Raw genomic sequence first — 144179 nt, 5'->3', positions numbered from 1 at the left:
ACGACAGAGTTCATTGTCGCTGAAGTGCATAAACCGCAAAATCATCTCGTATCGTGCCCTGGACATGGAAGCAGAGAACACGCGCATATGGTGAATTGGGTCAGTGGACCAATATGACCGCAACTCACTCTTTTTGGTTATGCCCATGTTGAGGGAGAGGCCCAGAAAGATTTTAAATTCGGAAACCGTAACTGGTTTCCATTGTTTGGCAAGAGCGGACTGGGGAATAGTGGCGATGTGTTGACCAGCGTACAAATTGGTTTGGTCCACAATAGATCTAAAGAGATCTTCGGTGAAAAACAGTGAGTAAAAGTCAAGTGTCGTAAAATCAACTGTTTCCACGTTAATGCCAGGTTGGCCAGTGAATGGGGGAAGTACGGGTTCTGCAGAAGATGTGGGCACCCAAATAGGATTGGCGAATTCTGCAGGAAGGGCACTATGGGTACGACGGGCCTGTCTTTGTCTTCTTCTTGGTGGCAGCGGGACACTACTTGTGCTTGCCACCTCGCCAGCTTGAACTGCACTTATGGGACTCGCCACGTCACCACGTGTTACTGCAGTGCTGGATGTAGGTCCAGGGTGTACTAGGCCGCTGGTGCTTGCCAGTTCACCAGAAGGATGAGCGGCTCTAGTACGTCTCTGCTCCATACGAGTGACCTGCGGTTTCTGCACCTGAACAACAGAATACATTCGGGATTGGGCACACCTGTTCTTAACAGCGGCCTCATCTCCGTCGTCAGAGCTATCTGTCATGGAGCCGCTGTCCTCTACAGGATCGTATTCTGAGCCTGAATCTGACAGATGAGTGACGTCCTCTTCACTATCTGTCATGCTCAGAAACGTGTAGGCCTCTTCACTACTGTACCTTCGCTTTGCCATTTTGGGCTCTAAATTTAGGGGTACACTAGTGAGACTCACGGGTAAAAAAGCACCTAGCCTGTCAGCGACTGTTTCAAAACGCTACAAAAAAAACTGTTAGCGATCGCAGGGATCAAGCCTGACTCTGTGAACGCTGCAGTTATGTGTGTTGTGTTTTGTAAGTGACAGTGATCGATCGATACTGCACTTGGGTGGGCTGGGCTGGGCTTGGCGGAGGGGCTAAACGCAGGTGCTAGCAGGTATCTGGGCTGATCCCGCTAACAATGCGTTTTGGGAAACCTAAAATGCTGGCAACGCTAATATAGATCTGATCAGATACTATATTACTAAGGGAGGTGTATGCTTTGCGCGTGGGTGTTAGCGGTACTGGCACTAACCTGACGCTGGGGCGACGCAGACCTTATCTGACCCTCAAACTTATATCACCCGCCGGGTGATCAGGGGGTTAAACCTTTATTAGGTAATAAATGGCGGGTGCCCTGAAACAAAAAAAAAATAACTAACCAACCAGCGTCACCTGTAACAGTTATATGGTGATCACTGGTGAAAGGGTTAACTGGGGGGCAATCAGGGGGCTATGCGGTAGTATATGGGGGTCCCTGACGCTATAAAAAGCTGCGGCGAACCTAAATACTTACCTGCCTAACTAGCGTCACCTGTGACACTAATACAGCGATCAGAAAAACGATCGCTTATTAGTGACACTGGCGACGGGGGGTGATCACGGGGTTAAACCTTTATTGGGGGGGTTAGGGGGGCACCCTAGAGCTAAAGGGGGCTAACCCTAACTGCCCTAACAGTTATTACAGTCACAAATTACACCAATGCAAAAAATAAAAAAATAAAAAAATGCAATTGGTGTCACTGTGACTGGGGGGGGGGGCAGGGGTGATTGGGGGGGTGATTGGGGGGTGATCGGGGGGGTGAAAAGTGTGCCTGGCGTGTTCTACTGTAAGTGTAGTGTTGGGTGCAACTCATCGATCCTCTCTCCTCAGTGTCGGAACGAAAAAGACCGACACGAGGAGAGATTACATCACTTCCTCTCCTGTGTTTACATTACAGGAGAGGAAGTGATGTCACGCTGCCATTTCATTCGTCGCGAGCGATCGCGAGGGGGTGGCCATGAATGAATGGCCGCCCCCTCATCCCGGATCGCTCCCGAACGATTACGACCGCCGCAGGCACCGGGGGGGGGGGCCCGATCGGGCCCCCCACCCGCGGGAAGGCAGGGACGTACAGGTACGCCCATATGCCTGCCCGTGCCATTCTGTCGACGTACATCGTCATGCGGTGGTCGGGAAGTGGTTAAAGACTGCTGCTGATGCTGATGCTAAGTGCTAGGCTCCACCTCCATGCTGACACAATCCTCCTCTTCTTCCTGTGTGATCGGCAGGCCAGCAGGAACACTGTCTGGATAAAGGGGGCCTTGAGAGGTAGGGAAGTCCTCCTCTTCCTGCCTCTGATCTGCCTCAAGTGCCCAGTCCATTATTCCATGCAGCGTGTGCTCCAACAGGTGGACAAGAGGTACAGTGTCACTGATGCATGCACTGTCACTGCTCACCATCCTTGTGGCCTCCTCAAATGGTGACAGGACAGTGCATGCATCCCGGATCATGGGTTTCTGGCGTGGGGAAAAAAAAACAAGCTCCCCTGACCCTGTCCTGGTGCCATAGTCGCACAGGTACTCATTGATGGCCCTATGCTGCGCGTGCAGCCGCATGGCGAACATTGAGTTCCACCTGGTGGGCATGTTACAGATTAGGTGGTCCTTGGGCAGGTTAAATTCGTTTTGGAGGTCAACCAGCTGCGCACTGGCATTATATGACCGGCGGAAATGCACACAGACCTTCCTGGCCTGCCTCAGGACATCCTGTAAGCCCGGGCACCTGCCCAAGAACCGCTGCACCACCAAGTTAAGTATGTGAGCCAAACAGAGCACATGGTTCAGTTGTCCTTGTTGGAGGGCAGAGAAGAGTTTGGTGCCATTGTCGCAAACCACCATTCCTGGCTTAAGCTGGCATGGCGTTAACCACCTCTCAGTCTGCCCCTGCAGAGCTGACAGAATCTCTGCCTTAGTGTGGCTTATGTCCCCCAAACACACCAGCGCAAGCACCGCATGGCATCTTTTTCCCTGCGTTCTTGCATAGCCCCTTGAATGCCTACGGAGCACCGCTTGGTTTTGAGGACAAAGCACAGGAAGAGGCCATGGAGGAAGAAGAAGAGGAGGGGGTGGAGGAAAGAGGTGTGTCAGAATCACCAGTAGTAGCATTTTGGAGGTGTGGTGTCACCCAATGGGCCGTGAAAGATAGGTAACGTCCCTATCCATGCCTGCTGGGCCACGAGTCAACGGTAATGTGCACCTTACCACTGACGCCCTGTCCAGCAAGGCCAAGACATTGCCTTCCAGATGCCAGTAGAGAGCCGGAAACGCCTTCCGTGAGAAAAAGTGGCATTTGGGAACCTGCCACTGAGGAACCGCACATTCCACAAACTCACAGAAGGGGGCAGAGTCTACCAAATGAAAAGGCAGCAGTTGAAGTGCTAGCAATTTAGCCAAGCTAGCATTCAACTGCTGGGCATGTGGATGGCTGGAAGTGAACTTCTTTCGGCGGTGCAGCAGCTGGGGCAGGGAAATTTGCCTGTGGTGCCCAAGTGGCTGATGTTTTGGCCATGTGATATACGCTTGAGACAAATGTTGAAAATAGCAGAGGTGTGATCTGATGCACTCGTCTCAAAAAAGGCCCACACCAAAGAACTTTTGGAATAACGTGCAGAGACAGCAGCGCCCTGCACATGCGGAGCTCTGCGTTGTGATGCAGTCGGTGTGCCTCCTTTTCCTCCTCTCTCCTTTCAGGCACCCACGTGGAGTCAGTGACCTCATCATCCCCTCCCTCCTCATCACTGGAGCAAACTTGGCAGTATGCTGCAGCTGGGGGAACATGACTGCCAGATTGCTGTCCTTCTTGGGTATCCCCTCTCTCTAGGCTCATGTTACTGCCTTCATCGAGCTGGGTACAAGCATCAGAGCCTTCAAAACTCTGGGCATCCTCCTGGAGCATGTACCCCTCACTGTGGTCAAACAGTTTGGGGGACTCCTCAGGAGGATATGGTGGGGCTAGGGAATGAGTGACTTATGCCATTGAGATGAGGGAAGAGGCCGCGTTGGCAGCTGCTTTGCCAGACAAAGTACCCTGAGCCTGGGTGAGAGAGGATGAGGAGGATGAAGACGGCTTGTCCATCCACTCTACCAAGTCTTCGGCATGTTGCGGCTCAGCACGGCCAGCTGGCAAAAAAAAAGACAAGCATGTTCCACGGCCACGTGCTGATGAGGATGCACCGTGTCCACGATCAGCACTGTTGCCTCTAGACACAGAGCCTGTTTGCCCTCTTCTATTGTCTCGTGACTGTCTGCCTCTCCTTGTTGTTTAAAGGACATTAAAACAAAATACTGTAGCTCTCTGCCTGTATTTGTATGAGAACACCGACAATTGTATTCAGGTACAGCTTTAGGAGCACACTGTGCAAAGAACACTAAAACAAAATACTGCAGCTCTCTGCCTTTATTTGTATGAGAATGCCGGCAATTGTATTCAGGTAAAGCTTTAGGTGCACACTGTGCAAAGGACACAGTACACTAAGTGAAAATATTGCAGCTCCCTGCCTGTCAGTATGTTATGAATAGAATAACAGGAACAAATCTAGCTAAACTGAATACAGTGTATAAATATATATACAACACACCTGGGATGCATATATATCCTCTACACACCGTAACTGAAGATAACTGACTTGCCTGCCTACTCTATCTAACTTAAATTAAATGACACTGTTTCTCTCTCCCTCTGTCTGTCTTTAACCACCGTCACAACAGACTACACAAGGCCGCCATGCAGGCGGCCTTATATAGTGTGGGGCGTGTACTAAACCCCCTGAGACATAATTGGCCAAAGCTACCCTAGCTTTGGCGCAAATGGCCCATAATGTTTGGAATTCGGTGAACGGCTGAACAGACGATCTTCGAGTCGAACATGGGTTTGACTCGAACACGAAGCTCATCCCTACTCCTGGTTAATGCAAACAATCACCCAGTGAACAAACACTCATTAGAAATATAGGACTCAGATTATTATCACCTCAAATGCCCTTTGTGACACTCATTAACAACCCCTTCTAGTCCTTTTGATAAGAAGAGCCACACAGATTCTTGTTGTGGGGAAAAAACAGCTTCCATCAGTTGTGTGACTTACAAGATAAACTAAGCTTCTCTTCAATATAATCTCCTCACCATGCTCCTTACTCCGAGTTGTTTCAATATCTTCAATTTTGAACTCTGTGCAATCCATTTTGAAATGCTTGAACTCAACTTTAATTCTGTAACTCAAAACATGCAACCTGTAGAATTTTTTAAACATCATCTATGGAGATTTTTAAGGGTAAAAGTTTGTCGCTATTCCACAAGTGGGCGCAATTTTGAAGCGTGACATATTGGTAATCAATTTACTCAGCATAACAATATCTGTCATAATAAAAAAAAAAATTGGGCTTTACTTTTGTCTATCTCTTAATTCAAAAAAAGTGTATTTTTTCCCAAAATAGTGTGCTTGTAAGACGGCTGCACAAATACAGTGTGACAGAAAGTATTGCAACAACCGCCATTTTATTCTCTAGGGTGTTATATTATATATATATATATATATATATATATATATATATATATATATATATATATATATATATATATATATATATATATATATATAATATTTGGGGGTTCTAAGTAATTTTCTAGCAGAAAAAAAAAAGTTTTTAACTTGTAAACACCAGATCTCAGAAAGAGGCTTGGTGCTGAAGTGGTTAAAGTTATCCTGTTCTTCTGTTTATCTGTTTATCTGTTTATCTGTTTATCAAATTATTTTTAATAACAAAATGATTGTAACTAATACGTGCCCCCACTGCTTGTCTCTTTGTGAATGTAAATATTGACAGGGAAAAGGGGAAGTAAGGAAGAAAAATAAAAAAAAAGGAATAAAAGAACCTTCACATAAAAGACCTCAAAAGAAAAAATGTGGGTTCAGTTGGACTTTTTAGGCATAAAGAAAGTTGTGAACACAACCAGTATATTCAAAAAGAATTATTTCTATTTATTTAAAAAAAAAGAAAGACAATTTTTTAAAAAAGAACAGGGAAAAGTTCAATTTCCTTTTTACACAAAAAAAAGGAAAATGTTTCCTCCTTAAAACTACACATTTAAGACCTAATTGACATCCTATCAAACATAGTAAAATCCATTTCAAATTTCCAAAAAGGAAAGAAAAAAACAAAATATATATCTGTACAAATATAGGATCAAGGATATCAATAATACAGTCAACGATTACATATATTTTTGGTGCTCTACATGTTTCGCGTCTACGATGACGCTTCTTCAGGAGCTGATAATAATGTTCTAAATTATTCCTTCGTAAAGTGTGTCCCAAATAGGGAGATCACCGTTTCCAAAGGAGGAAGTTGGTACCATTGATTACACAAAACTCATAAAGTTTAAATCTTCAGTGTTTAGTAAAAATTCTTGAGGCGTAAGTGAACACAAGTAAATCCGTGATGGATACTGTTTAGTATCCCCTGAGCTCAGGTTGCAAAAAACGGATCAAATTCCCAATGGGTAAAGAAGGAAAGTAAAGGGGGAATCAAAAAGGCAGACTATTCGGCCCATTCACCCCTATCATATTGTTTTTTGTGTGTAGAAGATGGCCGCCATTCATTTGAAGGTTCTTTTATTCCTTTTTTTTTATTTTTCTTCCTTACTTCCCCTTTTCCCTGTCAATATTTACATTCACAAAGTGATAATTAGGATGCGGCATTTTGTCTATCAGTGTATCCACAGACACCACCCTGTGATAGATACACACCTGTTCAATTTTTAAAACCCACTGCTTGTCTGTTATGTCCATTGAATAGAAGTTCTTCCTTTCCTAACTTTAGTTAATTCAGTTAAGCCCCATACACACTATCAGTTTTTCTGCTGACTTTTTCCTTCAGATTTACCAAAACCATATAATATGAGGTCAAACCTTAGGAGTTTCCATTTGTTTGCAATCAGGCAGGCCCTTGTACTACATGGTTTTGGTAAATCTAAAGGAAAAACTCAGCAGAAAAACTGATAGTGTGTATGGGGCTTAAGTTCCAAAGCTTGAAGCTGTTTGACAGACGTAATCTTTTTAATCTGCAGCTTTATTCCAATTTTACTTCTTATGACCAGGTAGCTTTTTCATTTCTTTCTATGATGTTGGCTCAGGCTGTGGTGCTGTATGAATCATATATGACAAGCATGTAGCTGGGATACTGGATTGCGTATATTTTGTGACTAAGGTTGTAGGCACTTCAGATTCTTTCTTTTCAGTGGATAAATCACCAAAGCCGATTCCATTTTCATTGATGTTCTGTTCCTTCAGAACTAGTGGGGCTCAAGTTGTTGTTCAGATGTTGCTGACTGTGTCAGTTTATGAAATTTTTGACGCATAGGTGTCTATTTAACTATCACACTTTGAATGACAATTGAGCGGTCATGTAACACTATACTGCGCAATTTAGGAAACAGCGATCACAAGTCAATTGGCTTCAGTACAGGGGCGAACTGACAACTCATGGGGCCCCCGGGCAATAGAAGATCATGGGGCCCCCTTGATCCCAACACTCAAGCTACACCTGCACAGGGGTACACTGGAGGGAGAATGCACACACAGGCAGACACTGGGGGGAGAACGCACACACAGGGGGACACTGGGGGGAGAACGCACACACAGGGGGACACTGGGGGGAGAACGCACACACAGGGGGACACTGGAGGGAGAACGCACACACAGGGGGACACTGGAGGGAGAACGCACACACAGGGGGACACTGGAGGGAGAACGCACACACAGGGGGACACTGGAGGGAGAACGCACACACAGGGGGACACTGGAGGGAGAACGCACACACACAGGAACACTGGAGGGAGAATGCACACACACACACACACACAGGGGGACCCTGGAGGGAGAACGCACACACAGGGGGACACTGGGGGGAGAAAACATACACACAGGGGGACACTGGCGGGAGAACGCACACACAGGGGGACACTGGAGGGAGAACACACACACAGGGGGACACTGGAGGGAGAACACACACACGGGGACACTGGAGGGAGAACACACACAGGGGGACACTGAAGGGAGAACACACACGGGGGTACATTAGAGGGAGAACGCACACACACAGGGGGACACTGGAGGGAAAATGCACACACAGGGGGACACTGGAGGGAGAATGCACACACACACACAGGGGTCACTGGAGGGAGAACGCACACACGGGGGACACCGGAGGGAGAACGCACACACATGGGGGTACACTGGATGGAGAACGCACACACGGGGGGACACTGGAGGGAGAACGCACACACACAGGGGGACACTGGAGGGAGAACGCACACACAGGGGGACACTGGAGGGAGAACGCACACACACACACACAGGGGGACACTGGAGGGAGAATGCACACACACACACAGGAAAACTGGAGGAAGAACGCACACACACACAGGGGGACACTGGAGGGAGAACGCACACACACAGGGGGACACTGGAGGCAGAACGCACACACAGGGGGACACTGGAGGGAGAACGCACACACAGGGGGACACTGGAGGGAGAATGCACACACAGGGGGACACTGGAGGGAGAATGCACACACAGGGGAAACTGGAGGGAGAATGCACACACACAAGGGGACACTGGAGGGAAAACGCACACACACACAGGAACACTGGAGGGAGAACACGCACACACACAGGGGGACACTGGAGGGAGAATGCACACACACACATGAACACTGGAGGGAGAACACGCACACACACAGGGGGACACTGGAGGGAGAATGCACACACAGGGAGACACGCATACAGGAGGACACGCACACTGGAGGATACGCACACAGGGGGACAAGCATACAGGAGGACACTTACACAAGAGGACATGCATACTGGGGGACACTCACACAGGAGGACACTTACACAGGGGACACTCACACAATAGGACATGCACACAGGGGGACACGCACAAAGGGGGACACTCACACAGGAGGACATGCACACAGGAAGATATGCACACAGGAGGATATGCACACAGGGGGACATGCACAAAGGGGGACATGCACACAGGGGGACACGCACACAAGGGGACACACACACAGGGGGACACTTACACAGCACAGGAGGACATGCAAATAGGGGGACACACACACAGCCAGGAGGACACTGTGGGCTGGGGGGACCCGGGGCCCTTACATCTGTACACTCCCCCCATCACGTGTAGTGGCCCTGGTATCTCGGCTTCACTCACCGAGCCGATAATAGTACTTCTAACAGCGCACTGCTCCCTGCCAGCCCCTTCACTCTTCTTGTCAGTCCCAGGTGATGTCACGACGCATACAGTACAAGCACCTGGGATGGACAGGAGGAAAGGAGGGGCCGGCGGGGAGCTGGGCACAGTTAGCTGTGTTATTTTCTGCATCGCGGCATGTAATTCAGCCGCTGCAAGTGGCCTCTCATGTGGCCGAGTCCGGGCCCCTAATGTCCTCGGACCCTCGGGTGGCGCCCGAGTGGCCGACTGGTCAGTCCGCCCCTGCTTCAGTATAAATCCCACACATAGGAAGCATAAGGAAAATACAAAGACACTGAATTTCAAAAGAGCCAACTTCCCTAAAAGATGGACCTTGCTAGAAGATATAAATTGGGATAAAATCTTAGGAACAAAGAACACAGAGGAGAGATGGGTTCGCTTTAAGACCATATTAAATAAGGGCATGAGCCAGTACATCCCATTGGGTAATAAATTTAAAAGAGCGAACAAAAGTCGCATATAATATAATATGTAAAAATGCATATAAAAGAAAAAGAGAAGGCTTTTAAAAAATACAAGGTTGAGGGATCATCATCAGCATTCAAATGTTATAAAGAATGCAACAAGAAATATAAGGGTGTAATTAGGGTGGCTAAGATAGAACTCAAAAAGCAAATAGCAGAGGAGAGCAAAAAAAAATCCCAAGAAATTATTTAAGTATGTAAACAGTAAAAAAAGGAGGACAGACTATATTGGCCCCATAAAGAGGAGGGACATTTGGTTACAAAGGATGGGGAGATGACAAAGGTATTGGATTTATTGTTCTCCTCGGTCTTCACAAGGGAATTGAGGGGCTTCAGTTATCAAAACTGTAGTGTTTATCCTCATGACACATCACAGGAAGCACCCTCATGGCTAACAGAGGACAGAATTATAATTAGACTTGGGAAACTTAACATAAATAAATCATCGGGACCAGATGGCTTGTGCTTGAGGGTACTTAGGAACAGTGGTCTGGCAATTACTTGATTGAGTTCCCTAATTTTTACTGACAGTCTACTGACTGGAATGCTACCAGCGGGTTTGAGAAAAGTCAATGTAGCACCAATATTTAAAAAGGGCCCAAAATACATCCCTGGGAATTACAGACCAGTTAGCCTAACATCAATAGTATGCAAGCTCTTGGAGGGGATGATAAGGGACTATATACAATATTTTAGTAATGAAAATGGTATCATTAGCAGCAATCAGCATGGATTCATGAAGAATCGTTCTTGCCAAACCAATCTATTAACCTTCTATGAGGAGGTGAGTTGGCATCTATATAAAGGAAGGCCCATAGATGTGGCGTATCTGGATTTTGCAAAAGCATTTGACACAGTTCCCCATAAACGTTTACTGTACAAAATAAGGTCCATTGATATGGACCATAGGGTGAGTACATGGATTGAAAACTGGCTACAAGGGCAGGTTCAGAGGGTGGTGATAAGTGGGGAATACTCGGAATGGTCAGGGTTGGGTAGTGGGGTCCCACAGGGTTCTGTGCTGGGACCAAACCTGTTTAATTTGTTCATAAACGACCTGGAGGATGGGGTAAACAGTTCAATCTCTGTATTTGGGGACGATACTAAGCTAAGCAGCACAATAATTTCTCCGCAGGATGTGAAAACCTTGCAAGAAGATCTGAACAAATTAATGGGCTGGGCAACTACATGGCAAATGAGATTTAATGTAGAAAATGTAAAATAATGTATTTGGGGGGGAAAAAAATGAATGTAATCTATACACTGGGGGAGAACCTCTGTGGGAATCTAGGATAGAAAAGGACCTGGGGGTCCTAGTAGATGATAGGCTCAGAAATGGCATGCAATGTCAAGCTACTGCTAACAAAGCAAACAGAATATTGGCATGCATTAAAAAAGGGATTAATTCCAGGGATAAAGCAATAATTCTCCCACTCTACAAGACTCTGGTCCAGCCATACCTAGAGTATGCTGTCCAGTTCTGGGCACCAGGTCCTTAGGAAAGATGTAATGGAAATGGAGCGAGTACAAAGAAGAGCAACAAAGGTAATAAAGGGTCTGGAGGACATTAGCTATGATGAGTTGCGAGCACTGAACTTATTCTCTCTGGAGAAAAGACGCTTGAAAGGGGTTATGATTTCAATTTACAAATACCATACTGGTGACCCCACAATAGGGATAAAACTTTTTTACGGAAGGGAGTTTAACAAGGCACGTGGCCACTCATTAAAATGAGAAGAAAAAGGTTTAACCTTAAATTACTGTAAGATTGGGGTGATCAGACTGAAGCACTAGGTGCGTTTCCAGTGAGTACGCCAGTCCAAAACTGTATTCTAAGGGCGTGGTAGCCCACTTTTATTTAAAAGAAGGAAAGTTCACTTATACATCAGTTGCCCACGCAGGGGATTCTTCCACATAACATGAATTAATTAAAATACTAAGCCACCTTGCTTATGTGTTGGCAGCACGGCTGCTCCTCTTACCAGTCATTTGACTGTGTCATTCAGCTGTCTCAGAACACTTGGCTCTCTAACCTTCAGTCGCAATGCCCTGCTGCGTGGCCCACCTCTGGCCTAAGAATTGGGGTTTACTTGACACCCCTGATAGGAGCTGACCTGACTCCTGGGACCGAGACCTGCTGTCTCGTGTCTTCTAGCTGGGCCCTCTGACCCTTCGATGAGACCTATGTCTGGTAGCTTCTGGTTGGGGCCCCCTGTCCCACGAGTGAGACCTTTTGTCTCCAAAGTGGAAACTGTCTTCAAAATGAGAGCATTGAGTAATTCTCACACCTGACTATATAATGACCCTGCACACCTGTATAGTGGGCCAGCTTTGCCTCTAGCAAAACCTGGAACCAGGATTGAATCTTCTGATTCAGAACTACAGAATCTGGAGAGATGCTAGTTCTGAACCTTGCACTAACCCTTAATGAGACTCATGGGTCACCGTTTGCTATAAACTTATACCGACAGAGCCTCTCTCTCTGTCACACTACGTAGAGGGTTCTTTACTGTAAGAGCGGCAAGGATGTGGAATTCCTTTCCACAGGTGGTGGTCTCAGGGGGGCATCGATAGTTTAAAAAAACTATTAGATAAGCAGCTGAATGACCGTAACCTACAGAGTTATAAAATGTAATACTGACATATAATCACACACATAGGTTGGACTTGATGGACGTGTGTTTTTTTTCAACCTCACCTACTATGTAACTATGTATACTTTGTGCCATTATCTGAATGAAGCATTTCAGCAATATGTTGTTCAAGTTTATCTGTAACGTAATTTTTGTTGTGAAATAGGTAGAGCACAGTATACCTTGAATACCTGTAATTATGAATGAATGTAAGAAAATACTTTTAGCAATTAGCCTAGCATTAGGGTGTATGTGACTCCCTAGAATCACAGCACTTTGAACAGGCACAGAAAAAAAAATAAACATTTTGGTAAAATACCATTTTTTTTTTTTAGCTATCTCTGGCACTAGCCCTGTGCTCACTGCTTGCTGCTTTAACTTGTAAACGCAGAGGGGGAGGGAGTCATTGGGGGCTATGAGTTCCTGCATCTATTCTCTCTGTAAAAATTTTTTTATATGAAAACAGCAACACCATGCCCCCTTTATCGGGCCTCAGCTAGGAATGAGCCGAACACCCCCCAGTTCGGTTCGCACCAGAACCTGTGAACGGACCAAAAATTCATGCAAACTTTAGAACCCCATTAAAGTCTATAGGACTCGAACGTTCGAAATCAAAAGTGCTAATTTTAAAGGCTAATATGCAAGTTATTATCCTAAAAAGGGTTTGGGGACCCGGGTCCCGCCTCAGGGGACATGTATCAATGCAAAAAAAAGATTTTGAAAAGGCAGTTTTTCAGTAGCACTGATTTTAATGACGCTTAAAGTGAAAAAAAGTGAAATATTCCTTTAAATACCGTGCCTGGGGGGTGTCTATAGTATGCCTGTGAAGTGGCAAGTATTTCCCATGTTTAGAAAAGTCCCTGCACAAAATGACATTTCTAACGGAAAAAAAGTTATTTAAAACTGCTTGCGGTTTTAATGTAATGTCTGGTCCCGGCAATATGGGGCCTGGGGCCCCCAGGCTCTATATACTCAGAACAGCAGTATACAGGCGGTACAAACAAGACAGGGACTGTGTAGGTTTATTGTTAAGTAGAATCTGTTTGTAATTTTGAACTGGTACATTTTTAAAGTCAAAAAATCTATTTTTAAGATTTTTGGAAAATATAGGGAAGGGTTATGACCTCTGTAACGTTTTTTTTCCCATCTGTACACCTCTTCAGAAGATTTCACCTCACTTTCTGTCCCAATGACCAATGTTTTTTGAAAATGTGGGTTTTTTAGAAAAACAAGGATTGGGATAAAGAATCAGTGGAGAGGAGACACATTTTCCCCATATCAACTCTTACAGGAGAGAATTTCCCTTCCTAGGGGTAGATTTCATGTCACTTCCTGTGGTCTCCTTCCATTTGCAAGTAGGAGACATTTGTAAGTTGGATGTATGAAAGTAGGTGCCTGCCCTATATGCTCCTCAGAAATTTGAGCCTAAGGTGTTGGTGTTGCCACAACACTGTAAGCCCTCAAAGTGACTCTTGGTGGGCACTGGAACGCCCTGCTGTGAACTATTATATCAAAAATTGTAATTACATGCCATTGTTGAACAGTGGTAGAAAAATTGGGCCTTTGGTGGTGGTGGTGCCATAACACTATAAGTCCTCACAGTTACTCTTGGGGGGCGCTGGAACGGACCCTGCTGTGAAATATTATATCAAGAATTGTAATTACATGCACCTGTTGAACAGGGGCACAAAAATTGGGCCTTAGGCACTAGTGCCACAATACTGCAACACCTCACAGAAACTCTAGTTGGAGGGCAGGAATGAGCCAAAGTATTGGATCAGAAATTGTAATTACATGCCCTTGTTAAACAGGGGCTGATAAATTGGGCCTTAGGCACTGGTGCTGGTGCCACGACACTGCAACCCCTCACAGATACTCTAGTTGAGCGCAGGAATGAGCCCTGCTGCAAAGTATTGCATCAAAATTGTAATTATACACCCCGTTAAACAGGGGCTGATAAATTGGGCCTTAGGTATTGGTGCTGGTGCCACGACAATGCAACCCCTCACAGATACTCTAGTTGGAGTGCAGGAATGAGCCCCACTGCAAAGTATTGCATTACAAATTGTAATTGCATGCCCTTGTTAAACAGGGGCTTAAAAATTGGGCCTTAGCCACTGGTGGAGGTGCTAAGAACCAAAAATGTTCTTCCAAGCTATCAGCAGGATCATTGAGGAGGAAGAGGATAGTCAGTCAGCATAACAGGATAGGCAGTCTTGAAGGGATCTGACATTTAAAAAAAAATATTCGGTTACATCAGCTTCAGGTGCTTGGTAGCTGGTGGTGATCCAAGAGTGATTCATTTTTATGAAGGTCAGTCGATCAACCGAATCGGTGGACAGGTGCACCCTGTGATCGGTTACAAAGCCTCCAGCAGCACTGAATGTGCGTTCCGAAAGAACGCTGGATGCAGGACAGGCCAGTAGCTCAATTGCATACTGTGCAAGCTCTGGGCAGTGATCCATCCTTAAGACCCAGTAACCCAGAGGATGTCGGGTGGGAAAGGTGTCCAAGTCTGATCTTGCCCCTAGGTATTCCTGCACCATGTAAATCAGAAGCTAGCGATGGTTGCTGGAACCAATCATACCTTGGGGCTGTGGACTAAAAAATTGTCTGAACGCATCGGTCATCGTTGTCCAGGACCAGGAATTTGTAACCTCCCAGTCTCTGGGAACGCATTACACAGACCTTTCTGCAAGGCCTCCCGAAGATGTCTCATCCTCTGCTCCCTCTGCGATGGCAAGATAAGGTCCGCATTCTTACCCTTGTACCGTGGATCAAGGAGAGTTGCCAGCCAGTAATGATCCCTCTCCTTGATCCAGGCTTTGCAGGATCAGGGAGGCCATGCAGCGTAGGTTAGCTAAAGGCATTCGTTCCGGAGTCCTCTGGGTCACTAAGGACAACATCATCCGAAGCCACCTCCTCCCAGCCACGTACAAGTCCACGGGTTTCTTGGGACTGTAAATGATCCCTAAAAGACTGCTGCTGATGCTGAGTGCCAGGCTCCACTTCCATGCTGAAACAATCCTCCTCCTCCTTCTCGTCCTCTTCCTGTGTGATCAGCGGGCCAGCAGGAACACTGTCTGGATAAAGGGGGCCTTGAGAGGCAAGGAAGTCCTCCTCTTCCTCCCTCTGTTCTGTCTCAAGTGCCCTGTCCATTATTCCATGCAGCGTGTGCTCCAACAGGTGGACAAGTGGGACAGTGTCACTGATGCATGCACTGTCACTGCTCACCATCCTCGTGGCCTCCTCAAATAGTGACAGGACAGGGCATGCATCCCTGATCATGGGTCTCTGGTGTGGGGAAAAAAAAACCAAGCTCCCCTGACCCTGTCCTGGTGCCATAGTCACACAGATACTCATTGATGGCCCTATGCTGCGTGTGCAGCAGCTGCAGCATGGTGAACATCGAGTTCCACCTGATGGGCATGTCACAGATTAGGCGGTTCTTGGGCAGGTTCAATTCCTTTTGGAGGTCAGCCAGCCGAGCACTGGCATTATATGACCAGCGGAAAGGCACTCAGACTTTCCTGGTCTGCCTTAGGACATCCTGTAAGCCCGGGTACCTGACCAAGAACTGCTACACCACCAAGTTAAGGACGTGAGCCAGACAGGGCACAAGGGTCAGTTGTCCCTGTCGGAGGGCGGAGAGGAGGTTGGTGCCATTGTCGCAAACCACAGTTCCTGGCTTAATCTGGCGGGGCATCAACCACCTCTCAGCCCGCCCCTGCAAAGCTGACAGAATCTCTGCCCCAGTGTGGCTCCTGTCCCCCAAGCACACCAGAGCAAGCACGGCATGGCATCTTTTTTCGTGCGTACTGGCATAGCCCCTTTAACGCCTACAGAGCAATGCTGGTTCCGAGGACAAAGCACAGGAAGAGGCCATGGAGGAAGAAGAAGAGGAGGGGGTGGAGGAGAGAGATGTGTCACAATCACCAGTAGTAGCATTTTGAAGGCGTGGTGGCGGAACAACCTCCAACACTACTGCACCTTGTCCTGCATCCTTCCCAGCTGCCAGAAGAGTCACCCAATGCGCTGTGAAAGATAAGTAACGTCCCTGTCCATGCCTGCTGGACCATAAGTCAGCATTAATATGCACCCTACCACTGACCGCCCTGTCCACCGAGGCATGGACATTGCCTTGCACATGCCGGTAGAGAGCTGGAATCGCCTTCCGTGAGAAAAAAGTGGCGTTTGGGAACCTGCCACTGAGGAACCGCACATTGCACAAACTCACGGAAGGGGGCTGAGTCTACCAACTGAAAAGGCAGCAGTTGAAGTGCTAGCAATTTAGCTAAGCTAGCATTCAACCGCTGAGCATGTGGATGGCTGGGAGTGAACTTCTTTCAACGGTGCAGCAGCTGGGGCAGGGAAATTTGCCTGGTACAATCGGACGTCGGTGTACCGATAGCAGAGTGCTTGCAAGTACTTGGCTGTGACACACCTAATTCTACACCTTCATTCCTCTCAGTGCAGGTTTCAGAGAGGACTGAAGGTATAGTGGAGTTGGAGATCCCAGCTGATGAGGAGCAAGGAGAGGTCTGCTTTGTTCTTTGGTGTGGGTCTTTTAGGTATGCTTGCCAATGAACTGCATGTGGCAGGTCGACATATGTCTGGTCAAGCATGTGGTGCCCAAGCGGCTGATGTTTTGGCCACGTGAGATACGTTTGAGACATATGTTGCAAATAGCAGCGGTGCAATCTGATGCACTCGTCTCAAAAAAGGCCCGCATCAAAGAACATCTGGAATAACTGCAAAGGCGGAGCTCTGCGGTGTGATGCAGTCGGTGTGCTGCCCTTAAGCTGGCCCCTGGAGGGCATCCTGCCTCGTTGGAGATATGCCTCCCCCTCCTCCTCTTCTTGCTCCTCTCTCCTATCTGGCACCCATGTGGAGTCAGTGACCTCATCATCCCCTCCCTCCTCATCAGTGTAGCAAACCTGGCAGTATGCTGCAGCTGGGAAAACATGACTGCCAGATTGCTGTCATTCTTGGGCATCCACTCTCTCTGGGTTCACTTTCCTTCCTTCCTCTAGCTGGGTATCATCATCAGAGCCTTCAAAACACTGGGCATCCTCATGGAGCATGTACCCAACACTGTGCTCAAACAGTTTGGGGACTCCTCAGGAGGACATGGTGGGGCTAGAGAACTGCCTGCCTGTAGTATTATTACTATGAGAACACCAGCAATTGGGGTAGCTTTAAGTGCACACTGTGCAGATGACACAGTACACCGACTGTAATTACTGCAGCTGCCTGTGGTATAGGATCAGCAGAACACCAGCAATAGGGGTAGCTTTAAGTGCACTCTGTGCAGATGACACAGTGCACCATCTGTAATTACTGCAGCTGCCTGTGGTATAGGATCAGCAGAACACCAGCAATAGGGGTAGCTTTAAGTGCACACTGTGCAGATGACACAATACACCGACTGTAATTAATGCAGCTGCCTGGCTGTGGTATAGGATCAGCAGAACACCAGCAATTGGGGTAGCTTTAGGTGCACACTGTGCAGATGACACAATACACCGACTGTAATTACTGCAGCTGCCTGTGGTATAGGATCAGCAGAACACCAGCAATAGGGGTAGCTTTAAGTGCACACTGTGCAGATGACACAATACACCGACTGTAATTACTGCAGCTGCCTGCCTGTGGTATAGGATCTGAAGAACACCAGCAATTGAGGTAGCTTTAGGTGCAAACTGTACAGATGACACAATACACCGACTGTAATTACTGCAGCTGCCTGCCTGCGGATAGGATCAGAAGAACACCAGCAATTGGGGTAGCTTTAGGCGTACACTGTGCAAATGACACAATACACCGACTGTAATTACTGGAGCTGCCTGCCTGTGGTATAGGATCAGAAGAACACCAGCAATTGGGGTAGCTTTAGGCGTACACTGTGCAAATGACACAATACACCAACTGTAATTACTGGAGCTACCTGTGATATAGGATCAGCAGAACACCAGAAATTGGGGTAGCTTTAGGTGTAAACTGTGCAGATGACACAGTACACCGACTGTAATTGCTACAGCTGCCTGCGGAGCTTTAGGTGCAAATTGTGCAGATGACACAGTACACGGACTGTAATTGCTAAAGCTGCCTGCGGATAGGATCAGCAGAACACCAGCAATTGGGGTAGCTTTAGGTGCACACTGTGCAGATGACACAATACACCGACTGAAATTACTGCAGCTGCCTGCTTGTGGTATAGGATCTGATGAACACCAGCAATTGGGGTAGCTTTAGGTGCACACTGTGCAGATGATACAATACATCAACTGTAATTACTGGAGCTGCCTGCGGTATAGAATCATCAGAACACCAGCAATTGGGGTAGCTTTAGGTGCAAACTGTGCAGATGACACAGTACACTGACTGTAATTGCTACAGCTGTCTGTGGATAAAATCAGCAGAACACCAGCAATTGGGGTAGCTTTAGGCGTACACTGTGCAGATGACACAATACACCGACTTTAATTGCTGCAGCAGCTGCCTGTGGTATAGGATCAGAAGAACACCAGCAATTGGGGTAGCTTTAGGCGTACACTGTGCAGATGACACAATACACCGACTGTAATTGCTGCAGCAGCTGCCTGTGGTATAGGACCAGCAGAACACCAGCAATTGGGGTAGCTTTAGCTGTACACTGTGCAGGTGACACAATACATCCACTGTAATTGCTACAGCTGCCTGAGATATAGGACCAGAAGAACACCAGCAATTGGGGTAGCTTTAGCTATACACTGTGCAGATGGCACAATACACCATCTGTAATTGCTACAGCTGCCTGTGGTATAGGACCAGCTGAACACTAGCAATTGGGGTCGTTTTAGCTGTACACTGTGCAGGTGGCACAATACACTGACTGTAATTGCTGCAGCAGCTGCCTGTGGTATAGGACCAGAAGAACACCAGCAATTGGGGTAGCTTTAGGTGTACACTGTGCAGGTGTCACAATACACCGACTGTAATTGCTACAGCTGCCTGTGGTATAGGACCAGCAGAACACTAGCAATTGGAGTAGCTTTAGCTGTACCCTTTGCAGGTGGCACAATACACACACTGTAATTGCTACAGCTGCCTGAGGTATAGGACCAATAGAACACCAGCAATTGGGGTAGCTTTTGCTGTACACTGTGCAGGTGGCAAAATACACCCACTGTAATTGCTACAGCTGCCTGAAGTATAGGATCAGCAGAACACCAGCAATTGGGGTAGCTTTAGGTGTACACTGTGCAGGTGGCACAATACACCGACTGTAATTACTGCAGCAGCTGCCTGTGGTATAGGACCAGCAGAACACCAGAAATTGGTGTAGCTTTAGGTGTACACTGTGCAGGTGGCACAATACACCGACTGTAATTGCAACAGCTTCAAAGGAAATTCAAAGACACTGTCTATCTCTCTCTGCGATGCAACACGCAGGCGGTCTTATATAGTGTGGGGCATGTACTAAACCCCCTGAGCCATAATTGGCCACAGCCACCCTGGCTTTGGACAATCATGGCTCTCCGTTTCTTCGTGCATTTTTGGTTCAATAAACTTCAATGGAGAAGCTGCAAAAAAGCACGCAGTGTGTTTTTGCTGTGATTTCAGTTATTTAATCCACCCATTAACAAATTGGCCCTAAAAAAATGCATAAAAAATACAAAACGGCAAAAGCATCAAGAAATGTACGAAAAAGGTGACAAAAACTCATGTGCAAAAATGTACTGAAAAAAGCACAGCAGAAACGGATCAAAAGCAAACTGCATAGGTGTGAACCAATCCTAATGCCGTGTACACACCATCGGAATTTCGGCCCTCAAAAAAAACGATGAGAGTTTTTTTTGGAAAATGTGACCGTGTGTATGTTCCATCTGTCTTTTGCTGGCGGAATTCCATCCAGCAAAAGTTTGAGAGCATGCTCTCAATTTTTTGGCCAGGAAAAGTTCCTATCCGAAAATGCGATAGTCTGTGGCAATTCCGACGTGCAAAATTCCTACGCATGCTCGGAAACAATGTGACGCATGCTCGGAAGCAATGAACTTAATTTTCTCAGCTCATCATAGTATTGTACGTCACCGTGTTCTTGACGGTCGTAATTTCAGCAAACATTTGCGTGACCGTGTGTATGCAAGGCAAACTTGAGCGGAATCCCATCGGAAAAGCCGTCATATCTTTTTCTGCCGAGAGATCCGATCGTATATACGCGGCATTAGGTTATTTCTATGAACATCCTCTTCAAGGACCAGAAATAATTGCTGCATCTGCAGTTTAGCAGCTCTCCATACCATCTAAACTAAAAAAGTAAAATACAGTAAACAAGATTAAAAGTGAAAAGTACCTAACTTTTTGCTCCGTTCTGTCCTTTCAGTGATTTAAAGCGGGATTCCACCCTAAAGTGGAACCTCCGCTGATCGGATCCCTCCCCCCCTCCGGTATCACAATTGACACCTTTCAGGGGGGAGGGGGGTGGAGATACCTGTCAAAGACAGGTATTTACCCCCACTTCCGGGCATAGACTCCCGTGGGAGTCTACGCCATTTCCTGTCCTGCCGCGCTGTCTGCTGGGACACACACGGGTCTCAGAGACAGCGCGGAGAATTCCTATTGCGCTGCGCGACTCGCGCATGCGCAGTAGGGAACCGGGAAGTGAAGCCGATTTGCTTCACTTCCTGATTCCCTCACCTAGAATGGTGACTACAGCAGCCGAGAGCCGAGCGATCGATCGGCCTCGGCTGCCGGCATCGCTGGAACCCGGGACAGGTGAGTGTCCATTTATTAAAAGTCAGCAGCTGTAGTATTTATAGCTGCTGGCTTTTAATATTTTTTTTTTGGTGGAATCCCTCTTTAATATTTCCCCCTCCCCAACCCCCCTTTTTTTTCTTCTCTTTCTTTTCTTTCCTCCCTTACCCATTGCCCAGTTCCTTATGCTTTTAAATCTGCCCAGTGCCCACCTTGTAGGATAAAATTGAGAACCCAGTGTCCTAATCACCCTTTTGGACATGACCACCAAAAGCTGATGACACTCAGTTGAACATTGGGTAGACATAGACAGAAAGGCTCTATCTACCATATAAGAATGTAAATGGCTCCCCAAATTTGTTGATTTATTTTTTCGTATGCTGCCATGGAGTCTGTCAGGAAATGCAATTTGTAGACATGTGCACTGCTGAAAAATGTGTTTCTTTTAGTTTCATTTATTTTTGTCTTTTTTGTTTTTGTTTATCTGATCTTTCATTATGATTGGCATTCGTTACTTTGGATCATTCGTAACTTTGGATGCATTCGTATTCATTTTGTTCCATTCGTTTAGATGCGGCATTTGTTACTTCGGACTCGGACCATTTGTTTATTCAGACATTGGTTTTATTCGTAACCTTTGTTAGCTCTGATTTTTTTTTCCGTTTTATTCATTATTTCGGAGTCGGCGTGCAGCGCTGGGATTCATTTTGTAGGCCTCAGACAGCTACTAGCACATGTATTTAATTAAAGAACAAAAATGCATTCATTATTTCTTTATATTCAGCCATAACAAATAGCCTGAGAAAACAAAAATAAGAAAAACTAAATGATCCAAATCGCTTCGTTAATCATGAATCATGAATCATTTTTCGTTCTTTCGGATTTTCATTCTTTCGGATTTTCATTCTGTCTGATAATTTATTTTCATACGCATTCATCAAGAGTCTTTCGTTCATTCGGATGTTTCTGAATGAACTAATTCGTAACAAAACGAATTGCACATGTCTAGCAATTCACTTATACAAGTCAAGATTTTAGCCATCCTCTCCAACAAAAATTTCATTTTTGGCGAGATGCTCCCAAATAGTCACATCTAAAAGGGAAGCAGACCCTGCAACTTCCCTAAATAAACCATTGCAGATGAAAAAGTCACCCCCATTCAGATTCACTGTATACATTGACGTAATCAAACAGACAGCTTTTTCTTCAGAACAGAATCAGGTAGGAATCTGGAACATTGTTTGTTAAAATTCTTGCAATGAACATTGATCACCCAGAGGAGATTATTTTTTCTCAACAAAAATGGAGTTAAGCTGGCCATACATGGTTGGAAAATCGTTTAAAAAAAAATCTGATCTGACGAATGTGCATGCAATAACACCATCATTGTATCAATAGATGTCACCCAATTATCAAAATATTATTGATCGATAACAACATAAACGGTAGATTTTTTTGTCGCTCGATTACATGATCCAGGGTTGCATTTTACTATGGACATGCTCTGTAGGTTGGTTTTAACTGTTTTCGATCACTTCCACTACTAATGTTTAGAAAATCGACATGTTGGTTTGCTTTTTTACATAAAAATTAGCATTTTGAGAATTGAAATTAGCCCACTAACGTTTCTGAAGTTGAACGATCCAGTGTATTGAACACTTTACTCTTTAAAGCAATAGTAAAGCCTTACATATACCCACTAAGTTGACTAACCTTTGGTGATACCCAATGATGAATTAAAGTAGAACTATAGGCAAAACTTTTTGGATAGAGCAAGGGAGGGTTATAACCCCTGTCAGATTTTATTTTTCACCGACTGTGTACCTTTGCAAGGATTTCCTTTCACTTCCTGTCCCATAATCAAACAGGAAGTGAAATCCTTGAAAATTAAGGAAATATCTTTGGGACTCCCAGGCCACCAGAACTAGTGTCCCCTATTGGAAGATTTCCCCCCTATTACTTTTCTGGTGACAACCCAAAATATGGGATTTTCTTTTACATTCACTTTCATTGATAATAGTAAACAGGACAAATAGAGAGGGGAGATCTCCTTAACAGGGGCACAGACAGCAAACAAACATGACAGGTGTTCTAATCCCTCTGCACTGTATCCAAAACTAAAACAAGTTTTGCCTTTAGTTATACTTTAAATCCTCCTACAAAATATGCTTATCTGCATCTCCCTCCCCTCTTTCATAATACACATATGAAAGGGTATTTCCAAGCCTTCAGGAGGCAGGGGGTGGAAATCTGAATCCACACACTTCACAGTGCAGAGCAGAGAGTGCAGTGCATTCTGAGATCTGAGTCTCATAGGGGAAAATTAGATAAGTGAGATAGATTGAGGCAAGTACATACTATAGACTGATATACTTTGCTCATTTTTCATTTCAGAGGTTTATAACCACTTCAGTTCCTCTTTGAAGAAAGCTACCATGTTATAAACTCTGTTACATTTCTGTCTGGACATGGCAGCTAATGATACAGACATTTATTTTGCTGTGATTGGTGGTATATGTTTCTATTAAATCACGTGGCGTTGGCTACAGTGTGTGTATGAGTTCACCACAGAGTTAACCCACTGCAGTGACAGCCATTCTGTCTGCTAGCACTTAGATTGTTGCCCACTGTGAGCTAGCAAATCGTAGGTTGGGGTTGAGAGTGTATATTGCCACAGGGAACATGCATCGAAAAAATGCCCAAAGTGTATTCAGTGGGGGTGTATGTATGACTGCTAGATCTTACCTGCAAATTTTAAGTAAAAAAAAACAAAAAAAAACAGCATTTTTTCTTGCACATGATTGGATGATGGAAGTCAGCAGAGCTTTGCCTCACTAAGCTCAGAGGATAATTCCCTTGCAGAGCGCAACTGCTTTTGCAAAGTGAACAGTCTATTTGGGCTACCTCCAGGAAAAACCTGCCCTTGATTTATCCACTGCTAGGGGTGAGCTTGGTGTTCGACTCAAACGCGTGTTCGACTCACCGTTCGCCTGTTCGGCAAATTCAGAACTTTGTGGACCGTTCCCACCATATTCGTGTGGCGCGAATGGCGCACAATGCACTACGCCATGATTGGCCAAGCATGCACTGTGACCCCCGCATGCTTCGCCAATCACAGTGCCAGCAGCGAGGAGAGCCATAATTGGCCACAAGCAGGATGCCTGTGGCCAATTATAGCTCAGGGGGGTATAGTACACTATATAAGGCCACCAGCGCGGCGGCCTTGTGTAGTGTGTTGGCGTGCAGGGAAAGAGCAAGATAGGCAGGGACAGTGTCTTTTTGCTTGGGAACCTAGCACTGCTACAGTGGGTGTCGTGTGCCTCCTGCACAGTATACACCTGAAGCTACCCCTTATTGCTGGTGTTGTTCTGTTTCTGTAATACAGGCATCTGCAGCAGTTACAGTGGGTGTTGTGTGCCTCCTGCACAGTATACACCTGAAGATACCCCTTATTGCTGGTGTTGTTCTGTTTCTGTAATACAGGTATCTGCAGCAGTTAGAGTGGGTGGTGTGTGCCTCCTGCACAGTATACACCTGAAGTTACCCCTTATTGCTGTTGTTATTCTGTTTTTGTAATGCAGGCATCTGCAGCATTTACAGTGGGTGTTGTGTGCCTCATTCTTGCACTCCAACTAGAGTATCTGGGAGAGGTTGCAGTGTCGTGGAACCGGCACTAGTGCCTAAGGCCCAATTTTTCAGCCCCTGTTTAACAGGGGCATGTAATTACAATTTCTGGTGCAATGCTTTACAGCAGGGCTTATTCCTGCACTCCAACTAGAGTATCTGGGAGAGTTGCAGTGTCGTGGCACCAGTGCCTAAGGCCCAATTTTTTAGCACCTGTTTAACAGGGGCATGTAATTACAATTCTTGATATAATATTTCACAGCAGGGCCCGTTCCTGCGCCCACCGAGAGTAACTGTGAGGACTTACAGTGTTGTGGCACCAGCACCACCACCACAACCACCAAAGGCCTTAATTTTTCTACCACTGTTCAACAATGGCATGTAATTACAATTCTTGATATAACAGTTCACAGCAGGGTGCTCCAGCGCCCACTAAGAGTCACTTTGAGGGCTTACAGTGTTAACTTGTAGCAACACCAACACCTCAGGGCCACATTTCTGCAGAGCATATAGGGCAGGCTCCTACTTTCAAACATCCAACTTACAAACGTCTCCTACTTGCAAATGGGAGGAGACAACAGGAAGTGAGATGAAAAAAAGACGGACTTCCAAAAAAATTATACAGGGGTGATAACCCTTCCCATGTTTTCCAAAAAGCTTAAAAATAGATTTTTTGACTGGAGCTACACTTTAAAAATGTACCCCTTCAAAATTACAAACAGATTCTACTTAACACAACAAACCTTGCACCGCTTGTTTACTGCTGTTCTGAGTATATAGGGCCTGGGGGCCCCACACCTTTACTTTTTTTAATTTGGGTACAGGGTTCCCCTTAATATCCGTACAAGACCCAAAGGGGCTGGTAATGTGCAGGGGGGCTACCCATGCCATTTTTCTCAATGATTTTCATCCGTATTGCCGGAACCAGACAATACATTAAAACCACAAGCAGTTTTAAATGATTTTTTTTCCGTCAAATGTCATTTTGTGCAGGGACTGTTCTAAACATGGGAAACATGTGCCACTTCACAGGCGTACTATAGACACCCCCAGGCACGATATTTAAAGGAATATTTTACTCTTTTTTTTTTCCACTTTAATCGTCAATAAAATCAGTGCTCCCGAAAAAACGGTAATTTAAAAAAAAATTTAATCCCTTTGCCAAGTGGAAAAACACCCAGGAAGTGAGCAAATATTCTCCTTACCGACTCCAAAGAGCAAAGTCTCAGCAAGCCCAGAGAATTCGGTCTCCCAAAAACCTATGCCGCAATACAGCTGATCCTGGATCGGTACCACTCAGGGAATATAAATAATAAAAGCTCCCATTGTGTAGTAATTAAATAAAGAATTTAATAAAAATAAATAGATCACACTTACAAGAAAGGGAGGTGCTTTGACGTCATCATGTTTGCCTCGTTGGGTGTTTTTCCACTTGGCAAAGGGATTTCATACTCACTGATCTTTGTTGGCAATTCGACTAAGCACTTGTATCTATGGACTGATTTTCACTACACTTTCACTGTTTGGGACCCTGCCTTAGTTTTCACTTTTAGCATTTTTTCACCAGATTTTTAGTCACTTTAAATAATAATTTTTGTTGATGTTTATTATATATGCTTAATTCTAGTGGGCAAAGCTATTTAGTTAAGGAGAGTTTGTGCTATTAATCCAGCATATTTCTTGATATATTATTATTTATGTAAAGTTTTCTTTTCACAATTTATTTTATCACTTAGCGCTTTTATTTGTCAGCTATTGATTTTAGTTATTTATTCAGAGGGGTGTGCTACCATTATCTGACAGAAATGCAGGGGTGCCAATATTTTTGGCCATGACTGTATAGCAGTGGCCAAATCAAGGGCAGGTTTGCCTGGACATAGCCCAAATAGACTGTTCACTTTGCAAATGCAGTTGAACTCTGCAAGCTTAGTGAGTGAGGCAAAGCTGTGCTGACTTCCATCATCATGACTATATGTGCTCCAATTTGGAGAGTTAGGACCACAGTATACAGAGGAGCCTTGGCGAGACACTATCGTTCACATATATTTGCAAATGTGTGTAACTAAAACCTCTGCTTTAACATAAACCAGGGATATGCAATTAGCGGACCTCCAGCTGTTGCAAAACTACAAGTCCCATCATGCCTCTGCCTCTGGGTGTCATGTTTGTGGCTGTCTGTCTTGCTATGCTTCATGGGACTTGTAGTTCTGCAACAGCTGGAAGTCCGCTAATTGCATATCCCTGACATAAACTGTTGGACAGTGCTAATTTGATTTGGTTGTAGACTAGCTGGTAAGTGTGTTGGGAAATGATCTGTTGTTTGTAATGTGCTAAGCCCCTATCATGTGCATCTTACGTTAAAGGCTAGTTATAGATTGGGGTGGTGGCCATGTTTCTGAACAGTCTATTTGCCTGTAGTTAATTGTCCCTAAATACATCCAAGTAGGAGTCTGATTTAAAAAAACAGGATTGAATTCAATATTAAAATGAAGCAAATTGAGAGAAAATACAAATTAATCAAAATGGACCGTGGAGCCCTTCCATACCACAAAAAAAATAATTTGGAGCTCTCTAATAAGTGACTGTGGGGGGAGCAGGAAGTATGTTTTTTAAATGGGGATCTTGTTCTAATATATTCCAATGTTTTGATAGTATTTGTTCCATGTTCCTATATTTTGAATGAAAAGATGTAATGAACCTCACTGAGCCATCATTTAGATTCTGACTGGATCTCGGTGGCTTACCATAGAGTTACGATTCATAGGCTTCAATCAATCATGTTTAGAAATCATTCACTACTAAAGGTAAATCAGTAAAGGAGTTTTACAGCTACCATTTGGGCACTGAGAGCTAGATTTGGTGAACACAGAAGATTTATAGAGGGCGGTATAGATCCTCATAGTGTTCCCAAACATTTCGCCATGGCTCACGAAAAATCTACTGTAGGACTCAAAGTGTGGGTGATTGAACAGATCTCCAGTGCCCTTCCTGCAGCAGAGAGATTCAAAAAACTCTGTGCTAGAAAACGTATTGGATATATGTTTTAGTTACTGCTCTTAAGTTTGTGGTTGTCGGTGCGTATCTGATTATTAGTGCATGTGGTCAGTTCGCATTTGTTGGTCATTGCGGACTGTATCTTGGTATATAGTATGCTTTGATTTGCAGTGCTTATTGTCCGCTCGTTTCAGGTTTTCAGTAGACACGTGCATTCGTTTTCATCCGAAAGCATTTTCATCCGAATTTCAGGTATTTTCATTTTCGTTTCGACAAACGATAAAGAAAGCGCAGAATCCGAAAAACAAAAGATCCAACATAAATAAATGCTTTATTTTAGTTTTCGTTGTTACAACAGTTTGATATAGAATAGGAGATTCGACGTGACTCTGACAATAACAATCTGTGTCTATTGAACCTGTGGTCGAATGTGCCTCTACCTCTATTAGTCCAAGATTACATAAAGAAAAGATTCGACAGAGAAAAAAGATTCTGGAATTGGGTGGGGGAAGTAAAATAAAAATAATGATGATGATGAATGTTATTGGCTGATTGTAACCAAAGAGGAGGAGCTGTAAAATAGCTAGAACTAAGTACACAAGTACAGCCAACTTACTTTCACTTACAATTGGTAGCAGAGAGATACACACACACTGAATCATTTCAGAAGACAGTCAATCTTAGCTGGTCTGTTTGAATTGTCACTTTCAGAGAACCCGAATTATTATTAAGCATAAGCACAGCAGCAGAACAATAGTGAAGCAAGCTACAGTTCAACTTAGCTTTTTCCTAATAATCTGCTGCTATTGTGTTAGTGTGAGAACCTTATAGTGATACTAGTGTTGCTGCTAGTGTTGTTGTAATAGCCTCAGAGGCTGCCTGTGTTGTGGGGGGGATTTATTATTATAGAATCTTGTTACCTGTCTGATCAGTGATTGCTATCACCAGTCCACCAGTTTCTGTTTGAAAGAGTATATAATATATATACAGGAACACTTGTAGATGGCCCAGGAACGTTCTCCAATGCCTTCATGTAGCTCTCACAATGGGTTGCCGTCATATTCGTTATTATCAGTCACTCACTATCTGATACCTGACACTGTGAGACTTAGACCATTCATTCAACATGAACAACGGAGATTCGACAAAGCAACGAAAAACACACACGTTTATAATAATATTTGACGGAGCATCGAAACTGTACGATGCTGCAATCGTACATTTCCGGAGTCAAATGCTCCACCTATAGGCTATATAAAGTTTAGCAGCTCAGTCAAATCTTCTTTATATATTTGACAGACACCATAAAGCCTTCAAAGACAGATTCGACTATAATTCATGTGGATTTTCGGACGAATGCAACGAAATAAATAAAAACGAATTTCGGGAGTAACTAAATAAATGTATTTTTCGGACGAAAACAAAATTCCGAAACAAAATATTTCACTCTGCACATGTCTAGTTTTCAGTTTGTTCTTTCAGGCCTTGCTGTTTATTGGTGCTTTCTGTTGTCCGTTCTGACCAGCTGACCGTTTTAAGCCATGTTTCGTGTACGTACTCGTAGAGTTCGTGCTGTGCAGGGGCTTGTTGTTGGGCTTTTAGCTTTGACACAAGCCCAGTCCATGAACAGGGCAAGGAGGAGTTTGTGGACCAACAATTGGGTTGCTCCAGCATGACCAGTTCTTGCACATGCCTTTGCTTCGTGAGATCCAGGAGAAAAATCCTGATGATTTCAGGAATTATCTCCAGGTGACGGACCCCGTTTTTCACCGTCTGCTGGCTTTGCTGTCCCCTTATATCAGCAGGCAGGATACCTGCATGCGGCAAGCCATCAATATGGAGCAGAGGCTCATCGCCACGTTGCGGTACTTGGTGACAGGGAGAAGTCTTCAGGACCTCAAGTTCTCGACAGGCATCTCCCCCCAGGCTATGGGAATCATTATTCCAGAGACCTGTTCTGCCATCATACCGGTCCTGCAGAAGGACTATATTAAGGTAAGTTTTCTCCTTTAACATCACATTCTGTGAATTTAATGGTTGCTAATGTATTGGATTTCTTTCCTCATTCCCTAATTACCATGATTGCAATATGCTGTAATTGATATGCTGTGCCCCTTTGTCCTCATGCATGCTGGAAGCTTTTACAGTTCCTTTTTTGTCCTTCATGCATATTTGCCTTCACTAACTTCCCCAGCATGCTCTTCTGGGCCCATAAACCTATAGCCTAGTCACTTAGCAATGTATTTTGTCAGCTCCATAGTATTTCTTTCTCCTAAACACCCCCTAAAATGTGTAAAAATGTTATGTGTGCTTAAATTCATGCAGCGTGCCAGAGGTATTTTTTTGGTGGGCCAAACTCATTCCGAACCCCCCTCCCCCAACTTTTAGGTCAGCTGATAGCAATCCTCTATCTGCTGACTTTGCCAAACCCAATACACACTATACCTACCTCTTTTCTGGTGAGATTTCTGGATGAATTCACCAAAGCATGTAGCCTGCCTCAATACTTTCAAATACTACAGTTGAAAGTTTTTTCTACTATTATTATCTTGATAGGTACCGTATATACTCGAGTATAAGCCGAGATTTTCAGCCTCTTTTTTGAGGCTGAAAGTGCCCCCCTCGGCTTATACTCGAGTCATCGCCGTCTGCCTGCCCGATCAGCGTGTCGAGCAGACAGACGGCAGCCATTCTACTATTCAAAAGCCGCGCCTCCGTCTGTGATAGGCGGAACACTCAATTTCCCAGCAGTCAGTGGTCCGCCTATCATGGACATCCGCTCATCCTCATACTACGGACGAGGATGAGAGGATGTCCGTGATAGGCGGAACACAGACTGCTGGGAAATTGAGTGTTCCGCCTATCACAGACGGAGGCGCAGCTTTTGAACAGTGGAATGGCCGCCGAGGCGCCGACGAAGAGCGGCGATCCTGGCATGGCAGAAGGACGGAGGCTTGGGACGGGACGGAGGCTCGGGACGGAGGCTCGGGACGGGACGGAGGCTCGGACACAGGTAGGCTGGACACACAAGGCTGCACGGACACACACACAGGGATGGATGGACACACACACAGGCATGGATGGACACACACACAGGCATGGATGGACACACACACAGGCATGGATGGACACACACACAGGCATGGATGGACACACACACAGGGATGGATGGACACACACACACAGGGATGGATGGACACACACACAGGGATGGATGGACACACACACAGGGATGGACGGACACACAGGGATGGACGGACACACAGGGATGGACAGGCATGTCTCACCCTCGGCTTATACACGAGTCAATAATTTTCCCAGTTTTTTTGGGGTAAATTGGGGGCCTCGGCTTATATTCGGGTCGGCCTATACTCGAGTATATACGGTAATATCAGAATGTCAATTTGTGCTTCCATTTGTTCCTGTGGGCTGCCAATAGTGTAAGTAAGGAGGGGCTGGCCAAAGTATCACACATTATTTCTGCATTCAGCTCTCAATGAAGTGGAGAGGGTTGCCTGTCCAAAACATCCCCCCCCTAATTTTTTTGCAATGGGCCATCAGATGGGGGGGGGGTGAGGAATCTGATAAGGGGACCTTATACTTTTGTCTTTAAATATTCATTTACAAAAATATTATACTGATCTTGGCCAAAAATGTTTGTGTCTAATCTGCTTGCAATATTGATATGCAAAATGACAATTTTTTTTCTTGTTTGACTCCACAGTTTCTTTCAACGTCACAGGAATGGCCGACTGTGGCCTCCCACTTTGCTAGCCTTTGGGACTTTCCCAATTATGGAGGTGCAATTGATGGGAAACACGTCCGCATTGTTCCACCCCCCAACTTGGGGTCCTACTATTATAATTACAAGGGGTATAACAGTATCGTGATGTTGGCGGTGGTGTCAGAGACATATGACTTCCTGTATGTGGACGTGGGGAAAAATGTCCGGATGTCGGATGGTGGAGTGTTCGCATGGACGGAGTTCTACTGGCATCTCCAGAGTGGCAGTCTGGGCTTGCCACCTCCAGAGGAGAATGTGGAAGGACTCCCCTTTGTTTTCGTTGCAGATGAGGCGTTTGCTCTGGCAAACCATTTGATGTGGCCTTTCCTGATGAGGACCCTCACCCCGGACCAGAGGATCTTTAATTTGCGACTGGCCAGAGCCAGAAGAGTAGTGGAGAACACTTTCGGGATAATGGCCAGCCAGTTCCGCCTATTTTTGACTCCAATCCACATGGTGGAATATAAACTCAATCATATTGTGCTTTCATGCTGCATTCTGCACAATTTTTCAAAAAAACACTCAGCAAACTATGTGGCTTCAGGTGGGCCTGATGCAGACTTACCAGAAAATGTCAACCTGACAGCCCTTGAAGCTGGTCGTCCTGGTTTGCCCCCCCCCCCCCCCCCCCCCGAAGCGCCCGTGAGGTCAGATCAAGATATGTGGAGTACTTTGTGGGTAGGGGGGCCATTGATATGCCAGACAATGTCTGAGAGGCATTTTTTTAATACATTTTTCTTTGAAACTCCAATAATCTTTGTTTTCATTTACTGCTTGGCTTTGTTTTAGGTGTCTCCTAGGTTTGATTCAGGTTTTTTTTGGGCCTTTTTCTACAACAGTGCAAACCCAATTTCAGAGCGAGATGATTTGACAGTCTCTTCTTCAGATAATCTTATTATGTTGTGGGTCTGCTACACACACACCTTGTTTTTGTTGTTAATGTATGTAGTGCATTACTGACAAAAATATTGCTCATTTTCAGCACCATGGCAGAAATATGTGGGATCATGAAAATGGCGTGATTGGGGAAATTTAAACATCACTGTGGGTGTTATTTACTAAAGGCAAATGCACTATGCACTACAAATTCACTGCAAAAGTGCACCTGAAACTGCTCTTGGAGTGCAAAGTGGATTTGCCTTTAGTAAATACCACCCATTACCACAGAAAACAACAACTTTATTACAAATACTGCTTTTGCTCCTTGAAAAAGGAAGCCACGTATTGTTGATAATTTAACTTTTTACTCAAAGCACATTCACATGTGCATTTAGAAAAGGGTTTTACAACAAACCAACATATTTGGTGTATATAAAACATTATTTTTGGTAACATTTATCTAACTTGGCATTTTTGTGTAAACAGGCATGTATCAAAGCAATCAAAGCATAACATACAGAACACAGGAACTTACAAAGTTTAACTGAAGACAATATCAGGCATGAGTATGTACAAACTGTGCTGATATTGCCTTCATCAGATGGGGTGTCACCCCTGTAAAAGCCAAAATTGGAAAATGCACACAAATTGTGAATCAAAAAGTGGCCATTTTCCTCCTGATCCCATGCCTAATGTCAACATGTGCTATTTCCCACCATGGGGTATCAATGTACGTATTTTGGGGGTGCAACCCCTTCCTCTCAGCCACTTTAGTAGCAAGGAAGGGGTTGCACCCACAAAACGCGTACATTGATCCCCATGATGGGAGATAGTACATGTTGACACACTGTGTGCATCTTCCAAATTTGGCTTTTTCGAAAAATATAAAAGTGTTTTAGAAAAATTTAAATGGACGCTAGCTAGTTTTGGGTGCTTCAGACTCTCCCTAAAACATCAATAATGTTCTTCATTTTTTGCTGAACATCATTGAGGTTTTTCTGGATATTCTCTAAATCGCGATTGCACCCCATTATCTCCCCAATGAGGATCTGGGCACTTTCACTGGTAAAATGCGATTCTTCTTCCACAGCATCCACATCACCTAAAAATAAACCAAAAAAGCACCATGTATTATAAATATACAGGCATACATTGATTAGCTTACCAGAAGCTGTGGTCTCAGACACTTTCCTGTGGTGGTGACAATTTTGCCAATCTCTACAATCTCTCCCTCCTCCTCCTCTGCTTCTGGTGTTGGTATTTCCCCTTCTTTGGGAGGTGTGGGGTCCCTAGTGTCCTCAGACGTCCCGAGTCTTCTCTCCCCTATGAGAATGTAAAAAAGGAATACTTAGCACACAGATATTTGAGGGCAGAAATAGGAATATGAAACATTGCTTGGAAGTGTCATACAATTGTGTTTTTTGGCAGAGTTCAAAGGTGAAAACATTATTTTTTACACTTTCTAAAGCTGGAATACTTACCTGTTATGTGAACAAATGTAGTCAAGTGCAACTTGGCAAAATATTGTGTTTGGAGTGGGCTAACGAACAATGTTTATTACGAACGATTGAACCCATGAACATGAAAGTGGCCATTTTAAACTGTACAACATTAAATCAAAGCACATGGAGCGGTATGCAAGCAATAATAATAATATGAATACACGACAACTACTTACTTTTTTTAAGAACTCGCTTGATCCTTCTGTGTCCATCATCAGTGCCCGTCAGTGCCACCTCATCAGTGCCCATCAGTGCCGACCTTATCAGTGCCCGTCAGTGCAACGATATCAGTGCCCATCATTGAAGAAGAAAACTTATATAAGAATACTTATTTACAAAAAAGATTAAAAGAAACAAAGAACATTTTTTCGGTCTTTTCTTATTTGTTGCACAAAAAATAAAAATCGCAGAGGTGATAAAAATACCACCAAAAGAAAACTCATGATAAAAAATGTGTTTGTGTACAGTGTAGCATGACCGCGCAATTGTCATTCAAATTGCGACAGAGCGGAAAGCTGAAAATTGGTCTGGGCAGGATGGTGCCTGAGTGCCTGGTATTGAAGTGGTTAACCACTTAAGCCCCGGACCATTTTGCAGGCCAAAGACCTAAGCACTTTTTACGATTCGGCACTGCGTCGCTTTAACTGACAATTGCGCGGTCGTGCGACGTGGCTCCCAAACAAAATTGACGTCCTTTTGTTCCCACAAATAGAGCATTATTTTGGTGGTATTGGATCACCCCTGCAGTTCTTATTTTTTGCGCTATAAACAAAAAAAGAGCAACAATTTTGAAAAAAACGCATTATTTTTTACATTTTGCTATAATAAATATCCCCCAAAAATATAAAAAAAAAAAAATTTTTTCCTCAGTGTAGGCCGATACATATTCTTCTACATATTCTTGGTAAAAAAAATCAATAATATTGATTGGGTGCGCAAAAGCGTTTACAAAATAAGGGATAGTTTTATGGCATTTTCATGAATATTTTTTTTTTTTACTAGCAATGGCAGCAATCAGCGTTTTTTATTGTGCCTGTAACATTATGGCAGACACATCGGACATTTTTGACACATTTTTGGGACCATTGTCATTTATACAGCAATCAGTGCTATATAAATGCACTGATTCCTGTATAAATGACACTGGCAGTGAAGTAGTTAACCACTAGGGGCGGGGATGGGGTTAAGTGAGCCCTGGGGAGTGTTTCTAACTGTGGGTGGGCGTGAATACGTGTGACGTGTCACTGATCTCTGCTCCGATCACAGGGAGCAGAGATAAATTACACTGTCACTAGGTGGAACGGGGAGATGCTTGTTTACATTAGCATCTCCCTGTTCTTCCTCTCCGTGAGACTATTGCGGGTGCCCCCACAGCGATCGAGTCAGCAGGACCCGTGATCGGACTCATGGAGGTCCTGACCGGCGCGCACGCAATGGCACGGCGGCAAATTTAAAGGGCTGTACCTGTACGTCCATTGGCCTGTCCGTGCCATTCTGCTGACGTACATCGGCAAGTGGTTAAAATTAAAAAATATAATGACAAACTGCAAAAAATTTTGGTCTACCTAAAACAACAATGATGTTGTTGAGTCTTTTTTCAACATCATTGATGTTTTCCTTTATCTTCTCTAATTCCTGGTTGCACACCATTATCTCCCCAATGTGGATCTGTGCACTTGCACTGGTAGAATGCGATTCTTCTTCCACAACATCCACATCACCTAAAAATAAACCAAAAAAACACCATGTATTAAATATGCAGGCATATATTGATTAGCTTACCAGAAGCTGTGGTCTCAGACACTCACCTGTTGTGGTGACAATTTTGCCAATCTCTACAATCTCTCCCTCCTCCTCCTCTGCTTCTGGTGTTGGTATTTCCCCTTCTTTGGGAGGTGTGGGGTCCCTAGTATCCTCAGACGTCCCGAGTCTTCTCTCCCCTATGAGAATGTAAAAAAGGAATACTTAGCACACAGATATTTGAGGGCAGAAATAGGAATATGGGGGGCGTGGCTTGGTGCCGGGACGAGATGGCTGCGTTCTAAAACAGCTCCGTCCGCGGGAGTCCTCAAGCCCACTATTTAGCAGCCTACCTTTTGCTCACGATGGGGAAATCAAGGGGACAAGGCTCCCAGTCCCGCTCTAGATCCCCGAGGGGATCCGACGCTCCGATCGGCCGCGGCATCCCGGAACTTTTTCGGCCCCGCTCACGCGAGGCTGAGGCCTCACTTCAGGCCTACGCAGAGGAGCCTTCTCCTGACAGGAGCCCGCCATCCACTGCGCGCTCGCACACAGCGGAAAGCCCGCCGGGCAGGAATACCCTTACCATGGCTGACCTCAGAGATGTGGCTGCGGACATCAAGAATTCGCTAACAGCGGTAATCACAGACCTCAGACAAGACATCCACGCCATGCACGCCCGAATGGCGGAAGTGGAGGAAACAACAGCCCGCCATGACACTGCCATATCACAGCTCCAGCACTCCTCCCTCTCCTATAATACACAGTTAAGGGATGTCAATCGGTACATGGAGGACCTTGACAACAGAGGACGCCGTCACAACATACGGGTAAGAGGCATCCCCGAATCTGTTGAGCAGGCACAACTGGCACAGGTCACCATTCAACTTTTTAATGATCTACTAGGTAGACCTTCGGAGTCACCTCTTGAGTATGAGAGACTGCACAGGGCCTTGAGACCCAGGGGCAGGGACACTGATCCCCCCAGGGATGTTGTATGTTGCCTAGTGAATTACAGAGTCAAAGAGGACATCCTGAAAAGAGCCAGGGACAGACGCCATCTCCTATACCAGGGTTCTGAGATTAACATTTTTCAGGACTTATCACCTGTAACCCTCCAGAATAGAAGGGACCTGCGCCCCCTGCTGGATGTCCTTCGCCGTAAAGGGATCCAATATAAATGGAGGTTCCCATTTGGCCTCACTGCTACAGCGGCAGGTCGCACTGCAATCCTGAGGGTCCCTGAGGAATTTGCGAGGTTCTGCGACACGCTTCAGATTCCGCTTGTTGATCTTCCAGATTGGTACAAGGCTTTCCGTCCTACCCAGCTCCAGAGAACCTCCTCAATGGATACCATTCCTGAAAGGGAAGAATTTCACATCAGAAGACGCAGATCATCTTCACCTAGGCCACTACCGCCAAGGAACCGGGAGGACAGATCGCATGCAAGTCCCACTGCATCCCCCGCTCACAGGCGAGCCAGACCAGACTGCCCCTGAGTCATTAATCCCATGTGATTTTTACATTGCTCTTTAACCTTTACAGGGGCTTTCACCTATTCGGCTACTGCTCCCCCCCCTCCCTATTTAATTTTAATTTATTTTATTTTATTTTATTTTATTTATTCATTTATTTATTTATCCCCCCCCCCCCCCCCCCCAGTGCAATCTTCTCACTTTTGGCCCTCACAGAAATATCCGTTTGCCTATGTCAGTTGACGGGCCTGAAACGTACATTCCTGCATGCCCTGAAGTTCTTCTGGACTCTAACTCTCTCCTGCCTAGTTCATTGTGACTACACTCTTATATGACTGTCCTAGCTATATCGGCAGAGTGAAGTCGCTTCTTTGATTCCCAATCCTGATCTGTTTCACCCCTTCCCCCCCCTTTTTTTTTTTTTTTATCTTCCCTTACGACAGAGTAATCCACTATGTTTGCAGTTACTTAACTTGTTGTTTCTTATGTTTCCTTTCTTAAAGTGAGAAAAATTACGTATGTTCTTATTTGTATGGTGGGATAAAGGTTTTGTTTGTTTTATTGATAAACATAGGAGAGCATAGTACTTTGGGGACACCCCCTGCTAGGTGTAGGTTATATTGCTTTATACTGTTATCTCACCTATCAGGCCTAATGTTGGTTAATCATTCTGACATGTCTTTGTTTTTACACTCGGGTTGCCCCTACCCTCTGCCCTCGTCCCTTAGCCTCATGTCATTCTCCTGTGTTGTGCTCCGCCGGTACTTATTTTCTTTCTGTTCCCTCTGCCCTAACTATTTTAGCAGGCTCCCTTGTGCCTTCATGGATATATCTGAGGACTCCCGTTGGACCGACCCCGATCAGGACTTGACCCGGACCACCCTCTACTCCCCCACTCGACGGACGGTACCTCCGATCGTTGACCACACCCGGATCTCCCGACTCAAGTCAGGGTAAGGTAGCCGGCTACCCAGCCCTCCGGTAATTACTGTTCCCTCTCCTCCCCTCCCCTCCTCCCCTTCTGCCTCCCCACACTCCTTGTTCCCCCCCTCTCCCCTGTAGGCCTTTCCCACCTCCTGCTTTTCCCCCCTTCCCCTTAATTCTGTTCTCTCCGGTCTCCTCCACACCACATAGAGGCCCGTAAGCCTATATCTCCGCTATCCTGCCAACTGTTTAATTTGTTCCCTCACTGTGACGCTATCACTGAGGTTTGAGACCCAATTTTGGTTGATTCACGCTACATTACCCATCCTTCCTTCTACACTATGCACGCCTCAAACACAGGTGCTCGCCCTGCTACTCTGAAAATAGTATCCCAAAACGTGAAAGGCCTTAACGTGCCTGAAAAACGCAGCCAAGTCCTGAGCCTGATGTCACAGCAAAAGGCAGACGTTATCTTTCTTCAAGAAACCCACTTCTGCTCCAAACATATACCCAACCTTGTAAGTCGTAAATATCCCACGGTCTTTCACTCTACCAACCCTTTGGCAAAAACTAAGGGTGTCTCTATTCTGCTAGCAAAACATATACCTTGGCACTTGGAGGAATCCCTCATTGACCCGGAAGGGAGATATGTTTTCCTAAAAGGACGCCTTCATAACATCCCTGTCACCTTGGCAAATATCTATAGCCCCAACATAGCTCAATTAAGCTTTTTTCGCTCAGTTACAGAACTCTTGACAAGCTTCGGGAAGGGGCTGATCATCCTTGGTGGGGACTTTAATGTAACTCTACAACCTCTCCTAGATTCCTCATCAGGTACCTCATCCCTCCCCTATCGAAACTTGCGGCAAATTAGAACCCTATTACAAAACCTCACTTTGCATGACTCCTGGCGCACCCTACACCCCAACGACAAAGATTACACCTTCTTCTCGCCCCCACACAATAAGTACTCCCGTTTGGATTACCTATTTATTTCCCAGAGAGACCTTCCCCTCCTCAAAGCCGCCACGATTGAACCTCTTGTTATGGCTGACCACCACCCTATTTCGATTCTACTTACCCTCCCACACCAGAGACAGGCCACAAAGATCTGGCGTCTGGACGCCTCTCTACTCTCCTCGGAGGTTAACATTAACCTCATTAATTCTAGCCTGGCTCATTTTTTCCGTGAAAATGTAGACCCCTCGATCTCGCCTATAACGACCTGGGAAGCCCACAAATGCACGATACGGGGAAAGTTTCTTGAGCTTTCTGCTATCAGGAAAAAAGAAAACCAAGCTAAAACCTCTGAGTTGGTACAAAAAATCCAAAGGCTTGAACGGTCCCATAAACAATCGCTAGCTCAAGATACCCTCCAAGATCTGACTGAAACCAGAAAACTTCTTTTAGAGACGTTAAACTATAAAGCCCGTCGTAAACTAGTCCTGAGCCAGAAGCTGTTCTACGAACAAAGTAATAAATGCGGTAGACTTCTAGCCCGTGCCTTACACACTAGAAAGGCCTCCACAAATGTACACACTATAACCGACTCGTCGGGAAAAGCTCATACTTCTTCGGAGAACATAGCTGCCCAGTTCGAACGCTATTACAGAGACCTGTATAATTTACCTTGTCCCTCTGCTTCTAGCTCTACAAAGAGACAAAGGGAGACCCTCATCTCCCAGTTTCTTGATCAATTTAGCCCCGATAAATTATCCAGAGATCAGGCCTCTGAACTTGACAAATCCATCTCCGAATTGGAACTGAGACAGGCTATTGGACAATTGAAGCCGGGTAAGAGTCCAGGCCCTGACGGCTTCTCCGCCCCTTATTACAAGACTTTCACTGACGCCTTAGTAACTCCCTTTCTTAGTGCCTTTAACTCTCTAAACAATACGCCCACTCCATTCCACAGGCTTTTAGAAGCACATATAACGGTCATCCCCAAGCAAGGTAAAGATGCCTCCTCAGTTGCCAGTTATAGGCCCATTTCCCTCCTCAATTCGGACATAAAACTCTTTGCAAAGATCTTGGCTAACCGCTTACTCCCCTTCCTCCCCTCCCTGATAGGAAATTACCAAGTGGGCTTTGTCCCTGGTAGGGAAGCCAGGGACAATACTACCAAGGCCATTAATTTACACCACTGGCTTACGTCCCGAAATCAGAAGGGATTCTTCCTGTCCCTGGATGCGGAGAAGGCATTTGACAGGCTTGCCTGGGACTACCTGGAGGCGGTACTTCGTCACCTGGGATTACCTGAAAAAATGATCAATCTTATCATGTCCCTTTACTCAGTCCCGACTGCTAGCATAAGAGTTAATGGCCGCCTGTCAAATGCCTTCCCCATCCGCAACGGAACGAGACAGGGCTGTCCGCTTTCCCCCATCTTATTTATCCTGACACTAGAACCCCTGCTCAGACGTATTCAAACAAACAAAAATATTAAAGGAATCTCTGTGGCTGGGCGTACCCATAAATTAGCCGCATATGCAGATGACATCCTGCTTTTCCTCAGTGACCCTTTAGTAACGATCCCAAACCTACTAAAAGATTTCGAAACCTTCGGCCGTATCTCCAATCTCAAGATAAACTTCTCCAAGTCTAGTGCTCTGAACGTCACATTGCCTGATGTGTTAGTCTCCCAATGCCAAAGCTCATTCCCGTTCTCCTGGCAAAGAGAAGCTATAACATACCTGGGGATACAGCTTCCCACGCGCCTTAACGATCTCTTCGCTAGAAACTTTCTCCCCCTCTCTAGAACCATTGCCGAAGACTTACGGAAATGGGACAAATCCCACTTCTCGTGGTTTGGTCGTGCAGCAATTCTCAAAATGAATGTTCTCCCACGAGTTCTCTATCTTTTACAAACTATCCCCATCCAACTACCGCCCTCCTTCTTTCGACTCATTAAACACCTAGCTACCCAATTTCTGTGGAAACACAAGAGCCCTAGGATCAGCTACTCCCAGCTCACGCTCCCCAAGAACGCAGGTGGAATCGGCCTCCCTGACCTCAAAAATTATTACTTGTCCTGCCATATGGTTAGAATAGTGGACTGGTCCACCCGCTTAGGGGATAAGGACTGGATCCACATAGACGACTCGCTCTCTGCCATACCCATCAAAAACGCCCCGTGGATCCCCTCAGCCAGCGTTTCCAAAATGTTTAAAGACCACCCCCTTGTAAGTGCTACTCTGAATAGTTTCAGGGAAGCGTGCCGTAAATTCAAGATACCCTCCACCCTGAGTCCTCTCACACCCATCCGACTCAACCCAGCCTTCCCCCCGGGAATGTCCAACAACTTTCTCAAAGAGTGCTGGGTGCACCAGGAAGTCCAGGCCCACCACTTTTTTAGCAATGGGGATCTGCTGGAATGTAGCGCCCTCCCTACCAAGGATGACTGCCCCCCCCTGCCCTCTGTGGACATACTTCCAAATTCGCCACTTCCTTAGATCGGAAAACGCAGATGGCAACTTGTCTAGGCGGTTAACAGTATTTGAAAGTCTCTGCTCCCAAAACACTCCTCAACGACACTTAATCTCTATAATCTATTCCCTATTCTTTCAGTCCGCCTCTCCGAAGGACTGGAAAGCTTGTCAGGCTTGGGAAAAAGATTTGCAAATAGACCTCTCTGAGGACGACTGGGAAAGGATTTTGATATACACACACAAAGGCTCGCTGAACGTCCACACTCAGGAAAATAACTTCAAACTTCTATCTAGATGGTATAGGTCGCCTGAACTGTTGCATAAATTCAATCTTGACGTCCCTAACAAATGTTGGAGATGCTTAAACGATGGGGGATCGCTCTTGCATATATGGTGGACTTGTCCCAAAATCCAAACATTTTGGACACGAGTTCATAGGATAGCTAGCACCATCACCAGTAGCACGATAGAATATACACCAGCTTGCATGCTTCTCCATCACTCCTCTGCCCCCACACGCCTTTACTTGAAATCACTGACTCTACACCTCCTTAACGCCGCCAAGCTCTGCATCCCTATCCATTGGGGCTCCCCCAACGTCCCCTCCATTAATGATTGGCTAAACAAAGTAGCAAAAATAGCAGAAATGGAAGAGCTCATCCACATTGCCCGTGACTCCCCACAGAAGTTTGCACGGACCTGGGATAAGTGGACACCGTTTCGGGATTATGGCTGCCTTTTTTCTTTGGATAACTCTCCTAATTGAGTACATTTCCAGTCAACCCTTGTGTGTTTTGCCACATGACCTGGCGCTGGCCCAAGTAGGGCTAGTCCTCTTGTTTTTAGTTTTCCCTTGCTTTTCTGCGAGTCTCCCTCATTAGAAAGGAACCCAAGCGGACGATCGTACACACCTTTACAACAACGCTTTTTTTTTTTTTTTTTTTTGTGGAGGAGCCCGGAGAGACGACACCCCTTCCCCCCCGCCCCTTCCCCCGCCCCTTTCCATTCCCCTGTCCCCCCCATGCCTGTCCCTTTCACTTTTTCCTACATCTCCTGAAATCCCACTGACTCCCCCCCGGTGGGAAGTTAGCCCAGACACAGATGACCATGTTCATGGCCCGACTGACTGGTTCCAGTCAACTGCTTACCCATTTGTTTTTGCCCCACGTACCGTATTATCGCCCGACAGTTTTATCATTCCCCCCTTGCCCTCATCCATCGCCACGTTCCCTCAGGGACGTGACTACACCCGCAAACGATGGCAAACCCTGACAGTGTCCACTTTGAAGTGTTTACGCTACAATCCCCGACCACCCGCAAGGGGTCCTACCGGGTAAACCTGCTCGATCCTTTAGCTTATGATTGATACTGCTTACGGTGTAAATCGCATTATATAATAAGAGGGGTTTGTAACCAATTCGCAGTTCATGTTGTTATCTGTGTTCTTATTTTGCACTATTGTTTTCTTTCCTTTTGTATGGATACATTGTGTATCGACTGTTATTATACTATTGGAAACTTCAATAAATTCTTTATGGAAAAAAAAAAAAAAAAAAAAAAAAAAGGAATATGAAACATTGCTTGGAAGTGTCGTACAATTGTGTTTTTTGGCAGAGTTCAAACATTATTTTTTACACTTTCTAAAGCTGGAATACTTACCTGTTATGTGAACAAATGTAGTCAAGTGCAACTTGGCAAAACATTGTGTTTGGAGTGGGCTAACGAACAATGTTTATTACGAACGATTGAACCCATGAACATGAAAGTGGCCATTTTAAACTGTACAACATTAAATCAAAGCACATGGAGCGGGATGCAAGCAATAATAATAATATGAATACACAACAGCTACTTACTTTTTTGAAGAACTCGCTTGATCCTTCTGTACTTCTCATGCTCCCTCAGTTTTAGGTCTGACCAGCATTTTCTCAGTTGATTCATGGATCGTCGTACCCCAAAATTCTTCTGAAGACTCTTCACAACTTTAATCATGATCTTGGCCTTTCTGACATTTAGGTTTGGGTAAGGTCTATACTTCCCATCATAGTCGTTCCTCTTCAATATGTCCACCATCTCCAACATCTCTCCAAAAGACATATTTGAGGCCTTAAATCTTCTCCTCCGGCATTGGGACGTTTCATGCTCTGGGCTTTCCTCGTCCTCCTCCTCGTTAGTGGAATTCTGATCATGCCCCTGCTGTGTCTCCGCCATGTGCTCTCCCCACTGCACCAGAATAGACTAGAAAGAATGTCAGGGGCGGGCGGAGTTTCACGCATGCACACTGTATATAAAACGGAACACGCGTGTGTCATACATACGATCTGTGAGCAGAGTGAGGAGCTGACGCGCTGATCGTTCAAACAAAGGTACAATATTAACTTGGTACATCACTAGCCTATACTGCTTGTAGATTGAGGCCTATATTAAGACAAGATTAGGAGAGTTTAGCCCGACATTATTATGCTTTTGTTGTGTCTTGTAGAGAAGATGGATCCCTTCAAGGAACCACATTTTCTGGAGCTAATTATTGATATGCTCAGGGAGCTGTCCTGCCTGTGGCAGATGAGCAACCCCCATTCTAATAAGGACCTAATAAGAAACAGGAAGGCAGCACTGGAGAAACTGCTTGGTTTAGTGAAGATCATGCTCCCCACGGCAAACATGACCTATGTGATGGCCAAAATTGGTGCCCTGAGGAGTACATATCTGAGGGAGCGCAAGAAGTTCCAGGATTCCCTGAGATCAGATTATCCAGATGACATTTATGTCTCCAGGATGTTGTACTACGAGAGGCTGCATTTTCTGGCAGACCAGAGGGAACCCAGGCCACCACTCTTCCTTCAAGGTTTTCTTCACACCCAGCTGAGGCTTCCGATGTCTAACCTGGGTCTTCACATGTGGAGGGGACCAGCTTGAGAGAGTTATAGCATTGTTGAACATATTTCTTGTCGTACATTTAATGATGTTAACTAGATGTTATTATTGATCAGTAAGTTGTTATTTAACAAAGTGGTTTACATATCAATAGAAAAATGCTGGGCTCAGAATGATAGTTTGTTCTATTTGGTAACATTCAATTTGCAACAGTCATGAGCACAAAATTGTGTGATTGATGACCAAAAAATTAAAACTATGTCCCATTTTCATACACAGGAAGACCTCAGCCGGGAGGAGGCTGTGGCAAGTGGCAGCCGGGAGGTCGACCATCGCCCTCCTCCTCCTCCTCCTCCTCCTCCTGCCACAACTACAAGAGCAGAGCCACAGCTTGGAAGGAAGCCTGGAGGGAAGTGGCTAAGGAAGACCAGAGATTGATGGCCTGGCTTCAGTCTGGTCTGACAGAAGATGCAGGCTCTTGTATGACCATAGCCTTGGGACATAGATGTCATCTGCTCTTCCTGATCTCTTGGACTTCTGGACCAGACTGTTCTCCCTTTAGATATGTACTCCTCAGGCCACCAATTTTGCATTAAAAAAAATATTTGATGTCTGCCCTGGGGGCTAAAGGCTTCGCCAAATTGACCAGTTTCTCCAGAGTTGCCTTCCTGTTTATTTGTTTGACACCTAAATAAAGGTTTTTTTTGGTTCAAGAACTTGACTATGTGTTTTATTTAAAAAAGGACAGTTTATTTGTAAGTAGGCAGGTACATTTCAAAAATACAAAGTCAAATTAATAACAAGGGGCACCAACACCAAACAACCTCCTAGAGATTAAAAAACAAAACAATAAAATAAAAAGATAATAATGGTGTTGTGGTAAGTTGGCACACAAAACACACCAAAAAAACTACGAAGATGAGCAAACTGTCAAAAAGGGAAATATTGTATTCATGAAATGAGGAAAAAGAATAAAGAAATACGTTTTGGAGAAATGTGTGAAGATGAGCAGCAAAACAACTTCATTCTTGTAGCATTATAAAGAAAAAGAGAATGCGCTGCATTAAAGAATTTTTAACATTGCAGCGTGACGAATGTGCTATATCGATTATGAAGAGTAGTTTTACCTGACCGAGCGCTTCTGTCTCAGATTTTATTCTGAGCATGCGTGGCACTTTGTCTGTCGGACTAGGCTGCACACGATCGGAACTGACGCGCATCGGATCATGTTGTCGGAAAATTTGATATCCAGCTCTCAAACTTTGTCCGTCCAATATTCCGACAGAAACAGTCCGATGGAGCCCACGCACGGTCGGATTATCCGACAACGCGGTCTGATTGGACAATTTCCATCTGAATATCTGACCGTGTGTACAAGGGCTAAAAGAAACAGGATAAAAAAGAAGGCACCTCTAAGTGCAGCAGCATTAAGAGTTTATTAGCCAAAGGGATAAAAGCACTTACTAGAGGTAGAAGTTAAAAGCTCATCACATGTGTAAAGGAGTCCAGCATTGGGGGTAGTCCTGGGATGGTAGGTCCGCGGCAAGGTGTTGTTAATTCCAGCTGTCCAGCTGAGGGAAACCGCGTGACAGGAGACCAGTGGAGAGATAGCTGTGTTGTAGTAAACCAGCATATAATTCTGGTCTCATGCCTATCGGCATGAAGAAGGAGCCTGTCAGATGCTCTGAAATGCATCCTGTCCAATAGATGTCACTTCCAGCCTGTATGTTGCACGGCGGTTCCGGGCGCATTTCTGGTGAGGTCATCCACGAGTCCAGTGGTCTATTCTGGTTTACTACAACACAGCTATCTCTCCACTGGTCTCCTGTTCCCTCTGATGGACAGCCGGGATTAACAACACCTTGCCACCTTGAGGCAAACATACAGGAGGCTTCCGCAAGCGCTCCTTAAAAGAGAGTCTCTCTGTGGATGAGAGAACCTTTAGGAGGAGGGAGAGATTGTGCCTTTATTGTGGCCAGGCAAGTCACTTTTTGAAGTTTTGTCCTACCCGTCCAGGGAACGCCCGAACCTTGAGGTCCTGTGACGGACAGACCTTAGGTGGCGTTGTTTCATCCCCAGTTATCCAGAAGGATAAGCCCCTGGTTTTGGTTACCCTTTCTTGGGCTGAGTCGTCCGTTGAGATATACCCACTTAGCTGGAGAAGCTGATCACGTTTGCCATCCTCATTGACTGCAGACTCAGAGAGAGACAACAGTTCTCGTACTCTGTTTGATGGATATGAGGCACATGGCAGCAGAAGCAGAGTGTGCGGGAACGTCAAATACCCTTTTAAAGGAGGCCACAAACACCTGACCATCCCAGGACTACCCCCACTGCTGGACTCCTTTACACATATGATGAGCTTTTAACTTATACCTCTGGTAAGTGTTTTTTTAACCCTTTGGCTAATAAAGTCTTAATGCTGCTGCACTTAGAGGCGACTTCTTTTTTATCTAGTAATAAAGTGCCAAAACAACCCCAAAAAAAGATTTATCACATTTACTGTAAATGTGATAATCATTTTTGGGGTCGTTTGGGCACTTTTACTGCCAGAAACATTTTACCTTTTGCCACCTTGACCCCAAAAATGATTGAAATACCCTGCATTGACAGGAAGATCTTTCATATGATATTAACGTTCTACCTGACAATTCTGAATAAGGTAACAGAAGAGAGCATGATAGTAAACAAATGAAAAGAAAGAAAGCGATCATCAAGCACTGATAGGGCATAGGTTATATGAGAGAGCAGGTCTGAAGTCTGTGTTGTGTCTGAGGTGTGGCTTTTTGTCTACAAAGTAAGCGTGTATGACAGCATGATTATGAATGCATATGACTTCTGGGTGTGTGTACAACACTGAATGCCCAACAAACTATGTGACACAACATGAGAATATGTTGTATTATGTGTAGAACTGACACCCATATGTTACCTAATAACCAAATTACCTGTAGAGCTTGAATGTGTTCTATGTGCGTATAAGATCAAGCACATATCTACCTGCTAAAAAAAAAAAAAAAAAGCAAAAGGAAATCAGAATAGCATAACTGTAAGAGCTAATTATGTGCTAGTTGCTAGTATACATTACTAATTCACAATGCATTCAGGACATTAATGCAGCAATCTCTTTACTTGCTAGCATATATGTAACTGTCAAATCCATCCGTCCAAAATTTTGTGAACTTAGATGTATTCTCCTTAGCAGCAGTATTTTGTATGAACTCGTTTTTAGTCACAACCAGGGCGGGGTTGGGAGTATTGAGGTGTGTCATACAAAAGCAGATACACCTTTTCAAACCAGTACAGGCTTTCAGGAAGCTGTCCAAACCAGACACCTTTGGAAGTGTAGAGGAGAGCAAGCATCCATTTTCTCTGGATTTTGTCTTGTACAATTCTACAGGTAGTTCCATAAACATAGAAAAAGAACATAGTTCTGCTCATAGACGTATAGGAAAGACTCTGGCCATGTTGAATTCACCATCCCCAATGAAGACGGCTTTAGCATCTGAAGTCTTTGTGTGGCAAAATGAATCTTCTCTGGCATTGCCCTCAGACATGCATCTTAAAAGTGGGTCGAGCAGAGACCAACGGGTCAAAGAACAAGTCCTGATGACCGTCAAGAGGCAAAAGCCAAGATCTTCTCAGTCTTCTACAATGAATTATGGGAACAGAGGTAAGACCACTGCTTCTTTACAGAAAAGAAAATGTATGTGCAACATATTGAAGGAACATACACAGGAAGGAAACTATGGAAAGGAACTAAGCAAGCACATGAAGAAAACATGCTAAGGAAACACGCTTAGGAAACATGCTTAGGAAACACATTACGGAAACATACTAAGGTAACACAATAAGGTAACACACTTAGGAAACACACTTAGGAAACACACTAAGGAAACACACTAAGGAAACACACTAACGCAACAAACTTAGAAAACACACTAAGGAAACACACTTAGCTAACATACTAAGGTAACACACTTAGGAAACACACTTAGGAAACACACTAAGGAAACACACTTAGGAAACACACTAAGGAAACACACTTAGGTAACACACTAAGGTAACACACTTAGGTAACACACTTAGGAAACACACTAAGGAAACACACTAAGGAAACATACTTAGGAAACACACTCAGGAAACACACTAAGGAAACTATGACAGTAAGTGTCCTTTAAATGGCATAGATACATTTAAAAAAAGAGAATGGCAAGCTACTAGAAATCGAGTGAATAAGGGCATTGTGAATGTTACTGCTTTTATTTTTAACATTGCAGGTAGAGACAAGAATCACCTACTCTATTATTATAGAAACACAAAATCAGCATTGTGAACCTGTAGAAAAGTGTTCCACTGTCTGTTTGATGAATTTGTTTTAAAACAGCACACTGATTCAGCCAGTACTTGATAAAGAGAACACTTTACTGCACAGTATATTGCACTTCAATTTACAGGGCTTGCTTGTTTGATTGATTTAGATTATAGGGATCTTCAAATGTTATTTATTTCTACGTAGGCTGATGTAACAGGGAAATTTGATGAAGATGAATCCTTTGGGTTCTGCAGTATGACAGGAAATGTGTTTATACTTGATCTAATAGGATCAAGAATTTGCAGAAGGGAGTTTAACAAGACACATGGGCAATCATTCAAATTAGAAGGAAAGAGGTTTAACCTTAAACTACGTAGAGGGTTCTTTACTGTAAGAGCGGCAAGGATGTGGAATTCCCTTCGTTTACACATTGTTCACTAAGGCTGAGTTCACATAGTCCTCTCAAGGTTCTCATTTTTAACTGAAGCCATGATGAAGGGGGAGTTCCTTTGATCCTCGAAATACGTTGGCAGTCTTTAACACAATATCAATACATTTGGCGCACAAGTCGCTGTCAGAACCAAAACTGTTGCAGATTTTTTTTAATTAGGTGCAACAAGGATAATTAATACCAGAAAAGTGGTGCAGCAGCTTTATAGTAACCCCCCATAGTGTACTGTTATTGCATGGTATGTTTTGTACTCTCCATAGCACATGCAGTATTTTAGTGCCTTTACAAAAACAGCCATAGGACTTTATGTAGACTGTACTGTCCACCTGTATGTGACACAATAAGTAATAACAGAGATCTTTTATTATTTGATTTCATGTCAATCTGTGTAAGCTCAAAGTCATATAGGTACTCCAATTTTTATTTACATTATAATGACATTTTTTATTTGCACACAACTCTGTCCAAAAGCAGCAGATTTTGTTGGTGGATAGCATTTTCAAAATGATGTTGCAAGCTGCTTCTACACAATTCTCTCCCACAGTATTGGTAAATGTTGTTTTTTAAATGTACTGTGCATTGTGATTTGTGCCTGGTGCTGGTTGTTAGCACACTTTTTTGTAGAGGTATTTATGCAGCGTTTTTCATGGGAAGGCGGCTTTTATACTTTTAAAACAAAGAATAAAAGTAGTGTGTCAAGACGGTTGGGGTGCAATTGTTTCCCATTTGCTCTACTAATTTTTGGTATTTTTTTTTATCAGTGTGTGCTAAATGGACAGAATGCCCCCCTAATTTTAGGGAAACAACATGGGCATTAGATTCAATGGATAGCATACACATTTTTTATTTTTTTATTTTATTTTATAACGATGCGTTGTTTGATATCTTCTTACCACTGAAAGATATGTCTACAGACATACACATTTGGCTGAGCCAAGTAGACATATTTATGACTATGGAGAAAGGAGGAGGGGCACATTAGTTAGTAATCAGTCAATACTCCTATTTGACATAATGGCAATGGATAAATTCTTACTGCTGGTTTATATTAGGGGAAAATACCTGAGAAATCCACTCAACCAATGTTATTCCAGTAAGAAAGCCCAGCCAGGGGATGGCTGTCAAGTTGCACTTACAAACATACAACCATTTCTCAATGCAAATGTTTGCAGCTTAATTGGACATAGGGTGTCTGTAGGCTACTATTAGACCCCTTTCACAAAGAGGCAGTTTTCAGGCGCTAAAAATAGCACATGTAAAGCGCCTGAAAACTGCCTCTCATGCCTCCCCAGTGTAAAAGTGCTTTCACACTGAGGCGGTGCGCTTGCGGGACGGGAAAAAAAAAGTACTGCAAGCAGCATCTTTGGGGAGGTGTAGGAGCGCTGTATACACTGTTTCTACACCACCCCTGCCCATTGGAATGAATTCGGAAGCACTGCAACGCGGCGCTTTACCGCCACTTAAGCAGCATTTTTTGGTAGGTTAGCGGGGCGCTTTTAACCCCCAAGAAGGGATTAAGGAGGGGTTAAAAGCGTCCTGCTAGCCTACCTAAAAGTTAGGCGGTAAAGCGCCGCTAAAAACGAACGCTTTACCGCTAATGGACCTGCCCCCCAGTGCTAAATTAGTCTTAGTAACAGAACTGAGATTAAAATTTTATAGCCATAACCAGGTGTGAGAATTACAACCTCAGCATTGTCCCTCATGCTTAAGGTCACTGAATTCTCCAGTTCTAATTGCTAGAGTTTCTTCAACTTATGGTACAAAGGGGAGCATTATGGTTAACTGAGCTGGCAAGTATGGAGGAAGGGCTAGGGTTGCCACCTTATCCCTTTAAACGCGAGCACATATTAATTACACAGCTTCTGAGGCTAATTTAATGCAAATAAGGCACTAAGTGAGTATAATTACCACCTTAATCAGCCACAGAACCTGTGTAATTAATATGTCTTTGGGTTTAAAGGGATAAGGTGGTAACCCTAGCCCTTCCTCCATACTTGTCAGCTCAGTTAACCATAATGCTGGATGGGTGGCAACCCTAGGAAGGGCAGATGCCCTTGCAAGTGACCACTGCAAAGGGATAAAACCATGTTAAAGAGGAACTGCAGTCTGCTCATATAATTTGTAATAAAAATATCTTTGCCATTCTGAAGCTTCCCTCCAACCACTTTGCATATTATTTTATATATACTGTGATTCTGTACTTGCCAAATATGCTGCAGAAATCTCCCTCCGCTGAGTCTGGCTGCAGTCATTGTAACTGTGGGCAGCTGAAGCTGCTGCCTGTTAGCTTCCTGGATTTACACAGACACACAGAGGCTCACCTCCAGCTCTGTGGCCTTGCAGCTCCCGTTAACCCTCTTATGACTCATCCCCCCTCCCTTCTTGACAAACTTTCACAAGAGTGAGAGAGAGAGACCTACGCGTGATGTCATAAGGCTAGGCTTTTTACCAGACAAGAAACAGGAAGTGGGCTGTATACGGTATATACTGGCAGAAACAAAATGTTTTACTATCCAATGTTAAAACAACAAGGGCAGAAGATTAAATAGATGGAAAGATGAAAAAAAATGACTGAAGGTCCGCGTTAAGGACAGTTTTAGCAGTTCTGGCGACATCATGGGAAAGTAAGTAAATCAGCTAACAGTGATGATGTAAACTTTCTAGAAGGCTAGATAGTGCTAAAGAGAGCCCAATTTATTCTACTACATAGGGCTTCTAAATGTCTGCTTCACAGTAACAAACAAATTTGGCATCTGTAGTGTTGGGAGCTTATAGCGATCCACAATGTTAACTGTATAAATATTTTTAATGAAATAGGTATCTTTGTGCTATATCCCTGGCATTGATTTGTGAGAAGGTAGGACTGTAATGTACTCACAATAATGGTAGAGATAACAACTCCACTTGAAGAGGAGTTCCACCAGCCCCCCCCCCCCAAAAAAATGAACAATGAGCAGCTACAAATCACAGCCGGTCTCCTCCTGCGCATGCACAAAGCGTGCTGCTCTTTGTTAACATGCAGCAGTCTTCTGGGACCTGTGAAGTGTCCCAGAAGGCTGCTGGGGAAGGAGGGGCCAAACCACGTCTCATTTCGCTGCGGAAGTGGGAGCGGGTGCCTGTCAAAATTGTTAGACATAACTAGGGTAAAGCTAAGTGGGCAAGCTTCAGTAGCTCAGTTGCACTACTACTCACTATAAAGATGTATAAAATGACTCTGCATTGTAAGCTTTACAAGAACAATTAGTTGTGATTGGTCACAATTAAAGCTTTGTGCAATTTATCGCTACTACTGGTGTAGCTTATATCACAGGGAATCATTTGTTCCATCTGAGCAATGATTTATCACTGATTAGCTGCTAAATTGCCTTAAAATTAGGGTTGCATAAAAAAAATTTTTTTACAGGTGAGTATGAGTACCCATACTTCCAATACAGTACTCACCAATACTGAGCACTGATACCTTTGCGGTACGATTTGATCCCAAGCAAAATGAATGATCCCATATCACACTGCAAAGAATCACATGCAATTTGATCAGGAATGCAGGTTTCCCGCACCGCTGCTGTGTGAACTTAGGCGGAAAATCACTATGACAAGCCTGGGTTCACACAGGAAACGCATGTGATTGGGACAGAAATCACTCCACATTCCTGTTCAAATCGCATGTGATTCTTTGCGGTTCAATTTGAACCTATTAATTATGTATGGGCTCAAATCGCCCTGCAAAGGTATTGGTTTTGGAGCATTTTCACAAGTACAATCGGGGCAACCCTACTGTTTGTTTTATTTTTCAAAGTAAATATAATTCAAAATATATAGTGTTTACAGTATACCAGATAAAGAAGGTCTGTTACGCAATATATAAACTAAAATTGAATAAATGATAAAAACCCCATTGCCATTTCTCATAATTCCTAAGTTCTGACTTTTCCTCTTCCACCTTCACTTTTCCTTCTTTGTTCCATTTTATGAGGCAGTGTAAAGTTTACGATTGTCGTGGCCTGGGGAAAAATTCTAGTTTTTCAAGTTTTTGTCAGTGAATGGCTATTTAAAGAATTATTCTATGAATACCTTTGTGTCTCTGCTGTTTGCATTCTTTTGCATTTTTTTTTTATATTCAAGCCGTTATTGAACCTGTACAAAAGTTAGTCAAAATATAAACTCTCACCTTGTAAAAGAAACCATTCATTTGTATTAGTTAAGCTCTTTGGACATACTACTTTTGTCCAAAGAGTGAACCTCTAATTACAAGCTGATGGCTGTAGTAGCTTGTGTGGGTTTTCTTCAACCAGGTGAAAGTGACGCCATGGCTGTCTAGTCGCTGAACACATTCATGGAGTTGGTGGTGCGCTTCCATACCCCTCCTGCCAGCAGGCCCCCCCCCCACCATTGGATCACAACGCCTGGCTTTAGGGGAGAGAGCAATGGGGGGCAGAAAGAAATCCATGCCTTAATCTTACATGTAAACAGCAATACCGAAAGTGGCAATGATTTTGTCACTTCCGGTTTCAGATCCACTGGAGAGACATTGGGATCTATTAGACCTGTAATGTCTCCAAAAAGAGTACCTGTCACCTGCCCAGTGATATCACGTTATTAACCCTTAGTGATAGCAATCAAGTAAAAAAAAAAATAATAATAATTATAATAAAATTAATAAATCCTGTTTTTAAAATAATTGCCGTAACTCCTGTTGACCCGCACACATGCGCAAATTCAGCCCAGGGTGTGCACGTATATGTAAACCACAGTCACACCACACGTGTGACATATCACTGCGAATGTCAGAGTCATACCAATATTTCTAGAAAAGAAGCTCCTGGTAAAATTTAAACTGATGAGCTCTAAAAGCTTTTAAAGCATCACCTATGGAGATTTTTGGGCACCATAGTTTTTTTTTTTTTGCGCTTTCAAGGGCCCATGCAATTTTAAGACTTGCCGTGTTGGGTATTTATTTACTCAACACAATTATATTGTGTGTGTTTGCACAAAAATGTATTTTATTATATTTTTATAATTTGCAACTATCATCTTTTTATTCTCCAGGGCCTCTGCTTTCAGAAAATATATAATGTTCTGGGGATTTGAGTAATTGTATTGCCAAAAAATGAAGATTTTTACATGTGTGCAAAAAAAAATTGCTCTAGCACTAAACTGGTTAGAAACCATTAAAAATACAAACACCTTTTTTGCCTTTTTTATATGTAATCTCCTACCCTCTGTTTTTAGATGTATAAGGACCATAGACAGCTAGAGGAGGTGTTTTACATGAATGGCTGTGCAGGGTAGGAGGGGACATGCCAGCAGAAGTCTGATCATTGGAGGACAGCAGGCTACGTTTTCAGCACAGCTAGAAAACTGACCACGCTGTGATCTCATGCCTTGGGTAGTCAGTTTTTAATAGGAAAGCAAAGAGACTAACAGGAACACCAGGTATTTCACACAAAGTAAGCAAATCAAAGAGAACAGGATCCTTTTTTATTCAAGTGCATGGTATAGCAGGCACATATCGGGAATAAGAAATTGTGGGTTGACATATTTTTTTAAATATTGGCTGCTAACACATGTTGGGAAAATATTTCCAAAATCTCTTTAAGACATTATTATCTAAATTTGGCATATTTATGTAAACAGATTGGTAGTTTCTAGCTCTCCTTGATTCCAGCAGTAATCCTCATTTCTGAAATTGGTCACTGCAATTGTTGGTCCTTGGAAAGTTTATATACAGTATGTCACAAAAGTGAGTATACCCCCACATCTTTGTAAATATTTTATATCTTTTCATGTGACAACACTGAAGAAATGACACTTCACTACAATGTAAAGTAGTGAGTGTACAGCTTGTATAATGGTGTAAATTTGCTGTCACCTCAAAATAACTCAACACAGCCATTACTACTACATTGTAGGCCCTGGAGTGGTCCCGGCGACATGTCTCCCAGAGTTATTTCCGGGTATCATGGGCTCTGGCGCTTTGAGTGGTTGGAGCCTCGATGACATCACATGAGGGCGGGAGTCCCCGGTGATGGCACGTCAGCTGTAGCAACAGCACGAACGAGTCGTTGCTTCAGTGCGCATGTGCCAATGACGTAGGCACATGCTGATACAGGGAATATCTCCTAAACCGTGCAGGCCTACCTGTAGTGAAAAGTGGCTTATAAGGGTTTACAACCACTTTAAGCCAGGAAAACATTTTATTTTTTTTCTGACATCATTTATGTTACTTTTGGAACACCTGTACACAATGGGATCCCTGTAAAAAAATATATATATTTTTCTGGAGTCCCGTGTCAAATACCACCACTTTGGTTGAACCCATCTGGGTGGGTCAAAAACATGCACATCTACCCAGCCCAAAACCCATCCCCTGCCACTCACTGTGGTTCCCATCACTGGATTTTACTTCCTGTAGTGACATAAGAGCTCCTGTCCAGACCAATTTTCAGCTTTCAGCGCTGATGCACTTTGAAAGACAATTGCGTGGTCATACAACACTGTACCCAAATGATTTTTATAATTTTCCCCCCACAAATAGAGCAAATAGAGCTTTCTTTTGGTGGTATTTGATCACCTCGGCGGTTTTTATTTTTTGTTAAAAGACCGACTTTTTTGAAATTTTTGATTTTTTTTTTATATTTTGTTACAAAATTTTGTAAACAGGTCATTTTTCTCCTTCATTGATAAGGTGGCAGTGATGGGCACCGATAGGTGGCAGTGATGGGCACTGATGGGGGCAGTTATGAGCACTGATGGGTGGCAATAATGGGCACTGATCAGCACTAGTTGGTTACCCTGATAGGCAGCACTGCTAGGTAGCACTGATTGGCATCACTGATGGGCATTGATAGGTGGCACTTATGGGCATTGACAGGTAGCACTCATGGGCATTGATAGGTGGCACCGTGGGCACTGACAGGTGGCACTGGCAGGGGGTACTGGTGGCACAGATGAGGCGGAATTGCCTCTTCCTCTTTTGGACCGATGTCCCTTGCACATAAGCCAGTAATCATCTTTTTTTTTTCTCCTCACACTGTCACCGTAAGGAGAGAAAAAAGCGATTACCAAGCTTTTGTTTACATCATGTGATCAGCTGTCATTGGCGAACGGCCCCTTACTCGGATATGTGATCACCCAAGTCTCAGTGACTCGGTGATCACAGCGCGCCCCGACATATGACGGCCTTCAGGAAATTCATGTCCACGATGTGGCCGTCATTTAGCCAAGAGGTTAATGTTCACAGCAGCCCTGAAATCATGTTTCTTTTCCCTTTTATTTTCTGTTGAGAATAGAATCTTGGTAGCCTGCCACTCCTTATAATGTAAACAAACACCAGACGCTTATAAGCTGTTAGAAAGTGACCAAAACCCTACTTTAGAGTCTTTGATGTGCTCTTTGAGGATCATTAAGAATGAATTAATTCACAGAACATGCAGTTAAAGAAATCAGGGATGGCTTGTTTTAAAGCTCATTATCGGAATGCTTTAATATCTATCTATCTTTAATACTACTTGTGTCACTTACATTTCCATTTCCTCCTCTTCTTTTCTCCCTTGTGGTTCCCCAAGGTTCTTTTCTTGGATCTCTCCTATTCTCGATCTACACCTCCTACCTGGGTCAGCTGATAGCCTCCCATGGCTTTCAATATAATTTCTTTGCTGACGACACCCAAATCTGTCTCTCTACCCCTCAGCTCACAACATCAGTTTCTTCCCGCATTACTAATTTACTGACTGACATATCAGTCTGGATGTCACGCCACTTAGTTAAAACTCAGTCTATCCAAAACTGAGCTCATAACATTTCCTCCCCCATGTGCCCCTTCTCCTGACAACATCAATGGCACAACCATAAACCCATCTCCCAGTGCCAGGGTGCTAAAAACCTGGACTCTGAACTCTCCTTTTGACCCCACATCCAGTCACTGTCAAAAGGTTGCTGGCTCAACTCGCAACATCTCCAAAATATGCCTCTTCTTATCCAATGACACCACAAAGCTTCTAATTCACTCTCTGGTCATCTCTCACCTCGACTACTGCATCTCCCTCCTCCTTGAATTACATTTACATAGGCTACACCCCTTCAGTCCATTATACATACTGTTTCCAGACTCGTCCACCTTACCAACCATTCAGGGTCTGCTATCCCTCTCTGCCAATCTCTTCATTGGCTGCCACTTACCCAACAAATTAAATATAAAATACTAGCAATAACTTACAAAGCCATCCACAACTTTGCCCCCAGCTACATCACTAACCTAATCTCAAAATACCAACCAAATCATTCTCTTGATTCCTCCCAAGACCTCCTGGTCTCAGCTCCCTTGTCACCTCCTCCCATGCTCGCCTCCAGGACTTTTCCTGAGCCTCTCCCATTCTGTGGAATTCTCTACCCCAATCTGTCCGGATATCTCCTACTCTGTCCACTTTTAGGTGTTCCCTGAAAACCCTTCTCTTCAGAGAAGAATATCCCACCTCCACCTAACAACTGTACTTCCACTTTCTCCATCAGCTCATCCCCCACAGTTATTACCTTTTTGTATTGCTTGACCCTCCCTTTTAAATTATAAGCTCTAATTGGTAGGGTGCTCTGATTCCTCCTGTATTGAATTGTATTGTAACTGTACTGTCTGCCCTAATGTTGTAAAACAATGTGCAAACTGTTGACGCTATATAAATCCTGTATAATCATAATAATAATATTGCTTTCCTATTGACATGAATGGGGCAGTGACATGCATACTCAGGAAAGATAAAAGCCAGCTAGAGATTTTCTTTGTGAATGCCAGAGAGGGCCTGGCAGGACTACACAGCAAACTTGCTGGATCAGAACTGAAGGTTACTGGGTGGGCTGCACTCAGAGAGGAAGGGAGAACAAGCCATAATTACTTATAAAACATGTCTACATTCAAATTATTTTCCTAATGTTTTTTGCTGCTGTAATTATTTATTGGAATGCATACTACTGCAAAACTAATTCTTTTTACACTTCTCTTTGATAGTTTCTGCGTATGAAACCCTGGAAGATTCTTACAATATGAACCGTAACAGTTCAGGTGCAGGCAATCAGTATTCTAAGTACCAGAGTGGAAGCACCTGGGGGTACCAGGTAGGTTCGGTGTATATATAATATAACTGTGCTATTCTAAGTTTAAATTTAAGTAATTAATCCTTGAGGCCGGGTTCGCACTGGTACGACAAACGCTCCGACATTGGGAGCTCATGTCGCATGACGTTTTAAAATTAATGTTTCCCTATGGGAGCTGTCTTAACTGGTCCGACACAAGTCGGTCCAACTTTGAAAATGCTCCCTGTACTACTTTGGTCCGACTTCAACCCATTGACTATCATTGAAGTAGGATCAAAGTTGGATCCTTGTCCTAACCATCCGACTTTGGCATCCGACATGTGTTATTTCCTGCCCCCTGCTGTAGCCCCTCCCATTATGTGTTAGTTTTGTTTGGTCAAAGGACAAGTCAACTATCTGAAATGGTGGATCAAAGTAGTATCCTGTTCATAAAAGTCGGATGGATGTAGGACCAATGTAGGACTGATGTCGCAGAGAAAAGTAGGATGAAAGTTGTACTACTGTCGTGTATATAGTGTGAACCTGGCCTGAAAGTGTATACTAACAATTCCTACCGGTGTCCCAACTTTTGCTGATTACTAACAAGCTTTCTGTCTGTAAAAAAGCAGTGTTGAAGCAGACTGTGTTACAACACCCTCTTAGATTTGGACCGTATTATACTGCAGGAAATATTAGGTTGCTCTCAAAATGGTGAGAAAAAGGCAATTAACAAAGAAAGACAGACCATTATGACCCTTTACAGAAATTCCAAAGAAAGCCAAGGTATAAGTAGAAACAGTTTCTTAAACCATCAAAAAGGCACTTAGAAACTGGAAGAAACCCTCACAGGAGTTGGTCTGGCAGACTCAAAACCACAACAGAATCAGAAGACAGGTTTCTGAGGGTCAACAGCTTGTGGGACAGATGGCTCACGGGACAACAGGTTCAAGAACAGCTTAACACTGATTGAAATAAGCAAGTCTTAAGCCTCATACACAAGATCGGATTGTTGGCCAACAAATGGAATTTTGTGCGAAGGGTGTTGGCCCAAACTTGTCTTGCCACACAATTGTTGGCCAACAATTACGAAGGTAGTGATGTACTATGCTGTTTTTCCCCTCTTTAGCGCCACCCTTTGGGCTCCTTCTGCTCATTTCGTGTTAGAAGAAGTTTGGTGAGTGCTGATTCGCACTTTTCATTTCTCACTTTTCAATTCCTTTCTGAGCGGCCTGTTCGTCAACCAGCCATGTTGCAGAATCGGTGGAGATAACGTGTTATTTATTATTGGCCTTGGAGTTATTGCTTTGACATTATTTTTTTGGTTGAATAATGATTTTATTTTATATATTTTATATATTTTTGGATGCATAGAATGCACTTTTTGGTTAAGTTCTATTGGCAGATAGCATGTCTAATTTTATTTGTTTTCTTTTTTTAATGCACAATAAAAAAATTGTGTAGAATAATACTTGGCTATGTGTTTGCAATAACTCCATCAGTATCACCAGCAAAGCAGCTTCATTATTATCCCATTAAAGAAGAAGAGAATTGTGCGCTGCATTTAGAGATTTCATAATTTGCCACGTTATGAATGTTAATTCTGCATTACGAGTTTACAAGACCTACCGCTTCTGGCTCGTCCTTGCTTCCAAGTATGCGTGTTTGTACTTTGGACTTTTGTCCAATGGACTTGTGTACTTACGCTCGGAAAATCCGACAAAATCCGACAACAGACGTTTGTCCGTGGAAGATTTATAAAACTTTATAAACATTTGTCCACGGAAAGTTGGCCAACAATTGTCCCATGGAGCATACACACGTTTGGAGTTTCCTCCAACAGCCTCTCATCACACATTTCCCTTTGGAAAATCCGATCTTGTGTATGAGGCTTAAGTTTCAACTGTAAAGAGAAGACTTCCAGCTGCAGCTTTGACAGATGGGCTAGCTGTAGGAAAGCTATTGCAAAAATAGCAAAATAAGGCAAAGAGGCTTGCTTGGGCCATGAAGAACCAGCAGTGGACTACTAAAGATTGTAAGAAGGTCTTATAGACGGATGAATCAAAATTTGAGATCTTTTGTATAAGTTTTTGTATGCCATGGAGTAGGGAAAAGGATGGTTCCTTGATGATGACACCAACTGTCAATCATGGAGAAGTAAGCATGATGTCCTAGGATTCTTTTGCTGGATACAAAGCCAGCGACTTGCACAGAGTGAGTGGCACCCAAATCAAAGCTACTACCATAGCATTTTGCAGTGATAGGCAATATCCTCTGGAATATACCAGTTGGTCAAGGGTTGGTCCTACAGCAAGATAATGACCCAAAAGACTGTGTCAGAGTTAGCTTAGAAGAAAAGAACAAGACAGTATGCTTCAAATTAAAACCCATCAAACTGGCTTGGAATAAACTAGACAGAACGGTGAAGCAAAGCAACCTACAAGTGCAACACATTTGTGGGAAATTTTGCAACAGTGTTGGGAAGACCTTTCTGAACACTATTTGATTTCTGTTGTAGAAAGAATGCCCCGCACATGTCTGGCATATCTGCAAAAGGTGGCTACTTTGATGAGTCAAACATTTCGATTACATTTTGTTCAAAAAAATGATTAAATTATTTATTTTTTATGTCCTATTGTTTATTTGTTCTAGGCTTTATTTTCAGAGTACATTGGGACATTAAATTGTGTAAATGCCGATAACAAAAATTAAAAAATGGGGGTGTTCTAAAACTTATGACTGGTAGTGTAGTGATTATCTGTAAACATGCAGCAGTTTTTTGGTCTTCTCATCTCACTGCTGAAAACAGACTCTCAGTAATGATTGATAGAGATTATGTGATTTAGACTGTTTATGCTTGGCTGTTCAGGAACAATAGTCTTTTCATTATTCAAAGCAAGAAAGAAATACTTTTTTCTATGTAAAATAAAAATGGGGTCAGTTCACTAAAGCTGGCCATGAACTGATTGAAATTCAGCCGGTCTAGTGGGGATCAGTGCGTGGGTTCCCCCACTTGTCACAAGTCGATTGTTTAATCAACTTCTGTCGAAGGGAAATGTTAGAACAGTTTCCATTGATCAGTGGTTGCAGTCACTGATCAGTGTACTCTGACAGTGGTGGGTGCCATTGACAAAGCTGGAGGAATTCCTCTATCTACCTAATTTATGTAGCTGGAGGAACCTGTTATTAACCATTTCTGGACAACTTTAATTTAACTCATGGGGTATTTGTATTACTGCACATAATGTACAATTAGAAATTAGGTTTGTACTCTATTAAGGACAGTACCATACTTGCCCATTTTTTCCAGATACATTTTGTATTGAAATCAACCAAACATCTTTCTGTGTCAGCTCATGTGTATGCATGAAATATTATGTGTTCATATATAATGACTTATGTTATTACACTGCAATGTAAATTGCATTAAACATACATATGTTTGGACATGCATTTTGATGGATTTTCATTTATTACAATGTTAAACGCATCTAGCAAAAGACAAGTGTGATAGAGTTCATATGTACCAACATACAGTATGTGTTGTACGTTAAGCTGTATTTGAACTTATTTCATGAACATTATAGAGCCTTAGAATACACATTAATAGGCCTTATGTCATTGAGCTTTGTTTGTGGTATTTGTTTTATTGATTTGACTGGAATGTCTTGGTTCTTCATTTTAAGTTCACTCTATGGGCTAAACATTACCTGCTTTTTTAATTATTGATTTCTTTTGCTTATGAGCAAGATATAACATGGCACAAGGGCCAGAATTGTTACTGGGCTAAGAAGTGAAAGTCCCTTTTTACTAGAAATGACAGTTGGATATGTCTATGGTAGCACAATTTTCATACATAGGACCCTGGAATCAAGGTTGCCCAGAGAATAGCCATTCTTATGCTGCAACTACACAGGCTTCTGAACATGTTTATGTGCATGATCATGTGCAGGTACTTTACTGGCCTCCATGTATGTTACTTAACAAAATTTAGCTTAAATCTGGGTGGATGAGTGTGGATAAAACTGTGTATGGCAGAATATACCATCTTGAATGCAAGCTAGTGATGCCGAGGTGTTTTGTTTAGAGACATAAGTTTGCATAACAAAGGAAGGTAGAATTACAGGAGCATTTATGAGTGCATTTCTTTCATCGTCAGTTACCTAAAAAGTCTACACTTTTTTACAAAGGTCTTTATTGTACATCCTAGCTGAGCACAAAATTCTTCCCTGCAGGCACAACTTATATAAAAGCATTATGTTAATCTGTCACATTCCAGTAGGTGTATAAAAGCATGAAACCTAAAAATGGATATGAAGAGCATTCAAATACTTGGTGTACCCTAGATATGAGCAAGGAAGACAGTACATCTGCACAAAATAAAAAGCTATGCATGAATCTTTTTTTTTTCAAACACCTCCAGGGACGGTGTTTACCAGCGATGCAGTGTTGTGTTGGTGACTGCTGTTTCCTGTAGAAATTCCCAGTCCTCTGTCCCCAGGCACCCCTGCAACACTGATCTTTTGGTGCTGTGGGGGTTTCTATCAGCAGCTGCAACTGCAACAGGCCTTCATCAAAAGTGCCGACTAGGACTGCCCTTTCTGCCCCATGCTCCATTCATACCACCCATGCTGTAGTTTTGCACAATGCAAAGCATACTGCGATTGGAGGAGGCAGGTAATTCATTCACCTGCTCGTCTTCCATTCACAGAACGCTTTGCATCGTGGAAACTTACAATATGGGGGTTATAAATGCAGCATGGGGGCAGAAAGGATGGGCACAGTCAGTAATTTTTTTGCCCGTCACAGGTGTAGCTGCTTTTATTAACCCCTGCAGCAGCAGAAGATTACTGCTGCAGGGGTATCCAGGGGAAGGGGACTTGAGAATTTTATACTGAATTAATGAGGTGCAATATATTACATTTTTGGTTTTGGGTTTAATACCTCTTTAAAGCGGGATTCCAATCTTAAGTGGAACCTCCGCTGATCGGATCCCTCCCCCCCTCCGGTGTCACAATTGACACCTTTCAGGGGGGAGGGGGGTGGAGATACCTGTCAAAGACAGGTATTTACACCCACTTCCGGGCATAGACTCCCGTGGGAGTCTATGCCATTTCCTGCCCTGCCGCGCTGTCTGCTGGGACACACACGGGTCCCAGTGACAGCGCGGAGATTTCCTATTGCGCTGCGCGACTCGCGCATGCGCAGTAGGGAACCGGGAAGTGAAGCCGATTTGCTTCACTTCCTGATTCCCTCACCTAGAATGGTGGCGGCAGCAGCCGAGAGCCGAGCGATCGATCGGCCTCGGCTGCCGGCATCGCTGGAACCCGGGACAGGTGAGTGTCCATTTATTAAAAGTCAGCAGCTGTAGTATTTATAGCTGCTGGCTTTTAATATTTTTTTTTTTGGTGGAATCCCTCTTTAAGCACATTTTGCATTTGTTATATAAACCATCCTTAAACAGAACCTGTTCAACTTAATTTGTAATTAGAACTTTTTCAACATTTCCCTGACTTATTGGGGTTCATTCACTAAAAAAAAGTAGAGCAAAATAATTTTGAAAAGTGTTTACCTAGCTTAATTCAATCATCGAATCCATTAAAATTCCATTCTTAATTGTCTTTGAATTTGATTGTATATTCAAAGATAAAAATTCTAAGTAAAAAAAAAAATCCATAGATTTTATTTATGGAACACAATTGTTGTCCTTTATTAATTATTATTTATTTATTCTTTGCAAAAGTGTGATTTAGTCGTTGCTATAACTATATAATATATTTTGGCATGAAAAAATTATTTATTAAAGCTGTTCTGATAATGTTTCCCCAAGGAGTGATTAAGGCTCCATGCACACTGGACATTAAAATAACATTATAAAAACGCCAGTAGCTTTGCAGTGAGTCTTTCAACGTATTTTAACGTTTTTGCAATAGCGTTTATTATCGTTTTTCCTCATTAGAGTTTTTTTGTGTTTTTTTTATTTTTCAAGGGATCAAAAACCTTAAACACTGGTGAGCCAAGTTTTTGAGAGTTTATCAACGTTTATCAGCATTTATGAGCATTTGCCATTTTTTGCGGTAAGAAAAACAACTCCTGAACGCAATTTTACAGCGTTCAGAAAACAGCCCGTAAACTCCACTGCTGATAAAAGTTCAAAAACGTTCAAATACATGGACACATAGGATAACATAAAGTGGAGTTTATTGATTGTTAAAAAAAATGCCAAAAAAAAAAAAAATTCATTTGTAAATGTAATATTAGGGATGTCCAGTGAGCCCACAATGTTCTTCGGATCGATTCCAGGGTGCTTCCGCCGGCATTCCTCTTAAGGAAACCAGGCAGTGAATCCTTTCTGCTTCACTGCTGGTTCCCTACTGCGTGCTGCACTTTCCAATTGGCCCGGCAGCCGGTCCCCCCCCATCCCCCCAAAAGGTGCCAAATGTGACACCGGAGGTGGGTGGGAAGCATATATGTGGTACTTCCACTTTTGGATGAAACTCCGCACTAAGTTTGGTAAAACATTTAAAGTCTACTAGACATGATTCTTGTCATATATTCAAAGTCTATGAATTGAAAGAATGAGATTATACACATTCATAATTTTATGTCTTAACCTGCCTTAATAAGAATGTGCTTGATCATGAGATTTAGTATTTTTAACAATGTTATAGCTGACATAGCTCTGCTGCAGTAAAATGCAATGATTGCTCAGAGTAGTCCAGTAAATCTGTCAGTATGGGTGGTTTGACCAGTTTTAGGAAATTGACTACTGCTTATGGCTTGAGGATATGACAGATAATTTGATGAAATTTTAGTTTTGTGAATTTGAGATATTATTGTAGAGCGCTTAGTTAAAAAAGTTCACAGCCATCCAGATATGTTTATCCAGGTTTAGTATTTATTATTTTAATGGTCTATTTCAGTAAGTATTTGCTAAGAATACATTTAATTATCTTAGGCTGGGTTCACATATATGCGGGTCCTGTTTCGGTGCAAAGTTCGGTGTGGTTTGGGTATAAATTTGATACTAAAATCGCTCCTGAACCGGACTGAAAAATGCACAGGACCCAATTTTAATTTGCACCACAATCGGCCCCCATGTTAGTCAACCAGCTCCATTGAAAGCCGTTCTGATTCACATGTTATGCGAATTGGATGCCGTTCAAAACACATCCGATTTGCATATGTGAGTAGCCAAGTCCCGAGCCTCTCCAGGCCTAACGGTGACCTCCAAAGTTAGGGGCAGTTGACATACTTCTGTGTAGAGTGGGTTACGAGGCATGGTGAGTTCAATGCAAGGTAGATTAATAGGTGCCAGACACTTCTCGAATGCAAAGAGATTTATTGTCTCTTAAACAGAACTGTGGGAGAAAGGTTTAGGACCAGAACACCCTTTAGTAGTTGCAATGTTAATTTAGCAGACTCAGAGACATCTATAGTTAGACAGCCATGCGTGGAAAGGCATCCAGCAAGACATCACATCTGCATGAGTAGGAACATTGTCTCCTATGGAAACAATCTTGAAACAGTTTCTAACAAAGGTCGTAATGAACTTGTTTCACCCCACTACCCAGCTTGGTCCCTGGCTTAGCACACAATACTGCTCTGCAAGCGTCACCTCCACTGGCTGGGTGCCTGGCATGACATCTGCTGAAGTTTCCCAATTCATCACCGTCCCCGGTTGGTGAGAATACTGCTCTGGTACTTGCTTCAGCTACTCACAGTGGCCCCTGGTAGTAAAGTGGATGGTCCCTTAATTGCCACAGCTTATCTTCTACCTCCGAACATGACAGGTTCTCTGGCCAGCAGAACCATCACTAGCAGCCAGATGCCCTTGGGATAGGCCTCGGGCTCTGGCCTAGTAGCCTGGAGCAGCACAACACACATCCACCCAGACAGCCGACAAGGTGGCACAGAACCCCGATCAACTGACCGCTCCCAAATAAATAGGCTCTCCCAGCAGGCCAAGGAGCCTAAGAACATCCCTGCCCATTGGCTGAGACACCCCATTCATTCCTAATTTAACCTTGCAATGCCCTTGTCTTATCTAAAGCCACCAGATACCCCACAATCTAATGGCAGAAGCGAGAAATACTGCAATTCCAGAATTAGGGTGAAATCAATTGACCTCCTATCAATTGGCCAAGGCAACTATCACTTGACAAATAAATTTACTAGCAACCCTGCCTAAACGACACGTGAACCAAGCCTTAATAGATTAGGATTTTTCTTTAGACTGAAAGCAGTATTAAACAAAAAAAAAAAAAAACATATCTTGTATTGCTTACCAATTCTTAGATTTGATGGCTGCAATTGTTTTCTTTTTAGGATTTTTTTTTTCTATTTTCCTCTGGTGATCCAGACAGTAAGTCTGTTTTTCCAAAAGAGCAAGTTCTATTCCAGATGTGTCAGTTTACAAGGATTTAACACTGGCAGAGGTGCCTACAATCATCAGCTTTTATTCAAGGAAAACCTTTATCCCAAAAGGAAAAAAAAAACAAAAAACATTTGCTGTAACTGATTATAAAGCATGAGCTGGAATGTGACTTCAGTTTGTTAGTACATTTAGTACATCCAAATCTGCTAGTACATGTACCACTACCCCCCCCCCCCCCCCCCCACAATGACAATGCTGCTGTCTGATGTGCCCCTTTCCTCCAGAGTGGTGGCTCACTAGCATAGGAGGTGTGTTACTGGACAGGTGGAAACTGAGGTGAAAAAAGCCTAAAATAGAAAATGAATGCAGCCACATCTAATGATTGGTAAGCTGCAATATATTACATTTTTATTTTGGGCTAATGGAACAAGAGCTTGGTTGCTTCACAAATCAGCCAATCAAGCACAGGCAAACAGGAGGAGTTATACAGATCTCAACCAATGAACAATTAATAGGGTAGTGTATGGGCGTGTCTATGCAGGAGCAGTGTGTATGATTTCCCACCCCCTGTACCTGTAAGCAATGCTCTCCAGTAAGATCAAGGAAGCCGCACGGCTGGCCTTGAAATGATAGACACTGTCTCCGACCATAACGCACTCAAAGACCGCCGTTTTTACCATTGGTGTGAATCCTTGCATTGTTCAGATAACAACGCATGGGAGATTATCTGCAGAGACACACCATAGCCTCCCCACGTGTTGATCAGACACACAGAGTGACATGAGCATACATCCCCCATAACCGATAATGTCTTTGCAGAGTGAACACACCCCCCCCCCCCCAAACGAATGTCTGTGCATTGCAGAGGGGCTCTTCACTGGTGGACATATCCCCACTCTGCAAACACTTCTCTGCACCCTTAATAAGCTTTCAACTACTAAAACGGGTCTCAACCAGCGTCAGTTATATTATTGTAGATTTTAAAGTTAAACACTGGGGTTTAAAGGTATAATCAAATGAAAGTAGAACTCCAGAATCAATCCCATTTTTTTTATCTGACAGAATGGAGAGGGGTTACAGAACCTCTGCCAAATTTTGCCACTATCACTATCCCCATATGGGAGGATTTTTTTTTACTAAATGGCTTTGTAATGGTGGCTTGGAGCTTTTAGAAATTAGGTAGGAGGCTTACCAGTTGGGCTCATGTTGAGGTTACGTTCAGAGATGAAATCACTTCTATTAGATGCATTAAAAAAAAAAAAGAACGTTTCTTGCTCATTTTAGGCCAAACTAATTTCTCTACACACTTTTTTCAAATGAATAATAATGGTTTAGTGGAGGGATTTTTGGTATTTTGAAGTCCACCCTTATATTACCTCTTCATCGCTAGCTAGTTAGCATTATTGATGTTGAACAAAATTATAATTACAGCTCTGATTCAATTATAGATATTATGCTTTGTGAAAATTCATGCACAATAAATCAGTCAATGCACATTGTCAAATAAAGTCCTCCAAATAATACATGAATATAATTGTAACCAAAATTAGTTTCCAATCAAATAAGGTCAAATAAAACAATCCAACAGTGTAATGACTAAAAAGTTACCATCACCAATATGATTCTTTCAAATGTCAATCCAAAGTGACCACTGCCACTAATATAGGAAAACACCGGTACCCGAAATGCGTGACCCTCTCACTACAAGATTAGGCAAATACAGCTTGTGTTAATTCTGAAGATCTTCCAAAGAGGTGCAGTCCACTTTAATACTTGATCTGATTTGCTATCCCCTCCCCATTAGATTTTATAGCCAGCATATAGACTGCCTAACTACCTCTCACCTGGCCAATGTACATAAATGGCTGGATGGAAGCTTAGAATGGGTGCCTGCTCGGGCCGCGCGATCCTGTGATGGCTGTGATCATAGGACCTAGCCAAGGCGGGCTCAGGATATGGGCACTGTGATTAGCCCTCCTGATCAGGTGATGGCTGTGTGCAATCACAGCCTACACAGAGAGCAGGGGAATCTGCAAACTCTGTGACAGCTCTGGGTGTAAGGGATGATTTTACCCACATAGCTGTCACAGATCCCCACACATAGTACACCAGGCACCACTGTACCTGTCCCCATAAACATCTGTACTTGTACACAAAATATCTGTCACTGTACCAATGCACAAAACATCTGTCACAGTACCTCATCAGTGCACAAAAAAATCTGTCAGTGTCCCCATACTCCTTTGATGTTGTGCTTCTCTATGTGGTCAGGCTGTAAAAAAGTCTCAAACGTGGTATCACCATACTCAGGACGAGTAGCAGAATGTGTTTTGAAGTGTAGTTGCAAGTGTGCCCATGCCGTGTATGAGAAATAACTTGTTCATTTGACATTGTTGCGAGAAAAAATAATAATTACATTTTCCAAAGAATTGTGGGGAAAAAATTACAACTTCAAAAAACTTGTCATGTCTCTTACTAAATACCTTGGACTTCTTTCCAAAAAAGGGTCATTTTAGGGATGTTTGTACTGTCTTGGCATGTTAGGGCCTCAAGAAATAGGCCATCAGTACATCAGCTATGATCGGTTTTCAATGATTGGTGCCATAGCTTGTAGATTCTATAACTTTCACACAGACCAAATAATATACACTGAGTTAGATTATTTTTTAACCAAAGAAATGTAGCAGTACACATTTTGGTCAAAATGTATGAATAAAAAATACTTATTTGCTAAATTTTATAACAAAAACTAAGAAAAACACATATTTTTTCAAAATTTTCAGTATTCTTTCATTTGTACCACAAAAAATAAAAAAAACCCCAGCGATGATTAACTACCATCAAAAGAAAGCTCTATTTGTGTGAAAAAATGATAAAAATTTTATTTGGATAAAGTGTTGCATGACTGAGTAATTCTCATTCAAAGTGCGACAGCACTAAAAAAAGAAAATTGGCGGAGTAGGAAGGGGGTAAAAGTGCCAGTATTGAGGTGGTCAAGCGTAAGCTTAGAATCAAGCATATAGATGTGTAGGCAAAGATATACAGAGAAGCCACTAGCCTCCAATACTTCCCAGTTCATAAAAAAAGCAAAAATGACAGGGCACAGTTCTCACTTACTCCCAGCATCAGGTTCACCCTACATCTTTCATCTGTTCTGACTTCTTTAACCACTACAATACAGGGCACTTTCGCCCCCTTCCTTCCCAGCCCAATTTTCAGATTTCATCGCTCTAGCGCTTTCAGTGACAATTGTGCGGTCATGCTACACTGTACCCAAATTAAATTGTTATCATCGCACAAATAGAGCTTTATTTTGGTGTTATTTATTCACGACTCCGTTTTTATTTTTTGCGATATAAGCGCAAACGGACATTTGGAAAAAAAGCAATAGTTTCTTTTTTCTATTTTAAAAGAAATCCAATAAAATCTAATTTTGTCATAAATTTAAGCCAAAATGTATTCTGCTACATGTTTTTGGTAAAAAAAATTCCGTTAAGTGTATAATAATTGGTTTGTGTTATCACGGACATATGTACGCAAATGATCATGTACATATGTGTGCAGGTGATCACGTACATATGTGTGCAGATAATCATTGGGACATGTGATTTTAGTGGGACATATGTGGGGGACATGTTTTTATTATTAGGGACATGTGTTTTTATTATTTGGGGATATGTATGTTTTGGGGACATGTGTGTTTTGGGGACATGTGTGGGGACTGTGTTTGCACTGTGTTGTGTGTTTACACTAGACTGATGATCAGTGAGTAAAAAGCTGTAAAAAACAGCTCATACTCACTGATCATCAGCCGGCTGCAGCGTTCTGCTCTCCTCTCCTCAGCGATGACTTCCGTGTGAGGAGAGGAGAGCCGATTGCCTAGCAACCGGCTGTTTGTTTACATCACATGACGGCCGTGATTGGACACGGCCGTCATGTGATCAGGAGGGCCAATCACAGAGCCCTCCTGCCGATCTGAGATGTGCCGTGTCCGGGTGACACGAGCACATCGGGATCGCGCCGCTGCGCGGGCACACGCGCGATCCCGCTACTTCTGAAGGACGTTCCTGAACGTCCTATCAGAAGTAGACGGCTCCCACCCGGCCGTATATATGCATTGGCCGGGTGGGAAGTGGTTAAAGGGCAAGCTGTGTTTGCCTAATCTTATAGTGAGATAGGCACACACTTCACGTACGTGCATTTTACTGTATTAGTTGGTTGTGGTGGTCACTTTGGATCCAAGTTTTTATTTTTATACTTGGAAGAATCATATTGGCGACGAGAACTTTTTGGTCATTACACCATTGAATTGTTTTATTTGAATTTATTTAATTGGAAATGTATTTTGGTTAAAAATATTTTCATGTATTATTTGTAGGGCTTTATTTGATCACAATATTTATTGAATAATTTATTGTGCATGAATCTTCACAAAGAATAATTTATATCATCATATCAGCACTATCATTTTCATTTTGTTAGATCACTTAGGGGTTTATATTTATTTACAGCAGCTGGGTATTGGTTGGTAGAAGAATAAGTTATCTGGTTCACAGTTTTCCAATATAATTTTCTCACAATTGTTATTCTATTCATCAGAGTGGAATAGACAAGTTTGAGCCAACATCAGAAGGATGTTGGCTCAAACTTCTCTTGCATAGACACGGTCATACAATGTGCATCGGAATTGTGTACATACGATTGGAATTTCAAAACTGATTTTGTTGTCGGAAAATTTGAGATCCAGATCTCAAATTTTGTGTGTCGGAAATTCCAATGGAAAATGTCCGATGGAGCCTACACATCAGAATCAGGTCAGAATTTCCGACAAAAAGCTCCCATCTAAAATCCGACCTTGTGTACATGGCAAAATGGTTCTACAAACACTGAATTTGTAATATGGGAAGAACTTGCTTACATAGTTACATAGTAGGTGAGGTTGAAAAAAAGACACAAGTCCATCAAGTCCAACCTATGTGTGTAATTATATGTCAGTATTACATTGTATATCCCTGTATGTTGTGGTTGTTCAGTTATCTAAGCCATTGTACACACGGTTGGAGATTCCGACAACCAAATCCGTCGGATTTTGTCCGTCGGATTTCGTCCGACGGATTTTGTCCGAAACTGTTGCATACACACGGTCGGAACAAAGTTGTTGGAAAATCCGACGTGATGACGTTATTTCGTTACGACGGGACTATGTTCAGGCTAGTAGCCAATAGCTTTGATGTAGGATTTTGATCTGAGCATGCGTGGCACTTTGTCCGATCGGAATTCTCTACACATGATCGGAGTATGTCCGATCGGAGCATTTTGTCTGAAAATTTTACCATCAAGTTGGAAAACTTGGTCTGTCGGATACTCAGACGGAAACAGTCCAATGTAGACCACACACAGTCGGAATATCCGACAAAACGGTCCGATCGGACACATTCCGTCGGAATCTCTGACCGTGTGTACAAGGGCTAATAGTTTTTTGAAACTATCAATACTCTCTGCTGAGACCACCACCTGTGGAAGGGAATTACACACCCTTGCCGCTCTTACAGTAAAGAACCCTCTAAATAGTGTAAGGTTAAACCTCTTTTCTTCTAATTTTAATGAGTGGCCACGTGTCTTGTTAAACTCCCTTCCACAATTTTTTTTTATCCCTATTGTGGGGTCACCAGTACGGTATTTATAAATTGAAATCATATCCCCTCTCAAGCGTCTATTCTTCAGAGAGAATAAGTTCAGTGCTTGCAACCTTTCCTCATAACTAATATCCTCCAGAGCCTTTATTGGCCCTTCTTTTACTCGTTCCATTTCCAGTACATCCTTCCTGAGGACTGGTGCCCAGAACTGGACAGAATACTCTAGGTGTAGCTGGATCAGAGTCTTGTAGAATGGGAGAATTATCGTTTTATCTCTGGAGTTGACCCCCTTTTTAATGCATGCCAATATTCTGTTTGCTTTGTTAGGAGCAGCCATGAGTCTATCATCTACTAGGACCCCCAGGTCCTTTTTCCTCCTAGATTCCCCCAGAGGTTCTCCCCCAAGCGAATAGATTACATTCATATTTTTGCCACCCAAATGCATTATTTTACATTTTTCCACATTAAACCTCATTTGCCATGCAGTTGCCTACCCATTAATTTGTTCAGATCTTTTTGTAAGGTTTCCACATCCTGCGGAGAAGTTATTGCCCTGCTCAGCTTAGTATCATCCACAAATACAGAGATTGAACTGTTTACCCCATCCTCCAGGTCATTTATGAACAAAATAAATAGGATTGGTCCCAGCACAGAACCCTGGGGGACCCCATTATCCACCTCTGACCATTCTGAGTCCTCCCATGTATCACCACCCTCTGAACTCGCCCTTGCAGACAGTTTTCAATCCATGTACTTACCCTGTGGTCCATGCCAATGGACCTTATATTGTACAGTAAACGTTTATGGGGAACTGTGTCAAATGCTTTTGCAAAATCCAGATACATCATGTCTACGGGCCTTCCTATATCTAGATGGCAAATAACCTCCTCATAGAAGGTTAATAGATTGGTTTAGCAAGAACAATTCTTCAGGAATCCATGCTGATTACTGCTAATGACACCGTTCTCGTTACTAAAATCTTGTATATAGTTCCTCCTCATCCCCTCCAAGAGCTTGCATACTATTGATGTTAGACTAACTGGTCTGTAATTCCCAGGGATGTATTTTGGGCCCTTTTTAAATATTGCTGCTACATTGGCTTTTCTCCTATCACCTGGCACCATTCCAGTCAGTAAGATTGTTACAATGATGCACTATGAGTCTTTATCTGCGCATAAAGTGGGAGTAAACTCCCATGCATGCCTAAAATAATGCTTACCTACAGTATATGTACTTTAACTATCTCCTAAACATGCACCGTTTAGGAGATATTTACTGTACATGCAGCCAGTGACGTCACTGCTGCATGCGCTCTGGAGGAACACCTAACCGTGCCGTTCTTCACAGTCCTGTGCCGTAAACAGCGGCTCCCACATGCATGCGTGGGAGTGATGTTATTGTGGCTCCAGCCACCCACACAGCTAGAGTTCGCAAAAAAGGAAGATCGGGGTGAAGATGGAAGCACCTTCAGCAGTGACAGCGCTCCGCTGGAAGGCTTCATGTTCAGGTAAGTTTCACATATTATACTAGCACATTATGACATTGCCTTTCAGGTTTAAAAAAAAAAAAACACCCAGCAGTTTACTACAGCTTTAACTTAACGAACCTTTGAGGAAATAAAAAAGGAATCAGTAAGCCATCTATCACCTTGCTTATCTAACATGTTAAGTGTTCCCACTCTCCGTTAGGGAGGATGCGATTGGCATTGATAATGCTAGTTACCTTGCAGACTCAAACTTTGTTGGTTGAATACTTGTTTTAAGTTAGCAACACAGGAAAAAAGTTAAAGTGATTTTAGAATGCTTGATCTTTACACTGGTTCTGGGTCAGTAACTCAGGAAGCATCAAAGCCAGTGAATTAGCAAAGCTGGGTATCTATCATTTTCAAGAGAAAATGTCAGAAATGGCAGCGTCCATTAATTCTATTTGAACAGGTTTCCTTTAAATGGAGAGCATAGCAAACCCTGTTTCCCCGATAGTAAGACACCCCCGATTGTAAGACGTATCGGGAGTTTCAGAGGGGTCGGCTAATATAAGCCGTACCCCGAAAGTAAGACATATGTCTTACTTTTGGGGAAACACGGGGGTATTGCCGCCTCCCTCTCATCTAGCTGCCTCCTGCCCACGTCCGCACCGTCCCCCTCTCCATACGTCGCCACGTCTGCCATTTCCCTCTAATCTTAATGAGCGCCGCCTCCTGCCCACGCCTGAGCCGTCCCCCTCTCCATACGTCACTGCGCCGTCCCCTGCACTTGTCACTGCCGCCTCCTGCTTAAAATACGGTAATGCACACAGTATTAATCATACATCAGTAAAACATACACACTGGCATACTGGGGTATCATCTGCTGTATGTAACCCAGTGGGTATCAGCAGGTGTCACACTGGATTAAATACAGCAGGTGGTACTGTATCACACATAAATCTGTTTTATCTTCCAGTATTCCACTGTTCGTTCTTACCATTTTTCATTGTTTTACATGTTATGCAATGTTGTAACAAGACATTCTTGGCACTTCCTTTTATAAAACTGTTTTGTGGTGAATACAATACTGTTCAGGTTGTTAATAAATGTTAATTTTATGGTTAAAACAAAAAATTCGACAATTTTTTTCCAATATAAGACATACCCCGAAAGTAAGACATAGTGGGGCTTTTGGGGATAAAAAGAAAGTAAGACACTGTCTTACTTTCGGGGAAACACGGTAGCTTTGATGAGCACATATTTTTGACTTAATAATGTATTCATAATACTACAATAATATCTAAATATAAACACCATGTTTATTCTTCATTGAATCTTGGTATTCTTTGTGTATTTCTTCCTGATCTGTGCACATAAATATCTAGCATGAAACAACCCCCGCACTTAGCCTTTATTTACAAGTTTCCTGTTAGGGCTTTAAAATAATTATGTATATGATTTTACATTGTTAAGAGCTTGTGCTTGCATTTTTCTTGTTATTTTAGTAAATGTAGAGTTATGTAGATTAGTTACTAGATGCAGGGTAGATTAACTACTAAAATAAGCCTGTTAAACAACTTAAAGTGACTTTGTCACTTAAACCAACTTGCTGGAAAAAGAGGTACCTGGAAAATAACAAGTAAATATTGCTTCCTACCAACCATAATATTACTAACATAAATGTGGGATGCCTTTACTCTAGACAGAGCTATCTGCATTGGAGCATGTGGACACAGCCTTGGAGGCAGCCAAGACAGGCAAAGTCATCATCTTCATGCAGAAGTTGTCAAATTGGAACGTTTGCAGAGAGACAGCCTCAACCCCACACAATGAAAGTCAATAAATTAAAATGCCCTGCTGCCAGGTGCCAAGCAGCGGGGCAGAAAAGTGGAATGGTTCCCCATATAAAAACAAAGATGTGGATGAAGAGACACAAATTCATCTATTTACTGGAGGAAGGCCTACGAGTAGGCCTCAGGTGAACCTCATCCATATATTGGAAGAGTATTACTCTAAAGAGATTCATACAGAAAGAGGATACAGTGCTTTCCCCTAAGAAAACGATCCAAACTACTACCAAAAACCAACAAACTGCTAAGTGAGTTATCCTTTCTTGTTCTGAAGGAAGGTACACTGTACCACAGAAAAATATTGCCCTGTGGCTTGTCAGCAAATTGGCAGGTTATACTGTCAGTGACCCAGGCCCAATTTGTGGCAGAGAGAATCCACACAAAAATGGGAAACTGAGACGTCTATAAAACATTCACCTAGTTCATGAGACAAGGCATGTGTGGGCGTCCTGTTCAAAGAGGAGCTGAGGCCTGAATTCCACCTCTTAGACATCTGTTCCACTGGAAATACAGACCATTGACTTTCTTAAGTAATATCAGAAGACAAATACCATCATGTTCTGGACAGTTATTTGCATTTAAAAGTAGATAGGAATACATCTCTGAGGGGCAAGGAGGGGATGCTCCATTGTGGAAAAGGTGAACACCATGCTGGGGTTGTTGAGTTGGGGCATTTCCAGGGAGACTGCCCCAGCCATACACAATGAAAGCCAATCAACTAGAACACCTTGCAACCAAGAGTCAAGTAGAGTGGTGGCTAAGCGCAACAACTCTCCATCTAGGAACTGAAGATTGGATCCATCTCACAAGAAATGCATGAAATTGACCCATTACCTAGCCAAAGTGGTATGGAAATACAGATATACAGTACATTCATTGAAAGGCCCACCCTACCGTGTTATGTTTTGCCATACATATGATGGCCCACAGACATATGGGACCCAGTGCCCACAGAATAGCTTGCAAAGCTCCCTATTTCTTGAATTCCAGAATATAAACAACAGGACTGGTCATTGGTGCAGCAAGGTGAGTTGGAACTATAATACTTTGAGTTCTTTCACACTGGGCCCCCCCCCCCCCCCGTGTGTTAGTGGTAAAGCGCCAATCATTTTAGCGGTGCTTTACCACTGTTTAAGCAGCGCTTTTAACCCTAAAGAAGAGGTTAAAAATGCCCATCTTGTGGCGTATCTGAAGCGCTGCTCATTCATTGCAGTGAAGATGTTGCTTGCAGGACTTTTTCTAACGTTCCCCAGTGTGAAAGCAATCAAGCTTTTACACTCTGGCACCATGGGAGGCAGTTTTAAGGCACTTTACATGTGCTATTTCTATCACTAAAACACCTGAAAACTGCTTCAGTGCGAAAGGGGTCCAACTATCAACCTAGGGATCCCGTGGAAAGAGGCCCCTGAAGTTGCCCTACACCAGCCTAGTTATAGGTGCAACATTCTAAGCATTCCAGTCTATGATATGACTCATGGAACCCAAGAAAAAAATGAGCCGCCCACACAGTAAATGTCTCAAACCTATTGAGACCCAGAGGCTTATAATGGGGTTTTCAAAGAACCTGTCCGAGTTTGGAAACCACAAACGTCTCTACTACCAGAAGTTCAGTGGTGGGTGACCCCTGCTCTTCCACAATTATCTCCAAATCCCCAGAAGAAGCCATGACTCCTGTTAAGATTACACTGCCAGCTAGAGATCCCCCTTTGGAGCCCTCTAAACCACCATCCACTTGCAAGCCTGAGAACAGAGACATGTTGTCTTTTGTCCCGGAGGATAGAACTGAGGTTTCTAAATGTGCCTCAAGAGTTGTGTAACTTCAGGAGATGCCATGTACAGTACACCTTGTGCAGGATTCATTTGAATGTTTTGCAAATCTGCCAGGGTTAGTGTGTTCAAGTGGGGTGGAGTGTAACAGAGTGCCAATTTACTCACCATGTTCAGATGCAGGCGCAAGCCCCCTTAACAACTTTTTTTCCCCCCCACAACTCCCTGATTTGCCCAGGTAAGGTACGTTTTTCTGCTTCCTTCTCTTGGAAACTCAGAGAATCCACACCTTATGAGACAGAGGTATTTGGGCAAGTGAGCTGCAGATAAGTGACAGACCCTACGCTCTCAGAGCCTAATGGTAAACAACTTTTTTAAAAAAAACTCTGCTTTACCAATACATGTGCCTTTGGCTAATTCCCTGAAAGAATACTGTCCATTTTGTTTTGTCCATTTGTCTGTCCATTTGTCTGTGCCACGTTAAACGTGCCTTGCAAAATTCTATATGTAAGCTTGCCAAACCACTGCCTTCTCATTGTGTGCACACTTGCTGCGGTACATTTTATATAAATTAGTTAAATTATTGAACAATAATAAAAAAGGCAGAGAAGATGGTTAGGAAAAAAATGTGCATCCATATTCATTTTCAAACCTGTCTTTAAAATAATATATCAAGTGGATTGTGACTTTTGTTGCTATAGGTAAAACATTCCCTTTCCAGTTTTAACATAGGAGTTTAATATTTCTCTCTGCCTGCCTGGTCAAATACCTTTTCCAGGTGCAGGTTTAAAAGTGAAAAAAAAAGTAGTGCTTTGAAGTGCTGTATATACTTTTTTTGCATTTTGTTTCCATAGTTTCTCCGTAGCACATTTAATACTTTTGACTTGGCAACACAAGTGCAGCAAACCCTCCGAAAGAACACAACAAAGAGTATTTATATTCATCATATATTGTGATGATAGTGGCAGTAACCCAGGGGCGTTAAGTATGAGATATGATAATACACCCTATTGCTTTTGTAGCTGCTCCTGCTTTTTGCCTGTTTTCACTGCTGTTTCCCCAGTAACAGACAGAGAGGAAGAATGTGTCCCTCCTGTGCCTTGAGCTATTGGAACCACACCCACATTACTACTTAATCATAAAATTACAAGGGATTAACCCTACATCTGAAGAGTGATCGTTGTGTCCTCACAAAGGGATCAGTCCTAAGTTTTACCAAAGTGAGAAATAAAATAAAGGGGTAATTTGTAGGCACATTGGGGAGCTAAAAGTAAATAGGCTTTATTTATAAGTAAACATTTTGTAAACCAACCCCAAAATGAAAAATTATTTTTTAAAAGACATTGCGCTTTTACAATTGCAGCAGCAAAGCACAAAGTGTAGATGGTAATGAAGGTAATTTTGAATGCAGGGTTACACCCAGGGCTGGACTGGGACAGAAATTTGACCCTGGACTTCATCCAGACCGGCCCACTTACATTTTGAGTGTCCCATCAGCATCGACTTACATTAGAGTGTCCCATCAGCACCACCTTACATCAGAGTGTCCCATCACCAGCCCCCATACAACAGAGTGTCCCATCAGCACCACCTTACATCAGAGTGTCCCATTACCAGCCCCCTTACACCAAAGTGTCCCACCAGCACCCCCTTACATCAGAGTGTCCCATCAGCAGCCCCTTACATCAGAGTGACCCACTGAGTCATCAGCCCACCGGGAAACTCCCGGTAGTCCAGATGGCCAGTACATGCCTGGTTACTGCTAACATTACATTTCACTTTGCAATTATGGCTCTTACTACGCTGCAGCTGCAGATTCGGACTCCTTTTCCAAGTGTCAATTTCCAGTGCAGATTCAAACCTGATTTCCACTACAGTACATCTGGTCTGATTGAAGCACTGCATTTTTACAAATCAGTCATTCATAAAGGACCAATATATTGTATGGGGAATTGTTTCCAGTGGGTTTTAAATAAACCTATAAAAGAGATCAGTTTGATGGAAATAACTTGTTAAGCCTCATACACACGATCGGATTTTCCGAGGGGAAATGTGTGATGACAGGCTGTTGGCGGAAAATCCGACCGTGTGTATGATCCATCAGACAATTGTTGGCCAACTTTCCGTGGACAAATGTTGGATTTTTTAAAAATGTTTTAAAAATTTTCAAGAACAAATGTCTGTTGTCGGATTTTCCAAGCGTAAGATAAAAGTCCAAAGTACAAACACACATGCACGGAAGCAAGGACGAGCCAGAAGCGGTCGGTCCTGTAAACTAGCGTTCGTAATGAAAAATTAACATTTGTGACGTGACAAATTATGAAATTTCGAAATGCAGCGCACATTCTCTTCTTCTTTAACCCCCCTAGCGGTATTGCCGAGTCTGGCTCAGGGTGGAATTTTTATACCAAAAGCGGTAACTCCGAGCCAGACTCGGGACCCCATCGCTGGATCCAGGAGGACGCTTACTTACCTTCTCCCTTGGATCCAGCGATGTCCCCCCGCTGTACGAGTGGCTCGCCCTCCTCTGGATTCATCACGGAGCCGATCTCCGTTCCCTGCGAGCTTTGTGACGCACAGGAACGGAGATCGGCGCCAAATTCAAAAAGTGAAACACACAATATACATACAGTATAATGTAATCTTACAGATCATATTGCTGTATGTAATTATTTCACATCCCCTTTGTCTCTAGTGGTCTGTCCAGTGTCCTGCATGCAGTTTTATATTATAAAAACTGCTCTTTCTGCCTGGAAACTGGAGATTGTCCATAGCAACCAAAACTGTCCCTTTACATCAAAAATTATTTTAGACCAGCTAGAAAACAGCGATAGTAAATTGAAATCACTCGCAGAATTGAGCGATAGCGATTTGTGGGGAGATCCGTCATCACATACTGAAAAGTAATGACAGCGGCAATTCTGCAACTGAGCAAATTTCTGTGTTTTTGATTTGATTACATTATTGAATAATTTTTATTATTGTTATATTATTATTTGGTACAATTATTTATAATTATTTATTATATTATAATTTATGATTTCATTTTTCAAACTTTATCATACCCGGGATGTCTGCTAGACTCTGGTTTGGACAAATTTAAGTGAGTTACTGCTAAGAATTACAGGACTACAATATAAAACACCAAATTTTCATGCAAAATAATTGTACCGCTTTTAGCACCTAAAATCCGAAATAATCGTACCGCCAGGGAGGTTAATGGGATAATAATGAAGCTGATTTGCTAGTGATACCAATGGAGTTATTGCAATTTTCCAAGGTTTTTTTTTTCTAGTGATATCAAGAATAATATTATTATGCTTCTCTTCTTTTTTTCTTTTTTTCGACAAGTTACCACAACACCACTATGCCTTGGTTTTTAAGATCAAAGATACAACTATGTTGGTGTCCCTTGTCAATTTTACATTGCATTTTTTTAAATGTAACTGCCTACTCCCAAACTGTCATTTGAAGTAAAATAAACAGCCAAGTATTATTCTCCACAATTTTTTTATTGTGCATTAAAAAATGAAAACAAATACAATTAGACATGCTATCTGCCAATAGAAATTAACCAAAAAGTGCATTCTATGCATCCAAAAATATAGAAAATATACAAAATCAAATCATTATTCAACCAAAAAATGAAATGAAAAGTGCAAACTGAATTGCGTGAAATGAAAAGTGCGAATCTACACTCACCAAACTTCTACTAACACAAAATTAGCAGAAGGAGCCCAAAGGGTGGCACTAAAGGGCTGAAAAACAACATAGTACGTCACTACATTTGTAATTGTTGGCCAACAATTGTGTGGCCGTGTTTATGCAAGACAAGTTTGGGCCAATGCCCTTCGGACAAAATTGCACGGTTTTGTTGGCCAACATTTTCAATAGTGTGTATGAGGCTTTAGTCTATGCCAAACACTTTTTTTTCAGTTTTGAACAGGGTATGGGCCAGTTCACATTTGTATGGTCCATTTTTTAACGTATTGCATTTACGTGCATTTTACTTGCATTGTAGATGCTATAACATTGAACCATATAGAATATGACAAAAACATATCAAAGATGCAGCATGCAGGACTTTTTGTCAATGCACCGTACCTAAATACACACATGCACAGGTGTGAACAGGGCAGGTGTCATCGGCACCAATGTTGCCATTGGAGAACTTCTCCTTGCCTCTTGCTCACCTGATAATTCTAAGCCCTTGTACACACGGTCGGACATTCCGACGGAAGTTGTTCGATTGGACCGTGTTGTTGGATAATCTGACTGTGTGTGGTCTCCATTGGGCTGTTTCCGTCTGAGTATCCAACGGACCAAGTTTTCCAACTTGTCTATAAAATTTTCTGACAACATGATCCGATCGGACTTTGTCTGATCATGTGTAGAGAATTCCGATCTCACAAAGTGCCACGCATGCTTAGATCAAATTCCTAAACCAAAGCTATTGGCTACTAGCCTGAACGTAGTCCCGTCCTAATGAAATAACATCATCACGTTAAGTACGATCGGATTTTCTGACAACTTTGTCCGACTGTGTGTATGCAACAGTTTCGGACAAAATCCGTCGGACAAAATCCGACGGATTTGGTTGTCGGAATGTCCGACCGTGTGTACAAGGGCTAAGATATAGAATTTCCCCTTACTTCTGCTTCTGTTTCAGTAACAAAGATTACCAGGTAAAATAGAGGGTGAAATCTGCCCAGCAGGGACTTAGAGAGCTATAAATACTTGACAGGGGGTGTAGCCCTTCACTATTCCATCCAAAACTAAAAAAGGTTTTGCCTTTTTATTGCATTTTAGGACTGAACATTCAAGCATTTAACATGTGATCTTAATCATGTGATCAAGAACACATCATTGGCTCCCATATGTAAACAGTGATTTCTGACTCCCATGTGTAAACAGTGACCTGCATTGTCAGTGACAGTGGTGAGGCAATGGGGTTGATTTACTAAAGGCAAATCCACTCTGCGCTGAAAGTGCACTTGCTAGATCTGAGGGGAAGATCTAAAAGGAGGGGAAGCTCTGCTTATTTTATCATCCAAGCATGTGCAAGCTAACTAGTTCTCTGTGGACTACAGAACATCTCCCACTATAGTATAGTGCTGCATAAACAGTATAGTAAATAAGTGAATGTTCTAGGATAGGAAGAGGAAAAAAGCCTAAAATTACCTTATTACAAATCAAACTAATGCAGCCACCTATAAAGATTTTTAAGCTTCAATTTATTAAAAAGGTGTTCTTATATTTAGAAACACTTAAAAAGGGGGAAACCGTAATCACACACAACACCTGATAGCTCTATCTAGTGGCTAATCTAGAGACCTCTAAATTTAGAGTAGTAATACAAATAACAAGAAGCAATTTTGTAAAAGTTTTAAAGTAACATTAAAAATCTTAATATTACAATATATTCTCATTGTCAAAACCCTGAACAACTTAGGTAACCAGCTCAAAAGCTGTGTGAACACCTTTGCTACATGCACATTAGCAGAGCTATTACAGAAACAGAACTGGGATACATGTACTATAACTACATCCTAGTGTCCCGCACATAATGTATTGTATGAAAATGAATTAAGCGATATTGCCTATCAAGTTTTTTGCATGTTCTGCTGAGCCCACAAATGATAGTGGCAGAGCCGCACAACTGATCAGAAATGTATTTTACAGTATTTATACTGTTACGTTACACCATTTCACATTAGAATTTTTATCAGTATTATGCAGTAGTAGAGGAATGGGTTACAACCCTTTTGTTACATGGTAATAATGTTGCCCGCTTGACATGTTTGGTAGGGAGCAGATCCCCAGGCAATGGAAACGTGAAACTACATGTCGGTGACATTTTTAATTATCTGTTTCTATTTAGACCACACAGTACTAAGTTTTGTATTTTTTTACAAATGTAATTTACAACTACCAAATTAAAAGTACTACAGATTTACTAAAAGAAAATGAGCAAGAGCAGAGAGAAATTGCTGTAAAGCTATGCATGCTATGCAGGTTCATATGAGAGTGTGTACTCTCATATGAGTGCCATATGAGTGTCATATGAGTGCACTCTCATATGAGTGCATACATGCACTCAGCAATCCCAGTCCCTCTACTGAACTTTTTATTCCAAGTATGCAATGGGCACACTGACAACCATCCACATAATGCCTATATATTCTGCATTGTATTCCACTAAGGTGCATTAAGGAACTTGTGAAACTTTTGCATGACAGTCACATGCTCCAAACAAGGAAGCATCTGCAAAAACGCATACTCTGTGCTGATAAAGCTAACAGTGGAAGTACAGGTTTTGGTAACCTGTAATTATGGGATTTCCTTTTTGGCACCCCCATTTACAATTATATATATTGCTTATCATGGTCAAAGTCTGCAAGTCTCTGCATGTACACTATGTTACATTCATGGGCACTGGGGTACCTTCTGCACACTATTGACTGTGGCATGAAATGCACATGCAAAAAAAAATTCTCAAACAGTGCAAAAAAAACAAAAAACAAAGAATATAACTTTTTTTTAGAGTGCCACCACTTACATTGGCTCACTGAAGTACACACTCCTTAGCAAACAACATTTGTTGCTGAATTTAACATGTCAGTGCGGTGCCTTATGCACATAATGTTTAGTAAATCAGGCCCATTTTAGCGATCCATTCTTCTTTAGTCCATAACCTATTACAGGAAGGATTCTCCTGCATCTTGCCTCATGCTGTGTATATTATTGTTTCAGCTCTGTAGGTTCATTTTGAACATCTCCAAATAGGATGATATGACTGAATGAATTTATATCAATAAGGCAAATTATCCAACCTAGTGTACAAAATATTTTACCCTTATATATCCTATATATATTTTTATTGACTTTCTATTGACTAAACTAAGGTGATTTAAAGTGTACCTAAATATGACAATAGACTGAAGCCTATAAGCACACAAGAAGCGCATACAATCATATCCAAAAATATTGTCACCCCTGCATTTCCATCAGATAATGTACCATTTCAGCCAGAAAATTGTTACAATTACAAATGTTTAGGCATTCTCATGTTGATCTCTTATGTTTATATTGGTATAACACAAAAAAGTGGAGCAACAAAAAGCCAAATCTGACAAATTCATAATTAGTTAATCAGGTTGAAAAAAGACACAAGTCCATCTAGCTCTATCTATAAAAGGGAAAACAAGAAAAAAAAAGTTAAAAAAGAAAGATATATATATATATATATATATATATATATATATATATATATGTATGTATATATCTCATACAATACAATACCCACAGTTGATCCAGAGGAAGACAAAAAACCCCAGCAAAGCATGATACAATTTGCTCCAGCAGGGGAGAAAATTCCTTCCTGATCCCCCAAGAGGCAAACGGATATTCCCTGGATCAACTTCACATATGAATGTTAGTGTGCAGTTATATTATTCCACGCAAAACTCCAAAAATGTACTGAACAAAATTATTGGCACCCTCAATTTAATATTTGGTAGCACACTCCTTGGAAAAAAGCTAAAATCAGTCACTTCCTGTAACCATAACTGAGTTTCTTACACCTCTCTACTGGAATTTTGGGCCACTCTTCTTTCGTCAACCGCTTCGGGTCTTTCATAGTTCCTTTTCCCAATTGCTGTTTTGAGATCTCTCCACAGATGCTCTATGGGATTTAGATCTTGACACATTGCTGGCCAGTTCAGTATCCTCCAGCGCTTTGTCTTGAACTATTTCTTGGTGCTTTTTGACGTGTGCTTTGGGTCATTGTCCTGCTGTAAAACCCATGATTTCTGACAGAGACCCAACTTTCTGACACTGGGCCCTATATTGCACCCCAGAATTCTTTGGTAGTCTTCAGATTTCATAATGTCATGCACACAGTCAAGACATCCAGTGCCTCAAGCAGCAAAGCAACCCCAAAACATCAGTGAACCTCCACCATGTTTGGCTGTAGGGACTGTATTCTTTTTTTTTTAAAGGCCTCATTTCTTTTTCTGAAAATGGTAGAATGATGGGCTTTACCAAAAAGCTGTAATTTTTGTTTTGTCTGTCCATTACACATTCTCCCAAAAGGATTTTGGCTTTCTCATGTAAGTTTTGCCAAACTTTTTGATCAATGTTTCTCTTTTTCATCCACTTCAAGGAAAATTAGCTACAGTGCCATGGACTGTAAACTTCTTAACAATGTTGCGCACAATGGATACAGAAACGTTAAGATCTCTGGAGATTAGGGATGAGCCGAAAAAACACCCCCCCCCCCCCCTCCAGTTCGGTTCGCACCAGAACTGGCGAACAGGCAAAAACGCCATTAAAGTCTAAATGCTAATTTTAAAGGCTTAAATGCATGTTATCGCCATAGAAAGTGTTTGGGGACCCGGGTACTGCCCCAGGGGACATGTAATAATGCAAATAAAAAGTTTTTAAAACGGCTGCTTTTCAGGAGCAGTGATTTTAAGAATGCTTAAATGAAACAATAAAAATGAAATATTCCTTTAGATATCATGCCTGGCGGTCCCCTTAGTCTGTCTGTAAAGTTGTGAAATTTTCCCATGTTTAGAAAACGACTGCAGCAAAATTAAATTTCTGAAGGAAAAAAATTAATTTAAGATTGCTCACGGCTGTAATGTATTGCAAGATTCCTGGCAATATACATAAAAAATCATTTTAAAAAACAGCGTGGGTTCCACCCCCCAGTAAGGTGAACTCTAGGTCCTTTTTTTTTTTTAAATGACCCAAGGGGCCTGGTATAGACAGCGGGAACCCATGCTGTTTTTTTCTTAATTCTGTCATAGGGCTCCCCTAACCACTTCAATACACTATATTATATATTGTACACTGCACTATATACCCTGCACTGTATTATATATACTACACTGAGTGCACTATATACTCTGAACTGCAGTGTTTATATACTATACGGACTGCACTATATACTCTGTTGAAGAATTGGGCCTTAAGTATTGGTGGTGGCAGAACACGGTAACCCCTCACAGTTACTCTTGTTAGGTGCAGGAACGGTCCCTGCTGTTAACATTTTTTTCAAAAATTGTAATTACATGCCCTTGTTAAACAGGGGCAGAAACATTGGGCCTTCAGTGTTGATGGTGCCAGAACACTGTAACCCCTCACAGTTACTCTTGTTGGGTGCAGGAACGGTCCCTGTTGTTAAATATTATTTTAGAGGCTGCTTGCTCTCTTTTAGTGGCCTGTAAGCATCTGCTTCTCCTTGGAGGCCTTCCGGACATGCTGGGTATATTATTTATTTTTTTAACAGTGCACAACACTGTATTTATATACTGTGTACACTGCCTGAAGTATATTTGAAACTGTACACACTGTATTATATACTGTGTTCACCATCTGCACTGTATTAGAAACTGTACACTGCCAAATGCACTGTATTTATATAGGCTATGCTGAATGCAGTGTATGTAGAGTTTACACTGTATATATTGGCTACGCTGTATGCAGAATATATATATATATATATATATATATATATCAAATACACTCAACACTGCCACTAACTACCTTCACTGCCACTAATAACCTTCTTACCAAATATAGCTCAATCTCTCTCTCCGTCCACTATAACACACTATACAGGCGCTGCGTAAGCAGCCTTATATAGTGTGGGGCATGGACTCAGTCCCCCCTGAGCCATGATTGGCTAAAGGCACCCTGCCTTTGACTATTTATGGCTCTCGTTGAGTGTGCTGTGATTGGCCAAAGTATACACCTGACCTGCATGCTATGGCCAATCATCATACAGCAATGCACTGCCATCATGGGGTGCTCGAATTTGCCCCATAAAGTTCGCTGTTCGGCTCAAACACCTGTTAGTTGACATAGGTGAGTTTAATTGCAAATTAATTACAGGAGCTTCACAAACCTAATATGCAATTATTTCTTACGATTTTGAGAAAGTGCCAATACGTTTGTCCAGTCCATTTTTGGAGTTAAACATGGAAATAGGAAATAAGGAAAGGAAATAAACATGAGAATGTCTAAACATTTGTAAAAAAAAATGTGGTGGAAGATTTGAGAACAAAAATATTAAACTTGACTTCATAATGGCTTTATCTAGCCTGCTGATTACTGTTTGGTAGGGGTGTAATGGATCGGCACCGATCCGCGATCCGAATGGGTCACCCCGCTCGGAACGGCACACGCCGCGCATATGAAAGGCCATGGCCCCCGTCGGCGTTTACAATGTGATCGCTCCGTCAAATGACGGAGCAATCTCCTGTAAACAATCCGGCGTCATGATGCTCTCTCCCCTCTCTGTACTGATCTGTACAGTGGAGGGGAGAAATTGGATGGCAGCGGCGCTGTGGCCTCTACAGATGCAGCCCACAGCTCCTGTGACAAGTGCAGTCACAGCCATCCCAGCAATACTCTGCAATACTTACCCTGCCAATATTCTGCAATACTTACCCTGCCAATACTCTGCAATATTTACCCTGTCAATACTCTGCAATACATACCCTGCCAATACTCTGCAATACTTACCCTGCCAATACTCTGCAATACATACCCTGCCAATACTCTGCAATACATACCCTGCCAATACGCTACACACCCTGCCAATACTCTGCAGTACTTACCCTGCCAATACTCTGCAATACCCTGCCAATACTCTGCAATACATACCCTGCCAATACTCTGCAGTACTTACCTTGCCAATACTCTGCAATACTTACCCTGCCAATACTTACTCTGCAATACCCTGCCAATACTCTGCAATACTTGCCCTGCCAATACTCTGCAATACCCTGCCAATACTCTGCAATACCTACCCTGCCAATACTCTGTAATACTTACCCAGCCAATACTCTGCAATACTTACTCTGCAATACCCTGCCAATACTTACTCTGCAATACCCTGCCAATACTTACGCTGCAATACTTACCCTGCCAATACTTACTCTGCCAATACTTACTCTGCAATACTTACCCTGCCAATACTTACTCTGTATTACTTACCCTGCCAATACTTTGCAATACTTACCCTGCCAATACTCTGCAATATCCAGCAATGTCCTGCCAATAATCTGCAATACCCAGCAATAATCTGCAATACCCTGCCAATACTCTGCAATACTCTGCCAATACTTATCCTGCCAATATTCTGCAATACTGTGCAATACCCTGCCAATACTTACCCTGCCAATACTTACTCTGCCAATACCCTGCCAATACCCAGCCATACCCATCCATTCTCAGCCAATATTACATTGGGGCAGATGATGTGAATATTACAGTGGGGAAGATGTATATTACAGTGGGGGAGATGTATATTGCAGTGGGGACTATATGGTGGTGGCATTTTCACAGGTTTTTGCAAATTTAATTATTATTTGCTGATCCGAAAAATGATCCGATCCGTGACTCTGATCCGAGAAACGATCCGATCCGTGAGTTTTTTGATCTGTTGCGCCCCTACTGTTTGGTTTTGAAAAAAAGAGGTACAACGTAGTTTTTTCCCACCTATTTACTTCTCTTTTCATGGACATGGGTAAACAGTATCTACATTGTATACATTTTGTATATGTGATTTGATTTGGGAACAACTCAATTCATAACATTGGAAAAATGTTGGGAAATGACTCCTATGGCGAGACATCTCACAAAGTATGTAGATCATAAATTTTGTGTTTCATCATACTTGTTCTCACCACATAAAAAGACCCTGTATTCTTATAGATAGAATGAGCAGTGTAATTGCAGGGCTTACAGATGGTTATTCTATCTTTTTAACCACCATTTTCCTGCATTGCTTTGGGGAAAATTGTTATATAGTTAGTCTGGTTGAAAAATTACTCTATCTTGTGCAACCAATAAATTACTGGTACCAAATATTTCACTGCTAAGAATAATACTACATCAAATTTATAAAAGCAGTGTGACCATTTTCTTGCTATTTCCGATACTGTGATAAATTCAGGTAGTTGTCTTTTATTTAACACAACAAATCTGTGATAAGAAACATGCCCTCTTCCATGCTGCATGTATAATTTTTGTGTCCGAGACCAATTTCTAAATGAGGTAATCCTGCAGGAGATGCGGGAGATATACACCTTACCAATGGTTACATATATCTGTCAGAAGTTATGCCGTTTGTTACATGGACGGGGAACAGATTTCTAATGAATGTCTATGACACTGTTATTGAATTTCAAAGATTACAGTATACTTAGCACATTATTCACTTAAATAAATACATTTTAGTAGAAGATTTTGTTGCATTGGCTATTTGGATGCAACAGTATGGGGTTAAATCTGGAGAGTGCAAAATCTGGTGCAGCTGTGCATTGTAGCCAATCAGCTTTTAACTTCAACTTGTTCAATTAAGCTTTGGCAAAAAAAAAAAAAAAAACTGGAAGCGGATTGGTTTCTATGCAGAGCTGCACCAGTTTTTGTACTCTCCAGTTTTAGTAAATCAACCCCTGTGCATCTATAAAACAATGTTTAATATACTTGTATCTATATGCTGATAATAGTGCCAGAAAAAATAGCATCTTTTGTGTTTAGGCGTGTAGATTCTTAGGTAAGCCCCAAAGGTATTACTTGGAAGGACAGGAACATTGAATTATTATTCCATTGTGCATATTATGTAGATGCATACAAGTAAATAAAAATGACATTTTGATTACAAAAACGTTATTTTAACCCTTTCAGATCCACACTTACAGCCGAATGGTGGCTACAGCGTGGATCTGCTTTGCCAGGTGGCCGTCAATAGACGTCCCCCCCTTTGCACACTCCCCACGGGCCCCCTGCGCACGCTGTGATCACCGAGTCAACGAGACTCGGGTAATCACAGATCGGGGTAAGGGGTCGACCCCGAGCCCCTTACCACATAAACAGCTGTCAGCCAATGACAGCTGATAACGTGATGTAAACAGAAGATCTGTGCCTATCAGTGCAGCCTCATCAGCGTATATCAGTGAAAGAGAAAAATTACCTGTTTGCAAAATTTATTAACAAAATATAAAACGGTTTTGTATTTATTTATTTTTTTTAAATGCGGTCTTTTTAAGTTTTTTTAACAAAAAATAAAAAACCCAGAGGTGACCAAATACCACCAAAAGAGAATTCTATATGTGGGGAAAAAAATGAAAAAATTTAATTTGGGTACAATGTTGTATGACCGCGTAATTGACATTCAAAGTTTAGGTTTAGGTACCCTGTAAACAAGTGGTTAAAAACATCAATATGACATTGTACAAGAATGAGAAGAATTTCCCCAAATGATGTGTAGCATCCAGTAACAGAAAGATCCCAAAGATCAATTTTTCTCTTTCGTCCTTGTCCACAAAAAGAGCCTCTGGGGGAGAGGATGGGAAAGTAAAATGCAGTAAATCCTTTTTCATGTTTCACAACTGCTGTCGCTTCATCAGCAGGAATGAGCCTTAAATCAACTACAACAAAATACATATGAAAATTACCAATCAATACAATATAACATAAATTGTACAATACAGGGTCACAATTATCATACATAATACAGACATGGTGTTCGTTTACCCAGACTAAGCCCTTGTACACACGATCAGAGATTCCGACGGAATGTGTCCGATCGGAGAGTTTTGTCTGATATTCCGACTGTGTGTGGTCTGCATCGGACTGTTTCCATCGGAATATCCGTCGGACCAAATTTTCCAACTTGCCGGAAATATTTACCGACAAAATGCTCCGATCGGACATACTCCGATCATGTGTAGAGAATTCCGATCGGACAAAGTGCCACGCATGCTCAGATCAAATTCCTACATCAAAGCTATTGGCTACTAGCCTGAACGTAGTCCCATCGTAACGAAATTACGTCATCACGTTCCGAACGATCGGATTTTCCGTCAACTTTGTCCGACCGTGTGTATGCAACAGTTTCGGACAAGATCCGTCGGACAAAATCCGACGGATTTGGTTGTCAGAATCTCCGACCGTGTGTACAAGGGCTAAGAGTAAAGCCCAGGTGGTGACCCAACAACCAGAGCACCCACAAACCTCCCCCAAGGTGGACATGGGAAGCGCAACTAGGGTAAAACCCCCAAAAGCAAAGGGCTGAAAGAAAATAGAGAAGGGGAGAAAAGGCTTAAATACCACACCTGTGGGGGTAAGCACTTCCCCACAACCAAAAATATATATTGTCAAAACAACATTTCTTTCCCCCCTTTTTGTATGTTTTCTGTGTGTTTTCTGCTATACAATTCTTAGATGATGGTGCCCTCTATGGGTTATCTATATTATTACGCTTGGCACTATAAATACTTCTGTTCCTTTTCAGTCATTTTTATATTTTGTGTTACTCTTCTATTTATGCTGTATTATAAGCATAGCATTTGGCAAGCATAAATATATTCCTTGTTCATGTGCATAGTAATTAGACGTTAAGAAAATCTGTGAAAGTTTGATTTTTGCTTGCCCTTCTTTTAGCTAAAGAGTGTGAGGTGGCTAGTACAGGCATTAGTAGATCAGTCAGGAGCTGGCAACACCAGACCAACACCAGGCAACACCAGGTGACCAGAAGCCCAATTTACTTCACAGATGTTTATGAAATTGTTAAGTTTTCTGTGGCAGGCACGAGAGTAGGTGCAGCAACATTATTATATTATATATAAGTATATTAACCAATAAACGTCACATTCCTCTAAGGGAAGTATGACTTGGGCACCACTAATGATATTCTTTTGTTTTCTCTTTAAGCTCATAAAGCCAAAAAATTATATTGTTTAGCAGTGGAGTTAGTTTCAACTAGTTGGTTGTTAGTTTTTTCTATCTGAGGACAAATTGGTTAGATGAAAAATGTTTTAAGGGCATTTTGTAACAGTAATGCCACGTACACACGACCGAACTTTCGGCAGAAAAGGTTAGATGGAATCATTCCGTCGGATATTATGATCGTGTGTATGCTTCATCTGACTTTTTTCTTCAAAAATTCTGATGGACCTAGAAATAGAACATGTTTCAAATCTGTCCAACGGAATCAATTTCTATCGGGAAAACCATTTGTCTGTATGCTGGTCCGACGGACCAAATCCAACGCTAGGGCAGCTATTGGCTACTGGCTATTGAACTTCCTTTTCTAGTCGTCTCTTACGCCATCACATTCAAAACGAAAGGACTTTAGTGTGCGGGCAAGTCCGTTTGGTCGGAAGTCCGACGTAAATCTGTCAAAAGTCTGTCAGAAATACGTCGGGAAGACTGTCGGACCTTTTCTGCCGGAAAGTCCGGTCGTGAGTACACGCATTATAGGTAATATTGAAACACTGAAGTATTTTTCAAATTATCTTTTTCTAATTACATACTGGTTATTTTTCATCCAATTGCATGCACGTTATTTTTCTTCCAATAGTTTAATACAGTTTTTACAATATCACTTGACAACTAACAGTATATGAATCCCAACAGCTGACCTCTGGTGGTTCAGCTGAGTTTTGCATTACATGGTAAATCAGATTGAAATTGGCATGAGCCTATCAAAGTCGAATAGAAAAACAGATATTCCAACAGTCTTATTCTGTGCATTTAATAAAACATCTAGCCTTTTTTAAACAATTTACTTTTTTTCAGGTCTTTCTGTAAAGAAGCCTTTCAATGTACAGGTTAAACCACTTTTCCTCTAGATGCAAAGTGTGGCCATTAGTTATTTGAAATGGAATTAACATTACATTTGTATTGCTTATTTTTTTATATGTGTATTACAACTTTGCTGCAATTCCCTTTAGAGCTAATCATTTCTGCTGATAATGCAGATTTTTCTATGCTCTACAATAATGCTAATGCACAACACTGGATTCAGGTGTGTTAAGCACAATTTAAAACAGTGGCAGTGTGTACTATGTCTGTCTTCATAACTAAAATTAATTATCCCTAAAAATTATGAAACTTATTTATGGATGTAGGTTTTAAGTATTCATGTAGTTAATTGGCACTATAAGGCAAATGAATAAAGACACATGCATGGAAATATTGGGAAGGTTTTTGGTAGAATCAATTTTGGGATCTTTTGGGAATGCGTAGTATACAAACTAGAACTGAAACTCTGCAGTAGTTATAAAAAATGTAAAAAAATAAAAAACAGGAAGAATTGGCAAGGTTTGTATCTTATTCACAGAGCGGATAGTCTGAATTTCCCATTTTGGTGGATACTGGCAAATTAAACAGGTGCTATGACGGAGGCAGGGCTCCGATTTCAAGATGGTAGAGTTTGCAAGTAATGCAGAACACCAGTAAGTGTATAGCCATAGCAGAAATATAATTTTGGATAGAATTTCGTTTTTGCCATAATGTTGGCGTATGAATTTTCTCTCTGTGTTGAAATTTTACAGCTTTAGTTACATTATATGATCATTGTCATAAGTAATATATGACTAATAAGTAAAGCTGAAGAGACAAAGTTTCACATAAAACATATTTTATTAAGATGATCCACCTGTTTTATTAGCATGTGTCACATTGGCCCAACGCCTTGTTCTTTATTCCAAGAGCTTTATGTTCAGCTAATATTATGTGTCAGCAATATTATAATATGCACCAAACCTATTTATAAATGACTCTTTCAGGTGATTCAGAGATTTGATAGTGAAGCTTGTGTCAGCAATGCTCTCATACAATTTTTTTTAAAATAAATATATATTAACGTTCCCACTATGGGGGTTATTTACGAAAGGCAAATCTACTTTACACTGAAAGTTCACTTGGAAGTTCAGTCGCTCTGAATCTAAGGGGTAGATCTGAAATGAGGGGAAGCTCTGCTGATTTTATAATTAAATCATGTGCAAGCTAAAATGCTGTTTTTGTATTTTCCTTGCATGTCCCACTCGGATCTACAGCGACTGCACTGCCAAGTGCACTTGTAGTGCAAAGTGGATTTTCCTTTAGTAAATAACCCCCTATATGTTGTTTCTGTGTCTATTTTCATTAGAAGCACAGTAGAGCCTTCATAAAACAAAAGATATATGCTTGTCTCAATTTCATCACTGATGGTGGGAGGACCGAGGAAAATCATTTGTTTATGCCCCTGGGCCCACGGTGCATCCATAACTGCCAGTTTATAGCACAGATGCAGCCAAATTTTAACATTGTTCTATACACATCTTTTTTAGACTTGTTGTCTGACAGCCATACGATGCATGCAAAAAATAGCTTCTATGGGGTAGGGATTAGGGAACAATGAGAAAATATAATTTTAAAGGCTATGGTGAAGGCTAAAAGAAACCTAAAATCCCCCCTCTCCTTACCCAGTGTAGGAATTTTCTTATTTGTTCACTATCAACCTTTTTTTGAATATGTCCATTTCTCCAGTGTTAAACTATGTTCTAATAGAGGCCCCACTATAAATCCTACAATTTAACTTACATTTTCTTATACTGTACATTTTATAAATCAGTGCCTTCTCAGTGGAGCAGCATGGTGGCTTGCACTCTACCTGCCAACCAAGTATCGTTATTTATATGCAATTTCAAAGTAGTCTTAGTATGTGCACTGGGAGCCTGGGAGATTTTGTAGTGAAAGGAATAGAGGTAAAAATGTACTCAACATGCTCAGATGCAGGCGCTGTCACCTTTAACTCAATTTCCCACAATTCCCTGGACTCCGGAACAAATCTAGGGAAGAATAATCCTTTAGCTTACCTCCCTCAGCAGCTCTTAGGCAGAGGTAGCTGGGCGTGAGATCTGCTGCTAGGTGAGAGCCCCTCCACTGGCAGAACCAGCATGCTGGTCAGGAGTCTAATAGCATGCAGCAAGCAGCTCCCCAGTTGCTACCAGTGTACTGAACTTGCATGGAGTGGTCGTTGTTCTTGAATGCCCTCAGTTTTAACTGAGCTACCCTGGACTCCACATAGAGGAATGGATGTTGTTTATAAGGATAATCACAAGTAGCTGTGTTCTGAACTGTTTTGCTTCAAAAAGTAGTCTCAGTAAAAAAGAAAAAGTTATACTCCCATAAGTAGATGCAGAATCCATGCCCCGTTGGCTCTAAGACCAAAAACTGAGTGATCAAAGACCACTGATCGCTCAGCTCTTGGTCTACAGGCTGCAGAAAGCTGGTGACTGCAATTCACTGGCTCTCTTCTCTGCAATTCCAGCGCTAACTGGACGGCTGGGCTGTAGAGGGGGCTGGAGCAGCTGGCTCAGGCTCTTAGTGGCTTGCTGAGAGCCCGAGTCAGCTGCCAGTCTAGGCATCTGGATGGATGTGGTTAGGAACTTTTCAGAGCCTGGGCCGGCTTTGTGACCTCAACAAATAGCGGGCCTTAGCCTACTGTCAGCTGAAAACGAGTAACAGGAGTGCAGAACAAATTGTATTATTCTGCAGTGTATGCATGCTCTTTGCCTTACTGAGCCTGTTTTTCAATATTGATTTTAACTTTTGGCTGTCTGAACTGCAAGTTACAGTTAAAGTGTTTGTTAATGTAAATTACAGCTCCCTCTGATATATCACAGTAAGCTCCCCAGTTGATGTAATTTATAAAAATGTGCTGTGTAATAGATCACTTCAGAGTGCCGTTCAGCACTCAGCTGACTGCCCGCTGGCCTTCTGTCCCAATGTCATAGTTGCAGGGTGAGGTGCTGGGAAACCCCCGCTGATGTCAACCAAGAAGAGAAGAGGTGGGGTGAGAGGTGGGCAGTCACGTGAGCGCCACGTGGCGCTCTGAAGTAAGAGCTATTATACAGCACATTTTTTTTAAAGACATTCACTGGGGAGCTTAGTGTTCTATATCAGAGGCAACTATAGAAGAAAAAGTCAATTTTTTTAGAGCAGGAGAGGATCGGAGTGCTGTCAGGCAGAGAGGGGAGGGGGAAGAGCACACAGGAGACACAGAGCAGGCTGCGGATGACGGAGGCATGTACTGATGACTTCAGTGTCAGGGCTCAGCAGCCCTGATACATTGGAGTCAGCGCAGAGAGGGGAGGGGAGAACAGGCAGGGTCAGCCAGGTTTTTTTAGGTATTATAAGGGGCCAAATGACATAGCACAAGCACTGTGCTGTATAACATGCTTTAAATGGTAACTCCACTTTTGTGGGGAAAAAAAATTGCAAATAAAAAAAAATTATATAACACATGTAATTGCAACACTGAGCATATTGTAATTAAATGTTATTAAAAATGACCTTGCCTTTTCAACCTGCAGCCACTGTAATTTTCTGAGAATGCATTGCAATTCGGCTACATGAAGTTGTTATGTACACATAGTGTGTACTGACCACTCCCCTGAAACATAATTTCCCTTTTGTGATTGGCTCACCAATTTTCCCAGAAGTCTGCCTAAGATACAAGTCATATTTCAGGCATCCCCTGCAACAAAAATTTAATTTTTGGAGAGATACTTTCAATAGGAGCACATCCAAAGGGATGCAGGCCCAGCAGATTTCCTCATTGGTGCCCTGCAGCTGCACACCTGACAGTTAATTATGAAAACCAGTCCCATTAGACCCATTCGGTACAGAGGCACAGACAAATACACATGGACTACTTCAGAATAATAAAAGGTAGAAATCTGCAACAGAGGTTGTTATAATCCTTGCAATGTACATATATCACCCAGAGGGGAATGTTTTTTTCTCAACAAAGGTGGAGTTACACTTTAAGGGAACAGGATCTATTTTTTTGGGGGATTGTTAACAAACACTTTAATCTTTGTCTGATTATTTGGCCAATTACCTATTCTGTAAAATGATTTAATCACTTAACCTCTTAAGGACCAAGCCCCCAAAGACCCCATTATGTTACTGGCCGAGTAATCAATTATGAAAATTAATTTCATAATTGATTAGTTGTAGATTAATCGATTAGTTGTTTCAGCCCTACTATCAACTAAATAATAATAGCAAATTTGCCTAAACATATCTATTGTTCAATCTTTCAGACATTCCAGGGGCTGAACTTAATGTGTGCCTATACTTCCTTGCTGATCACTACTATTGAGCTACTGTAGTAGTGAACTTTTGGTAGCTTGCTAAAAAAAAACATGACGTTCCACAGGGCTTTGCATTTTACAGATTTCTGCACTTAGAATGGGCTCTTTACACTTATAAAGTTATGCTGGGAAAGTTTCAGCTAAAAATACATGTTTTATTTTTTTTGCTGTGCACACTTTGATTTATTATCTACTGTAAAAAAGGCACCAGTCATGGTTCTGATTTATTTTTTAATTCAACCAACCAAATTTTAGCCAGCAGTATTAGACAATATACCAACCAATCATATTTCCTAGTACTTTTGTCAGTTTAGTTTAGAAATGAATTGTAATTGGCTACAGCTTACTTATCAATGCAATGTGTACTTTCCTATTGAATAATGGATATCAAAACTATTTCAAAGTCTTATAAACTATGTATGTATTAATGTACATGAACAGGGGAATGTATAAATGTCATAAATTTAGAAAAAATGAATTTTAATGAAAATAATTATCCCTTATAGAAAAAGTGGTTCCTCTATAATACCAACTGTGTTTTATATATTTGTAATATGTAATGAACATATTAAGAGACACAAATTTGTAGAATAATATGATGTAATGAATTTTAATAATATATTCAAATCATTATTTTCTTTTTTATAAATGTATGTAATGTTTTCTTTCATTGACAGCCTCAGTATAATGGCACTCTAAAGAAGGAAACCAAGCGCTATAGCTCACAAAGTCAATTTGACAACTATGGTCGACAGCAATTCATGTCCGTAGGAGCCCCTACCAGTCCAGGAAGTGACTATGGCTATATACAAACCCTTAAAAGCAGTCGAAGTGAGCCAGACCTCACAGGTCCCAGTATAAGACCCACCCAGCGCCGCCAGACCATCTATAATGCTCAGTACCAGAATCCACAGCAACAACAACGCCGTTCTGTAAGAGGAAGTACCAATAACTCAAGTTTCTATAGTCAACAAAGCTCACAGTGGAAGACAGCAAACATGCCAGCACGCACACCATCTTCCATCTCGACTGGACAACGTCAGCCACTTTACTCCACTATGCAGAGATATGAATCGGGGTGTGCTCAGAAGCAGGAAACCTATGCACCTCCACAAATGCCAACCAGGTGAGTTAGTAATTGAATACTGTCATGCATACATATGGAGTAAATATGTAAAAAGGGATATAGTTATCAGAGAAGGACTAGGCAAAGAGACAAGGGTATATTTACCCCCCCAGCCTTAATCAATAATATACAGTATGTTGGGCTGGTGGCCACGAGTGGAGAAACACCCCTATTCAGTCCTCATTTAGAGTGGGACTTGTGGTCAGATATCTTATTGATTTTTTTTATTTTTTTATGTTTCAATGTTTTTATTAACATTTTCACATTAGGTAAAAAAACAATAGCAAGATATTCAAATATTATATAATTTACACAGTACAGGATGCTTGCTTGTCAATAAAAAGACAATGTGTACTTTTTATTAGTATATAGATAGTACCCATCGAGCTCCTTATTAAACAAATAAGATGGAAAGCCGGGAGAAGAAAGGAAAGAAAGAAGAGAAAAGAGAGGGAGGGGAAGAGGGAAGACCCCAAGCTCTGGTCCGCACCACCCGAAGGCCCCTCAGACCAGAGCCGTATGGGGGTCTCCAGTCAGATAGTTTGGGGCCCATGGATCATCTTTTTCGAAAACCTTTATTTTGTCATTCAAGACTGCTGAGAGCCCTTCATTGACCATGAACGAGGAAAGTTTATGCTTAAGTTAGTCAAATGGGATGTTTTTTTTTTTTTTAAAGCACCCACCAAGTAGAAAAGTCCTTCCCTTGCCAGTAGCAGCAACATAGAAACCCCTGCTCTCGGTGTGGAAGCAGTGGTAACATTACAGAGCCCCCTGCTGAGGCAGACGTATAGCTTGCAATCAGCAAAGCTCATGCACCCCACTAATTGGTAAGCTCTGGCTCTGACTTGTGTTGGGCAGTTGCAAAAAAAGATTACTCTTTCCACACAGGGAGAAATGGTCTCACTCTGTAGCATGATAGCAGGACCCAGGATTATCTACTCAGACTGCGGTTGCCTTTTAAAACAAACAAACTAAGTGTTTGCTCAACTTTTGTTTCAATGCTTCTCTATTGTATTTATCTAATTTTAGCTGAAAGTTCAACTGGGCATTGCCTTTCCTCGTGGCTTTAAGATATGTTCAAATTCAGAGAAGCTGTAAGAATTCAAAAATGTGAAATGCGTTGTGCTATTTGTAAAAAAGAAGTGGAATGAGAAGGATATTTGTGATGGTATTTTATTTGGTAATTTTATTAGGTGTGTCCATGTCATTTTCACAGAGCAGCAATCATATCAATCAGCTCATTAATTCCTTATTACATTTATTACATTACACATTACAATTCATTCTTTACAATCACATCACCATCATTTTTTGGCATATATATATATATATATATAAAGGGTGCTACAATATATTTTTGAGGACAACGCCCACCTTAAATCATGACCATCAATCACTGTGACACTGGGCCAAACGTTGAGTTTTGTGCTTTTAGTCCACAGGAATCCTACTATTAAAGGTTGGTTGTGTTTGCCCCCTGGCCATATGTGTTCAGTGCTTCTCTGATAGTTAGAAGGATTGAACAAAGACAGATTAAGCCCACTGTCCGAATCGGTGCGCCCTTAGTCTTTAGTGGCGACCTTAAAGCAATCCTTTGCTTTATTTATGCAGGCCTGTTCACACCAGAATAGTCTGTTATGGTGCGTTTAACGGGCCCTAGATGCAATCTTTAAGTCAATGGGATTGATTTGCTAAAGGCTAATCCACTTTGCACTACAAGTGCACTTGGAAGGGCAGTCACTTTAGATCTGAGGGGAAACTCTGCTGATTTTATCATCCAATCAATTACAAGCAAAAATGATGTTTTTTATTTTCCTTGCATGTCCCCCTCAGATCTACAGCGACTGCACTTCCAAGTTGACTTAGTGCAAAGTGGATTTGCCTTTAGTAAATAAACCCCAATGTCTAAAGGGGCAGTTTGAGTCTCTGCAACAGGCATCCAGATTTCAGCTGACATTTTTCTAGGGTGTGGTTTTTAAATAAAAACAGTCGTCATAATGGCATATTCCTGCACAATACTAAAACATTTCACTTTTTGTTTTTCATCCCAATTTTGTGTATTTTATCAATTATTTTTATTTCTTCTTCTTTAAAGCGTTTTTGCTCTCTTCTCCTGACCAAACATCCAAAGCTGTATACTTACCTCAATCCAACAGCCATAGTTCTGCTGTTTGTGTTCATCCAGCACAGCAAATCATCACTGTTCTAGCTGTGCCTGTGCATTACAGCCCTATAGATTTTAAGGGTTTGCTTCTGATCATCTATGGGGCACAGCTCCATAGAAGTCTTTGGTGCACTAATGCCCAGGCAAAGCCAGGACTGTTGAACACCACATGATGTAAACAAGCAATGAACTGCACCCATTGGATCAAAGTAAAGCAGGGTAGCCGAATGTTGGGGGGAACATTTGCTAGTTTAAAAAAAAATGCAGACATTCAATCTGTGTGTATATCAGTTTGTCAGACAGAAGCCGACCATTGTCAGACAAGCTTGCTGGAAATCCATTAGAAATCAATTGCCAGAGAGCGCTGATCAGAGTGTTCTGGAGGGGGGCTGTCACCCTGTCAGAACACAACAGCTCAGCGGGGAAGATCACTGTTCTAATGTCGGATGGTTAGTACAGCGACTCCGATCAGAGCTGTCAGTTTTTGGTTGCACGACAAAAAAACTGTAATGCTGCATACACACGATCGGACACTTCGACAACAAAATCCATGAGATTTTTTCTGACGGATGTTGACTCAAACTTGTCTTGCATACACATGGTCACACAATGTTGTTGGAAATTCCAAACATCGAGAACGCGGTGACGTACGATGAGCCGAGAAAATTGAAGTTCAATAGCCAGTGCGGCTCTTCTGCTTGATTGTGAGCATGCATGGAACTTTGAGCATCGGAATTGTGTACACGCAATCAGAATTTATGCGAACGGATTTTGTTGTCAGAAAATTTGAGAACCAGATCTCAAATTTTGTGACGACAGAAATTCCGAGGGAAACTGTCCAATGGAGCCTACACATGGTCAGAATTTATGACAACAAGCTCCGATTGCACATTTGCCGTCAGAAAGGCTTAAGTATGTATCTGTGGAGAGGAAGGGTGAGTTGGTTTAGGTTCAGCCAGGGAAGGGGGTTTATGGATAAATGCACTTTGTTTTAAAGTACAAATGTCCTTTAGCCCTGGTTCACACTGGAGCATTTTGACATGCAATTTGACATATCAAATCGGCAGCAATTGCCTTCAATGGTACTGTACTAATCAGTGCAACGCCGCATCTGTGGCGCTGCACCAATTTCAAAAAGTAATTGCTGTACTAATTTTTGAGATTTTGGACTGCAATTTACATTGACATCTGCGGAGAAACCTGCACAGTTGTCTCTGAAATTGCGGCCACAATCAAGACTGACACGCGGGAGTGAAATCGTGTGAGTTCAGCTGAACTTGCACAGCTTCATTCCGGCATTTTAGTGTTGCTGGGCTTAATACTACTTTTTCTCTACTAATCTTTTATTTTATGCATATATAAATTAGGATGGAGTCCCGTGATGAATTTGATGGAACACCTATGACCATAGAAAAGGCAGTGGAACTTCTATCCTATGACAAATACCAGACTTCTGGAGCAAACTATATACAACATACATGCTATCAAGATGAGAATGCTAAGAATGTGGTATGTACATAAATTAGAGGAGAAAACATCTACAACCTTTTTAAATAAAAATTCCAATTCTTTAGCGCTAATTGTTCACTGCACCTATAGTGATAAATCAGTATGTTTTTCCCTGGCTGTCACAGCCTTTGGACCCCAACTACATGATGGAAGCTTGTCTAGTGCTTTGGCTTAGCTTGATATACCTGGGCCCAGGTTCGTCATAGGATCCAGGGTCCCTAGGTTTCAATCCAATACCCATATTCTATTCTTAGCTTTAGGAACCATGTATATTTATGTTGTCATCATCCCCCAAATTAAATTTACATAATATTCAGTATCTTTGATATACTACATATCTTTATTATATTAGTACCCAAATCTAGGATCAAAAGCCTAGGGACCACTAACCACACTAGACCTCCCCCTGAGAGGAGGACCAACTACCTACTGGATAAAAAAATAAAAATAAACACCAATATCAGGTTAAAAAAACTAGGGGAAGACTTTATGATAATACCCACCAAGCCAAAGGGCCAGTCGTATTCCCAAGGAGAGAGGCAAGGGAGGAGGAGACCACAAACAGCCGATCATGCAAGAAGACACAAACTACATAATAGCTTGTATAGTGCTTTGACTTAGCTTGATACGCATGGGTCCAGATTTGAGATATGATCCAGAGTCCCCTTAGCTGTAATCCTATACTTATAGCCTATTCTTACAGTATAATTAAAAATATATACTTTATTTAAATATGTTTGAAACCACCTATATAATATTTCAAATTCATACTGTATACAAATACACGTTCGTTTTCCATTTTCTCTATATGACAGGCTTTAAATCCTGTTAAAATTACAGTTTTTTTCAGGAGCAGTAATTTTAATAATGATTAAAGTGAAACAATAAAAATGAAATGTTCCTTTAAATATTGTGCCGGGGGATGGGTCCCCTTAGTCTGACTGTAAAGTGGTGCATCAGTGTGATGTGTATTACATTGCCGCATTGACATTACTGAAGGAAAAAATGGCATTTAGAATTGCTTGCGACTGTAATGTATTGCCGGCTCCCGACAGTATAGATAAAAATCAAGGAAAAAATCAGCGTGCCCCCCCCAGTCCATAGCAGGTCCTTCGGGTCTGGCATGGATTTTAAGGGGAACTCCATGCCAAAATGTAAAATGTTGATGGGGACAAAGGCCTCTTACTGACAACCCTTGCCATTGGTTGTCAGGGTCTGTGGGCAGAGGGCTTATCGTAATCTGGAAGCCTCCTTTAACAAGGGGGCCCCCAGATCCCAGACCCCCCCATGTGAATAGGTATTGAGTACATTGTACATTCACCAAAAGAAGTGTCAAAAAGTTAAAACCACAAAAGACAGTTTTTGACAATTCCTTTATTAAAAAAGAAAAAAAAAGTGTCCCACAATGTACATCCATCTTCAATCACGCCGCCCGACGGATCCGACAAATAGAATTTTTTTTTAAAATACTCCGCCTCCATGGGTGGGACCACAAAGCACCCATGTTGAGGGCAAGTGGCCTGGTATGGTTCAGGAGGAGGGGTGCGCTCGCCCTTTCCTGGCCTGCCAGGCTGCTTGCTCTAATAAAGGCCTGGTATAGATTTAGGGGGGACCCCACACCATTTTTTTTGAAATTTTGGCATGGAGTTCCCCTTAAAATCTATGACAGACCCAAAGGGCCTGGTATGGATGAGGGGACCCCACACTATTTAAATTTTTTTTTTTTTTTTTGGCAGGGAGTTCCCCTTAAAATCTATACCAGACTACCTGAACTGTATAGATAGTCTACACTGAATGCAGAGTGTGTGTGTGTGTGTGTGTGTGTGTGTGTGTGTGTGTATGTATGTATATGTATGTATGTGCATTTATAATATATACTGTAATATATATATATATATATATATATATATATATAGGTTGAAGTGTAAAGAAGAACCGCACACAGCTTTCAATCTAGTGCCAGCAAACAGGTCCTCCCACCGACCTTGTATAAAGTTCCAAAGGTTGCTGTACTTAAAAATTTTGGAAAAAGATTACAAAGAAAGTAGAGTCATTCCAGACTAAATTGTTACAATCATCTGTTCAGGCACAGATTACGTTTCGGGCTGAATTGTTCGTGCCCTTCCTCAGATCAGTCAGACTGATGATCTTATATATATATAAAGAATATATTAAGACACTGCCTGCACTGTATATATAGTCTACAGTCTACACTCTGTGTGTGTGTGTGTGTGTATATATATATATATATATATATATATATATATATATATATATATATATATATATATATATATGTATGTATATATTATATGTACAATTAAACTGCCTGCACGCCACTAACTACCTGCCTCTAGCTAATGTTATCTCAATCATAACCCTATATATGGCCATTGTGTAAGCAGCCTTATATAGTGTGGGGCATGGACTTGGCTCCCTGAGTCAGGATTGGCTAAATCATGGCTCTCACACCAGAGCACGCTGAGATTGGCCAAAGTATGCAAGTTAGGTGCATGCTTTGGCCAATCAATGTCGTCAATGCACTGCAATCTCGTAGTGCATTATGAGGTACTCCGTGGCACTCAAATTTGCCACGAACACCCCATATGTTCAGTTCCTTTGCAAGCAAGCAAACACCCGATGTTCGAGTCAAACATGCGTTTGACTTGAACATCAGGACCATCCCTACCATCCCTAGTATATAGCAGTCTTGTGATTTCTATCAGTTCCTTGTGAAGCTTGTAGGAGGAGTTTTCATACTACACTGAGCTGTCCTATGAGGCTGGAGGGCTCCTAAACCTCTGTCTGGGCATGTCTAGACAGTGCTGATTGGCCCTGTGTTGAGCACATACACTCTCCCAAGAAAAAGAAAAAAACATCTCTAGCAATACACATCAGACTGAGCATGTGCAGCCTGATTTCAAAGGCTTTGTCTTATCCGGACTTGTCCAGGGGGACAGTACAGGGAGGGGAGGATCTGTGCATACAAGATCAAGCAGGCTTTTTACACAGTGTAGATGATTAACCCCTTAGGTTCCACAGAGAGTATAACAAGCATGCTTTAATGCATATACACACTGATTTTACTGTTATGCTTTTATTAACGTTTTATTAAAAAAAAAAACACAATGGTTTTCTTCTGGCATCGCTTAATTATAATGTTTTTTGGATCTCTAAGAAAGATGACCATAGGGATGGATGTGCTCCTGAGCCTTTATATTTGCAAAATCATGCCTTAATGTTTATCATGGTATCTGTCCAGGTATACCAGCACAATGGAATCCCGAAGCTAATCGCTCTGTTAGACAACCCCAATCAAAATGTACAGCAAGCAGCAGCTGGTGCACTAAGGAATCTTGTCTTCAAAAATAACCCAAATAAAATTGAAACAAGTCAGAAAGGAGGTGTCCGTGCAGCTGTCAACCTTTTGAAGAGGACTACCAATGAAGAAACTCAGAAACAACTAACAGGTATGTGTTTTAACTGGCTTTAATTTTCACGTTTGAGTGAACTGATGTGAAATTCACTTTAACCTTTAATCCTGTAAAATTTCCTATTTTTTTTAATGAGTAGTGTCCTCTCCCTTGCTCTTAATAAATAAATAATTACATCAAATGTATAGTATCTCACAAAAGTGAGTACACCCCTCACAGTTTTGTAAATATTTTATTTTATCTTTTCATGTGACAACACATAAAAAATATAATGTATAATTTGCCGCCCCCTCAAAATATCTCAACACACAGACATTAATGTCTAAACTGCTGCCAGCCATAGTGAGTACACCCTTAAGTAAAAATGTCCAAATTGGGCCCAAAAGTGTCAATATTTTGTGTGGCCACCATTATTTTCCAACACTGCCTTAACCCTCTTGGGCATGGAGTTCATCAGAGCTTCACAGGCTGCCATGGAGTCTTCTTCCACTCCCCTTAACAACATCACAGAGTTGGTGGTGATGTTAGAGATCTTGCGCTCCTCCACCTTCCGTTTGAGGATGCCCCACAGATGCTCAATATGGTTTAGGTCTGGAAACATGCTTGGCCAGTCCATCACCTTTACCCGTAGCTTCTTTAGTAAGGCAGTGGTCATTTTGGAGGGGTGTTTGTGGTCGTTATCATGTTGAAATACTGCCCTGCGGCCCAGTCTCTGAAGGGAGTGGATCATGCTCTGCTTCAGTATGTCACAATACATGTTGGCATTCATGGTTCCCTCAATAAACTTTAGCTCCCCAGTGGCGGCAGCACTCATTCAGCCCTAGTCCATGACACTCCCACCACCATGTTTGACTGTAGGCAAGACACACTTGTCTTTGTACTCCTTACCTGGTTGCTGCCACACGCTTGACACCATCTGAACCAAATAAGTTTAAGTCTCATCAGACCACGGGACATGGTTCCAGTAATCCATGTCCTTAGTCTGCTTGTCTTCAGCAAACTGTTTGCAGGCTTTCTTGTGCATCATCTTTAGAAGAGTCTTCCTTCTGGGACGACAGCCATGCAGCCATGCAGACCGGTTTGATGCAGTGTACAGCGTATGGTCTGAGCGCTGACTCCCCCCCCCCCCACCCCTTCAACCTCTACAGCAATGCTGGCAGCACACATAAGTCTATTTCCCAAAGACAAACTCTGGATTAGACGCTGAGCATGTGCACTCAACTTCTTTGGTCGACCATGGCGAGGCCTGTTCTAAATGGAATCATGTTAAACCACTGTATGGTCTTGGCCATTGTCCTGCAGCTCAGTTTCAATCTGCTTATAGCATAGGTCATCTTTCTGTAGAGCAACAAATCTTTTTTTCAGATCCTGAAAGAGTTCCTTGCCATGAGGTGCCATGTTGAACTTCCAGTGACCAGTAAGAGAGATTGAGAGTGATAACACCAAGTTTAACACACCTGAGACACTAACGAGTGACATGGCACCAGGGAAGGAAAATGGCTAATTAGGCCCAATATGGATATTTTCACTTAGGGATGTACTCACTTTTGTTGCCAGCGGTTTAGACGTTAATGGCTGTGTGTTGAGTTATTTTGAGGGGACATCATATTTACACTGTAATGCCGCATACCCACGACCGGACTTTCCGCGGAGCTCCAATGGACTTTCTGAACAAACTGACTTGGTCACACATGACCGGACTAAGTTCGTTCAAAAGTCCGACTTATTCGAACATGATGACGTGAACGGGACTAAACAAGGAAGTTCAATAGCCAGTAGCCAATAGCTGCCCTTGCGTCATATTTGGTCTGTCGGACTAGCACACAGACCAATGGTTTGCACACTAGAAAGCCGAGCCCTTCAGACAGATTTGAAACATGTTTTATTTCTAGGTCCGTCTGACTTTTGGGGAAAAAAAGTCCACTGAATCCCACACACGATCGAATTGTAAGACGGATTCCGGTCCGCTGACAACGTCCAATCATGTGTACGCGGCATTATACAAGCTGTACATCCAGACTTTACATTGTAGCAAATAAGAAATAAAATATTTCCAAAAATGTGAGGGGTGTACTCACTTTTATGAGATACTGTATATAATCTGTAGTTTTCACTGTTGAGTCTGCCTAGGCTGGGGCAGTGTTTGATGCCTCTAAAGGCCTCATTACTCCTTTGCAGTCAAGTGTATGCACCTGAAGGCACAATAGAAAATAGTAGCTGTGGCTAGTACATGATTCCAGCTAGCGGTGGAGACTGTCATTATTCTCAATGACATCCCCCTGCACACAAACTGAATTTCTGTAAACTGAGTTATAAAAGTATCAGAGGTCTGAAACCATGTCCAAGTCACAGGCAGGCAAAATAGCTTAGGAACTTTTAAGAATAATTAGTATGTTTAGGAATTGTCTGTGTAGGTGGTTGCAGGGGTGAAATCAAGGTGCACTTATTAAATTCTGTGCATAAGCAAATCAGTGCGTTGTTTATTTACAAAGGGTCACATCTCAGTAACATTTTCTGTGCCATTTTCATGTAGATTAAAGAACCCATGTTTCTATATCAGTAAATGCTGGTCATTATCAAAATAAGTGTATACTTTGCATTATCAAAATAATTGTATAGTTTTATAACAGTTTGGAGAGCACTGTGACTAGATGGTTAGCAGTGTTACTTTACAGTCCTGAGGAACAGTCTATGTGTGCTCTGGTGTCTTCAACTCAAGTAGATCATGCTGTGTGCCTAAACCAGTCATAGTGACTCAATATATTATGTTTCATTGGAAGTTAGAGTGTCTTCTATGAAGTGTTAGAGCTCATGTATAGGAAGTTAGTTTTCCTGGGTGTTATGTGTGTTTGAAACGCAGGTCAGCAAATTGCTACTGAATCCAATGGAACAGTACACCTGATAATTCACAGGCTGAGTTTGAATTGCTTTGTGTTGCTCTGAATTTGTTCAAATGCAGCATTTCCTACTAAGGTACATTTAAACTGCAGGCAAAAAAAAGACAAATACAGACCTTTCTTGTTAAATAATGCAATTTCTATTCAGACACATGCATTTGAGTGAAAAAACAATATATTGTTTTTTTTTTACAAGTATAACGGTATGCCCGTAGGGGCTGCTGAGTGTAGTAGTCCGTCTGTCACCCTGTCCAGCCAGGTACACACTTTTTAAGCATCCAGAGACATGAAAGCAGTCCTTGCACTTGTTTTTTTTTTTTTTTTGTATTTTATTGAGGGAAATTTAACTTGGATAGGGATAGGTAACTTATGAGTTGCCCAAATAATTGGGACCAACTATATACACCACGGTATATACAATCTCCTTTTCTCCTCCTGCACTTCCTTGCTTTTAGACTATTACTCCTCACTCCTCCAGCGCATCACTTGCTTGCACTTCCCAAACCAGCTAGTACTGTAGGCCTTACACTGGCTCAGCCAGGCCTAAAGCAGATGTCCTTTGCAGGCAGGGACCGTGGGCCCTTATGGTGTAGGAAAAAATAGAACATCCCACTGCTAGCTGTCCCTGTGGTTACTGCTCCCAGTACCACTTCTTCAGGCACTGCCAGCCCTCCTGGCTGCAGCTGCCCCCTTTACACTGCCCGTCCCACCACAATCCTTCAGACTGGCTCTGACCTATCCCAGACTGCTGCATCTCAGTCCTCTCAGGTGTGCCTCCCAGTCCTGCCGACCAGCCGCCGCCGATATACTGTGGCAACATGGCTCAGCTGCATGAAATGCCATCATGCTACCTCGGTACCATAGGCTGCCACTAGGGGGCACGTGAGCACTACCTGCTCGCCCACAGTGTCGGTGCGAGTGCCCGGTGATCACGATCACCGGTTGCGAGTTCCCACAGTCGCTCGGGGCACACAGAGAATTGGGATCTGTGTGTGTAAACACACAGTTTCCGGTTCTCTGAGGAGAGAACAGACAGATCGTCTGTTCATACAGAGTATGAACAGCGATCTATCATCTCCCCTGCACAGTCCCATCCCCCCTTCAGTTAGAACACACAATAGGACACACTTAACCCCTTCACTTCCCCCTAGTGGTTAACCCCTTTACTGGCAGTGACATTTTTACAGTAATCAATGCAATTTTATGAGACAATGGTCCCAAAAATGTGTCAAAATTGTCTGACGTGTCCGCCATAATGTTGCAGTCCCGATAAAGATTGCAGATCACTGCCATTACTAGTAAAAAAAAAAATTATAATAAAAAAGCCATAAAACTATCCATTATTTTGTAGATGCTATAACTTTTTTCAACATACGCTTATTGCGATTTTTTGTTTTACCAAAAATATTTAGAAGAATACATATCAGCCTAAACTGAGGAAAAACATTTTTTTATATATTTTTGGGCGGTATTTATTATAGTAAAAAGTAAAAAAAATGCTTTTTTTCAAAATTGTCGCTCTTTTTTGTTTATAGTGCAAAAAATAAAAACCACAGAGGTGATGAAATACCACTAAAAGAAATCTCTATGTATGGGAAAAAAAGGACGTCAATTTTGTTTGGGGGCCACTTCGCACGACCGCTCAATTGTCAGTTAAACCCACGCAGTGCCGAATTGCAAAAAGTGCTCTGGCCTTTGGGCAGCCAAAATGGTCTGGGGCTGAAATGGTTAAGGAGGCCTGCCTCCTGCCAATCCAGATTGGGGATTGGTCAGGGCTCCTCAAAACCAGGGCCAGTACTACCACTAGGCAACCTAGGCAGCCACCTAGGGCGCACTGCCGCCTAGGGCGCCTGGCCACTGTTTTTCCTGCTCTCAGCATTAGCAGGCAGCTGCTGCTCCATTCACACATAGTGTCAGAGGCACGGCGGGGAACTGTGTCTGTGCCCCAACTCCCGTATGAGGTTTCACCTAGGGTGTCAAAAATCATTGCACCAGCCCTGCTCAGAACAACCCAGGCAGCTCCACCTCCCTTCGTCACCTCTCTCCCTGGGAAAACATCAGAACATTCTGTAAAAAAGTGGGAGGTTATTTGGATGCTATCTGTGAGCCACCCAGCACTACTCTGAGCCACTCCCAGCCCATATCAAAACACACCGAGGCTTGGTTGGCCTGGAAATTTACCTCCTGTCACAAACATGTACTATTCTGCCATTAACTTGCCTAATTTTGTTATAGCAGCCAAGCGTAATTGCTGCTCTCTGAAGTGAGCTACAGCTGATTTACACCAACTTTTCTTTTTGTACTATACAGGTCTTTTGTGGAATTTATCTTCTACAGACCAACTTAAAGAGGAACTTGTTAGGGAAGCTCTTCCTGTCCTGAATGAATGTGTAGTGATTCCATTCTCTGGCTGGACAGAGAATTCAGTGCCTGGTCAGAAAAGTAACCTGCACCCTGAAATATTTTTCAATGCCACTGGGTGTTTAAGGTAAGATGTCAAATAGAGTCATTGTGCTCTTTGGCGCTTATTAGCTTGTGTAATGTGAACAATGCCATCAAACTTTTCCTTTTGTTGTTTGTGCTATAATGTAACTTTTGATTATCTTCAGGAATCTTAGTTCGGCAGAGGTTGGTCGTCAAACCATGCGTAACACCCCAGGGTTGGTGGAGTCTCTGATGTATTACATCCAGAAACAAGTGTCAAATAACAACCCAGACGATAAGGTAGTGGTTGAATGAGCTCTTTTAAGTTAATGCTAGACAATATTCATTTTCTGTTATCTTTGCAAATACCTCAACTTTGTGCTAATATGTTGCTTTTCTAGTCAGTGGAAAACTGTGCCTGTATTCTGCACAATCTCTCTTACCATTTGGATTCGGAGGTGCCCAATAAGTATTCCCAGCTGAATGAGCAAATGTTGCGCAACCAACAAACAGACAAAACATCCACTGGCTGTTTCAGCAATAAGAGTGAGAAGATACAGGTAAAATATTCACATTTACAGTATCCATATACTTCAAAAGCAGAGAAACATTCTACTAATTTTCTCCTGAAACAACAACTTCAAACTGTCATCCTTGGTAGTGACATAAAATGGGGACATGATTGTTTGGCCTTGGTCTGTTATGCCTAGTCTTGCAATAAACAAAATTATGTTTTATTGGTTATGGTGGTACCATAATGTAATCAGTTGTCATAAGAGTCCCAACTTTTATTTTATTAATTTATGTAGCACCTACAAATTCCAAACTGTGTTACAAATTGCATAGCTCATTTATATTAGTCCCATTCTCTGAAGCCGATTAAGCCTAATGCAATATGGAGTCTAAAAGCTTGTAGACACCATTACTGAAAAATTTAGAAATGTATGGGTGCTTGCTCAGTATAGTACTTGGTAGTACAAAACAAGAATCATTTACCTTTTGACTTGTAAATTGATTTTACAGTATATAACACTTTTTCGGATATAGACATATAATGGGATTGACAGTAGTCGGAGTGCAAGGTATAAAAAGAATGCAGTTTGCAGTAATTGTATTAGGCAAAAGAGAGCACAGAACATGCATTGCTCATTTGTCTTCTGAGCTTAACATGATTCTGATTGTATAGCTCTCCTGTTGTTACATTCTGAACCTTAGCACTCCCCCTAGCTGTAGCCTAATAATATTGTTGGGAGGTCTATTTGTGCTATTAAGCTTCCCCTTTTTAAATAAATGACTCCTGACATTTAGTATAATTGAAAATGATTCCTAGAATGTATCATGTAAATAACTACCAGCACATGTTCCTGGCAGGAAATATGAACATGAGGGAATTTCTAACGGGCACATTCAATGCATGGGGTCACAGTGCTGTTCAAACATATTTGAAAAGAGGTATAGCCAATGTCCCATATGTTAGTTTTACCTTAGATCTTTGTGTTTTTTGAGTATAATTTTGTTTTGAGGACAGACTTCCCTCTCTCATTGGTTTATGGTGGGTTGGTGCAGCTGTTTCATCCCTTAGTTGTAATTCTGCCCCTCCGAGACGATTCTGCTACTCTTTCTTCCTCAGTTTCTTAGGGAGGCTTCAAAACTACTTATTTAGTCAGTTTATGCCTTTCCAGCTGTTCAGAAGAAGGGGTTAGTAAAGACTTCTTCAACTTCAGTTCACATATAGGGTGCTATACATTGTTCACTGTTTTGGAAGACTTCAGGACAATTCACATAGTACTGATCTTCAGAGGTATCTGAATTTGTACTCTCTGGGTTGTTGCTTTCTACCACTCTTATTATAGTCCTAATGATATTTTTTATTTATTTATTCTTTGCTCTGTCTGGTGTAATGCCCTCTAAAGACAAATCATTAGCAAGTTACAATGAATTGGTCTTGCTGGTTTGTTTTCATTTTCAGGTTTTTCTTTGTAGATATGCTCTTGCACTATCTGCTCCAGTACTCTGTACACTTCCTCTTCCCAGTGTGCTAGTTTTCCTAGGCCTCCCCTTTCTGACATATCCCTTACAATAACATGATATCCAGTGTGTAGTGCCACTCTCTTATTGCATTGGTCATAGTACCTTTACCTATCTAAAAGAATGTCTGGCCTAGGTGTTGGCTGGTCTCTGGTGGCTGTTGTTAAGGACATCTGTGGGTTGCTCTCCCCGTTTGATAGATCTAGGACGACACGGTTTGATAGATCTAGGACATGCCTTTTCCTCCCTTTCCTTTTGCTGCTGAAGGTAGATACACATAGAAAATGCATCTACGTTCTGGTGTTATCACATAATGTTGTTGAGCCAGCTCTGTCTATAGACTGCATGAGATCTGTGAATCACATATAACATATTACCTTTTAATCTATACCTTTCTTGGGTGAACAGCTTCTTTTTTTGGTTCTCCCTCAAGCCGAGCCAACCATAGGGTCTTGAGAAGCAACTTTTAGGTTTTTTCTTTGGTAGTAATCTATACTCCTATTTTTTTTTTGGCATTTGTTATGTTACAGTTCTATTGACTTAGCCACTGTATGAATCTACACCTGGACTCAAGAGGATAGTTGGATAATATCAAAATACCTACAGATGGATTATTTTTTTGAAAACCTAAATGAATTGTGTTTTGCCCAGTCCTAAAGATGTTTTACCATCAACAAAAATGGGCAGTACTACTATAAATGGATGGTTGATGGATGTTGCATCTCTGGGAAAAGGAGATTTTATGGTCAATATGTGTATAAAAATGTATGTTTATCTATAGGTGTTTTGGTCTATTGATGTTTTTCTGTGAGCATTCCTCTTTCATATTTAGGTACTTTTTAAACATCTTGTTGTATGAGATGATGCTCTCAGGAAAAGATAAATCTATATAAACTTCTCTTTGGGACATTTTTGTGTTTTGACCCATATTCCAGTATTTTTCTTTTGCCCCTTTTAAGGTATGACTATTCTCAGAATAAGTGCTGCAGGAACTACATGAACTTGCCATACATGTGTTCACTATGCAGCAGGGTAGCCGCTCAACATAAGACCCCTACTCCAGTGATTTTCAGCTTCCACGGGTGTCTTTCAGGGCATATAGTATATACTTATATTGGTGCAAGCTGGACCAATGTAACTATGCAAATTATGTATGCCTAAACTTAAACTCTAAATGGTCTTTAAAAAATATTAAATATTCCTAGAACCTTTGCATAATACTCCTACGGGAAGAGAAATTCAATTTAGTATATAATTACACTTACATTGTCTTTTTCCATAGAATAATAACTTTGACCTGCCACTTCCAGAAGAAGATGTTAATCCTAAAGGATCTGCTCTGCTGTCTCACTCCAGCGCTATAAAGACATACCTGTCTCTTCTGGGGCAGAGTAAGAAGGACTCCATACTGGAAGCAAGTGCTGGAGCTCTTCAGAACCTCACTGCAAGCAAGGGGCCGGTGAGTAACTGGAATACAAAGGAAGTTAAAGCAGTATAAAACCCCAAAACAAATGTTTATTATATTGCAGCTTACCAATTCTTGGATGTGATGGCTGAATTGGTTTTCTTTTTTTAGGCCTTCCTTCTTTTCTTCATCTCGGGGATTTTGCCTGTAAGACTGTTGTTTTTCAAAAGAACAAGCTGTCTTGCAGATATAGCAGTTAGAAGGTTGCGACAAATCATTTACAGCTGACAGGGGTGCTTACAATGATCAACTTTTATTAATTTTATAAAGGCTTTATCCCAAAAGGAACATAAAATGTTGCTGTATCTGCGTATAAAATGTTAGCTGGAGTTTAGCTTCAATTTGTTAGTGTATCTAAATTTGTTAGTACATCTAACACTCATCTCAGCAGCGGCCGGTCCATAAGGGGTGAAGGGGTGCCACCACCCTAATCCCCATGCAGGTTGCTTGACTAATATGTTTCTATGAGTTTTTTTTTGGAAGCACATGATTAGAGCCTAAGGCTTCAAAAAGGTTAGGCCCTGGGCACAGAGCCTTGTGCCCCAAACTCATCCATTTGTCTTCCGGCTTTTCCTCCCAGTTAATGAGGACAGGAGGCAAATCTTAAGACCTGATAAGCCATGAAGAAAAAGCCAGGGAAGCCACGACCTGGATGGAGTAAGTGCAGACCTGCTGCGGGGGGGGGGGGGGGGGGGTTGTTTGCCATCACTCCAAAAAATGGAGCACCAGCCACCACTGACTCCCCTACTCCCAATGCTGCTCTCCATGGTTGTGTCTGTTGCTCCTTCATCCAGAGTGTAGACACAAGATACAAGAAATGTGTTATTAGCCTGATCATCAGGTAAAACAAAGAGAATGCAGCCGAATACAAATACATTTTTGATTTTGGGTTTAATACCGTTTCAAGTACTGTGTGAGTATTTGAAATTGTATGGCCAAAGCTAGCTCCTAAATATAGTGCCAGTGAGATCGCACAATTTCTAAATCGCATGTCAATGCGACTTAATTTAACGACTTGGAAGGCATCTGTGCATCTGTGCAACTTCATTCACAGATGTCTATGCAAGTCACACCTGAAAATCGGTGCGACAGAGTCTTTGCCCTTGTACACACGGTCGGACATTCCGACAACAAAATCCGCTGGATTTAGTCCGATTGATTTTGTCCAAAACTAGTGTTGCATACACACGGTTGGACAAAGTTGTCGGAAAATCCGATCATTCTGAGCGTGATGACGTTATTTCGTTACGGCGGGACTACGTTCAGACTAGTAGCCAATAGCTTTGGTCTAGGAATTTGATCTGAGCATGCATGGCACATTGTCCGATCGGAATTCTCTACACACAATCGGACAAAGTCCGATCGGATCATGTTGTCGGAAAGTTTTATAGCCCAGCTCTAAAACTTTGTCCGTCGGATATTCCGATGGAAACAGTCCGATGGAGCCCAAACACAGTCGGATTATCCGACAACACGGTCCAATCGGACATTTTCCGTCGGAATGTCCGACTGTGTGTACAAGGGCTATGAGAGATTTGACCACTTTCATTGTGGACAATAAGGTGTGACTTGTGCAGTGATTTGAAACTATCCAATCACATGACAAGTCACACCAGTGTGACCGGGTGGCAACCGTGTTTAGTTTCTTCCTGGCCCTGCATTTCCTCCCCACTTAGACATACCCTAACTGATCTTTCAGTGCTCACTGGCTTTTGAGGATGTGTCTGATTCAATCTAATTGATGAATTATTGTCCTGCAGCAATTTAAGTTTTTTTCCAATAACTTTGTTCTTGGTCATGTATACTGTAAATGAATAAGGGTCTACTCAGAAATGACTCTGTTTACATCTCTGCTGAGCATGCCAGTCTAGTTACAACATGCATCTGTTTCAATAACTAATGACTCAGTCCTATTTTATCTGTAAGATACAGAGGTTGTTTAATATAGCAGCACATGGCTTAAAGTATCCAGACAAAATAGCTGTGCATATTTGTGAAAAGAAAATGTCTTTGTTTTCTTTCTTAGACCCCTTTCACACTGGGGCAGTTTTCGGGCACTCTGCTAAGCTCCTGAAAACCGCCTCCCATTCCTTCCATTGTGACTTTTCACACTTGAGCAGTGTGCTTGTGGGACGTTCCGAAAACACACATTTAAAAGTCATGCCAAATTCCCTTGTTCTATGATATATATAACACGCCATATGACCTCAATTGGTGTGAAGGACTTAATCTTCATATATATCCAGGATATAAATGAAGCCTGAAAGAATCATCAATTGATAATAGTAATTTAATTGGGGAACATCTCCGATATGGGCCTTGTCCTCAAATGTAAATAAAAAAAGTGATTTGGTAAATTCCATAAGGTTCCATAATAGCTCAATATATAAACATTTGAAGGAATCCCCATGTGCTCAAGATAATCTTTCTGTTCAATTATTGGGTAATTGATGAAACACTGTGTATATAAAGTGTCCCTGTGGTCAAGAGGAGGAGAACCAGCTGTTATAAATTCTCCTAGGAATCAAGTCCATTCATATAAGATGGTGATGTAAGTTACAGCTTTGATCAACCTCCCTTGCACTTGAAACAATATTCAAATCTCAATGAGAAGATGTAAAGTCACTGATAAACCTGCCAGGCATTCAAATATCACTGTATGGCTATTGTGCCACCTGAGGAGACATCATGTATGTAGACTGTCACTGTGGTCCAGAAGAGGTGATTAAGCTGTTGCTTGTTCCAAAAAAAGCGCCCTTCACTAGCAGTAATATTATACTGTAGTTGACAGCCACATTCAACCTCCCTTAGTGAGAATATCTTGAGTACATGGTGAATCCTTTAAATGTTCTTATATTAAGCTATTATTATGGAACCTTATGAAATTGATTAAATCACTTCCCCCAATAAAATTATCATTCACAAAAGATGATTCTTTCAGGCTTCATTTACATCCTGGATATATATAAAGATTGAGTCCTTTAGGCCACTTAAAAGCCGAAGGTTTTTTTTAGCTTAATGCATTCTATGCATTAAAATTAAAAAAACCTTCTGTGTGTAGCAGCCTCCCCAGCACCCCTAATTGCTTACCTGAGCCCCATCCCTCTCTAGCAATGTCTACGTGTGTCTTAGCCATCCGGGACTCTCCTTCTGTTTGACTGTGACAAAGCAGCGTGGCGCCATTGGCTCCTACAGCTGTCAATCAAAGTCAGTTAGCCAATCAGAAGAGAGAGGGGGTGGGGCTGGGTTGGGCTCCATGTCTGAATGGACACAAGGAGCGTGACTCCACTCAGCTGCTCAAAAGCAAGTTGCTTGCTCTGGGGGCACGCCACAGGAGGGAGGGGCCAGGAGCAGCGAAGAGGGACCCGAGAAAAGGTGGACCCAGGCTGCTCTGTGCAAAACCAACTGCACAGAGCAGGTAAGTATAACATTGTTTATTTATTTTTAAAACAAGACTTTATAATCACTTTCAGGTAATTTTGTCATATCTATCATAGAACAATGGCATTTGGCATGTCTTTTAAATGTATGTTTTTTTTTTGTTGGTATCTTTTTTGTGTATAATATTTTGTAACAATATTTGCCAGGAGATGTCCGATGCATTAGATATAAAGCATTTAAATAAACAGTATTTAATTAGATAGTAGGTAGAGCCAGGGGTATATCATTAAACCAGTGGGCCCGTGTTCAAGATAAAAAAATAGGCCCTAGGCATTGTTTAAAAAATGGAATGCAGAGCGCGTAGCGAAATGTAGGCTTGGTAAAAATTGTGCTAAATATTGGTTATGGCTTAAAGGGGGTGTGGTTTAATAGAGTCTGAGATGACTTGCATAGTGCAGAATGTGGTACTGTTAAGTGCGGAGTAGACAGCAGTGGGTAGTATGTGCAGGAGAGGGGTGTGGAGCGTATGGCGGTGGGTAGTATGTGCAGGAGAGGAGTGCAGAGTGTATGGAGGTGGTTAGAATGTGCAGCTGAGGAGTGTGGAGTGTTTGGCTGTGGGTAGTATTTGCAGGATGGTGTCAGTAGGAGAGTGGATGGTGTCATTAGTTCTATATTTTTATTATTATGATTATTATTTTTTATAGTTTTATTTTGTAGTATTTTTTTCATTTTTTCAAAATGCTTTTTGGAGCTAGTGGATGGTGTCCATAGGGGAGTGGACGGTGTCATTAGAGCAATGGACAGTGTCAGCATTTTTTTATTTTTATTATTTTTTTATTATTTTTTACAATATATTTTTGTATTATTTTGTTCACAATGATTGGGGGTAGTGGACAGTGTCAGTAGGGCAGTGGACAGTGTCAGTAGAGCAATGGATGGTGTCAGTAGTTTTTTATTTTATATTATTTTAAAAAAATATATATTTTTGTATCACTTTTTTACAGTTTATTGCCATTATTTTTTCTTAGCCATATTGAGGGGCTTTGGCATCTCCCCTTTGAGACAGAAAAAGAGACTAAGGACACAGATTCCTCAGTCTCTTTCTCAGCAACCTGAGCTGTACTGAAGATGAATGAACAGGAGACAGAGGTTCCTGTTCAATCACAAACTGTTACTGAAGTAGAGTAAACACAGTTTACTATGCTCAGTTATCAAAGGACACAAGAGCGATCAGTAGCGATCGCTCACTGTGTCCAATTGAGAAAATAAAGGGGCTGGTAAATGACATGCCCATCGGCCCCTTCCTCCGCTATCCATCCTGACATATTGCCTGCAGCAACCAGCAGGGGAGGAGGGAAGCTAGCTACGGGGAGGCAAGGGTGTGGGGGGGGGGGGGTTTGCAGTAGGAGATGGACACGGGGAACAGATGGGGACAATCGGTGCAGTGGGGTAGACAGTTGCAAGCCCCAATTTCTCTGTATAGCTTTTCAGCTGGCTGACAGGGAGAGGAGGAGAAGAGGAGGAGAAGCTGCTGTCAGCTGCTTTATTAAAAGCTAGACAGGGAGTTTAGGGCTTGCAACAGTCCGTTCCCCCCCTCCACCGCACCGATCATCCCCCCATTGTCAACCAGGGACAATCATCCATGCCGTGTGGGTCACAGAGGCCCCCCCCCCTTTGCTTTGTGGAAAGCTCTCCTTCCGTAGTGGGTGTAGAATTGATGCTTATTTGCTTTTTGGTTAATCTTCTAATAAACCATTCTTAATTTTATTTTTATTTAAAGATGTCTAATGGGATGAGTCAGATTATTGGTGTGAAAGAAAATGGACTCCCGCAAATTACACGATTGCTTCAATCTGGAAATTCGGATGTAGTAAAAACAGGAGCATCTCTGCTAAGCAATATGTCTCGCCACCCATCTCTTCACAAAAGCATGGGTAAGTGCAACATAAATGTGTTTTCACAAATTCTCTAACGTTCATTCTTTTATAATGCTCAGACATTTTGCAACTTTACCTCTTACATCAGGTACCCAGGTGCTTCCAGATGTTTCTCGCCTCCTGTCCCAAACCTCTACAAGTGCAACAAACTCAGAAGATATCTTGTCATCAGCCTGTTATACCATGAGAAATCTTGTTATGTCCCAGCCTCAACTGGCAAAGCAGAGCCTTTCTACCAACATAGTGGGAAATTTGGTCAACATGTGTAAGAGTGGGTAAGTAATATACATCAAAAGTATTTGGGGGCTTCTTAGATTTCTTAGCCTTCCTTTTACCTCAATTCCATATTTTGGCATGCCAGATGTTGGACAGTTTTTGTAAATATTTTATTATATCTTTTCATGTGACAACGCTGAAGAACTGACACTTTGCTACAATATAAAGTAGTGAGTGTACAGCTTTATAACAGCGTAAATTTTTTGTCCCCTCAAAATAACTCAACACGTGGCCATTAATGTCTAAACGGCTGGCAACAAAAGTCAGTACACTCCTAAGTGAAAATGTCCAAATTGGGGGCCAATTAGCCATTTTCCTTCTCCAGGGCAATGTGACTCATTAGTGTTTCAAGGTCTCAGTTGTGAATGGGGAGCAGGTGTGTTAAATTTTATGTTGGTCACTGGAAGTTCAACATGGCACCTCATGGCAAAGGACTCTCTGAGGATCTGAAAAAAAGAATTGTCGCTCTACATTAAGAGGGCCTAGGCCAGTGTTGGAGAACCTGGGAACCCAAGATGTTTTGGAACTACATTTCCCATGATGCTCAACTACACTGCAAGGTGCATTAGCATCATGGGAAATGAAGTTCCAAAACATCTGGGGTGCCAAGGTTCGCCATCACTGGCCTAGGCTATAAGAAGATTGCCAAGACACTGAAACTGAGCTGCAGAATGGTGGCCAAGACCATACAGCAGTTCAACAGGACAGGTTCGACTCAGAACAGGCCTTGCCATGGTCGACCAAAAAAGTTGAGTGCAAGTGCTCCGCGTCATATTCAGAGGTTGTCTTTGGGAAATAGACGTATGAGTGCTGCCAGCATTGCAGCATAGATTGAAGGGGTGGGGAGGTGAGCCTGTCAGTGCTCAGGTCATACGCCACACACTGCATCAAATTGGTCTGCGTGGCTATCGTCCCAGAAGGAAGCCTCTTCTAAAGATGATGCACAAGAAAGCCTGAAAACAGTTTGCTGAAAACAAGCATACTAAGGACATGGATTGCTGGAACCATGTTCTGTGGTCTGATGATAAACATATTCGGTTCAGATGGTGTCAAGCGTGTGTGGCGGCAACCAGGTGAGGAGTACAAAGACAAGTATGTCTTGCCTACAGTCAAGCATGGTGATGGGAGTGTCATGGTCTGGGGCTGCATGAGTGCTGGGGAGTTACAGTTTATTGATGGAACCATGAATGCCAACATGTATTGTGACAAACTGAAGCAGAGCATGACCCCGCCCTTTGGAGACTGGGCCGCAGGGCAGTATTCCAACATAACGACCACAAACACACCTCCAAGATGACCACTGTCATGCTAAAGAAGTTGAGGTGATGGACTGGCCAAGTTTGTCTTTAGACCTAAATCCTAATGAGCATCTGTGGGGCATCCTCAAACAGAAAGTGGAGAAGCGCAAGGTCTCTCACATACACCAGCTCCGTGATGGAGAGTTGGAAGAGGACTTCAGTGGCAACCTATGAAGCTCTAGTGAATTCCATGCCCAAGAGGGTTAAGGCAGTGCTGGAAAATAATGATGGCCACACAAAAAAAATATTAACACTTTGGGCCCAATTTGGACATTTTCGCTTAGGGGTGTACTCACTTTTGTTGCCAGTGGTTTAGATATTATTGGCTGTGTGTTGAGTTATTTGAGGGGACAGCAAATTTATACTGTTGTACAAGCTGTACACTCACTACTTTACATTGTAGCAAAGTGTCATTTCTTCAGTGTTGTCACATGAAAAGGTATAATAAAATATAGGGCCAAAAAAACAAATAATTGATTAATCGACAACTAATCAATTATGAAAATAGTTGTCAACTATTATAGCGATTATTCGTCCTGAGAACTTGTGATTGTACGAGGAGCAATGCCTCATGGGACATATAGTTCTCGGCAGGAAGTGAGTGGTTCTGTAGAGGTGCTCCATACTATACTTTGCAGTTTGCTACTGGGGCACTCTGAAGGCAGGAGGAGCCAGAAGCGTCAGTGCGGGACCCTAGAAGAGAAAAATCAGGGCTGCTCTGTGCAAAACCAATACACAGAGTGGGCAAGTATGACATGCTTGTTGTTTAAAAAAAAAAAATTCTTTTAAAGACTCTGCAAGGAAGATCAGCATCTGAACTCAGAGAAGGTGGAGGCTGATAGACTGGAAGTAATAGAAGGCATTACAATTACATTTAATGTAAACTTTTACCAGTATTGGGCATTATATTTAAAATGATTATATCCATGAAAAAAAAAAGTCTCAGTACCATAATATAAAAGATTTATATCTCCCTTCCCCCTTCATATAGCTTCATGTCGGACTCTTAGTTATAATGCCCATATATCCTACTTCTGGGTGTATTTATTATTGTTTATATGATATAAGTAATATATATTATTACTTTCACTGTTTCACAGTATAAATGAACCCCTTATAGTAGTGATTATCTGCTCTTTTTGTACTATAAAGGGCTTGTTTTCATTTTTTTAACCCTGTGATGACAGGTGATACAAAAAAAGCATGCTGCAGCTACTAAAGGTCTTAGGCCTGGTTCACACCTATGCGTTTTTTGGTGCTGTTTGTAGAAACACACTACAGTTCATTTACCATGGTTTCCTATGGGACACATTCACATCTATGCTTTTATCAGCCGCTGCGTATTTGGAAAGGGTCAAGGACTTTTTTCCACGCAAAACAGTGCTTTTTTTGGTTCAATATACTTGTATGGAGAAGCTGAAGAAAAGCATGTAGTGCAACGTTTCAGTAACTTGCATTTTTTAATCTGCCCAACAAAAAATTGACCAAAAAAAGCATACTAGATGCAAACCGCAAATCGCAGAAAAATCGCACAGCAAAAAGCACTGCAGAAACGGTTTAAAAGCAAACTGCATAGGTGTAAACTGAGCCTTATTCTGATCATACATGTTCTTAAAATTATATTTATTTTTTTGAAGGAAGACATTGTCTTTATATGGCCAGCATGTGATATCTTACAGTTCTGTCTGAAAATCGACAAAGCAGCCTTTAATTTTTTTTTCTTTAAGAAAAATATTTGATCACTGATGATATTTACCAGATTCAACCTCTAATAGTATATATAGTATATCTCTTCTGTCTGTTATTCTCAGTGGATTAGAGATTTTGCTCTCTAACCATATAGTTGTTTTTTTATATTTACAACTGCATATAGATATTTAAGAATAAATTGCCTTTTTTTTAAACTTTACACATTAACTAAATTAAACACCACACTTTTTTTAAGGTTATTATCTAACTAATCGATTAATCGAAACGATAATCGGCCAACTAATCGATTATGAAAATAATCGTTAGTTGCAGCCCTAAAAATATTTACAAAAATATGTACCGTATATATGTATGTGTGTGTGTATATATATATATATATATATATATATATATATATATATATATATATATATATATATATATATATATATATATATATATATATATATATAATCTACACAGCTGTGAAACAATTGATTAATATCTGCAGACTTAAAATGGCTGCAAGGCTTTCCATAAAGTTACCAGTGGTCACAGATTAATAAATAAAAATACCAAAAAACAGAGCCACTCACAGGACTTGCCAAGTCTTATGTAGGTCTCAATAAATTACAACTTGAGTCCCATTTGCCTGTTTGCTATATGGCCTGTCCTTTTGGAGTTACACAAAGGCCTATTGCATAATGCAAAAGCATGTTTTTTTTCTCTTTTTACCCTGTCCATACCAGTTACTAATAAACAAGCTAATCTCCCAGGATGCTCAATATTTTGAAGAGTAAAAAATTATAAACCAATCAACACCACTGATTTCTGAGCTATATATACTATATAGAAAAAAAGGGCAGGGAGACTTGCTAGAAACATTTTTGACACTGTGGTGCAGTCCAAGAAAGGATTTTGGGACAGATTCATAGAGTGTCCCAACTGTAAATATTATTTCCATATTTTGATTGAGAATAGAGGCTATTGGTGGTTGGGCTGTGTTACCTTTGAATACCTAGTCCTGTGCAAGAGAAATAACATAACCTTAAAGTGTTACTAAACCCACAACAGTAAAATCAGTCTGTATATGCAGTAAAGCATGCTTCTTATACTCACTGTGGACTCTAAGGGGTTAATCCTCCGCATTGTGTAAAAACTCCATTTGATCCTGTCTTCTCTGATCCTCCCCTTATTTGACTGTCCCCAATACATCTGCTGATAGTATAGAGCCATGGGGACACTCTGTACATGCTCAGTTTGGTGTGTATTGCTAGAAAGTCTTTTTTTTTTTTTGGGAGGCTGCATGTGATCAGCACAGGGCCAATCAGCACTGTCCAGATAGAGCAGGCATATTCAATTAGCGGACCTCCAGCTGTTGCAAAACTACAAGTCCCATCATGCCTCTGCCTCTGCCTCTGGATGTCATGTTTGTGGCTGTCAGAGTCTTACTATGCCTCATGAGAATTGTAGTTTTGCAACAGCTGGAGTTCCGCTAATTGCATATCCCTGAGATAGAGGGTCAAGGGTTATGCAGCCTCATAGGACAGTCAGAGGAGAATGAGAACTCCTCCTACAAGTCATAAGACTTCTTTAACTGCTGATGAGAAAAGGTATTTAGCAGTTTACTAAACTACATTTAGTTTACTACTATATTTACTAAAATAATTGCATTTCCATGTTCTGTGTACTGTGGGAGACCAGATATAGTGAATGCAGGGTCGTGGGTTTAGTAACATTTTAAGAAACGAAAATGAGATGCCTATGTATGTCAGTCATAGATAGTAAATGTAAATTTTTTGGGGCTAAAGTGTATGCTTGTCTTCAAACAACTCACATAATGCAGGACCCTTTACTTTGGTTTCTGTAATTGAAATGATTGGTAATCATTCACAAAAAAAATGAAAACGTGTTAACATTTTTCTTTCTGTATAATAACCTTGAGTGACTTCAAATGCTCAGTACCAAACCTCTGGACAGTTTTTGCAAGTCATGCTTGAACTGGTCCCATCTCCTCCCATATGGTTAAGTCATGTATGGCCAGCCTTTTTTTACCATATGTCCATAAGTATTCCAAAGGTCCAAACATTGTTTCATAAACAGATCACTTTTTAATTGGAGGCTATAATACATATGGATCAATGTTAATATTTTTTTTTAAGTTTATGCTTTGAAACTATTTTATATTTTTTTACAGTTTTATATAAACTTAATTTTAAAAACGAATATTTAATACAGAGTTCATGGTTACTGAGCATTATGGGTTTTCTAAAAGAGAGTTGTTTGCTTTCAGACCCTATCTCTTCAACTGAATTTCTGTTTATAGCAGAGAGAAAGGGTGAGTGGGAGCATGAGTCACTCCTGTGACTTATTTAGTCATGTGTTACATGAACATTAGCTATTGAGCTCAGTAGACAACACGTGTTTTTAGGCAAAACAATTCATTTTAGCCTGGTACACATAAGAAAAAAGGCTTATTACAATTCTGCATGTTTTACAGAGCTTCACCCAAAGCTGCAGAAGCTGCTCGTCTTTTCCTGACAGATATGTGGTCCCAAAGAGAGCTGCAAGGATTACTTAAACAGGTGAATAAATGATTACTGCTCCATGTGCACCTATAGATAAAACAGAGGTGATTCAGTAATTTCCTGTTCTTCAGTTACTTGGCAAAAAAACACAAAAGCATGCTTTAATATCCACATGTTTTAATTATTTTAATGTGTTTAAGGTCTTATGTACTCAAAGAGATATACTATTTGGCTTATTTTAGAAGATAATGAGCAGTTTGCAACAAATCAACAATTGTCTCTGGTCTTGCTTAGTAAATGGTTTAAACCTTTACTTTACCTTAACCTTTAGAATTAGGACTCACTTTACCATTGGCTTTTAAAAGAACTCTGCTTCTACTAGATTTTACACCTCCATGTTACCATAAACTAACAAACTTTTTTTTCCCCACCACAGCAAGGACTGGATAAGAGTTTCATGGGATCACTAGCAAGTTCTGCTCTTCGAAACACAGTCTCACGGGTTTTTTAATTCACGTTTAAAGGACATCCTATCTGTGAGGTAAAGGAACCGCTTTCTAAGATTGCCATACCCTGTAAGGACAGTTTGTTAACTAACATCCTCCAGTAATCTCTTACCTTTTATACTATTGCATCTGTGCATATTGAGTATTGTCCAATAAAGTCACTGTGACAAAGCACAATAGTGTGTACCAAGGGAATACTACAGAGGTTGCCATTGTTGACCTCTCCTTCTTACAATATTAGTTGCCTGCCTGTCCCGATGATCCAATATCTTTGCACTAAGTCTCTGACTTTGTGCAACAGGTATACATATAAGCAGTTACCAGAGGTAACAAGGCAAGCAGCATTTTCAGGAAGGCTCTTTATTTCTGTTAGTACAGGTTTTCTTAAATTTATCAGGAGAGACTTTTATTAGCAAAGGACTGCCGAGGTTAGTGTTTTTTTGTACAAAGGGCTGTATTTGTTGACCTATGTTCAAATCTAAGCTAAAGGGCAACTATTAGGAAGATACAACATGTTTCAACCACTAAATATCTAGGTAATGCGCCTATGCAAAAGTGAATCTATGCAACTGTACATTAAAAATTTCCATTAAAATATGCATCTATATGCGTCAGTGACCGCAACAATAATAGAATGCGCTGACAAATGGATTCATCTATTTTCTTAAGAAAAAAAAACTGGCTAGCATTGTGTGACTGCTCGCAATGACTCCTGTGCGTAGGTATTTGTGCCTTGTCTTTGTCAATCTTTTTGCCCATTTCTGCTTCTGATTCATTGTAAGCCCTTGTACACACGGTCGGAGAATCCGTCGGAATGTGTCCTATCGGACATTGTTGTCGGATAATCCGACTGTGTGTGGTATGCATTGGACTGTTTCCGTCGGAATATCCGTCGGACCAAATTTTCCAACTTGCTGGAAATATTTTCCGACAAACTGGTCCGATAGGACATACTCCGATCTGAACATAGTCCCATCGTAATGAAATTACGTCATCACGTTCTGAAAGATCGGATTTTTCGACAACTTTCTCTGACCGTGTGTATGCAACAGTTTCGGACAAGATCCGACGGACACAATCCGACGGACAAAATCCGACAGATTTAGTTGTCAGAATCTCCGACCGTGTGTACAAGGGCTAAGAAATGTTCTTCCAAGCAACACAAGCTTTCCACTGTGTATAATCTCTGCTATAAATGGCTATAAAAAAATGTTAAAAGTTCTATCAATGTGTTTAAACTATGTAAAAGGATAAGTCCACCTTTCAAAAAAATAAATGCACATCTTTTTGCAGGTAAAAAAAAATGTGCATTCATTTTTTTTTTTTTTTTACTATGATCAGCAGATCACAGGTGCCATGCAGGACTCCTGCAGTCGGTGTATTTTTCTGCTCGTGCCCATATGGGCAGGCAGTTACACACTAACAGGCAAAGACAATGAACTACCTAGAGCGCTCAACATCTCTGGCAGTTCATTGAAAGCTAAAAGCCCACTGCAAAGGTTGTTGGTACTTGTAGTTACCCATTCACAAAACTCAGAGCCCTGCATGGCCACGTTTTTCTTTTCAACGGTGACAGCAAGCAGGGGGAGAAGACGATCCAATCCCAACCCCCCCCCCCCCCCCCCCCGCTTGCTGTCACTATGCAGTGGATCAGGGAGACGCTGCAGTACTAAAGTAAAAAACAGAAGGCACTTCTAAGTACAGTATTAGGGAGTATTTACTGATACAAAGCGGTTAAAAACACTGTGTAGTAGGTCAAATGAGCATCTTTGTCAGCATACATTTCCATCGGCTATCTTGCTTCCTCGCTTATCCCTCTCCTGTCACAGCTGCTGGCTAGCTTTCCCTCCTCTAGGGGCGAAGGACTCTACAGGATGCCTATTATGCTGACTGAGATGCTCATTAGATCTACTACATTGTAAGTGTTTTTAACCACTTTTTATGAATAAATACTTCTTAATACTGCACTTAGAAGTGCCCTCTGTTTTTTACTTTCATTTGCTCCAGAATTGCTTCCTCTACCTGAAGTGCTGCTGCACATTCCCAACCCAGTCTTTCCTCCTCCCCTTAACCTTGATGTTGAAGCTAATGCTGATGTGACAAACTAGTACAGTTCACTGGAGGACATTTTCCTGACAGAAGCACCCTATTCCTTTTTCTTTTGCTGCAGGAGTGGATACATGTTGCAGTAGGTGTCCATGGAAAGGATTTGCATATATGAATATGCAGATAGATGTAAATCAATATAGATGTGTTAAAATAGACCAGAGCTAGTCAACTTAGTAAAGTTTTGCCCTCTTTCATAAATTTGTGTTGCTTTAAAGTACGGTACAGTTTAACTTACCATGTGTTACAACAATGCTCAATAACCTGTGCATTAATTTTGAATGATGCTCCAACTTATTGTTAAAGTGTAAGTCAACGTATCTATACTGCAAATTACAATGATAATTTGTTGAATTCTGAATGCCACTTGCTTATGAAGTAAACACAAATGTCACCCAAAATATCCAATGCATTTGACAAATGGCAGTATCAGTGATTAGCTCCCAGTATGGTATGAACACATGTTTTAACTGAACTCAGCTTGTTTGGGTATCGGTCCAAAAGCTAGACTTTTAGTCCAATCAGCTGGAGCAGAACATCATGTACAGTAATGTGCAAAAGTCTACATAGGTAGGTGTGAAAAAAATGCTGTAAATTAAGAATGTTTTCAGAAATAGATGTGGTAATAGTTTATTTTTATCATTTAACAAAATGGAAAGTAAATGGACAGAAGAGAAATCCAGATCAAATTAATATTTGGTGTGACCCCTTGCCTTCAAAACAGCATCAATTCTTCTAGCTACACTGGCAGTTTTAGAAGGTCAGGTTGTTCCAAACTTCTTGGAGAACTAACCAGTTTCCAGTTCCTCTGTTTTTGTGCATAGTTGAGTCACTTAGCTTTGTTTCCATCTCCTATGTTTGAAAACATAGGAACATGGGGTGCAGAAAAATGGCAGCAGATGATCTGGGCTGATGAGTCAAAATTTTCAGTATTTGGCTGTGTCAAAAGGTAGTTTGCTTGCAAAGAGCTGGAGCGTTATACAATAATGAGTATCTGCAGGTAGCAGTGAAACAAGGTGGAGGTTCCTTGCAAGTTTTGGTCATTTCTGCAAATAGAGTTGGAGATTTGGTCAGACTCAATGGTGTCCTCAATGCTGAGTAAAATGGGCAAATACTTATTCATCATGTCATACCATCAGGTAGCCATGTGATAGACCCCAAATGTATTCTGTAGCAGGACAACGCACCAAAACATACAGCCAATATCATTAAGAACTATTTTCAGCATAAAGAAGAACAAGGAGTCCAGGAAGTGATGATTTGGCTCCCACAGAGCCCTGATGTGAACATCATCGAGTCTGTCTGGGATTACGTAAAAATACAGAAGAGCTGGAGCGTTATACAATAATGAGTATCTGCAGGTAGCAGTGAAACAAGGTGGAGGTTCCTTGCAAGTTTTGGGCATTTCTGCAAATAGAGTTGGAGATTTGGTCAGACTCAATGGTGTCCTCAATGCTGAGTAAAATGGGCAAATACTTATTCATCATGTCATACCATCAGGTAGCCATGTGATAGACCCCAAATGTATTCTGTAGCAGGACAACGCACCAAAACATACAGCCAATATCATTAAGAACTATTTTCAGCATAAAGAAGAACAAGGAGTCCAGGAAGTGATGATTTGGCTCCCACAGAGCCCTGATGTGAACATCATCGAGTCTGTCTGGGATTACGTAAAAATACAGAAGGATTTGAGGCAGTCTACATCCACAGAAGATCTGTAGTTAGTTCTTAAAGATATTTGGAACAACCTACTTGCTGAGTTCTTTCAAAAACTGTGTGTAAGTGTACCTAGAAGAACTCAAGAATAGATGCTGTTTTGAAGGCAAAGGGTTGATTTGATTTGGATTTCCATTTTGTTAATTAATAAAAATAATCTATTACCACTTCTATTTCTGAAAGCATAAGTTACATTAAGTTATACACTTGCCTAAAACATTTGCACAGTACTGTATAATTTTTTTTACTGCTACTATACAGTATAAAGCTTCCTTCTTCTTTCTGCTGTTGATGGTTGTTAAGGAAGCAGCAGGTGCCAGTACCCACAGTGTCTTTAGCAACTGGGAATTCCTGGCCATCTAAACAAAGGGGCAGGAATAGTGTCTAACATCATTGCCCAGTCAATGATTATAGCCACCGTACCTGAAACATTGTTACATTCCAGGTCAGGGAGCTGTCATTTGGTGACAGGATGGAACATGTGAGGTGGTTGGCAGGTTTTTTTCTTTCAGCAAGAGAGCACAGGTCATTCTTCATCATAAATGTGAAAAATTACTTGATAATGTGATTAAGGTTGGATTTACACTATGGGACATTTTTTGGGATTTTTTTAAATTTTTTAAATAACGGGCTCATCGGAAAGTGTGGTGTCTTTTGCCCCTCCCTTTTCCTTGCCTGACAGACTGTATGCTCAGATAAGGGTGTGGTATGGATTTTGAGGGGCACCATGCTTTTTTTTCTAGTTTATCATGTGGGGTTCCCCTGTAAAATTCACACCAGTCCTAATGGGCAACCCCACACCCCCATAAAATATTGTGGGGTCCTCCTTGACATCTATACCAGACTTTAAGGATAACCTAGGATACTAGGATAACCTTGGGTGTAGGGAGAACCCCACACCTATTATTTTTTATTTAAACCCCCCATTAACAGATTTACTAGACCATATTCGGCACCTGAACTTCAGTAATATTTACCGGACCCTGCTCAAAGCAAACCCAGGTACCTTAGACTCCCCCCATCAGTGTATGTTACTCCTGTTCAGCCCATATCTAGAGATAAAAGGGTAGACCCTAATTGTTCCTTGAATCTCCCTCTCTGCCTCTGCCTCTTTCTGACAGCTTTGGTACTTTCTATTTACACATGTCTTCTGTTCAGTCAGTGAGTCACTGCAAATTGCCCCTATAATAGCATTAGTGTAATGTGGTAAAAATAAAACCACTAAACACCTGAAGTGCTGGCTTTGTAGGTATTCACATGTTTTAAATAAGATAGGAAGAAGGAAAGATTGTGTGGTGGTGGAACAACCTTAATACACACCAGTGGCTAGCAAAAACAATGAAAGTATTTGTTAGAGATTGCATCCTGTAAAAAAGAACATCACTGCCCTCTGACAGTTACGGTTGGAGCCACTGTACTAACCAAGCAAGGTTAGTCCAGCAATCTACCCTCACTGAGCTGTTGTGTTCTGATAGGGGGACACCCCCCCACCATAACACTATGATCAGCACAGTCTGTCATTGGCTGAGAGCATTGATTGGGAGTCGGTCGGCTGCTGGTTTTCCAGCATGCATATCCAAAAGAAGCCGGCGAAACGGCCGGATTCTGTCGGACAGACTGAAATACACACACAGGCCAAATATCAGAGTTTTTTTCTGTTTAACCCGCCGTTGTCTCCAGACATTTGGCCCGTGTGTACAGGGTTTAAAGATTTACTGCTACTCAGGGGCTCTGGGCTACAGTAAAATGACAGCCTCTAACAAGAAGAAATGTAATCAAAAAGAACATGCGTTCAGTTGAAGATCAGCACCACATCCCCATAAATTTAGTATACAAACAAGAAAGAAGGTTTGAGACTTTACAGGTGCTGAAACCCACCTCCCAGAATAATTTGCCATACATTTTAAAATGTACTTTTTATTATATACCATAAAAAATGTCTATTACATATAATGGACACCTCTTAAAAACAAGAAAAATTCATCACAGTAATTCCTCCCTGAGGACAATATGTAAATGACACTCAATTGAGATACCACTATGTACAAGGCAAAGTGATAATGCACATAAGGTAGGAAAAATGCACAGTTCGACACGTTTCACCTTATTGGCTTATTATGGGGCTTGATAGGGGATGATGCAATTGAGTTGGAATGAATATGTAATAGTTCTAGGAGGGCCTTTGAAAACGTTTCATGTTTCCCTGTTAGACACCAGATGGGCACTCCACAGGTACCCACCGGATGGATAAGCAGGCGAGAAAGGAGAAGCTCCCCCTCCCCCCACACACACAGATGAGGTGCCAGTGATTTAATCTAAGATTGGGAGCTAGCAATCCAGGCTATTGGGTTCCAAAGCGTAGATGGGAGGCACTAAAATGAGTTGTCATAGAGTTATACACAGTTCCTAGTGGCTAATATAAGATAATATACTGAGTGTCTTAATCTTATGTTGTCAGGCAAAATTAAGCTCTGCTGTTCTCATGTCACAGGATCTCTGCTACACACTTAGCTGCTGCTCTCCAAAATACCTTCCAAAAATGACCCACACGGTCTCTGTGTGTGGGTGGAGGTGGAGCTCCTCCTCTCTGGCCTGCGTATCCATCTGGCAGGTACCTGTGGAGTGGCCATCTGGTGTCAACACGAAACGCCTTCAAAGGCTCTCCTAGAACTATTACATATTCATTCCAACTCAATTGTATCATCCATTCTCAAGACCCTGAAGAAGCCAACAAGACGAAACACGCCATATGGTGTGTTTTTCCTCCCGTATGTGCATCACTTTGCCTTGTACATAGTGGTATCTCTATTGAGCGTTATTTACATCTTTTCCTCGGGGAGGAATTACTATATCTGGGGGATATTTTTTGATAAACGAATGAGTTGTGATGATTTTTTCTTGTTTTTAAGAGGTCTCCATTATATATAATGGACATTTTTTTGGTATATAATAAAAAGCACATTTTAAAATTATGTTATTGTATTGCGAATTATTCTAGGAAGAGGTTTCAGCACCTGTAAAGTCCCAACTCTGACAAGAAGAAACAGGAGCAATGCTGGAGGCAATTACAGCACACACTGATTTTGGTAGCGTAATTATTTGTAATTATTCCTATTTGGAATTATAGGTGGAATGTACGTTCCTCACTAAAGAACATTATTTTTTATCAAGTTGTTTTGGTTGAAGGTCCACTTTAAGTGATGTACTGGGTATAGTGACCAATCAGATTCCTTGTTTAATGTTTCTAGAGAATAAAAGTTGAGATCTAATTGATTAATTTGATCTCGCTGTCTACTTTTGTTCCTATAATTCTTTTTCCCCAATTTTCACAAATAGACTGGAAGAGTTGTTAACAATAGTATTTTTTTGAGCGGTTTACAATTGATTTTATAGCACTAGATTGTTAATTTATTTTCTCTCCTATTTTTCAGCAGATTCCCATTCCTTTCAACTGTTGCACAGAACTGAGACTTGTACTGAGTAATCCGCAGAAGTACTGGGGTGATGAAAAAACAAGCCACCTCCTTATGAAAACTTCAAAAAATTGCCTTTTGGATAACATATATTTTTTTAATGCCACACTTTACTTTGGGATATGATCTGCAAACTAGGACTTTTTTTTTACAGACAATAAAACAAAGTGCAAAGGTCAAAGATTGTCAGCGACTCCCATAGTATGTTACAGCCAATGCTTTTAAATATTATTCAGCAATAGGCTGCTTTTACATGGGTTTTAAAATATATGTACATATTTTAGCTTTTTTTTTAGTCATATTTGTATATTTGCAATATGGGATGGGTCTGATGAAATCATGACTTGTGCCACTACCAAAACAATATACCTATACAGGGTCTTTTATGAATGCTAATGTCTTCTGACGCAACATCTTATTTTGCTCTGTAATCAAGCAAACTCCCAAGTAGCAGTGTGGTCCTTGGCTTTTATAAAGAGGGCTACACCTGCAGTTACATCTCTTTAAACTCCAGTCTTACCTTTACCTTCAACTTCACATTATCTTTTAGTTAATCAGGTGGAGGGACATTGTAACTTGTCTGAACTGTACAGAATTGCTTATTGGTGAACTACATGTAGGCGCATTGTTCAGGCTTAACAGGATTCATCAAGGGATGCACTTAGTCCAAACTCCATTGGAAACATATTTAGGTGTTGATGCAGATTATGTGTGTAAATTGTGTAATTTGAAAGTTTATCACATATTCTAACTGTTATGCTAGGAAAACAAATATCCCTCAATGCAGTAATGCCAGTTCCTTTTCAGCTTTATTCAATTATTCTTATGTTATGATAGTTAAAAGCAAAAAAGTTGTCAGTATCAAAAGTGCTATGGACACATTTTCTTTTTTTAACTGCTTTAAAGTAGGCAACATGATTAAGTGTTGGTATGTCTATACACTGAATCACCGATCCTAGGAAATTCTTACTCTTACCACTTAAATCCATACCATCTGTAACCATTCCTAATGACTTTGCACATTGCTGAAACCAGCCTTAATTATTTGAGATAAGTTGTAATTAAAAAAAAAGAAAGCACTTATTTTATATTCCATCCATTTAACTGCAAATGTGAAAGTATTACATTTGTGTTTTGTTTTTGTTTTTTTAGTGTTTTAAATTAGTTCTTCGAACTCCTCGCCTAACCGGTAGTTAACAAATTAATAAAAATATTTTGGTCTAGTTATCTATTTAAAAAAATATATTTGTAGTCTTAAAAGTTATTTTTGAAAAAATTAGTTACTAAGGAAATGTCATGTGAATTATTATTTTAGAACATAAAGCAAAATAATTTATTAATTAGCTTTGGCGATGCAGATCTCCATCAACTCCATCAGCAAGTCCAACATCTGTTGGTATGAACCAGCAGTAAGGTTTGTAAGAGCCAGCAAACTGTGTAGTCAGAATTCTGCACAATGCAAGGCCTGGAGAAAGAAGGTTTTTAATATAGGAATTTATATAGAATGTATAAAGAAAAAACAGTTTTAAAAATGGCATGAAAATGTTAATTGTTGTAGTTAAGCATTGTTTTCTATAATTTTGTTGAATGTGTTCTAGGTAGAAAATATTAGTACAATGATAATGTAATTAATTGATTATTCAGGATCCTGTAAGTGAAATGTTTACGTATTCACTTGAAACTGCTGTACAGGGATTTACACTTTTCACAAGGAAAGCTCCCCTTTAAAGTCCTGTATAGCCTGCATGCTGTGTAAGGCTGAAATAGGCAGAAATTGGGGCATACATTTTGATAAAGTACATATATTAGTACTACGTGTTGGTATGCAGAAGTTGTCCAGATGATCCTAGGGTCTTGGCTAAGGTGGCAACAAGTCATTGGATGGGGTATAACCAAATTTAAAAATTCTGTTAAATACTATGTAGTGTGCACTATGGCTATTAGCACTTTGTAGTTACTATGCAGAGCTAGGGATTTCTTAATGTTTGATTAGTCACTTTAACTGCTTTGCATGGCAAAAGTCACTTTTCTCAAAGGATCATAATTTTCATTATGCTTTTGGGACAACACCAAGTAGACATTCTAGTATATTATAATGGAAATGTATGTAGTATGTCTAATTTTTTGTAGCTTAAAGCAGAGTTCCACCCAAAAATTGAACTTCCACTTTAAGGGAAGGTGACCCCTGACATGCCACATTTGTTATGTCATTTTTTTGGAGTGGAGCGGAAACCCTCTTTTTAGAGGGTCCAAGCTCCCACTTCCTCCTGGCCCACCCACGGGGCCAAAAGGAAGATTACCTCTCCCCCCTCCCTCTCGGCAATCATCTGGGACTTGTCACAGGTCCCAGATGATTGCCTGGCCAGACATAGCGCACAGCACGGCTCGCACATACGCAGTGAGTCCCCGGCTGTGAAGCCACAGCCATGTGTCCTCAGTGACAATGCCGGCGCCGTAGAGAGGAGGGGGAGACGAGTGGGGGCTTCGTTCCCCCTCATCGCTGGACCCTGGGACAGGTAAGTGTCCGATTATTAAAAGTCTGCAGCTGCAGTATTTGTAGCTGCTGACTTTTATTTTTATTTTTTTTAAGCGGATCTCCACTTTAAGAGGGTTTCTATTTTTCTTTCTTTCATTCAGTAAACTTTTAAATGTTAGCCAGAGGATGTTTGTACCTATGTTTTTAGAACTATGCACTTAAAAGGCTTTGCAGTATGTAAGGATATGCACTTATTTGTACATGCAGTATTTGTAAAGGGATACATACAGTATTTGTAAAGAAATAAAGCATGAGGAACTTGCATGTATGGCAGCAATGTGTTGCATGTGTTCTCTTTTTTTGCCCTGATATACACTTGATAGGATGATAGGATTAATAAAAGCAGCTTCCTGGATGTGCTTCCAGTATTGCTGTTGCAAGCAATCTGCACAGTGTTTTGGTACATATATAACTTGTTTGACTGACTGCTTGTTTTGTATTTGATTTGGCGAACAGGATGTGTTTGGGCTGTTAGGCTCTGTTTCAACTAGTGCGACTTGTCTTGCGATTTTATGTGTCCAAAGTCAAGTTACAGCCCTTTGATTTCAATGGCACCTGTTCCAATCAATGCGACTTTGAAAATCAGCGACTTTGAAAATCAGCGACTTTGAAAATCAGCGACTTTGAAAATCAGCGATTTTTGATGCAGTGAGAATAAAGTTGGATCAAAGCTGCACTCAAAGTCGCATTCCCAAAGTCACACTCTAAATCACGTGACTTTGGGGGTCGCAATGTTGGAAACGTAGACTGTTGGATCTATGTGCTACATCTGTACTCACAGATCATCTGTAGGTCAAGGCAACATTTTATTGATTTATTAAATTTGTTTAAGCTTTACCTCTGACTAGTGTACAGTTAGGAGCACTTGATATTTTTTTAAGTAGATTTCAGTTCACATGAATTCTCTAAAACCTAAATGTGTCATTAAGAATTTGTGTATTGTATAGAGAATCAGCCCCTCAGATGAAGAACAGTCAGATTAATTACAGGGATAGGCAACTCAGGAGGATGGAATAGCAAGTCAGGACAGTACCAAGACTGATCATAAAAAATATTTGAACAAACATGTTTGTGAGGCAGATAATTGATGGGAACCTGATGATGTAACAGTGAATAATGGATTTATTAACAGTATTCAGGAGCAAGTTGAGCTAGTTTTTGCAGGGAATTAAAACCATACCAATACACAACAGAGCTAAATGATTGTGCAATAGCAACATATATTGGCATGTAACCCAACACACATTGGGTTTAAATTAGTGAAATTAGTAGATGTCTTTTAATAGGTCTTAAAAACATCCATTCTGGTAACATTTGGTTATGCAAGCATGAGTAAATACGAAATGCAGTAGCCCTGCTTTTAAGTGGAAATACTATATTCTATGGATAGTGATAACAAGATACACATACACATGCATTGGTGTGAATTTTAATCTAAGACAAATATGGGGGCTGCCATTGTTGAGTTCCTTCAAAGAATACTGGTTGACTGGCTGTTATGCTGACCCTGGCTTCATTTATTTTTGTATCAATGATCCAGAATTAGTATGCATATCAGGAAAGTCCGAATTTTGTTATCTATCTATAAATCTTTTCAAACTATTGAAGTATACGAGTTTAAATTAAAACAAAGTAACTGGAAATTGCTGAAAGATATAACACCCAAACACAGGCTAAAAGTTACAAGTTCATTATTTCCTGACTTTTTGGATGAGCTAAACATTCTAAGAGCACAGCTAATAATATTAACAACTAATATGGTATCATTAGTTGACTGTTATTTATGGATTTACAGTACACAGATGCTTTTTTTTTACTTTTCCCTTTTGGCTCAATAATAGGGTATCTTTGCACTTTAACACAGCTTCACTGGGATTCGGCTGCTGTGCATGTGTTCCTTTACATACCGTATATACTCGAGTATAGGCCGACCCGAATATAAGCCGAGGCCCCCAATTTACCCCCAAAAAAACTGGCAAACTTATTGACTCGTGTATAAGCCGAGGGTGAGACATGCCTGTCCATCCCTGTGTGTGTGTCCGTCCATCCCTGTGTGTCCGTCCATCCCTGTGTGTCCGTCCATCCCTGTGTGTCCGTCCATCCATCCCTGTGTGTGTGTGTGTCCATCCATCCATCCATCCCTGTGTGTGTGTGTCTCCATCCATCCATCCATCCATCCCTGTGTGTGTGTGTCTCCATCCATCCATCCCTGTGTGTGTCTCCATCCATCCACCCATCCCTGTGTGTGTCTCCATCCATCCACCCATCCCTGTGTGTGTGTGTGTATCTGTGTGTGTGTGTGTGTGTGTGTGTGTGTGTGTGTGTGTGTGTGTGTGTGTGTGTGTGTGTGTGTGTGTGTGTCCAGCCTACCTTTGTCCCGAGCCTCCGTCCCGTGCCTTGCCTCCTTGCCTCCGTTCCGTCCCGTGCCGTGCCGTGCCTTGCCGTCGTGCCTTGCCTTGCCTCCGTCCCGTCCCGTCCCGTGCCGTGCCGTGCCTTGCCTTGCCTCCGTCCCGTGCCCTCTTCGGCGGCCATTGTAAAATTCAAAAGCCGCGCCTCCTCCTTCGCCTGTGATAGGCGGAACACTGAATTTCCCAGCAGCCTGTGTTCCGCCTATCACTGACATCGTATCATCCTCGTCCGTAGTACGAGGATGATACGATGTCCGTGATAGGCGGAACACAGGCTGCTGGGAAATTCAGTGTTCCGCCTATCACAGGCGAAGGCGGAGCCGGAGGTGCGGCTTTTGAATCGTAGAATGGCCGCTGTCTGTCTGCTCGACACGCTGATCGAGCGGGCAGACAGCGATGACTCGAGTATAAGCCGAGGGGGGCACTTTCAGCCTCAAAAAAGAGGCTGAAAATCTCGGCTTATACTCGAGTATATACGGTATGTAATGTAAAATGTTTAGGGGCTTACATTATAAGCTCTACATAGTTAATTTGCACTGTGCTATGACATCATTCTGTATAAAAGCTACATAAAAATAAAAAAATATTTGCTTAATGATTGCATGTGATGGTCATACGTATGTTCTTAACTGGTTATTCTGTTTTGTGAAGTGTAAGTTGTTTTTTCCAACTACAGTCAGATTTTTTAAATAGTAACACTAGGGCATTTTTTTTACCTATTCCACATGAATATGATACATTTCATAATTATTATGAAATTGTGACGGACCAATATACAGTGAAGAAGAACTCGGAATAGACAGCTGCACACCATAATGGGATATCAAACATGAGCTTCTTTATTGCAGTATAGACAGATAAAAACACAGGAATATATAATGGTCAACGCGTTTCACACAACTTTGTGCTTATTCATAATGTTCCTGTGTTTTTATGTGTACACTACATTAAAGAAGTTTGTGTTTGGTATCCTATTAGGGTGTGTGGTTGCCTATTGCAAGTTCTTCTATGTATCGCGGTGGTGAGCCGGGCCAGCATCTGTTGCGACTACCTTCTGTGGGATTAATTTCCACGTCTCACCTGGAGTGGTGATTCCCTTTCCTGCAATATATGGTGAAGCTTGCAGTGGGAGAACCAAAACTTGGTTTAAAGGAGTGAAGTCACTGCTTGCATAGTTAACTGCCTTGAGATTGGTGGCTATTGGGACCCCTTTTTTAAAGTACTGTACAGTGTATATATAGCCATTCTGTATTCATTATTTTTGTCCTTGCAGTTAAAATGTTTTCCTGGCACAATTTTAGAGCAAAACATAAAAACTAAGCTTTGAAAGAAGTGGTAAATAGAAATAAAGCTCACCCCAACATTTAGTTAAGCGTAGTGAATGAAACTAGCTATTATACACTAGAGAATGGATCAAATAATTACTCTTCTAAATCAACAAAGGAGACATGCACATTCCCTGAGAACTGATCTGCAATCTGTAGCACAAATAATTATACATCTCACAATAAAATAGGCATTTCAATTGCAAATAATATTTTATTGTGTGTCTTCTAGTAATTTACAACCTGACCAGATATCTCTATTTATAAACTTTGGATAACTTTAAAAAGTAAAGACAATTTCTGCTAGTAAAATCGTTTATTAAAATACGAAGTGAGAAGAGACATAAGAATTCAACCTTAAAGCAGAACTGAGGGGAAAATATTAATCTTAAAATTTCAGTTACACACCATATATAAGTTCTAGTTTAGTATTACCGAAAAACTCTCCTGTAAGCGCAGTTCAATACATTTAGTGACTATAAAAATAAATGGCTGCTGTAGTTCTCATCTGGCCGGTGACTGTTCAGTGAAGGAATAACAGCATATTGATGAGATTATGGGGTTGACTTACTAAAACTGGAGAGTGCAAAAACATGTAGCTCTACATAGAAACGAATCAGCTTCCAGGTTTTTTTTTAGTCAAAGTTTAATTGAACAAGCTGAAGTTAGAAGCTGATTGGCTACCATGCACACCTGCATCAGATTTTGCACAGTTTTAGTAAATCAACCCCTATGAGTCTGCTCTCCTCTCCCATCAGCATGGCACTTTTATGGCTAACTGGCACTGTACCTAACAAGTGAACCTAGATTGGCACGGCTTTGCACAAATAGTTTTTTTTTAAATCTGATATTTTCTTTATTGTTGTTTTACAATCAAAATTAAACAAAACAATGCACACACATACACCCCAAGTTCATAATGGTAATCATCATACATTATTTGAAATCAAAACAAAAAACAACAATGACATTAGATCAAAATTGAATACTGTGACCTTAGAATTTGTTTCTAGTTGTTTGACAGCAATGGATGGAAAAGTTCAGGAGATTATTTCTTGGGTAGCAACACCAAGATGAACTGTTCATCTATTCAGTGGATTTGATCAAAAAGATTTTTTTGTAGCCTGTGATGTTTTAACATTCTTGTTTCCTATTTAGATATATGGATCCCTCTAATTACAGCTTCACCTTTAGAGCCTATCTTTGTCACGGAACATGTTATATTTAATGGTACTCAAATGCCAGAGGACTTACCGTAAGAGCAGGATTATTATATTAAAGCAGAGAAGAAAATTAAAATAAACAAATTAGTAGTCCAACCCTGGTTTTTGTGGAATACAAAAATAATTTCAGGTGTTGGAAAACCAGTTTCTACCCATTAAGGGCAGTTCTATATTCTTTTTCTTTCGCTTTTCTGCTATTTGTCCCTATAATCACCCCTTCCCCACATCCCTGTCCCCTTTCCTTTCTCTTTCCCCCATTGCTGCCATGGGTCACTACTTATTCACTCCAGCAGTGATATATTTTAGCCTAATGTAAGTTTGCATAGTAGCCTAAGCTACTACAGGGATGGCCACAATCTTCCAGGTGCCGCGATGAGGTGTAGAGGAAAAGGGGTTCTGTGGTATAAATATATTACTCCATTCCCTATTTTGCCGATTGCAGCTGGAATGGTTAACCTTTAAAGTATCTTTTCTACTAATATACACAAATTTTCAATTGTAGATTAAGCTATTTTTAAGCTATCCATGTGCAATGAACAAACCATGAACATTTATGTGTCATGAGGAGAGTAAAATGTGGATTTACAAGCTTGAATTGCAGGAGGATTCCACTTAATCTTTTTCATATCTGTCTGTTGTTCCAGACTATTTCCATCTTCCTCCTAGGATTCCCTTGCCAGACCTTGGAACCTTAGCGCTACGGTATAAACAAAAAAGGATAAATTGTAAGCTTATACATTTTCTCTAAATATATAATTCTTAATATTCTTCTCTTGTATCATATATACATTAGACATTATCAGGATATAATCTGGACCCATCATTCAGACATAGCCCAGTATGGAGATATTTGTGCTCTCAAACCTAACACTGACCAAACATAAATAATTGAAAAAACTTAATTAAGTACATGTTAATTCAAAGTCATAAGTACACAACTACCATCAGGATGGAATATGTCAGACTAATGTCTCAGATAAACAAATACATTTCAGGTAGTTGTTAAAGAGTAATTTTATCTAAAATATATATCTATTGCAGCTTTGCGTGTCCTCAGTAAAATTGATTACCAGTCATCCAATACCCCATGATCAAAAATGCTGACATCAAAAATGAAATCCATTGGTTTAATGACCCAGAACAAGTACACAAATGAGGAAATCACATATAAGTCAGAAAGCCTGATCTACATACTTCAAGAAAGAAAGGTTACTAATGATAAATCCCATGATTCTCTGATGATAATAATTTTTTCCCAATCTCTGCCCCTTCCGCAAAGAATAATCCCTGCCATGTTTAATTTCTAGGTACTGCTTCTATTGTTAAACTTACACCTAAAGAATGTTATATATAAATGCTGTTTACAATTCATGTTGTGGCAGTGGTTGATGCATTTTATAACCGTTTCAGTTACACAGCCAATCACAGTAATCAGATGACAAAGAAGTTTGTCCCACCTCCCAGCGTTAAGATCCAATTAATGGGCCACCAGGAAGGGGCAAGAAGGAATTAATGACTGCAGAGTGTCTATTGTTTTTATTTGAACAAAACCTTTCTGATAGGCTAAGGTTGAAGGGCTAATAAGGCACAGCTACTGTTTATTGTGCAGCCCTACTAAACAGAAGGTAGAGCTTATGTATGAAAGCAGCAGTCTCCCTGCAGCATCCAATATGTCCTCTACTGAATCAGAGATAGAGATCTTCAATTGGCAACACTGACTGCAGACCTGTTGCTCAGGCCCAGCATTAGGCATTTTGGATCACCGCAAAGAGACTGCTACTTCCACACACACATATATATATATATATATATATATATATACATATATATATATATAGCAGTGGTTCTTTTCTGCAACTGAATGGCAGGTAAGATGACTGTGTTTACATGCAGTCTATGATGGTGTTGCTCTGGAGATTACACTGACAGTAGGGACTAGAGCACAGCAATCACAGAGGGTCGCTCACTATGCAGCTCCTCCATCCAGAAAACATCTTGTATTCTTTTTAAAGAATACAATGAATTCTATGATTGGACAAGGGGAGATTGTGTCATATTCACATGCCTTTTCGCAATTTTATTTTTTCTTACTTTCAAATGGGCTTCAAACCATAAGGAAATCAGCTTAAAGTATTTTTTTTTTTTTTATTAACAGGTATCTAAAAACAATAATAATGCAAAAAAGCCCAATTAACAGTCTTTAATTGTACACAGTAACCAGTAATTTGTGTACATTTTAACTAAATTGAAATAACTAATTTAACAATGGAAACAACTTACCTTTTACTGTTCGGAGCAGCCATGTTAAAAAAAAGAAACAAGAAGATAGGGGAAGATAGGAACATAGGTGGAGAGAAAAAAGGTAAAATAAAGATGGTTGGTGAGAGAGAGAGTAAGAAAAAAAAAGAGAGAGAGGTGTTTATTTAGCAAAAATCAAATTGCAATCCATTTTTATCACACAAATTAGAAACAAGTTAAATAAAGTTTACAGTCAACTAGTAAAAATGAAAAATGATTGTCCATGGACATTAAAGCCCAACTCTAGGTTTTAGGAAAGTTTAAAGTGGTTCTAAAGGCAGAAGGTTTTGAGCCTTAAAGCGGAGGTCCGCCCACCCCTGCAAAAATAAACAGCCAGCAGTTACACATACTGTAGTTGCTGACTTTTAGGCTACTTTCACACTGGGGCGGACCTCCTTCTACTAATTTCGTGTTAGTAGAAGTTTGGTGAGTGCTGATTCACACTTTTCTTTTCGTGCTTTTCAGTTCACGTTTTTCATTTCGGGCTTTTCAGTTCGTCACTAAACGGTCGTTCATCAACCAGACATGTTGTGGTATCAGAGGAGATAATATGTTATTTATTATTGGCCTTGGAGTTATTGCTTTGACATTATTTTTTTGGTTGAATAATGATTTGATTTGGTATGTTGACTATTTTGGTTAAGTTCTATTGGCAGGTAGCATGTCTAATTTTATTTGTTTTCTTTTTTTAATGCACATCAAAATTTCCCGTCGGAAAGTCAGATTGTGTGTACGGGCCTTTAGTGTGTTATAGTGTGCTATTGTGATTCTATTGTTAGTGTAGTGTGACCATTCATTTTTATTTTAGTGTCAGTTTAGTGTTTCAGGGCAAGTTTACGGCAATATATTGAGGTGCGTTAGTGCACGTTTACTGCAATATATTGACATGCGCTAGTATGCGTTTACTGCAGTATATTGAGGTGCGTCAGTGCACATTTACTGCAGTATATTGAAGTGCCTTTGTGTACTTTTATGTCATTATATTGAAGTGCATCAATGCAGTTTTACTTCAGTATATTGTATTGTGTCAGTGGAGTCTGTGAGTGAGTATTCAAGTTAAAGTGCACCAAACACCAGTTTCCATTGATTAAAGTGCATCCAAGTACACATTTTCCCTTCTCTATTACATTTCATTAATAAGCCCCCCCCACATCATGTCTGGGAGGCCAACAAGGAGGGGCA

General features: G+C 41.5%; 1 protein-coding gene across 2 annotated transcripts; it reads left to right on the top strand.

Moving 5' to 3' along the window:
- The first annotated feature begins 47581 nt into the window (after positions 1-47581).
- Positions 47582-136020, top strand: PKP1 (plakophilin 1). Of its 2 annotated transcripts, none has more exons than XM_077481480.1 (14): positions 47582-48053; positions 58145-58251; positions 97925-98373; positions 101905-102046; positions 105309-105516; positions 110688-110865; positions 110987-111101; positions 111203-111361; positions 114112-114288; positions 119456-119609; positions 119701-119887; positions 125376-125460; positions 125840-125944; positions 133169-136020. In XM_077481480.1, exons 1-13 carry the CDS (start codon positions 47597-47599, stop codon positions 125912-125914), a joined length of 2493 nt encoding a protein of 830 aa, XP_077337606.1. In that variant the 5' UTR covers positions 47582-47596; the 3' UTR covers positions 125915-125944; positions 133169-136020. The 2 variants fall into 2 exon arrangements, with proteins under 2 accessions (XP_077337606.1, XP_077337605.1); XM_077481479.1 differs by having other exon boundaries at positions 133166-136020.
- Positions 136021-144179: the final 8159 nt, after the last annotated feature.

The sequence above is a fragment of the Lithobates pipiens genome, unplaced genomic scaffold, assembly GCF_037356315.1.
Source record: "Lithobates pipiens isolate NorthernLeopardFrog02 unplaced genomic scaffold, aLitPip1_a1.2 Scaffold_16, whole genome shotgun sequence".
NCBI lineage: Eukaryota > Metazoa > Chordata > Amphibia > Anura > Ranidae > Lithobates > Lithobates pipiens.
The sequence above is the reverse complement of the archived record's forward strand: the minus strand, read 5'-3'. Positions and strand labels throughout refer to the sequence as shown.

Bases quoted from the DNA above. Each gene is read 5' to 3' on its own strand.
- PKP1 (XM_077481480.1), top strand. From the start codon at position 47,597: ATGAACTCGTTTTTAGTCACAACCAGGGCGGGGTTGGGAGTATTGAGG. The intron at 48,054-58,144 runs GTAAGACCACTG...TCTCTTTGATAG, and splicing joins AATGAATTATGGGAACAGAG to TTTCTGCGTATGAAACCCTG. The intron at 125,461-125,839 runs GTGAATAAATGA...TCCCCACCACAG, and splicing joins TGCAAGGATTACTTAAACAG to CAAGGACTGGATAAGAGTTT.